We start from the raw sequence: 144,179 nt of genomic DNA, 5'->3' as shown, positions 1-144,179 counted from the left end.
AGATAAACTTGGGAACACTATCATTTATCCCTGGGAGTAAGCAACAAGGAATGGATTTACTCTTTGGGATATTTTGGGTACTCCCAAATGAACTGGATTGGCAACTCTGGGAGACCAGGTGCTAGATTCCATGAACCTTTGGTCTGGCTCAATATGGCATATCATATGTTCTTATGTTCTTATAGGGTACCATGCTAAAACATAAGAAATGTAAAAGAACATATTCACAGGGCAGTCATAGATAACCAACCACAGCTGTTCTACCAGCTGCTCACACTGCTTAAGGCACTCCTGCAACTACTGAAACCATTGAATTCACATGGCATTTTCATGTATGAAGGAGAAAGGGTTCACTACTAAGTGCTCCAGACCAGACCAGGGGCACCTGATTACTCTGAAAAGAACAAAAGAGAAAATGCCATTTACCAGGTAGCCTAATCAAGGTCAAAGCTAACTCTAAACAAAATATTGCTACTCACTCTCGCTCTCCCAACACTCATCCGACACATATTTGAGAGCTGTAAAAATCACACCAAGTTTATGAACGTACAAATGATCAGCTTTTAGAGCAGTTGGAAGTCTCAGAAGATGTCTGGGAGGACTAGCTACAGAAGTGCTGCCCTTGATGTCATGTCACCCCTCTTCTTTATCACTATAACTATGAGCATCAGCATGTGATCTTTGAATTTTTACAGTCCGCTGTGTGTCTTAACAAGCAACACAGAAGAGCTGTGTCTGCTGTAACTCACATGTCAGAGGTGAATCATAGTCTCTGATACTGTAGATTCTTATATTTATCAGCCGCCTTTAAAAAAGAGACAGGAAGAGTGAGTGGCAACAGTCACTCATCTATATCCAGACATGCCAAATTCCTTCTGCATGAAGTGATTTACTATATATTATCAACATTCAGTTTCCCTGTACAGGGTAGAAGACGTGAGAGATAGTTCATTTTCCCAGTAAGGGGGATGAATGTGTTAGCAATCTTTTCATAATCCTGCCATGAGTGGCGTGTGTATGAAGGCAGAGTCTCCTGTCTGAGTACATGACTTGTAGGGATACCTCGGATGGAGCATGATAGGGTAGCTGCAGCAGAGATTGAGTCTTATGTGGGTATATGAAGCTGCCTTTCCTACTGCCCCATCCTTCCTTGTCAGACTTTCTCTATAATTTGAAGGAGTTGAGAATTGATTTATACGAATAGGGAGAAGTTTTCCTTTGCCATCTGAGGGGCCTATTTTTTGTACCTAATATGGACTGGAGAGCTGTCAAATAAAGGAGAAGAATGTATAAATGTGAAATGGTATTTTTTTCGTGCGTGTGTTTTGATAGATGTTAGTCTTCATTCATTTTTGTATCCTCCTTAGCCATTCCAGGGAGAGGAGATATTTATTGACAAATAATATGAGCTTTTCTGTGTTATGTTGCTTTTTTCCCACATTGCAGGGGGGGGGGGGGGGGTTCTCCACATAGAGGATTCAGAGCATAGACCAAGTGATGGCTGAATTCTAGGGCAAGCTTGTCTAGCTTTTAGACCTTCATTTTCAGTTTTTATTTTATTTTTCCTAGGAATTTTTCAGTATTTGTTATAGCAAACAGAAGTGGGAGAAAATCAGTGGAAAAAAATTGTGTCATCTTTTTCCCACTGATTTTTCTCCCATTTTTGTTCATTATAATAAATACGGAGCAGCTCCCAGGAACATTAAAAAAAAAATGAAAATGAAGGTTCCTATGCATACTGTAATAAAGCACTATTTGCCAGAAAGAGGGGGGGCCAGCTTAATATCCCAAATAAAGGATACCTTACTACAAAGCTCAGACAGTGCCAGCAAATGTGAAACCGATACAGACGCCGCAGCGATTAGTACAGCGCCGTATTTCAAACGTTGCCTGTAGTGAGCCGCCAGAGACTTTTCCTGTTTGGCACTGATTGACCGTGGCGTGTTTCTGTCCTGCACTTTCTGGCTATTTCAGAACTTAAGATTAAGCTTTAAGTGCTTTGTGTGATGCACAAACAGTGAAGTTGACTTGCTGGATGCAGGCCACCTTGGCATCATTTTGTAAGTGCATAATTCACCCAAGTCTGTTATATTATATTATTCCAATCTGCTGAACACGATTAGTTAACTTTGGCATGTCTGGATATAGATGAGTGACTGTTGCCACTCTTGTAGGGGTAAGTGACCAAAGAAGAAGAGGCTCTTGTGGTCTCAAGGTCTCATGTACAGCATCCTTCTGTAATTCTATAGCTGCTCCAATTACAAGCTCGTATAGCCTACAAAAAAAATCCAGCTCTCCAGGACCAGTGTAGCCACTAGAACTCTGCCTTTATCACAGTCACCCAAATAACAACAATAATAACACAAATAATCAGTGCTTTACCAACCAAAGATATTCTATGCAAGCATTTTCTTTTCTACCAAATAATCAAAGCCTATTTTCAAATGTTAATAGTATGCTTATATATATATATATATATATATATATTTGCAGTGGGATAGGCTGATACCTTACTTAAGGCTGACGGATTGCAGAATTTCATGACTACCTTCCTCTGTATTTAAAAAATGACAGGAGTCGAGTGGCACCTTATAGACTAAGCAATTTATTGAAGCATAAGCTTTCAAGGACAGTGTCCACTAGGGATGTGAATCGTTTTAGGACGATTAAAATTATCGTCCGATAATTTTAATATCGTCTTAAACCGTTATGGAACACAATACAATACAGATTCTAACGATTTATCGTTATAAATCGTTAGAATCGTGAGCCGGCACACTAAAACCCCCTAAAACCCACCCCCGACCCTTTAAATTAAATCCCCCACCCTCCCGAACCCCCCCAAATAACTTAAATAACCTGCGGGTCCAGCGGCGGTCCGGAACGGCAGCGGTCCGGAACGGGCTCCTGCTCCTGCATCTTGTCGTCTTCGGCCGGCGCCATTTTCCAAAATGGCGCCGAAAAATGGCGGCGGCCATAGACGAAAAAGATTGGACGGCAGGAGGTCCTTCCGGACCCCCGCTGGACTTTTGGCAAGTCTCGTGGGGGTCAGGAGGCCCCCCACAAGCTGGCCAAAAGTTCCTGGAGGTCCAGCGGGGGTCAGGGAGCGATTTCCCGCCGCGAATCGTTTTCGTACGGAAAATGGCGCCGGCAGGAGATCGACTGCAGGAGGTCGTTCAGCGAGGGTTCCGGCGCCTCGCTGAACGACCTCCTGCAGTCGATCTCCTGCCGGCGCCATTTTCCGTACGGAAAATGGCGCCGGCCATACGCGTATGGCCGGCGCCATTTTCCGTACGAAAACGATTCGCGGCGGGAAATCGCTCCCTGACCCCCGCTGGACCTCCAGGAACTTTTGGCCAGCTTGTGGGGGGCCTCCTGACCCCCACGAGACTTGCCAAAAGTCCAGCGGGGGTCCGGAAGGACCTCCTGCCGTCCAATCTTTTTCGTCTATGGCCGCCGCCATTTTTCGGCGCCATTTTGGAAAATGGCGCCGGCCGAAGACGACAAGATGCAGGAGCAGGAGCCCGTTCCGGACCGCTGCCGTTCCGGACCGCCGCTGGACCCGCAGGTTATTTAAGTTATTTGGGGGTGGGGGATTTAATTTAAAGGGTTGGGGGTGGGTTTTAGGGGGTTTTAATGTGCCGGTTTTTCGATTTTTCGATTTTTCGATTTTTTAACGATTTTTCACGATTTTTCACGATATTTTACCCCCCCAAACGACAACAATACGATTCCCTCCCCCTCCCAGCCGAAATCGATCGTTAAGACGATCGAGGACACGATTCACATCCCTAGTGTCCACTTCGTCCACCTGACTCCTAGCATTTTATGCTACACTAGAATAATACGGCTATCCCATTGAAGACTTTTCCTCTGTATCCGTTTATGAAAAAAAAAGGAGCTACTTGGTGGGATCTATATTTCTTTCCCCTTAAAGGATATACATGTCAATTAAGCTTTTAACTACAGAAGAATACAACTGACACCCTTCAGCATTTTTTTAGTACCTCATTCCAAAGCATTTCTGATTAAAGACTGCATAAGCTTGGTTAACAATACATTTTGGATTTTGCAACAAAAACCCTGCCTTCAAAAGCTTTTCAGCCTTACCCAGAAGGAAGCAATTTGAAAACACCTTTGTATCTGGGTATTTAGCACATTTTGAAGAATTTCAGTTTATGTAAAATGAGTTTGAGGTATGTGCAAGGCTCTTTATTTCAAAGGGAGCCTGCAATGATATCATGCTTATTGCTGTGGTTATGCATTTTATCAGCACTGTTTCTGATCCTTTTAACACTGGGATTGGAAGACTTCCGCGCCGCTACATTAGCAGTTAATCATCAACATCATCTTTTGTCAACTTAAAAGGCATTGGCATCTGCTATCTAAGGGACAAATGGGAGCTGAAATTAATTGAATCCTTAGAGTGGTGGAGTCAAAAGTGGATAATTCACATTCATACACATTTATTTTGAGGGAAAGGGGACTCTTTGGAGCTTTATGTTCTGAAAGAATTCCTACCTCATAGTGCCTTCATGCTGCTGTCTGTTCATCACACTGATCCCTGCAGGCATATTTCTCCCACCCAGAGATTATGAAAGAGACCACATTGAGCTGGCTCTAAACAAGACCTGAAGATCCATGGGGTGTTTTAAATTTCAGCTGAATCCAGAACAATGTTCCTTGTTAGGCAGGCATTGCATGACAACTAATTTAAACCCGTGTTTTAAAATGTTCTTTTCTTTTTGCAATGTTGCATATAAAAACTGTTTTCTCATTCCTGAGGATTTTCTGTGGGAACATTTAACAGAGGGTTTTGAATTAAGTAGATTCCTTTTACAGAAATTGCAGAATATCTGAAAGCAAGATAACTTTCTATCAGGCCTATTTATCAAATTGCGCTAACACATGTTAATGCAAGATCAACAACAGCCACTCTGGGCAAGGTCATTCACATAATCAATATCCAGGAGGAGAAGCTGCAGGAGTTCCTGCAGAAACAGGAAATCCTGGTGCTGGTGCTTGTGGACTCTGTGAAGTACAACTACAGAATTGAATGAAACCCCCTAACTCTGCTAGATCCTTACATGCTGGCCACCTTGTGTGACCCATAGGTGAATGGGAGTACTGCTCTCCAGTCAAAAAATCTGACTTACTGGAAGAAGGTGGTGAGTAGGATGCAAGAATGGGAGCTCCAGAGGTAGAGGGGCAGTGAAGATGCAAAGGAGGAATGAGAGTTCTCAGTACTGTCAGCATCAGCAGAGCACTGAAAGTTACCACTTTCTCCACCACCTTTGTCTGCCACCCCTCCCATGGCCAATACACAATGGGCTCCCTGCTTAAAGGCCACAATTTATGTGGTTGGCAAGAGAGAACATTATCCTTCCCCAGCAAAAAAGATCCCTGAACAAATTGCAGTCATTTGGTACCTTGGAGAGTCTATTGAGATCATAGGATCATGGCATATTGGGCACACAAGGCTCTGGTCTGGCTGCACCTTGCCAACCAGTGTGCCTAGTGAATCGATATTCTCAATGGCAAGGAACACTATCGGGCGGATTTTCAAAGCCCTGCTCGCGTAAATCTGGGCGGATTTACGCGAGCAGGGCCTTGCGTGCCGGCGCGCCTATTTTCCATAGGCCGCCGGCACGTGCAGAACCCCGGGACGCGCGTAGGTCCCGGGGTTTTTGGAAGGGGGCGTGTCGTGGCGTGTCTGGGGGCGGGGCCGAACGATGCAGCGTTTTGGGGACGGGGCGCGGCGTTTCGGGTGCGGGCCCAGGGGCGTGGTTTCGGGCCGGGGCACGCGTGGATTTACGTCTCCCTCCGGGAGGCGTAAATCCATGGATAAAGGTAGGGGGGGTTTAGATAGGGCCGGGGGGGTGGGTTAGGTAGAGGAAGGGAGGGGAAGGTGAGGGGAGGGCGAAAGAGAGTTCCCTCCGAGGCCGCTCCGATTTCGGAGCGGCCTCGGAGGGAACGGAGGCAGGCTGCGCGGCTCGGCGTGCGACGGCTGCCCAAAATCGGCAGCCTTGTGCGCGCCGATCCAGGATTTTAAAAGATACGCGTGGCTACGCGCGTATCTTATAAAATCTAGTGTACTCTTGTTTGCGCCTGCTGCGCAAACAAAAGTACGCGATCGCGCAGTTTTTCAAAATCTACCCCTATGAGTCCACATCCATGTCTGGCACCAGAGTTGGTGAAAAAGAGAACCCTGAACTACATGTCTGAGTGGGGCAGAATATTAAAATCTTTTAAATAAATAAATCTCTCTCTGCTGGGTTTCCCTGAATTTCCATGCAAGTGGTAGGAGGACTGAGTGCACAGCTACACCAAGCTAATGCCCACACATTTTGGTCTCAGCACGTTGCTGTGTTGCTGCCGGTTACCACTCTTGCCGGTGCTGCCTGGCCGACTTCTTCTGCCCTACTTCTCTCTTGTTTCAATACCTCTCCTTTTGCTATCTGACTGCACTCGGTGCCCTGGGGCGCTTATGTCATGCCTCTTGCTGTCTTACTACTCAATCAATGTTTGGGGGTATTGCTACCTCTCCTCTTGCTGCCTCATTTTGCACACCTGCCTGGGGGAATGATGCCATGGCACTTGATACCTTACCTCTCACTCAGTGTCGGACCGATACAGTACAGTGCTCTCCAGTGGAGCGCACTGTTACCCCACGTTTGGACACGCTAACTCTACCCCATATTCAGTAAGGGGTAATAGCGCGTCGAAAACGCGCGTCCAACCCCCCCGAAACTAATAGCGCCCGCAACATGCAAATGCATGTTGATGGCCCTATTAGTTATTCCCGCGTGATTCACTAAGTAAAATGTGCAGCCAAGCCGCACATTTTACTTTCGGAAATTAGCGCTTACCCAAAGGCTGGTGTTAATTTCTGCCGGTGCCGGGGAAGTGCACAGAAAAGCAGTAAAGACTGCTTTTCTGTGCACCCTCCGACTTAATACCATGGCGATATTAAGTCGGAGATCCTAAAAGTTTAAAATAATTAAAAAAAAAAAATTTAAATCAGGCCGTGGCTCAAGGGTTGAAAACCGGACGCTCAATTTTGCCGGCGTCCGGTTTCCGAATCCGTGGCTGTCAGCGGATTTGAGAACCAATGCTGGCAAAATTGAGCGTCGGCTGTCAAACTCGCTGACAGCCGCCGCTTCCGTCCCTAGCGCCTCTTTTTACCGCGGGCCCTAATTTGCATGTTTGTCCCCCCTGAATCGCGCCCCGGGAGAGTGGCCTGTGCGCGCGCCGGGAGAGTGGGCGCTTGCCCGCTCTCCCACGACCTTTACTGTATTGGCCTGTGTCTTGGGAGGTTGATGCCACTGTACTTACTACCATATCACTCCTTCACTCTGTACTTTGAGGTGTTGATGCCATTCTTCTTGCTGTCTTATCCCTCACTCGGGGTTTGGGTGTTTACAGCCATAAATGGAAATGGTGCTGGCCTCAGGGCTGGCTAGTGTCATTTTGGAACTGGGAACCCGATGTGCAAGAGTAACTGGGGATCATTCCTGTCTCATTGTACTTCAGGGACCACTGCAGAAAGGACAAGTGTAACCACCTTGTCCTCGCCAGCTGGCTCTCAGTATAAGAGTGGGGTCAGTGGAAACAAGAGAAACCTTAGACAACAAATACATTTCTTCAGGATTCTGAAAGATTTCACTTGACTGGAAATTTTGCCTTGAAAAAAGAGAAACAGCAGCAATGATATTGACTCATTTATAGTTTCTACAAAATATTTTACTGAAACAGCAAAATAAAATGGTTTTGAATCTTTGCGCACACGCCCACATACACACACACACACACACACATATAGGTAAATACAATTTATCTATCCAGGCAAATTAGCAATGATAGGATGTACAGAGAACTAGAAAAATATAAATTGAAGGCAACTCTGATAACTGTTTAAGCAGAAAATAAATTCAGAGAATTGCTCAAATCCAGGTGCCGATAAACAAAATGTATCAGTCAGTTCAGTTCACTGCAAACAACTTTGCCAGTATGAGATCATAGGGGTAATCTTTAGTGAAGATTCTGCAGACTCTTGGACTCCAGTGGGGGATGGTTAGCTTCTTCTGCTTGCAGATTTCCCCTTTGAAATTCCCAGAGTAACTGCTGCAGTCTTTGCAACAAAAATAAAGAGTTAGGGTTTAAATTTCAAGCTCTGTCAGTTGAGAGATCCACTGCAGCACCCCCAGTCTCTGAGCTCCAACTGACTGAAAATTTATAACATTCATCAGGCAATACCGAGGCAATATTCAAAGGAATCAAGAAAGGATAATTTATCCACATGAGTTTAACTGGATAATGTCTCAGGGATATTCAGCAGGATAAACAGTAGGGGTGTGCATTCGGATTGACCGCATTAGTAAAACGCAACTCATATTTTTTTTTTACTTAAAAAATTGATTCGACATAAACGATCGGATTTCCCACATATCGAACATAGATATGTTCGATATGTGGGAAATCGCGATTGTTGAGCCAAAATAAAAATTTAAACCCCCTCACCCTCCTTAATCCCCCCCCCAGACTTACCACAACTCCCTGGTGATCGAGCGAGGAGTGAGGACGCCATTTCTGCAATCCTTGGCGAGAAGCATGTGACGTCGGCGGCACGTCGAGTGACGCCGGCGTCACGTGATTCCCGGCTCGTTCGCGCCGGACGGCTCGTTCGGCCCAAAAAGAACTTTTGGCCAGCTTGGGGGGGTCAGGAGGCCCCCCCAAGCTGGCCAAAAGTTCTTTTGGCCAGCTTGGGGGGGCACGTGATTCCTGGCAAGTTCGCGCCGGATGGCTCGTTCGGCCCAAAAAGAACTTTTGGCCAGCTTGAGGGGGTCAGGAGGCCCCCCCAAGCTGGCCAAAAGTTCTTTTTGGGCCGAACGAGCCGTCCGGCGCGAACTCGCCGGGAATCACGTGACACCGCGTCACTCGACGTGCCACCGACGTCACATGCTTCTCGCCAAGGATTGCAGAAATGACGTCCTCACTCCTCGCTCGATCACCAGGGAGTTGTGGTAAGTCTGGGGGGGGGATTAAGGAGGGTGAGGGGGTTTAAATTTTTTTTTTGCACATATGTACATATACCCAACTCATTGGATTTTTTTTATGTCCATATTGGCCGCAAGTGGGACCCCCTTTCGGACATAAAAAATATGAACATAAAATTTTGCTCTGCACATCCCTAATAAACAGCCTTCCGAATTTCGGCAATTAAAGTTATCTGTCTACCTTCAACTGTACAACTTTAAACTGAACCAACTAATCACTGGCTAGGTTTAAAGCTATTTGGCCTTCTGTGGCCAGATAACTTCATCCTTAACCAGTTATATTCAAAAGAATATAGCCGGGTAAATGGTGGCTTAGTGAAAAAAAAAAAAATAGAACCTTGCAGGACTAGTGGCCTAATCCAAGCTCTAAATTATAGGGCCCAGCTCTCCTACTCTTTGCCAATATTAATCTTCATGCTAGCAATACTGGAAACATAAGCTACCAGTATTGCTATTTACAGCTACACTGGCAGCTTACTTTTCCAGTGTTACTCACAAAGCAACACTAGAGGCACTGGGCCCGGGTTGGGGTAGCATCATACCCTGATCTGGGATGAGGAATAGCATTTGCAAGGTACTGGGAGGGTGGGAGGTTCAAGGGGTTAGGATTGGAGTCAGGGGAGGGGGCTCTGGAGGGCAATTTTGATTTACATGCCCGAATAACTTTAGGCCTGCTTTCAAGCACATCTGAAGATAGACAAATAGTTTATTTGGCTTAATCCAAGTATCAGAGTTAGCCAGATAAGCTATTCAGCTAACTCAGACTCACCCTGAAATGCCCCCAAAATGCTTCTTACATTTTTGACTAACCTTTAGCTAGATTCAAAACTTGCCACTCTGAGTTATCCAGCTAAATGTTTTTGAATACAGACCTCACAGTATTTAAACTTCTGCAACCTCATATACCATGCATGTTAATTATAATAACACAATGGGTTTTAAGGTAACTAGAACAGTAAATAGAAATTGCAAAGTAGCAAGTTCTTGCCAAATAGTATTTAACAGAAATGCAGTTAATTATCGCAGCACATGCAGGAAATACCTCTTTTTATTCACAAATGTTTCTACATGGCAAAATGACTTATATTATTAATTAACATATTCCGTTAATACAACAGTTTATAACAGGATACAAAAGTATCGAGGTTCATATTCCATAGACTGCGTAGTGAACAAGTTATCTGGCTAAAGTCAGCCAGATATCTTGTCCCGTATATTTAGTGGGAGAAACGTCCCACTGAATATGCTAGCCTAAAGTTATCCGGCTACATATAGCTGGATAACTTAAAATCCAAACTAGATGTGTTTGACTGGAGCCGGCTAGGCTTAAAAATTATCTGGCCTTGTTTAGCTAGATAACATGCTGATTATCCGGATATCTTCAAAAGATATCTGGGTAAGAAGTCCTGTAGACATAAATAAAAAACAAACAAACAAGAAAACATGCAATCGGGCCCGTGGTCAAATCCCTTCGCTTCTTCTGAAAATTGGGCCACATTGGGCCGAGTACCCCTCACTCCCCAAATCCTAATAAAATTTCCAATAACATGCCACTTCGCAGATCGGGCCCCCAGGTGCTCTCTCTGTTCTATAAGAACATAAGAAAATGCCATACTGGGTCAGACCAAGGGTCCATCAAGCCCAGCATCCTGTTTCCAACAGTGGCCAATCCAGGCCATAAGAACCTGGCAAGTACCCAAACACTAAGTTTATTCCATGCTACTGTTGCTAGTAATAGCAGTGGCTAATTTCTAAGTCAACTTAATTCATAGCAGGCAATGGACTTCTCCTCCAAGAACTTATCCAATCTTTTTTTAAACCCAGCTACACTAACTGCACTAACCACATCCTCTGGCAACAAATTCCAGAGCTTAATTGTGCATTGAGTATAAATATTACTTAAGTAAGGCTGCCCCCAAACCCCCCCCCCCCCCAACTGTAGGTACAGTTTCAGGTCACCCTCCGGATCTGCTGAAAAGCAGAATATAAAATCAAATAAATAAATGAAATAAATGGGCTGTTCATTCCTCTGCTGGGGCCACTTTTCCCCACTCTTCGTTCCCCGGTGTGCTGCTGCTTCTTCTACTGCTAATGTGCACCTGCAAGTTTCATTAAACTCACATAGAAAATCCCAGTTTTAGAGTCAAAATAGGATGCATTGCTTCCCCCATTGCCTTTAATGGAAATACATTAAATAGCATTATGAAATAAACCAATGAAGTTGAGAACCAAAGTGAAAGAAATAAAAAAAGAATGTGGTAACCAAACAAAAATAACAAACAAAACTGAAAATGCTTTTCCCTGCATACCATTAGTAGAGATTTACAGCAGTATGAACTTCTGTTTTTCTTATAAGATGTGCATAGGTGTTTTAGGGTCTGGTGTAATATTTGCAGTGCTGACCTGTCATAGAAAGGGTTGTTGCTGTTTGAGTTCTGGAAGTTAGTGCTGTTATGGTACAGCAGGTTTGCTACACAAGTTAGAAGGGTCTGGTATTCACTGATTTGTGCAACAAAGTAATTGGCAATGCTGAAAGTTTGAATTGCTGATACACTAGAATTTAAATATATTTTTGTTGTATCATGAGTTATAAGCAGAAACAGTTTAACTCGGCTTTGCCCCTATTTTGGGGAGAATTTCTTTGAGGTGTAATGTGTTACAAACTGGAGGTGCCGAGTATATTCTGAACTTCTGTCCCATTCCATATAGACTCCAGATTTCACTCTCATTGAAAAATTGGTTGAATGACGCTATCAACTAATTTTAATTGTAGTTGTACTGGGTGGTTGAAGCTGGCTGGGGGTTTCCTTATTGCAGAAAAAAAGGCACTTGAGACTTTTCTCAAGTGTCTTTTGTAGCTAATTTAAAGGCGTGAGGCCACGCTGTTAGGATGGATATCATACATGGAAATGCCACTTGCCTTCCCTCTTACTATTCTCCAAAATAAGTCTGTCTAAAGATATCACTGGTCTGTAAGCAGGAAAGGCAATGACATCAGCTCCCTCCTCTCTCCTGGCTTCTCTAATTCAGGCTGCCTTGGAAAAGTGGGGAGGAAGACAAAATGACCTGCTTTAGCTGCTGCCTCACCTCCTGTGGCTGATTGGTTCTTGTGAAGCAAAATTAATCATCTGCTGGAGGCAGGAGAAAGCATACTACTCCATAGGATTTCTTCCCTCCCCCCCCCCCCTCGTGCCCAGGTCTGTAGTGAGGTAAGAGCAAATGGGAAAAGGAGTGAGAGTGCTAGGTAGGTGGATAGGGAAGAAGGGTGTGCATATGTGTGTGTGTGTGTGTGTGCGTGTGCGTGTGTGTGCGTGCGTGTGTGTGTGTGTGTGTGTGTGTGTGTGTTTCCGTGGAGGGGTCCAAAATGAAAACTTGCACCGAGGCCCACAAGATAACTGCCCCACCGCTGCTGCTTGTATCTGACTGTATCTGCGCAACACCCAAACCACATCTTTCAGTTGCTAGTGACATGTATCTCCCTGATATTTGTCATGAGCAGCAAAGCCTCTGGCTCATACATCGTGCTGAGCTTGGTCCTGTTCATTCTTTACATAAGCTGATTCAGCCGGACTCTCCAAGCAGACGGCACCTTCAGTCCTGTTACCCTTTAATTACTCACCTGCATCATCTGTGCTTTGTCACCTGTATGGCATGCCTCGGGAAAAAGCAATGGGATTCTGAGGAATACAATCTCAAGGAATGCATAGCAGACCCTTCCACAAAACAACCCGACTCTGTTCTATAATCCGTCTTACCTGCCGCTGCACTATGCATGGTCACGTCTCATACGATAAGTTTCTATCTAAACGTGGGACCCCCTTCATAGACTACTTGCAATGCTATTGCAGAATGCCCTGTTTTCCAACATCCTGGCAATCTCTTTGTGCTTGAAGACCTATTCTAAAGCTGACTTTGCTCGGATCCTTTTGAAATATGACTGAGATGTTTCTGTCATATGAATGTATATTGAGTTCTGATTTATTTTCTGATCCCTACCACTTTCATTTTGAGGCTGCTCAATGCATCTGTCAACGTTTATGTGAAGAAATGCTTCGTTTCATTCCTCCCACTACAGCCTCAGAGCATAACCCCGTTGTTCTAGGACTTCCACTCCACAATACGTCAAAACCCTCAAGAACTAGTTAGTAGCCCTTTATGTGCATAAATATAGAGTTAGCCATATGTGGGTAAATGGAGTTCCAGTCACCTCAAGCTATGTGCGTCCTTTCGTAATACACACCAACGTTTCCCACAAAAGAAAGATGCATTCCAGGGGTACTCCTGGGAGCATGTATTAGGGGGTTCATATTCCTTAGCATTAAGACTGATAACTTGTGAATTATCCAGCTAAATGCTATCTTTTGAATATTTCTGCCACTTATCCAGCTAAACTTTAGCTAGATTGCCCATTATTCAGCTAAACTTCAGACAGATTATTCATTATCCTGCTAAAATTTAGACAGATCATATAGGGGCATTCCAGGGCTGTCCCTGGGCAGAGTTAAGCTAGCCAGAAATGTCAACCAGCTAATTCTGATTGTACTGTAAAGTAGTCCTAAACTTAGCTCCATAAAGTTATCTGGCTAACTTTAAGATAATCAGGTATACTGAAAGGTGTGGCTGTACTACAGAATATGCTGCCAATGATAGCTGGATAGGTTTATCCCGTTAACTTTTATAAATCCCCACCTATGGGAAGAGCTACATAAATAAGTCCAGCTCTCAGCTGTATGATTTAGAATTGGCATGTGTAGCATGCTCATATAACTAAAGGGTCCCCCAGGGTTGGAACAGAAAGTAAAAACAATAGAAAATAGAAACCCCACAATATTATTATTGCAAGTAATATTAGCCAAATCAGTCATGTACATTTACATAACACATTTTGATTCTTATACACTATAGGAAACAGAAGCACATGGTATTATAGTCAAAAAAGGATTTATTAGCAATGAAAATGTTTTTTAAAAATTGCTCTTTGTAAACTATAACAGAAAATCACTAACCTCACGTTATTCTGAGTTCAGTACACTGGAGAAAATAAAAAATTAATGGGGTTTCAAAATTCCCTTATAAATTCTTGCCAGAATATTTGCATTTGCTCTCAGTTTAATCTCACATGATAAATTAATATTTAAAATGAATATCTCTGCAATCCAGATGATTGATAAAGCAGTTGCAGATACTCGGAGTTCAGTGTTCCACACAGATTCAGGGTCAACTTGCCTCATGGAGATAATGTCTGAACTCTCACAAGTCAAATAATATTTCCTCTCTATTCTAACTAAAATCCTGACAAATCTTGCAGAAATTCCCTCCAACTTAGAGTAATACTAATAAAGGTGAATTTTAAAAGGCCGGTGTGCGCATTAATTAGGGGATGCATGAATCTATCAGGCTCACGCACGCCGAGCAGATTTTTAAAAGCTGCCTGGATATGTGGATAAATGCAGTTGCGCCCACATCTCAGAAGCTTTCATAAAGGGGCATGACGTGGCGGGGCCTGGGCCTGGGCATTTCAGAGCGTGAAGCTGAGATGTGCGCGTAAATACTTAAGCGATCTGATGCATACCCAGGCCCCCTGCCGCGTAACTTTACTTCTGCTATGGATGTCATGCAAGTTATATAAACAGGCATATTGGCAGGGTTTTAAGGGCTGGGGATAACTGGGGGAAATGAAGACTATTAAACCAGGGGGGTTTGGAGGACCTAGCTCTTAACTGGGGAGCTGCGGATGAACTGGTAAAACTGAAAATGGCGTCGGCATGCGCCTCTTTTAAAATCCCCTGATTTGTGCAGTAGAAGAGGCATTTGCACACTTGCGCAAGCCCGCTTAAAAACTGGCACATATGTGTGCGCATGGCCAGACTATTTTATAACATGCATGCAAATACATGCGTATGTTAAAATCTAGCTGTGTGCCTGGTCGCGGGCTGATGAACGCGCGCACATGTGCACTTGCTCGCCGGTTTGAAAGTTCACCTTATAGTATTCATCTGGTTTGAAATAAAACAAAAAATCATGAAATATCTAAAACTCACCTTCCTTTCCTTTGCTACAAAATAACAGCTATCTGTCTCATTACTGCTGGCTAAGGACTGCAAGAAAACTTCCAACTACCAGAAACCTTTATTTTCTTTGTTATAAGCAGCCAACTGGAGGCTGCAATTTAGGTCTTGCCTCATGACTACATCCCTGTATCTCCCCCTAAATCAAAAGCAGCCTCACCTTTAACTCTTAATTAGAAAGGCTCACTAGTATTCAATTTCTTGTCTCTCATTGGCTAGTAGGAATGAATAAGTAACGCATTGCTTATCTAAGCTGATACAATGATATATCGTTTGTCATGAGAAAGGTTAATTATAATAACATTCTAGTATCCCCTTTTCCAGTAATGTCCACTTAATGTCACTGTTGGCCTAGAAAATACAGCACTGGTTTCCATCCAAAGGTTCCCCCCTACTGACATTAAACAAAGGTAATAACCATCACAAGAAAGTGCTGATGACCGTTCTGTTGACTTCCTTTGGCATTTGCATTTCTCTGTAACTGGCAATGAAAGATTTCAAGGAACTACTTCAAGTTAAGAACATAAGAAGTACTATGCCATATCAGACCAAAGACCATTGAGTCCAGCATTCTGTTTGGGTTATAAGTACTAGGGATGTGAATCGGGCTTCGGACGATTGAAAATATCGTACGATATTTTCAAAATCGTCAGAAATTGGGGGCTCCCCCAAAACGATAGGAAAACCCCATGATATTGTTTGTGGGGGTTCTCTTATCATTTTGGGGGAGGGCGGGAAAAACGGCACACAAAAATAACCCCTAAACCCACCCCAACCCTTTAAAACTAATCCCTTAGCTTCCCCCACCCTCCCGACCCCCCCAAAAACTTTTTACAGGTACCTGGTGGTCCAGTGGGGGTCCCGGGAGCAATCTCCCGCTCCCGGGCCATCGGCTGCCACTAATCAAAATGGCGCCGATGGCCCTTTGCCTTTACCATGTGACAGGGTATCCGTGCCATTGGCCGGCCCCTGTCACATGGTAGGAGCACTGGATGGCCCGCACCATTTTTAAAGATGGCGCCAGCCATCCAGTGCTCTCTAAATTGTCTCTTATAGGGCTTACGGTGTAGCCCATACACAGATTTGGTAACTCTGACAGAGAAGGGACTCTACTGCACACTCAGAAGCAGCCCAGCAATCTGAAGCAGTCACAGTCAGAGAGGCAGAGAGCACAGCAGTGTAACATAGTAACACGGTAACATGGCAATGAGGACAGAAAAGGATCAGATGGCCCATCCAGTCTGCCCAGCAAGTTTCTTATGGTAGTATCTGCCTCTCTGTGCAGGATACTCCCATGTTTCTCTCAAAGGTAATAACTGCTGCTCCATGCAGTTTCTCCCAATCATTATGATAAGGGCAGTAACAGTTACAATCAGTCAAAACCAAGCAACTATCAAACCCATAAATTACTGCTAGCAACATTTTTACTTGGTAATAAGCCTTCTTGATCAATCACACAATGCTGCTTGATGTTCTTTGCTTTGGGTCTTGGCCATAGAATCCATCTTGTGCTTTTTCCCTTATGTCTGAGTGTCAGTACTCCAGACCATAAAAGTCTGGGTCCATGTTGGTTGTCTGTATCAAGATCCCCTTTCCCCCCTCCTCCCTGCCATGAAAGTGGGAAAAGGAGAAAAAACAAGAGAGATAATACTGCTTTAGAGGGGAAGAAAAACTACTTGATAATGTAAACCCAGAGGGTCTGGATCTGTGGCTCCAGATGAAGCTAGTCATAGTTTGTGTGTAAACAGGGAGAAAAGTCTGCTGAATAGAATGTAAGGGCGTGATGACAAGAGCCTGCAAGGGACAGAGAGCCTTCAAGGTACAGGAGACTGGCAGAGTTGCACAGATCATCCAGAGAGCTTCCAGGTGGGCGAGTTCTGAAAGAACTCTTGGAAACCTGTGCTTTGGGGTTAGCTTAGAAAATGACAGGATTATAGTTCTAAAGGGAGTTTTGAGTTCTGCATGAAGTTTTATTCATGTTACGGTCCTGGGCCGTGCCCCAGGACCTACGCTTACCACGCGGCCAGCCCGGCCAGAGGAACGCTTTCCTTTCTGTCTCCCTGGCCAGAGACGCGGCCCTCCGCGGCATTCTCCCTGCAAGGGAGACGCCGGCGCTGATCCGCGGCTGGCCCCGTCCCCTAGGCGCGCGTGCGCAGGGGCTGTTGACTTAAAGGGGCCAGCATGGGAAAACCCGGGAACAGCCTCCTGCTGACATCAGACGCTGCTGGGCCATTTAAACCCGGCAGCTGCAGCTATACATCACCTTGCAATGAGGTTCCCTCAGGTCCCCTGAGTCTCCAGTTGCTGCGTCTGCTTGTTGGATCTTCTCTGCTGACTTCTGGCTTCTGACCTGGCTCTGTTCCCTGACTACATCTTCAGTTTCCGCCCCTGGCTTTGGTTTGGATCTCTGACTTCTGGCTTCTGACCCGGCTCAGTCCTGGACTTTGACTTCGGCTTCTTCCACCACCGCAGGTATCCGGTACACCTTGGCCCCGAGGATTCTCCTAAGTCCCAGCAGCTTGGGCTCTCACGGGCTCCTCCCGGGGAAGCCGCAGGCTTCCGAGGGTGAAGACTCTTCAGCCTCCTGGGCCCAGCCGTCCTCTTCTTCCATCTCTCCAGACGCTGCCCGGATCCTTGGTCGTATAGGGCTGTGACGCTTCCTTTGGGTTCCCACAGTATTCCATCCACCGTCTCAGCCGGCCCAAGGGTCCACAACCGTAACAATTCCAGTCTGTTTATAAACATTTGTTGTACATGTATGGATTATCCCTGGCTCAAAGAATAATTTTATCAATATCTGTGAAGTAACAGAATTAGAGGAAAAAATATCACTTTTTGCAAGTATGCTGGCTTGTTTTCTTGGTTTATAAGAACATAAGAAGCCTCCATACTGGGTCCAGACCAAGGGTCCATCAATCCCAGCATCCTATTTCCAACAGTGGCCAATCCAGGCTACAAACACCTGGCAAGTATCCAAAGTTTCCAAACACTAAGTAGATCCCATGCTACTGATGCCAATAATAGCAGTGGCTAATTTATTCCCTGAGACAAATTGATTAATAGCAGTTAATGGACATCTCCTCCATGAACTCCAAACATTTTTAAACCCAGCTACACTAATTGCATCAACCACATCCTCTGGCAACAAGTTCCAGAGCTTTATTGTGCGTTGAGTGAAAAATAATTTTCCCAGATTTTATTTTAAATGTGCTACTTGCTAACTTCATGGAGTGCCCCCTAGTCCTTCTATTATCTGAAAGAGTAAATAACTGATTCACATCTACCCATTCAAGACCTCTCATGATTTTAAAGACCTTTATCATATCCCCCCTCAGCCATCTCTTCTCCAAGCTGAACAGCCCTAACCTCTTTAACCTTTCCTCATAGGGGAGCTATTCCATCCCCTTTATCATTTTGGTCGCCCTTCTCTGTACCTTCTCCATTGCAACTATATCTTTTTTGAGATGCGGCGACCAGAATTGTACACAGTACTCAAAGTGTAGTCTCAATATGGAGCAATACAGAGGCATTATGACATTTTCTGTTTTATTCACCATTCCCTTCCTAATAATTCCTAACATTCTCTTTGCTTTTTTAACTGCTGCAGCACACCGAGCTGACGATTTCTATGTATTTACTATGATGCCTAAATCTTTTTCCTGGGTGGTAGCTCCTAATATGGAACCTAACATCGTGTTACTACAGCATGGATTATTTTTCCCTATATGAATAACCTTGTACTTGTCCACATTAAATTTCATCTGCCATTTCGATGCCCAATCTTCCAATCTCGCAAGGTCCTCCTGCTATTTATCACAATTCACTTGTGATTTAACTACTGTGAATAATTGTGTATTATCATCATATTCCTTTCTGGATCATTTATAAATATATTGAAAAGACCGGTCCAAGTAGAGATCCCTGAGGCACTCCACTGTTTACCCTTTTCCACTGAGAAAATTGACCATGTAACCCTACTCTCTGTTTCCTGTCTTTTCTTCTGCCCCCCCCCCCCCCACCTTCCCCTCCCTTCCCCTATCTAACCTGCCCCCCAGACCTACCTAAATCCCCCCACCTTTATTTTTTTTATTTACGCCTGCCTGCTGGCAGACATAGGTTGCGTGCGCCGGCCAAGTGCTGGCGCGTGATCCCCCATCACAGCTGCTGTGCCAGAGGCCTCAGTCCCACCCCCACACCTTTTTTAAGCCCTGGGACATAAGTGTGTCCCGAGGCTTGCGCGCGTCAATGGTCCTATGCAAAATAGTCTCGGTGTGCGCAGGAGGGGTTAAAAAGGATTACGCGCGTATATTACACACGTAACCCTTTTAAAATCCACCCCTATGTGCTACACCTCCACCAATCCTCTCCTAAAGTGCTACACCTCCACCAAGTTGATCCTCCCTATCATTGCAATATAATTTGTACCCTGATATAGCACTGTCCCATTGGTTATCCTCCTTCCACCACATCTCTGAGATGCAAATTATGTCTATCTAATCATTCACTGCTATACACTTGTTATGTGCCTGACCAGCGGAGGTCTGCGGGCTGGTCCCCCACTTACCCTGGGACGTCTGGCAGCAGCGGCAGCATGGCTGAGGCCTAGTCGGGCCCGCGGCCTCCTTCACGGCGTTCCCTCAGAGATGCCGCTGACGTCGGTGCAGGCCCCGCTCCTAGGTGCGCGCACGCGCAGGGGCTCGGCCATTTAAAGGGATCAGCGCGGGAATACCTTGCCCTGCCTCAGGATGTGACGTAAGATGCTGCCAGTATTTAAACTGGCTTGACAAGTGTCTCAGTGCCTTCCAACGAGGTTCATTCTTTGAGAGTTACTAGTTGCTGCTTCCGACTACTGGCTTCTGACCTCGTCTTCTGATTACTGGCTTCTGACCTCGGCTTACATCCACTGGCTTCTGACTTCGGCTTCCAACTACTGGCATCTGACCTCAGTCCGTCCATTGGCTCCCGATTCTGGCTTTCATCCAGGAGGCCTCTCCTAAGTCCAAGCAGCTCGGGTCCTCATGAGCTCCTCTCGGGGGGACCGCGGGCTTCCATTGGTGAAGTTCCAGTTGGCCTCCTGGCTTCAGCTCTACTCTTCTCCATCCTCTAGAACTCCTCTTCAGACACCGACCCACAGGAGACCGCACGTAAGTCCAAACAGCTCAAGTCCTCATGGGCTCCTCCTGATGGGCCTCGGGCTTCCAGTGGTGAAGATCCCTCCGGTCTCCTGCCCTGTGCCACCTCCTGGCTTCGACTTTCACTGTGGGTCTTCCCACGGTGTGTCATCATCTGTCCCAGCTGGCTCAAGGGTCCATGGATCCAACAGTTTACAAGGCCATGGACTCAGCGGATGTGGCGGGCTTAAAGGCCATCCCCAGAATTGCCCAATGTTTGCAGCAACAGCAAGTCTGCCTTGATGCTCTGATGGTGACTGTAGACAGACTGGACAGTCGTATTGATGGAACACCTGCACTCATACCTCCTGCGCCACTTGCCGAGGCGGATCCTGGACCAGCAACGCCCACACAGCTGCCGGCACCCTCACGGTACTCGGGGGAAGCGAGGTACTTCCGTGGATTCCTCAATCAGTGTTTCATCCGATTCAATCTGCTGCCTTCCCAGTTTTCTACGGATCAGATTAAGACCAGTTATATTATTTCTTTGTTGGATGGGAAGCCCCTGGCCTGGGCCTCTCTGCTATGGGAGCGTAAAGATCCCCTTCTAGGGAATCTGGAACAGTTTGTCTCAGACTTTCGACATATCTTCGACGAGCCTTCTCGCAGACCCACCACCGCCTCTGAGTTACTTCAGCTACTCCAAGACAATCGGTCCCTTGCCGAGTATGAGGTGGAATTCCGTACCCTGGCAGCCGAGCTAGACTGGAGGGAAGACAGCCTCCACGGCATATTCTTGGAAGGTATCTCTTCAAGACTCCAAGACGAGCTAGTGGCGAGGGGCCTCCCAGATGACCTGAACTGCCTGATTGATCTGGCTGGACGGGTGGACCGCCGAATCCAACGCCATTTTCGGGAAGGGAGGTCTGGTTGTAAGCCCAGTAACTCTGGGTCTACATTTCCCTGACCGGTACCCTCCTCCTCTGCCTCTCCCGGAGACCAAGATGTAGAGCCTATGCAGTTGGGTCGAGGTCCAATCTCACAGGAAGAGAGAAGATGGCACCGCGCTCAAGGTCTGTGACTATATTGCTGGAGCAAGGGGCACTTCCTAGCCCAATGTGGTGAGCGGCCGGGAAATGCCAGAACCTAGGGATCATTGGGAAGCTGATCCTAGGTAATACATGTTCCACCTCCTCATGTACTGTACCGGTTACCCTCGTCTACCCTGGGGGTACATTTGATACACTGGCTTTGGTCGACTACGGAGCCGGAAGGAATTTTATCCTCGCAGACCTTGTCCAGCAGTTGCAGATTGGGGTCCAACCCCAAATTCCTTCTATCCGGGTATCTTCTATTCACAGTACTCTCCTTCCGGGGAGCATTACTACCTGCACCAAGCCCTTGGTTCTTCGCACCGGCCTCCCTCACGTGGAAGAGATCTCTTTCCTTATACTAGAGAAATCCATGCATTCCATCATCTTGGGCCTACCCTGGCTACAGAAACATTCCCCAGTTATACAATGGGATACTCGTCAGACCACATCTTGGGGCCCGTCTTGTTTTGACTCCTGCCTGATGAATATTCCTTGTCCCAGTGTGCCTCTCTTGACCACACCCATGGCACTCCCGCCACAATACCAAGACTATGAAGATGTCTTCTCTAAGGAGAAAGCTGAACTTCTCCCGAAACACCGGCCCTTTGACTGTGCCATAAAACCTGGTCCCTGGCACTACACCTCCCAGGGGACGGGTTTACCCCGTGTCGCTTCCGGAGACTCGGGCCATGTCTTCGTGGCCAAGAAGGCTTGGTCACTCCGACCCTGCATCGTTTACCGCGGCCTCAACGCCATCACGCGACGGGACAGGTACCCTTTGCCTCTGATTCCAGAGTTACTAGACCGGCTGCAAGGAGTGAAGGTCTTTACCAAGCTGAACCTCCAGGGTACCTACAATTTGGTATGGATACGACCCGGCGACGAATGGAAGACCACCTTCAATACTAGAGACGGGCACTACGAATATTTGGTCATGCCCTTTGACTTCTGCAACACCCCTGCAGTCTTTCAAAACCTCATGAATGAGGTCTTGAGGGATATGTTATATACCTCGGTCATAGTGTACTTCGATGATATGTTGGTGTATTCTAAGGATTTGTCCCCGCACCGTGTACAAGTGCGGCAAGTTCTACAGAAACTTTGGGACAATTGTCTCTTTGCCAAGTTAGAGAAGTGCCAGTTCGAGCAGGAATCCTTGCCGTTCCTTGGATATATAGTCTCATCCATGGGCTTCCATATGGACCCTGATAAAGTGGCGGCCATTCGGGATTGGCCGCAGCCGGTAGAGGTCAAGGCCCTACAATGCTTCCTGGCTTCACTATTTTCTATCGCCAGTTCATACCCCATTACTCCTGGATGGTGGCACTACTTACGGCCCTTACCAGGAAGGGTGCTGATGCGAAGAATTGGTCCCAGATTGCAATAAGTGCTTTCCAGAGGCTGAAGGAATCCTTTCTCCTTGATGTTGGTCTCCACCATCCTAATCCGCAACGTCAGTTCATCGTGGAGGTAGATGCATCTGATTTTGCGGTAGGGGCTGTCCTGAGCCAGTTATCCACTAAAGGCAAACCTCTACCATGTGCCTACTATTCTCGCAAATTCTCTCCAGCGGAGAGAAATTACAATAACGGTGATAATGAGCTCCTGGCCATCAAATTTGCGCTGGAGGAATGTCGGCAGTGGCTGGAGGGGGCCCAATACCCCGTGAGCATCTATACAGATCACAAGAACCTGGAATCCTTGTGTCGAGCCCAACGCCTTAATTCTCGACAAGCCCAATTGTCACTCTTCTTTAGCCGGTTCAATTTCCTCCTCCGGTACAGGCCAGCCTCCAAGAACATTAGAGAGGACACCCTCTCACACACGGCTGAAACAGAGGATACCCCGGATCCACCCCGTTATATTCTCGATCCAGCCAAAGTCCTTCTTGCAGCTTCAGAGGTGGATCCTATGGGTAAGACGGTTGTACCTGTTCGCCTGCGCAAGAAGGTGTTGTCATGGGCTCGGACCTTGGATCTGCTGACCGAATTTTACTGGTGGCTTCAGGTCAGGAGAGATGTTCATCTTTACGTCAGCTCCTGCCCAACCTGTGCTTGACTAAAGACGCTGACTGGTCGCCCGTGGGGGCTCCTTCAGCCACTGCCTATCCCCACCGAGCCATGGACTCATTTGTTGACCGACTTCATCGTGGACTTGCCACCTTCAAAAGGGAAAACAGTGATATGGGTCATGGTCGACAGGTTTTCGAAGATGGCCCACTTCGTTCCCTTCACTAAGTTATCGACAGCACCTGAGCTTGCTAGTCTGTTCACCCAGCACATCTTTCACCTACACGGACCTCCTCTCCATATTGCCTCCGATTGGGGCTCACAGTTCACGGCTAAATATTGGAGAGCAGTCTGCAAGAAATTTGGGGTTCAGTTGAACTTCATGACCGCCTTTTATCCCTAAGGCAATGGCCAAGCGGAGCGCACTAACCGCACCTTGAAAGCCTTCCTCCAAGCCTTCGTGGGAGATCTACAAGATGATTGGGTGGCTTTACTCCCGTGGGCAGAGTTCTCCTACAATCACCACTGACATTCGGCCACCAGTACGTCTCCCTTCCAGGTAGTCTATGGGAGACGTCTCCACCCTCCTTTGCCTTTGCCATTGGCTGACCCATCACCAGCTGTGCAACTCACAGCCCAACAGCTACACAGCCTCTGGGGCTCTACTCAGGAGAAACTTAAATGCACGGCAGTCACGGCAAAGAGGTATGCGGATCGTCTGCGACATCCAGCTCCAATGTTCCATCCTGGGGACAAGGTATGATTAAGTACCAAACACCTTCGCCTGCGGGTTCCTTCTATGCACTTGGCTTCGAAGTTCATTGGCCCATTTCCAGTCACAGAACGAGTGGGTGCTGTTTCCTACCAATTCTGCCTTCCCTCTACGCTCATGGTTCATAACGTTTTTCACATCTCATTGCTGAAGCTATTGGTCTTGTCCATATTCCACAACAAGATCCCTGAATCTGCCACTCCCGCGGCCCAGGAGGACACTGTCTACCAAGTGAAGGAGGTATTGGATGTGCGATTCCACCTCAGACGATGGGAGTATCTTCTCTCCTGGGAGGGTTATGGCCCTGAGAAGAATTCCTGGGAGCTTGCCTCCAACATTTTGGATAAAGCTCTTCTTCAACAGTTTCATCCATCTCACCCTGCTAAGCCAAAGCCCCCAGGAAGGGGTGTAGAAGGGAGGGGTACTGTTATGTGCCCGAACCGCGGAGGTCTGCGGGCCGGTCCCCCACTTACCCCGGGGTATCTGGCAGCAGTGGAAGCATGGCTGAGGCCTAGTTGGGCCCACGGCCTCCTTCGCAGCATTCCCTCAGCAAGGGAGATGGCGCCGACGTAGGTGCAGGGCCCGCTCCTAGGCATGGGCAGGGGCTCGGCCATTTAAAGGGACCAGTGCGGGAATACCCTGCCCTTCCTTAGGATGTGACATAAGACGCTGCCAGGATTTAAACTGGCTTGACAAGTGTCTCAGTGCCTTACAATGAGATTCACTCTTTGTGAGTTACTAGTTGCTGCTTCCGACTACTGGCTTCTGACTTCGGCTTCTGACTACTGGCATCTGACCTCGGCTTCCGTCCACTGGCTTCTGACTTTGATTTCCGAATACTGGCTTTTGACCTCGGTCCGTTCACTGGCTTCCGATTCTGGCTTTCGTCCACTGGTTCCTGACTCTGGTTTTCATCCAGGAGGCCTCTTCTAAGTCCAAGCGGCTCGGGTCCTCTTGAGCTCCTCCTGGGGGGACCGTGGGCTTCCAGTGGTGAAGTTCCAGTTGGCCTCCTGGCTTCAGCTCTACTCTTCTCCATCCTCTAGAACTCCTCTTCAGACACCAACTCACAGGAGACCGCACGTAAATCCAAGTGGCTTGGGTCCTCACGGGCTCCTCCTGGGGGGACCTTGGGCTTCCAGTGGTGAAGATCCCTCCGGTCTCCTGCCCTGTGCCACCTCCTGGCTTCGACTTCCACTGTGGGTCTTCCCATGGTGTGTCATCATCTGTCCCAGCCGGCTCAAGGGTCCATGAATCCAACACCTTCAAAGATACATTCCTCTGAACCATGCTCTGCTGAATGACTGTTGGCTTTCCTCTTTGTTCTGGTTTAAAAGCTGCTCTATATCCTTTTTGAAAGTTAGTGCCAGCAGCCTGGTTCCATTCTGGTTAAGGTGAAACCCAGTCCTTTTGGAAAAGTTTCTCCCTTCCCCAAAAATTTGTCTAGTTCCTTACAAAACTGAATCCCTCTTCCTTGCACCATCATCTCATCCACGCATTGAGACTCCAGAGCTCTGCCTGCCTCTGGGGACCTGCACGTGGAACAGGGAATATTTCAGAGAATGCCACCCTGGAGGTTCTGGATTTCAGCTTTCTACCTGAAATCCTAAATTTGGCTTCCAGAACCTCCCTCCTACATTTTCCTATGTCGTTGGTGCCTACATGTACCATGATAGCCAGCTCCTTCACAGCAATGTCTATAATCCTATCTAGGTGATGCTTGAAGTCTGCCACCTTTGCACCAGATAGGCAAGTTACGAGGTGGTCCTTACATATAGCAGCCACCCAGCTATCTACATTTCTAATAATCGAATCACCAACTATGATGGCCGACCTAATCCTTCCCTACTGGGCAGTAGCCCTGGAAGACTTGTCCTCAGTGTGAAAGAAAAAAGCATCACCTGGAGAGCAGGTCCTTGCTACAGGATTACTTCCTGCTACACTTTCAGATTCTTGAAAGGTTTTAATGATTCATGGTCAACAATAAATCTTTTACAATGGAAAAAAATCAGTAGAACTAGGAGTCACGATTTGAAACTCCAGGAAGGTAGACTCAGAACTAATGTCAGGAAGTATTTCTTCACGGAGAGGGTGGTGGATGCCTAGAATGCCCTTCCGGAGGAAGTGGTGAAGACTAAAACTGTGAAAGATTTCAAAGCGGCATGGGATAAACACTGTGGATCCATAAAGGCTAGAGGATGGGAATGAAGAGTAGAGCCATAGGGGTGGCTTGCTGGAATGTTAACTACTACCTGGTGATTACTACCCTTACTCAAAAAAATCCCTTGCATGGTTAATGCAACCCCAACATTGCTCTCTGCTTCAATGGCAAAGGGAAATGTGGGAAAGAGGAATTGCATTCAGATAACAACCAAAAAGGACTGAACTTCACAATCTGGGTAAACAAATAAACATGGGGGTAGCTTGCTTATTACGGCGGTTACTACCCTAAACCAATTAAGCCTGATACATCACTTTGAATGCATGCACAGCATTGCTCTCTGCTTCTACGGCAGGGGGTAATGTGGAAAAGAGGATTAGCATTCAGATAACAACCAACAAGGACTGAACTTCATAATCTGGGTAAACAAATAAGCATGGGGGTAGCTTGCTTATTATGGTGGTTACTACCCTAAACCAATTAAGCCTGATACATCACTTTGAAAGAATATACAGTGTTGCTATCTGCTTCAACGGTAGGGGGAAGTGAGGAAAACAGGATTTATATTCAGACATCATCCAACAAGGCATTGATCTGTGCAATCTGGGTAAACAAGCATCAGGGTAACTTGCTTGAGCCTTATGGCTCACCTTTGATGCAACTCCAACATTACTCTCTGCATCAGGGGATGGCAGGAAATTTGAATCAAACAGTTACCTACAAGAGCCCTGAAGTTGGTGGTTGGTGAAACAGATAAGTATGGGAAAATAAGTGTGGAATCTTGCTGGGCAGACTAGATGGGCCGATTGGTCTTTTTCTGCCATCATTTCTATGTTTCTATGTTTCTATGTTACACCAGGGTAATGCTCTCCAATTGGGAGATCTTTTACATTTTTAAAGAGTTTATTACATAAACATTGTTATAGATATATAGTATGTGTTTTCATTATATTTGTTTTTGAATTTTAGTCATACTAAATTTTTTAATTCACATTATTTTGATTTGGTTAACACTAAATGGAAACAACTATTTTATGAATACAAAAATACTATCAAAACAAACAAAAAATAAACAAAAAAGAAAAAAAGCACAAAACTTTTCTGGCTGCATGCCCCAATATGAAAATATGCAATATGGAAAAGAGTTCATGAATATATGGGAAAAAATCCTTCTTATATCATTTAAAATAATCTGGAAAGGAAGAAAGCAAAGGTGAAAAAAGTTTGCAAAATGCCCCCTGTATAAATTTCAGGTCATGTTGACCTGTGGAAGTAATCATCATATACCAAAACACATTTTCCAAAATATTACCTGCCTAGAATGGCAACTAGTACAGGATATAAATCTAGATTAATTAATTAAGAATTAAGTAATTAATTAAAAATATAAACAGCCATGTTATGCAGCCTCATTGTACCCTAACAGTAATGCCTCCCCACCAACAGAGATCTCCTTGAACCTCCATCTTGTACTGTTTGTCAGCTCCTCCTCTCTGCCTGCACCACACGCAGACTCATAACTACATAACCCTGTCTGTCCCTTGGTTCGATGCTTCTGTATCGAGTTTCCCTTGGCTCCTTGCCCTAGCCACTCTTGACTTGTGGCTTACCAGGCCTATCTTTGCTTTGTCTCATGGCCTCTGGGCCTTCTGACCTCAGCCTTATCTTGCCTTGTGCCCTTTGGGCCTTCTTGCCTCTGGCTTTTTATATTCCTAGCCTTGCTCTGTGGTCTATCTAGGCCTTTCCTTGTCCTGCCTCTCAGGGCTTTCCCTATCGCTGCCTTTGGGCCTGTATGTTCTGTGTTCTGTCTCTTCCTTGTCTTGTCCTATCATGTCATGTGCAGTCTTACCTGCACACTGTTCCTGTCCAAGGCTTGCTCCAGGTTTACCAACTTGCCCAAGCTGTATTCCAGACTCACCAGACCATCCAAGCCTTGTTCCAGCCTTGCCTCAACAACCTGTGCCTCTCCGAGATTGGTGTCCCTGGTGCTTCACCTATGGAACCATAACAATTCATAATGAACAGGTTTAGTTTTTTTTACATATCACTCAAGTGTACTTAGCTCACGACTAGATTTAATGAGTAGCTAATAGACAAAGTGACTGTATCCCAAACCAGTTCCTCCAGAAATGACCAATTGAAATACCTGCAGCACCTGAATGTAATCTGCTTTGAAGTGTCACAGAAAGTGGAATATAAATGCAAAAAAAGAAAAGCTTCTCAGAAGAACAAACATCTGATGCAGTTTGACTGTTCTGGCATGGTCTATGTTTCACTATTTTCAAATTTAATGCACTCTATTTCAAAATAGTGCACTCTAAATGAAACAAAGCTGACTGTAATGATAATATGCATCCTTAGAAAGAAAAAGTAGAACTAAATAGTTAGCTATCCCAATGGAGAAAGTTAAAAAATGGAGTGACTCCAGGGATCTGTACTCAAACCAGTTTTGTTTTCATTAATGATCTGGAAAAGGAAGCAATGAGTATGTGATTAAATCTGCATATGATATAAAACTATTCAAAATAATTAAAATGCAAGCAGACTGTGAGGAGTTGCAGAAGGATCTTTCAAGACTGGGGAACTGGGAATCTAAAGGTCAGATAAAATTTAATGTGGACAAGTTAAAAAGTGATGCACACAAGGAAAAATAATCCTAACTACAGAGGCATGCTGGGTTTTAAATTAGAAGTCACCATCCAGGAAAATAATTTTGGTGTCATTCAGGACAATACATTATCAGCTGAGTTTGTAACAAATAGAATGTTAGGGACTGTACATCCCAACAACTAAAGTGTTCTTAATTCTTGCATTATATACCATGATCCTGGAGTTAGTATGGGTGCTAGGTGGGATGGGAGGATTAGAGTTGGGGTTGGAGGGAAGGAATAGGAGGAGACAAGAGCTATTGTTTTCTGGCAAATCTGGGAGGAGATGGGGGCAGGGGCGGATTGAGGGAAAATAGTGGCCCGGGGGATTTTTCTCCATACTGGCCCATGGGTACCCAATTACATATACAATATAATTTACATATATAATTTACATATATATGTACACACCCCTATATTTCAGCATGGTCCTCCTGTATCAACACAGTACTATTTGCCAAAGCTCAAAGAATAAAAACCCCACTTATGAAAAAGAATACCACAAATATTACACCAGAATCTAAAATATCAATACACCTCCTATCAGGAAAACAGAACAGGCCAAGCTACTACAGATCCCTACAGAGAAACCACATACCAAAAGAATGCTTCATCTCAGTTTTTGCATGCAGAACACAAACTCTCACCAAATACAGAATAAAGCCACATAAAGTATAAATAGAAATGTGCAGACAAAAACTAAACTGTAAAACGTATCATGTCAGACTCTATACAGTGCAACAATGGAAAAACAAAATTGTCACCATTCCTCATGAAACAATCAATAAAATCAAGATATATAAATCATGAACCATAATTATAAAATCATACTAATAAAATAATTTCAAAACAGCTGATGAATAGAATATCCAATAATTAAAGACTCAAGCAAATTTTGAAACCTTTACCAAACACCAATAAAATATTTCAAACAGCAGACACATCACATACTACCCAATAATTAAAATGGTAGTCAATCAAGAAAAATGAACTTAAAAAGCCACCTTTACTTACGCTCTCCAGCAGTTCTCCTACTCCTTTCCCTTGCAGGTGACACCAGAAGCAGCAGTAGCTGCTGAAGCTGTCCTCACGGTCTTCTTCCTTTGGGACCACAACCAATCTCTTCTCTCTCTCTCTCACACACACACACACCAGTCATACCCTCAAGACCAGTTTCTGTCTCTCATACACCAATCATCTCCCCAACCAGTCTCTCTCTCTCACACACACACACACACATGCACACACATACCAGTCATCTCCATGATCAGTCTCACACATACACACGTCACCTCTCTGGCCAGTCTCTCTCAATCACACAATGTTCTCGCTCCCTCTTACACACAGGATTTCAATCACACACATGCTCTCTCTATTTCACTTACACACAAGCTCTCAATCACACACATGTTCTATCTCACTTACAAACAGGCTCAATCACACACATGCCCTCTCTCACAGCCACAAGCCAGCAAAAACATGCTCCATCTCTCTTGCACACACACATTGACACACAGAAGCATTCTCCCTGTCTCACATACACATTACACTCTCACAGAAGCACCTTGCTTTCAGACTTGCAGCATTTTTCACTTTTACTAAAAATGAAAGTGATGATCCCAACCATTAAATAAGAAAACCACATTCCTATCAGAAGGTGAAATGACACCCTTCCTTCAGGTTCTGTCCTCCCAAGGGACAGCCACCCACACTGTACAGCTTCTCTTGTTTTACGCTTTCAGGCAATAAAGCAAGTGTCTTTCTTCAAACTATCAGTCATATGATTATTCATGTGGGAGATATGGAACCGAAAGACATCCTTAGTCAACTTCCCTTTTAAATAGGAAGATTCCAGTCTTAGTCATTTAAAATAAACATTTTCTAAAGGCTTAAAAAAAATAGCAAAACCATTTCAGATTGAAACTATTCTAGTCTTCATGCTTAAATTATGCTTAAAAACAAAAAACCCAAACCCCACCTGGCATCAGTATCTTAAATTTGTGATTTTGCTGAGATGAACATTTTAAATAGTTTAATTTTTTTTTTTGCTTTAGTATTTGTCTCTACCCACTTTGCTAAATTTTATTTTCCAGAAGAGGGATGCTTAAAATTCAGTAATTTCATCTTTCATCCAACTTTTCAAAAGTTGCGCTACCAGCACAAAAGTTGAGGTATATGTATTATCACATTTCATTTTTTTTTAAACTGGCAGATTCCTTTCTCACATACATAACACACACACACACAAGCACCATTCCTTTCTCACATTTACACATACACACACACACACACAGAAGCACATTCCTTTCTCACATTTACACTTTTGTTTGGGTAATTGCCAGGTTCTTGTGGCCTGGTTTTGGCCTCTGTTGGAAACAGGATGCTGGGCTTGATGGACCCTTGGTCTGATCCAGCATGGCAATTTCTTATGTTCTTATGTACACATACACACATACACACACATATATACACACACACACAAATACACACAGAAGCATCATTCCATTCACACATACACATACATACACACACACAAGCACCGTTCCTTTCTCACATACATATAGAAGCACCCTTCCGATCTAAGGCCCCCAGCTGAACAGCTGGTCTCCAGCGGCAGTTAGCAGCAGCGGTGTTCACTTCTTCGGCCCCCGCCGGCCTCAAATTTAATTTCTTCGGCCCCCGCCGGCCTCAGTTTTAATTTCTTCAGCCCTCCAGCTTAGTCTCCGGCAGGGGCCGAAGAAATTAAAATCGAGGCCGGCGGGGGCTGAAGAAGTTAACACTGGTGCTGCTAACCGCTGCTGGAGACCAGCTGTTCAGCGGGGGCCTCGATTTTAATTTCTTCGGTCCCCTGGCTTGGTCACCGGAGGGGGCCGAAGAAATTAAAATCGAGGCTGGCGGGGGCCGAAGATATTAAAATCAAGGCCAGCGGAGGCTGAAGAAAAGAAGATATGCGCCGCCCAGCCAGCCCCCGCCTCAGGCTGGCTGGGAGGCGTCCATCTTCTTTTCTTCAGCCTCTGCCGCTGCTGGCCTCGATTTTAATTTATTCGGCCCCTGCCGGCTTGGTCTCCGGCGGGGGCTGGCTCGGAGGCTCCCATCTTCATTTCTTCGGCCCCTGCTGGCTTGGTCTCCCACGGAGGCTGGCTGATCTTCTTTTCTTCGGCCTCTGCCAGCCTCGATTTTTATTTCTTCGGCCCCAACTGGCTTGTCTCCAGCGGGGGCTGGCTGGGAGGCGCTGAGGCTGGGCTGAGGAAGAGCCACGTGGTCGAGACTACGTGACCAGCTAGACCGGCCCACCGGGGGAAGCCCAATCCCCCGATAGGCCAATCCGCCCCTTGATGGGGGAGGGGCCAGTGTGTGGACCCAGAACAGTTCAATTTTTACACTTTGGAGGGATTTGAGGGGGTGAGATGGGGCTCGTGCCAGCAGGCCCCAATTTATGGCACTGGGGAGGTGGCTAGGGATTAGGGCCTCCATGCCAACAAGGATATTTTTTAATTTTTTTTTACAATAAGCTTCCTACTTAGCTTACTATATACTTTGATTGTAGCTGGTTAAGCTTAAAGTTAGCTGGAAGCTCATTCCTGGATGTCTTTAGGCCTCCTTAGGGCCACATATAGATTTATCCAAAATTCTTATTTAGCCAGATATGTTACTTGGCTAACTAATCTCTACCTTAGAATGCCTCCAAAATGCCCCTAAGTTTATTGCAAAATTTTATCAGATAATGACTTATTGGACAAAATTTAGCCAGATAAGTGCCAGCAGTTTTCAAACATCAGCATTTATCTGGATAACTCACAAATAATCCAGATAAATGCCTTTGAATATTGCCCTCACAGTTGCCAGGAGAACATGACAATCACTAGATCCCCCACAGGCAAACTCCCACTGACCACACTAATGGAAGTGTAAATCAAATGGGGATAATACATCTCTCTTAATTACCATTTATCACAGCATGAAGTCTCAGTATAGTCCTAGGGACTTTCATTTTGCCCTTCAAGTAAATTAAATGAAATTCTACTATATTTAGATCTAATAGAATTTTTAAGGAAACTCCACCTAAATGTACATTTCCACAAGCAGAAAAAATTTGATTCATTTTAAAATGTGTTTAATATGGACCCTAATTTATTTCTTTAGTTTCAAAATTAAAAATAAAATTGTTTTTTTTGTTTGATTCATTTTTATTCGCCATTTACTTTAATTACATTACAGATAATTTTCAGCCTATATTGGCTTCAGAATAGGGGTTTTCTATTGAATTGTCCTAAAATTTGTGGGAAGAAATCAATAGAAGGAGAAAATAACACCAAGGTATCTAGAAAGACCGAGGAGACTGGAAAGTGGCACCAAAAGTGGCAGGAAGAGCCTACAACTCCATAAAGGGGCAAAGAGGTTTCAAAATATGCAGGATTTCACCAAGTCACTATAAGAGGAGAAAAGAAACAAAAAAAAAAGTGGGAAGAACACCCCAAGGCTCCAAAAGAGAGCACCAGCAACAGTGCCATAAACTCTTGATGGTATTTCACGTGGCAAACTGGCACCAAAAGTGACATTACACAACCTAAGGCAGCTTGAAGGGGGAGAAAGTGGAAAAGGTGACAGTAAAACCTCCAAGACATATACTGATTAAGAGGCCAAGCAGCACAAGGATTGGCTGGAAGGCTCCAAAGCATGATGAGAGGTGCAAAGCAGCTCCCCCAGACTGGCAAGGTGTTAGCTCAGGGTGTAACAGCAAGGCACAGTGGCAAACATGGCTGATGCATCCCAATAGGCGAACTAGGCAGTCACCTAGGGCGCCAGCCACTGGAGGCAGCAAAGAGAAGCCACGTGGAGCTGCAAGCGCAGCCCATCCCACTCAGAGCTGAGAGAAATAAAGATTTGGCAGGCCACGAGCAGAGCCTATTCTGCTCGCGGCCAAGAGGAGTAGAGTCTCACCGGGCTACAAGCGGTGCCTCTGTTTGTGTGTGTGTATGTGTGTCAGAGGGACTGTGTGTGTATGAGAGAGCAATGGTGTTAGTGAGAGAGAGGGAGAGTGCCTGAGTAAGGGTGCATGTGTGAATGAGACAAGGAACCTAAGAGGTAGATCTTAAAAACATACGCGCGTGCGTGCGTACTTTTGTTCGCACCACCGGCTGTGCAAAATCGGCAGCCTGCGCGCACCGAGCTGCGCAGCCTGCCTCCGTTCCCTCCGAGGCCGCCCCGAAATCGGAGCGACCCTCGGAGGGAACTTTCCTTCCACGTCCCCCCACCTTCCCCTCCATTCCCCTATCTACCTCACCCCCCAGCCCTACCTAAATCCCCTCGCATTCCTCGGCACAGGCCGTAGTGCTGGGAGACTCGGGACCGCCCTCCCAGCCTGCCCCCGAACCGTCACCAAGCCCCCGGACCCACACTGGACCGCCCCCTGACCCCAGACACACCCCGGACATGCCCCCTCCCGCCCCTTTTACGAAGCCCCAGGACTTATGCACGTCCCGGGGCTTTGCGCGCGCCGGCAGCCTATGCAAAATAGGCGCGCGAGTGCCCTGCGAGCCTAAAATTCGGCAGGATTTACGTGCGCAGGGCTTTTAAAATCTAGCCCTAAGTGTGTGTAAGAGAGGGAGCCTGTTCTAGTGTATGAGGTCGGGGACAAAGCTAGGGCCTGGACCGGGGAGGGGGGCGGGCACAAGGCACAAGGTTTGCCTAGGGTGCCTAATACCCTTGCATGGCCCTGCTGGCAAAGGAAACTGCAAGGTTCAAGGTCTGGGCATGGAAGTAAGGTTGAGTGACACAACCACCCTCAAGGTGCAGGGTGGAATTTAGATTTGCTTGTAGAACGGGTTTGCCAAATGTAAAGGTTGGCTGCTTTTTTTAGAGACCATTTCCCACATTATTGAGCTGCCCTCAGCCCGTTCCATTTCCTATTTTCTGGTTTTGCATGAAATCTCTAGCACTACTTTTATCACATGCATACATCAAAATGGTTTCTCTTGAGCATCTTTTGTGATGTGAAAAGTGTGATAATACCCGGACCTTACATCTTGAAGTCACTCTTTGTTCTGCTTGGCCCCTTTATCAGTGCCTGCTTTGGATGTTTTACCCCCACCTTTTCTATTTTGTTCTTCTTTCATGTTGATTTAGGGTGCTAATGCATTGCCAGTACCAACCTGGCCAATTTTGGACATATTTACATTTACTTTATCTGCTCTGCCTTTCCCTATCCCTAACATGATTGTTTTTATGTCACTGGGGATGTGAAAATGACAACACTGATTTAAAATTTTGTATTAGTATTGTAATACCCACTGACTGTGCCAGTACCCACAAAAATTGCTGCAGTGAGTGTCACACTGTTTGCTCTGCACTACTTCTTTGACACAGACAGGTTTCACAACACAGCCTATTATGCTGCATTCTCTGCCCTGCCTTCACCATTCCCTTATGCCCACTGCCTATTGCCCACTGCCCACACTGTACCTGCTGCCAGTCAAACAGAGAATAAATGACTAATCTCAAGTCCATCTAAGGCTTCAATCACCAGAAAGGAAAAAAGAACAGAAACTGCAAACAAAGTAACACAAATCTGCTATGAGACACTGCTACTAGTACAGTGAGACTATAAAATATGCCACAGCAAAAAACGTTAGCAGGAACTTAGAGCTATGCTTTCACACAGACAATGTCTTGAAAAGCAATGTAGAGCAAATTTCTGGCATACTCAGTCTTCAAGATCAAAGTGACAGTGTCACTGTACCTGGTCTGTAGCGAGAGGTCAGACTGACAAATGGCTTCACTGTGATACATCGTTCCTCTTGTCTCCTTGACAACATGTTCATTCCCCACAGTAATCCCTGATCCTTAAAATCCCACAGATCTGCTTGGTTTTCTTTATATTTTAACTTCCACAGCATCCATAGCAGAAACAAAGTTATGCGGCAGGGGGCGGCCAGAGCGCGCACTGGGTCGTGTCAGTATTTTTCGCGCACATCTCTGGCCCATGCCCTGCTCAGAACATGCCCACGGAACCACTCCTTTTTGTAACTTTCTGGATGTGCACACTGCAGGAGACACGTACACATCTCACTGGTTTTTAAAATCTCATCTGAAAAACCCGAAATCAACACGTCCTTCTGTCGGCTAGTAGCGTCTCTGGACGGAAATATTTGGGGATGGGCATTAGGGAAGCAAGTTAGCTGTGAAGGGTGGCTAACCAAAGTGATGTTTACACACAACACAGCCCCCTGTCTTTAAATTAGCTTTAAAAGACACTACAGGAAATGTCCCAAGGGCCTTCTGTGCAATAAAGAAATCCCTGGACAGTTTCAACCAGACAGTGAAACTGATATTACAATTATTTGTTAGCATCATTTAACCCATTCTTCAACTATATATTGTAGTGAAGCCTGGAGTCTATAAAAGATGGGACAAAATCGCAGTTATATAAGCCCTGCCACTCCAAGTTGTAGCATCTATGGGAGCAAAACAGAGCTAGGATATTCCCCTTACAACTCACCACATAAAACATATATCGGTGAGACCGGCCAAGCATTAATGGCAAGAGTCAATTCAAAAAGTGTGTATTATTTATTAATTTCTGGAGTTTAAATGTTTCTTGAAAACAATAGTCATATGAGTTTGTATACTATATACCTCCTTGAAGAAGCCTGTGAAACATTGTCTGTGTCGTGGATAGCATTATCTTTATGAAATACAGTGACTTGTTGGTGGAAAACACTAGTTTTGTGTACATTGTGGATACATATATAATCCAGCTGAATGGGAAGGGCCAAAAACACTGAACGTATGGCATGATAAGTATAATATTCTTGATCACTCTAAATATACTGTTTTTATAAAAACACTTTTTTTTTTTTTTTTAATTTTGGCTGTTAAACATTTGATTTATATTTCACACTTACAAGTGATTTTTATGTGCCTGATGTTTCAGGGGGTGTCTGAACATATCCATTTTTCACTTGTTATGAGAGCAGAACATGATGTATGATTTAATGCCGAGTTGCTATATTTAAAGTGGGCCAGATTTTGTAATCTACGCCTGATTTTATAACATGCGCGCGCAGCCACGAGCATGTTATAAAATCCGGGGTTGGCGCGTGCAAGGGGGTGTACACTTGTGCACCTTGCATGCGCCGAGCCCTAGGGGAGCCCCGATGGCTTTCCCCGTTCCCTCCGAGGCCGCGCCGAAACCATGCAGGAGGGGTTTTAAAGGATTACGTGTGTATATTACGTGTAATCAGCCCCAGTATGTTTAAGGTGTGACATAGGACCCAAATATTTTTAAGTAATATTTGAATGTCCTGGTCTTGTAATTTTTTTACAATATATTGTTTTGTACTAAGCGTCAATTCACAAAATACAAGATTGTTCACTAACAGAGAACACCAAGGTGACACCTCTGTGGAGAAAGCTTTATTTGGAACCAGACCACGGGTTCAGGATAATTAAAGGAAATTTTTTAACAATCCAAGAGTGTATGACTTTTTATAGTTAAAATGATTAGACACTTCAGAACTGACAAGAAAGGCTACAGCAAGGATTTGGACTTCTTAATTCATTATGAGCCATAACATTATCCTGCCTATCCACCCAAAGGCAGCAGAATGCCTGTTTGATGGAGGGTGGGGGTCATGCGACTTGCCCCAACTTTGCCATCATGCAAAATGACCCTTACCAAATACAAAATAAGTGATCACAGATTAGAAACAGAAATAAACAAACAAGAACTACAATGGTAACCCCCCAAGAAGACAGACTCTGCATGCTGTGCAATACTGGAGCACTAGAAACAAAAATTCATTTCCTCCGAAACTAAGACGGACCCTAGTCATTGTTCTTGTGGGGAGTGAGGCTGCTGTGTTACATAACACTCTTCACAAGAAAAACAATGAAGGTTTGGCGGCCAAAACATAATATCAACCCCCAAAAAGAGAAATGGTATTATGTTGGGTCCACTGAGTCCTTGTCGATTTTCTTGTGGGAGGTGGGGTAAGAGCGAGGACAGGAGGGGGAGAGAGCAAGAGGTGGAAGAATGGGAGTAGGGGAAAGGGAAAAGGGAAAGGAGGAGAGAGGGCAAAGGGAGAGGAGGGGACAGGGCAGGGGACAAGAGCAAGAGGGAATCTGAATGGGAGAGAGGTGAGGTGCTGAAGGAGGGCGACAAGGAAGGAATGGGGGAGAAAAGAGCAAGATGTCAGGAGATGGGGGAGAGAGAAGGAGGATGCTGGAAGAGAAGGGGGATGGGGAATGAGGTAGGGTGCTGAAGGGGAGAGAGCTGGAGAGAAAGAGGAAGGGTCTGGGGGAGGCAGGAAGAAATGCCTGCTCCCAAGAAAAAGAATGAAAGCTTTGCAGCCCTGACAAAAAAAACCAAAACAAAGCAGTTCAATATTGGACTTGCCTTGCCTTTGTTGCTTTTCTTGGGGGAAGGGTAGAGGTGAAGGCAGGAGGGAAAAGAAAGAGCAAGAGAATTGAAAGAAGATGGGATGGAACAGGCCAAAGGGAGCCAGTGAGGATAGAGGCATGCTGAAAGGAGAGAACTAGTAGCAGGGGAAGGGACTATTTTTATTTATATTCTGTTTTTTGCACTTTAAAGTGGATTCCTATGTACAACTGCTGGGGGGACAATTTTAAGTTGCTGGATCCAGCTTAGACTATAAAGACCCTTCTATAACCATTGTGGGAGGGGCAGAGAGAGAGACCATAATGCCTGCCTACTAGGTAGGTATTTATACCTCTATATGAGGCCTACTTATACACTCGAGGTGAGGTTTAGGTATTAGTGTAGGGGTTAGGGGCCACTTTGACATTCAAAGTGACACGTACGAACAGAACAGTGTTCTCTTGTGAAGATTTGATGACCTTCAGAGTGAGAAAACTCACCCAAAGATGAGATTTGTGCAATGTTCTCTCAACCTAGCTTGATGGACTCACTACCTGGGTAACATCAAGCTAGGTTGAAAAGAACATTGCACAAATCTCATCTTTGGGTGAGTTTCCTCTCTCTGAAGGTCATCAAATCTTCACAAGAGAACACTGTTCTGTTCGTATGTCTCACATTGAATGTCAAAGTGGCCCCTAACCCCTACATTAATACCTAAATCTCACCTCGAGTGATAGAGGTATAAATACCTACCTAGTCGGAGGGTATTATAGCCTCTCCCTTCCTCCCTCCCTCTATGAAAAAGGTGTAGTAGTTAAAATAGTGCATTAGGGCTTCACAAATTATGAAGCTGGCCCCCAAACGCCTCCCCTTTTTCTAATTTGCATCACACTATGCATTATGGCATTTTCACATACGTTAAATGCATTTCTTTCATGCAAAAAACACCATATAGCACTTTGATAAATGACCCCCTAAGTTTGCACCTGAGGCAATGGAGGGTAAAGTGACTTGCCCAAGGTCACAATGAGGAGCAACAGGACTCAAACGCTGGTCTCCTGCTTCCTAGCCCACTGCTCTAGCCACTAGGCTAGGGACAGAAAGAAGCAGGAGATAGCCATGGGGATAGGAGGGAGGGGAGGCCTTTCTCCATAAAAAAAAAAAAAACCCCAAAGGCTCAGCAGCCTCAGCATAATGACTCCCCCCAAAAATAATGACCAGGGTTCTCTTCACAGCCCTCTCTCTCTTCCTGCCCCCAGCTACTCCGCATGGCAGCATCCCACTTCTCCCCTCCCTCTTTTCTCCTTCCGTCCCTTCTCCCGCCTCTTAACCCCACTCCCTCCTGCTCCTCTCCACCTTTGTTCCCTCCCTCTGCCCCCCGCCCTTTTTGTATCCCCTGCCCCCACCTCTCACTTCAACCTCCCTCCTTCACCTTTTCTTCTGACCTACCTTCTTGCCCTCTCTTCTCCCTCCTCTCCCTCTCCACCTCGAACTCTCTCCTTCCTGCTCCCGTCCCTTTCTCTTGCTTTCCAGCTTCCCCCCCCCCCCACTCCTTCCATCCTCTGTCCACCATTAGCTTCTGTCTTAGAAGCGCCGCCGAGGGCAACAGCAGCAGGGCCTGAAGGAAATGCAGGTCCAGGAGCAGCGGCGCAGAAGGCTTGTCCAGGGCCCCACATCGGTCGCAAAATAGAAGGCTTGTCCCTGGAGGTGGGACGGGAAGGCAGGCGGGTCTGGCAAGCCGCGGACAAGTATCGGCAAGGGAAGGCAAGTCCGGAGGCAACCCAGACTATTGCAGAAGTCAGTTCGGCGCTAAAGATGACCCTACATGTGCTGGCGGTCTTTTTTTTATGCTTGTTTGCACGGAAGTTATGTTTTCAAGATGTAGCTTCCACCTCCAGCAAGCTGCGTAAAGGGGGAGGATCAGGGCAGAAGGGGGGGGGGGGGTTGGTGGAGTGAAGAGGAGTAATTGCTGGCCCAAATTTTGGTGGGGCCATGTCCTCTACGGTCCGCTCCGATGCTTATGTGATCCTCCTTCGAACACCCCCACTCCCTTTCGCACTGTCATTGAAATGCCTTTTATGATTTAGTTAGATTTTGGGGCAATGTTATCTTTTTTGCTCATTCTACTCTGACTAGAGGAAAAGAGTATTAACTCCTTAAGGCAAGTCAAGAAATATGTTATGTTAGTTCAATAAAAAGATACCGCCTTATACATTGTTTGGAGGCTATATTTTTATTTGTTAACTTTTATTTCTGTGCATCCAAGTCGACTAACACGGCAGCCACACTGCTCCAAAGAATTAGGAAGCAGATCTACCTGTCTGTATCTGTATATTATGTCTACCGCAGAGGTGCTCGACTTTGGCCAGCTAGCACACAGTGAATCAAAGCTGATATATTCTGAACAAGGCAACAAATCAGGGAGTAGTTATTTATTGTATTGTGTATGGACAGGCTTCTGACCACAGGCAATTGAGCTGCTGTCACATACATTATACACAACACAGAGCAGAGCTCCATAGTCTTCAATCCAGAATTAACCTGAAAAGCTACAGATAGTGACAAGAGAGGGGAAATAGAACCCATAAAAAGAAGCTTAACCCCTAGCTGTTACCATAACCTGTACCCATAGGCAGGGCTTGCCCTTAATATATGAGAATGAGGTCAGAAATCAGAAAACCTGACCAACATATCCATCACCAGTAAATGAAATGCTCAAACTGTGGTAGTGCATATCTCACCAGTCAGACACATTGTGGTTGTGACTCTCCCGCTTCGGTGGCCCAGTGAAACTTTTCAAATAATGGGATTATAAGAGGGTCACTCACTAATAGTTGTTATCAAAGCACCGATTGAGAGAGGAAAATGTGACTGCTGTTCTTCCTGCTGGGTCTTCTCAAAAAGAAACTAGGGACAGAATCCAGCCAGACTGTCTCCCAGGGGTAGAGGGGGAAGACAGAGTCTTGACAATAATTTAGATGAAAATCAAAATATGATCAAAGCTTATAATCAGAGACAAAGTAAAAAAAAAAAAAAAAACAACCCAAAAAACTTTATTTAAAACCACTGTGATATTTCACTGGCTGACAAAAGAATAACCTTTTCAGTTTAAGTAAACAGCATTTAACACAATCTTTTCTGTTATCTCCTATAGAGTCTCCCCAAATTATACTCAGAACAGTCTCTGTACAGACACCCAATAAATCAGATAAGTATCTTAAAATTAAATAACAACTGATAATACAATATGCTATTTTTTAACTTTACTAAGTTTGAGCAATAAACTGTAATATTAAAGAATTTGATTCTTTGTGGTTATATTTTTTTTCCAGCATTCCCAGGATACTGAAGAAAATTCCAAAGGTAAGAATAACCTTTCTTTTGTTTAAATGTCTTGGCTCTATAAACCTTTTCTCTTGCTATCTTTATTCTTTCTATTTCTGTTCTCTGTATTTGCAGTATCCTCTCTATTAAGGATGTTCCTTATATGTGTGCACAATATCTCTGTGTTCTCTCTTTATCGCTGAGCTTCTCAGTTGCTATATATTTGTGTAGTTACTGTTAAAAGTGTCTAACATTTTGTTGTAGCTGTTAGTGTTGGTGCGTGCACTTATCTATTTTCTGTGGCTCTTAAGAACATAAGATATACCATACTGGGTCAGTATCTTATTTCCAACAGTAGCCAATTCAAGTCACAAGAACCTGACAAGTACCCAAACATTAGATAAATCACAAGCTAAAATTGCTTATTAATTACCATATTAGCAGTTTATGGATTTTTCCTCTAGGAACTTATCCAAACATTTTTTAAACCCAGTTACACTAACTGCTGTAACCACATTCTCTGGCAATAATTTCCAGAGTGTAACTATGCACTGAGTGAAAAAGAATTTTCTTTGATTTGTTTTAAATGAGCTACTTGCTAACTTCATGGAATGCCCCCTGGTCCTTCTATTATCTGAAAAAGTAAATAACCGATTTACATTAAGTTGTGCAAGTCCTTTCAAGATTTTGAGGACTTCTATCATATCGCCCTTCAGTTGTCTTTTCTCCAAACTGAACAGCATTAACTTCTTTAGCCTTTCCTCACAGGGCAGCCGTTACATGCCCCTTATCATTTTGGTCACCCTTCTCTGCACTTTCTCCCATACAACTATATCTTTTTTGAGATGCAGCGACCAGAATTGCACACAGTGTTCAAGATGTGGTCTCACCATGGAGGGATACAGAGGCACTATGACATCCATCATTTTATTTTCCATTCCCTTCTTAATAATTCCTAATATTGTATTTGCTTTTTTGATTGCCACAGCACACTGAGCCGACAATTTTAATGTATTATCCACTATCATGCCTAGGTCTCTTTCCTGGCTGGTAACTCCTAAGACAGAACCTAACATTATCTAACTACAGCAAGGGTTATTTTTCCCTATATGCATCTCTTTGCACTTGTCCACGTTAAATTTCATCTGACATTTGGAAGCCCAATCTTCAAGTTTCACAAGATCCTCTTGCAATTCATCACAATCCACTTGAGATTTAACTACTCTGCATTATTTTGTGTCATCCACAAATTTGATCATCTCACTCATTGTACCCCTTTCCAGATCATTTATAAATATATTAAAAAGCACCAGTCCAAGTACAGATCCCTGAGGCACTGCACTGTTTACCGTTTTCCCACTGTGAAATCTGACCATTTAATCCTACTCTCTGTTTCCTATCTTTTATCAAACTTGCAATCCACAAAAGGACATCGGCTCCTATCCCATGAGTTTTTAGTTTTCTTAGAAGCCTCTCATGCAGGACTTTGGCGAACTCCTTCTGAAAATCAAAATCCCCACATCTACCGGTTCACCTTTGTCCACATGTTTATTCACCCCTTCAAAAAAATATAGGAGATTTATGAGGCAAGCCTTCCCTTGGGTAAATCCATGTTGGCTGTGTCCCATCAAACCATGTCTATCTAAATATTTTGTGATTTTATTCTTTATAACAGTTTCCATGATTTTTCCCCAGCACTGAAATCAGGCTAATCAGTCTATAGTTTCCCGCATCACCCCTGGATCCCTTTTTAAATAAAGGGGTTACATTGGCTATCTTTGCCCCTATGCTGTATCTGGTGCACGTAGCTAGAGTCCTTGTAGTTGGCGATTGCGGCTTGTGTGACCACAGGGTACTCTCCAACAATGCAGCATCTGGATGAAGCCGCCTTCTCTGGAATAGATGCCATCAGAAGCCAAAAGTGTGTCCTGACTTTAAATAAAACAACATGTACACTGACTACACTGGCCTTGATGATCTTTCGCTAGGTGTGCTACTGTCTTATTAGCAGGCCGATTCATTAAAAGTCATGGGAGAGCGGGCGCGCACCCGCTCTCCAGTGCGCGCGATTCAGTATTTAAATGAGGGCCCGCGGTAAAAAGAGGCGCTAGGGACACTAGCGCATCCCTAGCACCTCTTTTTTGACAGGAGCGGCGGCTGTCAGCGAGTTTGACAGCCGACACTCAATTTTGCCAGCGTCTGTTCTCAAACCCACTGACAGCCACGGGTTCGGAAACCAGACGCTGGCAAAATTGAGCATCCGGTTTCCAACCCGCGAGCCGCGGGCCAATTTAAAAAAAATTTTTTAAATATTTTATACTTTGGGACCTCCGACTTAATATCGCCATGATATTAAGTCGGAGGGTGTACAGAAAAGCAGTTTTTTACTGCTTTTCTGTATACTTTCCTGTGCCGACAGAAATTAACACCTACCTTTGGGTAGGCGCTAATTTCTGAAAGTAAAATGTGTGGCTTGGCTGCAAATTTTACTTAGTGAATCGTGCGGGAATAACTAATAGGGCCATCAACATGCATTTGCATGTTGCGGGTGTTATTAGTTTCGGGGGGGTTGGATGCGCGTTTTCGACCCCTTACTGAATAAGGGGTAAAGGTAGCGCATCCAAACACGGGTTAACTGTGCGCTCCACCGGAGCGCACTGTACTGTATCGGCCTGTATGTGTGGTCCATGCAGTCTAGTTGAACTTCAATATGCTTTGTGGAAAAATAAATTGATAATTTATACTTCCTTTTCTTTAATGTTCCAAAGGCAATATATCTTCTTTCTTCCTTCAGAGTTATTTGTCACACAGTCACTCTCCCAGAATTTTTCTTATTTACACTCACACATGCTCCAAGGTGTCTTTAGAGAGATAATTATCTTTCCTCCTTATTTGAGTGTGGAGATATTGTTTGGTATTTAACCAGGTTAATATTTAGATGCTGTGTTCCATTTTTAATTTAATTACATCATGTTACACTGTTCATCTGTGATCCTCTTTACACAATTATCCCGTGTTCTTTCATGAAAAACAAAAGAGTTCTTATTTTCTTTTCTATTTTTCTTCTATCACTCTCCCTGTTACTTTGGCTCTGAATGTCAAAGGGGAGAAAGCACCTCCAGTTTAACAGGGAATTAATTAAGGTGAGTTAAAAAAACAGGAACAATTCCCAGATAAATAGGCTCAGGCTGACAACAGGGTCTGTTAGGATTTTATCTCAAATCCTAGGCTTAATTTGTTCATACAGAAAAAAAAATGTACAGAAATTAATTTATCCTTAGTGGAAATTTTCTGTCAAGGTGTAAAATTATGTTTTATTTCTCTCACAAAATGTTCTCATTCACCGCAGCTCACTGAATACAGATACTTCAGGCAATCTCTGAAGAGAAACAGGTGATGGAAGCACCTCTGCCTTCAGTGTATCTACTCTCTCACTCACAGCCTGGACCCTAATTGACTCAACTGTCCTATTAGCTGAGCAGGAAGCACTTAGATTACCATGGATATGGTACACTGACAGTTTCCAGCAGTTCCTAGGTTCCAGCATGAGCTCTGACAACCCCAGTTATCTTGCACTGCAGCTGTGTGGAAGGTCTTGTACCACAAGGCGCCCTACTCAGCCCGCCGTAGAGCTGATTGCGGACCACGACATGGCATGCCAGCAAAGGTGGCGACGAGGAACCAGGGGATCAGGACATCTGAACTGGATCACGGACATCAGGAACGGAAAACGAACATCTGCACTAGATCATGGACATCAGAAATGGACAAGGAGCTCCAACGAAGAACACAGGACCTTGAAGAAGCAATGGAACAGTGAAGACTCCTGGAGCAAAGGACAGGAACATCCAGGAGTGTCTAACTCCTTGCGAAGGCAAAGCTGGACTGACACAGGGCCCCTTATGTAGGGCTGAAGCTGGATTAGTTGATGACATTATCTTTGAGGCCACGGGACCTTTTTCCGCCGCTGGCCCTTTAAATGTTGAGGAGAGGCACGCGCCCGAGCCTAAGGGAATCCAGGAGAGAGCAGGGTCATTGGTGGTGTCCCTGCCATGTAAAAGGCCCAAAGTTGAGCACGGCAGGCTGCAGAAGAGGCTCCAGCCGCGAAGAAAGAAGAAGGCGCGCAGGCAACGGCAGAGACGGTCTCTCTGCCGCTCGAGGACACCCGCAGCAGCAGCGGCGGCTCCTGCTGCGAAGAAGATCAGCTGGGCAGAGCATGAGCGGCAGCGGCGATCCCAGCCGCGAGGCAGAGGCTCCCGGCGGCTCGGCCCTGCCACGCAAGGCAGGAGGCGGCCAGGGAGGAGCACGGCAACAGCGGCGTGGCCTGCCACGGGGGAAGGCACCAGCGGCCCGACTGGCCACAAAAGGTAGGGGACCTGCCTGCGCTCATCGCAGGCAGGTTCACAACAGGAAAAAACACTCTTTTTGTAAGCCTATTATATAAACTGCTGTTAATTGTGAAAAATGAGCATGTAATGTTTCTCAGCAGTCCAAATCAAAATGTGTCCAAAAAACAGAAGAAAAGAATATTCAAAGAACAAAATTTCTTCCACTACCACCTAATCAAACATTTATACCCTTTACATTAGATGATGACATCATAATAGGCACTCACATTTTCACTGCCTTCATTGCTTTCTAAATAAACATTGGTCATTATCTTTATTTCACCAACACCTTGATAATTTTTTTTTTTATAATATGCAAATGTTGTGTTCGTGGACCCTTGAGCCATCTGAGACAGATGATGACGCACCGTGGGAAGGCCCACTGTGGAGGTCGAAGCTGGGAAGCAGCACGGGGCAGGAGACCTGATGGATCTTCACCACTGGAAGCCCGAGATCCCCCCAGGAGGAGCCCATGAAGATCCGAGCCACTTGGACTTACTAGTGGTCTCTTGTGGCAAGTATCTGAGAGTGAAGATGGAGCCAGGAGGCCAACTGGAACTTCACCACTGGAAGCCTGTGATCCCCCGGGAGGAGCCCGTGAGGACCTGAGATGCTTGGACTTAGGCGAGGCCTCCTGGATGGAGCGAGCAGGATACTGGGGAACGAGACGAAGTCAGCAGCCTGGGGTGAGCTTAAGTCAGAAGCCAGGAACAAGCTGAAGTCAGAAGCTAGGGACAAGCCGAAGTCAGAAGCCAGGAACAAGCCGAAGTCAGGAACAGCAACTAGAGACTCTAAACCGAGTGAACCTCATTGCAAGGCAAGTAAGAAGACTGCCAAGCCAGTTTAAATATTGGAAGCGTCTGACATCATTTGAGGGGGCAGAGTCTTCTTTTCCCACGCTGGCCCCTTTAAATAGTAGAGCCCCTAGGGGGTGGAGCCAGATGCCGGGCATCACCGGCGTCGTGGAGAGAGGCCGCAGGAAGGGCCTAGCAAGGCCACGACAGAACGCCACGGGCCCCGGAGTGGATTGGGGTAAATGCGGGAGCCGGCCATGGAGCTCAGCTGTCCGGATCGCAACAGCAAATAAAATTTAAAAACTTGCAAGGTCATTTATCAAATTGCATTAGGGCCTTATCACCTGCGATAACGGCATAATGCCTGCGATAAATAATGCATCACGAGATGCATATGAAAATTTTAAAATGTTTCCTGAAAGGGAGGAGTTTGGGCAGAGTAAATTAAAATGAGGGTCACTTAGCGTAATGCACATTTATAGCGGGTTTTAATACCAGAAATAACTACACCTTTTTTCCTGAGATTTGCACTAAAAATCACAAATCCTGTTGTGTGTGTGTGTGATGGAGAGAGAGAGAGAGACTCTGGAGAGACATATATATTTATAAACCTTTTATACTACTGTAGGAGGGGCAACTAGTAACCTAGTATGATGCACTCTCTACCAAGCTGCTGTCAAGCTAGGTTGAGAGTATAATGTACAAATCTCATCTTTGTGAAGCTTTCATCACTCCAAATTACATCTAATTTTCACCGATGTGTACTGTGCTGTTCATACCACTGACTGTATATGTAAAACTGCACCCCCAAAACCTAGCCCACCACCAAAACCTGACTCCGGGTTATTAGTTTCCTTTCCAACAGTGGTATAAATAGTTTACTTATATGAGAGCCTTATATAAAGAGTCTCTCTCTCTTTCCCTCTCTCTCTGAAAATATCACAGGTGCAATAAACTTAATGCATGTTGTGGTATCTTGAAAATTACCCTAACCACACCCTTTTTTTTTTTATATCATGGGCACTATTCTTAAGAAATTTATAGAAAAATTATAAATCTAGGTCTTAGTTTGATTTGGCAAAGTTGCTTCCAAACACAATCACACAGCATATCTTCAATATGCATACTATTTAATTTTATATATAATGTTTATTGTTTTCTATCTCAGTTTCTTATGTAAAGAATCCTTGCATGCTGCCATAAAAGAGCTCTGAGTCATATCTGCTTCACAATAACAGGCTGATGCAATACTGTGTGTTGGCCACAGTGCACAGCTCAACATGCGACTGGACGCGCGTTTTGGACATGCATCCATAACCGCTGATGCAAAATGGAAGTTAGCGCATCCAAAACGCACGTACAATCGAGCATGTAGCTAATAGCGTTCATCACGTGTAAATTCATGTTGATGAGTGATGCAAAAAAAAAAAAACGTGCACCTGACATGTGTTACGGCCCCGGGCCGTGCCCCGGGACCTCCACGTACTTCAAGGCTGGCCCGGGCCACTGGAACGCCAATAAGGCCCGTCCTGGCCTCAGCCGCAGTGCTCCCTCCTCGAGGGAGATGCCGGCGATCTGCCACATCTGGCCCCTCCCCTAGGCGTGCACGCAGGGGCTCAGAATTTAAAGGGGCCAGCGTGGGAAACCACAGGACTGCCTCCAGATGATGTCAGATGCTGCAGGGATACTTAAACCCTGCAGATAGGCTCTTACCTTGCCTTGCAACGAGGTTCACTATGGTTAAAGTTGCTAGTTGCTGCTTGGGATCCCTGATCTTGTCTTCGGCTTCTGACTTCTGGTTTTTGACTCCGGCTTCCGTTCCTGGACTTCCGATTCTGCTTCCGACCCTGGACTTCCGATTCTGCTTCCGTCTTTGGCTTTGACTTCGGCTTCTGACTCCTGGCTTCCGAACTTGGCTTGTCCACTGACTTCTGGCTTCAGCTTCCGTCCTTGGCTTTGTCTTTGGCTTCTGACTCCTGGCTTCCGACCATGGCTCGTCCACTGACTTCTGGCTTCATATTCTGTCCCTAGCTGGACTCTGGCTTCTGGCTTCTCTTCATCTATAGGTATCCGGTTCTTCTCCCACCAGTGGGCCTCACCTAAATCCCAACGGTTCGGGTCCTCACGGGCTCCTCCCGGGGGGATTGTGGGCTTCCAAGGGTGAAGTCTTCATCGACCTCCTGGTGCCGGCTGCTTCCCTAGCCTATCTCCTCTGGTCCTCGGTTGCAAAGGATCTCACCTAAGTCCCAACGGCTCGGGTCCTCACAGGCTCTTCCCGGGTGGACCGCGGGCTTCCAAGGGTGATGCCTTCCAGGGCCATCTCCGCAGCACCGCCTCCTGGCTGCGATGTCCACTGTGGGTTCCCACAGTGCATCACCATCCATCTCAGCCAACTCAAGGGTCCACGTTCCTAACATGTGCACATTTTTACCCTAAAAAATTAATGCCTGTCCTATAGCAGGAATTAATTCTTGAGGAGCCCAAAACATTTACAGAAAAGCAGAAAGTACTGCTTTTTAGAGATGTGAATCGGAACAGGAATCAATTCCGATTCCTGTTCCGATTCACATGTGGGTTTTTTTCAATCGGGCCTGATCGTGGTTTTGTTTATTGGCTGCGCCCCAGCCGATAAACAAAAAACCCACTCCGACCCTTTAAAAGTAACCCCTTAGCTTCCCCCACCCTCCCGACCCCCCAAAAAACATTTTACAGGTACCTGGTGGTCCAGTGGGGGTCCCGGGAGTGATCTCCCGCGATCTCCCACTCCGGGCCGTCCTCCCGCTCCCGGGCCGTCAGCTGCCACTAATCAAAATGGCGCCAATGGCCCTTTGCCCTTACCATGTGACAGGGTAACCTTGCCATTGGCCGGATCCTGTCACATGGTAGAAGCACTGGATGGCCAGCGCCATCTTGTGCTCCTACCATGTGACAGGGGCAGACCAATGGCACCTGTAGCCCCTGTCACATGATAAGGGCAAAGGGCCATCGGCGCCATTTTGATTAGTGGAAGCCAACGGCCCGGGAGCAGGAGGACGGCCCGGAGTGGGAGATCACAGGAGATCACTCCCTGGACCCCCACTGGACCACCAGGTACCTGTAAAAAGTTTTTGGGGTGGTCAGGAGGGTGGGGGAAGCTAAGGGGTTACTTTTAAAGGGTCGGGGTGGGTTTAAGGGTTATTTTTGTGTGCCGTTTTTCCCGCCCTCCCCCAAAATGATAAGGAAACCCCCATGAACAATATCGTGGGGTTTTCCTATTGTTTGGGGGAAGCCCCCAATTTCTGACTATTTTGAAAATATCAATGATATTTTCAATCGTCCGAAGCTCGATTCACATCCCTACTGCTTTTCTGTAGTTCCTCCAACTTAATATCATGGTGCTATTAAGTCAGAAGAACCAAAAAAGGGAAAACCTTAAAAAAAGTGTGCCGGCAGTCAGGTTTGTAAAAGGGATACTCATTTAACGAGCACCCATTTTCCTAACCCGTGGCGGTGCACAGGTTAGGAAAATGGACGCTCATAAAATTGAGCAGCTGTTTTCCTAACCCACTGACAGCCACCCCTCCTGAGTGCCCACTGCCGAGGAGGCGCTAGGGGCGCACAATTTCTTCTAGCGCCTCCTTTTTACTGCTGCATCCCATTTAAATATTACATTGGGCACCCCAGAGAGGTGCATTGGCGAATGTTAGGAGAACAGACACTCAGTCATGAGTGCCCATTTTCCACACGCCACTATTGCATCGGCCTAAATGTGTTTCTCCTGGAGGCATAAGGATCACTGCTGCATACACATCCAGTTCTAACCCTGAATAAGCTGACAAGGCCAAAATTGCTACCAGGGAAAGGAGACAAAGAGAGAAAATATTCATCAGGTTATAGGCCCAGAGAAGGTTACAGACTTAAAGAAAAAAGTTCTGAATCTAGGCTGCACTGATCCAGGGAAACACAGAGCTATTACAAACTTGAATCAAGTTGAAAAAAGCAGGCACCCTACTGTGACCAGAAGCAGTGAGTAGTACAAAAGAAATAATTTACTCAGAGAATATAGCATCCAGCACAGATCTCAGAACTGCTATCATTAAGTTAATTGCAAGTAATTATCAGATATGGAAATTAAAGGTGGAAATGCTGTTGAATAAGGATAAATTATGGGATGCAAAATGAAAGAACCAAAAAGATATTGAAACAAAAAGTATTATTTGTTTTCTTGTTGAAGATAATCAATTAATACATATCCGTGGCTGTGCCACCATGAGATAGATGAGGGAAAGTTTGAAAAGATTACATGAAAAATGTAATTTAAAACAGCAAACTCTTTCGGCTTTGCAAATAATAAAGTTTAAGGTTGAAAATATTCCAAGAAATGGTACAGCATATTAATACTGTGCTAGCAATCATAGAGAAATTGAAATGTACAGGAGAAAATTCAAAAGATGGTCAAGTGATTGCAATATTATTGTGCAGCTTGCCAGCACATATGATGTGCTCATAAACGTGCTGGAGACTAGACTGGAATGCAAACTAGCACTGAACTACGTGAAAGGCTGCCTCATTGAGGTTGTTCCCAGAAATGAAAAACTGAAAGAAACAAAGGCAAACATAACATGCACCATGAGACAGCCCTGCTTGGTGGGGAGGAGAGAAAGATATAAAGGATTTTCAAACTGATCTTGCTGTTGGGGTAATGTCTGGTATATGAAAGAAGCCCAGAAGAAAAAAATTCCTCACAAAGTAGAGGGTAAAACCTAAGGGAAAGCACAGCCCTGGAGAGGCAGATATAACTACATGGATGGATAGGGCGGCAATTGCAACCCAAGTAATGTTATCAATGAAAAGAGATGGGCCATTTTAGGAGGAATTGTCCATCCTGGATTCCTGATAGCAATCAGTCATCAGCTGAAACAATCAATGTAGTTAATACTGTTAGCAGCCAGGGAAATACTGACTTACTTTGGAACTGTAGATTAAATTTTCTGAGGAAAGTGATATAAGAGATTGGCACATTAACTCAAGAGCATCAAGGCAGATGACACAGAGATCAATTACAGTATTAAAAATAAAATAAACTAGCAGATGGGAAATGTATCCCTGTGATGGGGGTGGATGAAGGGCGAAGGGCAACTCATGTGTGCGTGCCTCCACCTTTGGACACAGATACAGAATACTCATGAAAGATGTGCTATACATGCCATAACTGAAAGGCAACTTATTGCCACAGATGCATGACAAATAATGGCTTCACTGTCCTCTTCCATAGGAATGCATGTACAAATAAGAAGGGGACAAGCATAGTGTCATGAGGAGATGTAGGTGATAGCTTGTACAAAATCACCTGCACAAATGAGGAAGTCAAAACAGCTGCCCAACCCCCCACACCAGAGCTGCATACACACATGGCACAGATGATTGGGGCATAGATGCCTAGATGCAATAATTGACTTAGTGGACAAACAGATCATGATGGATTTAAAGATATCCCATGCACAGAGACACTGACATCTATGTGCTGTCTGAAAGCCAAACCAACACATGCATAGCTACCAGATGCCATACATAGCAGAGCAAGTCAGTCACTGAAGCTAATCCACAGTGATCTGTGTGGACCAATGAATACAGTAACCCCTTCTGGAAACAGGTACTTCCTGACCTTCACTGAGCATTACTCTAGATACACAAAGACTTACCTGCTGAGATACAAAGTGAAACTCTGGGAAACTCAAGAAGTAGATGGTTGTGATGAGCAAAAAATTACAGCATAAACCTGGAACCTGGCTGTCCATGTTACTCTTGGTGCCACCTTGTCCCTTTCTTAGTGCCTTGTAGTGCTATTCCTCTGCTGCTGATGTCTGCCAGCATGTTTTAGTAAAATTGGATAGAAACCACAGTGATAGGATGCATTTAACTGAAAATGAATGAATGAAGAAATAACATGAAGAAATGAATAACATTCATTTATTTACTTATTGTATTTATATTCCACCTTTCTGCCACTTCAAAGTGGATTACATTCAGGTAATATGTTTTTTTTAAAATTTTAATTAATTTTTGTACCAAACCAAACTGAATGAAATACTGAGACAAATGAACCAAACGAATGAGCTGAACCAAAATGTTTTCCCACGCCCATCCCTATTGTATAGGTGGGTGTATAATCCTTTATAGCCTGGGCTGGAGCTGAAGCATAGCCCAACAATTGTGAGTATACTCTTGCTATGCCTCCTTTACACTCCAAAAATCTTTTCTTCAGTCTCATTAATATCTCTGAGTGTTCCAAAGCAGACAAACTAGTGGGCACGCGTCCCTTTTATGGCAGTAAATATTCATGGAAATTAATTGGTCATTCATTCTTAATTAAGTGGAGATCCAAACCTCAAGGGAAGAATCAACTCCCACAGTTATAATTTCCATTGTTTAGCTTGTCATTGCTTTCCCTATGTTCCCTGGAATTCCACTGACTTTTCCTTTTGATTGTCCCACTCTTCAGCAATCTAAATAAATCTAATTTGAGCAAGATATCTTTCCTGATAGGTAGCTCCCAGTACCTCGCCTCCTCAAGTGCTACTATTCTGGAAGTTTTTATGCCCAAGATTTGATTTTTTTTTTTTTTTGCATTAAATCTTAGCTGTCACACTTTTCTACTCTTCAGGTTAATATAACATTCTCCACATTTTCTCTACTCCTGATGTTTTAGCCCTATTGCAGAAGTTAGTGCCATCTGAAAAAAAAAAAAAAAGATATGCTTTCCATTCTAGCCCCTGCTGGGGAATGTCCTAGCCAGTGAAATAGAACTGATAATGAAAAATAAAGATTGAAAATCAGACAAAATAAATATCACAAAAATAGAAGTCTTTTCCATAATGCAATAAATTGTTGGGTAGCTCTGCCGTCATAGTTTGTTTTTCAGCATTCATTTCCATAATTCTTAACTAAACAATGCCATCAACACACAGCAGTTGAATTAATTTAGTGGAGACTGTGGCTAAGTGGTTCAGTCTTATTATAATTTTTATCATTAAAAACTGATTTTATAACCACAAGGGTGCAAGTAGTCTGAAAGAAATGTCATGCGGGGGAAAAAAAGAGTTCTTCTTACAATTTTGCTTAGCATTAAGACATTAGGTTTATTTGAAAGACTGTGCTCTCAAATCTATTGAAGTTCATCAAATACTTGCTGAATTTTTGTATATTGACTGAGAGAAAATACTGAAAACTTCTCAAACAGACAGGGCCGGTGCAAGAGTATTTGGCACCCTAGGCAAACCTTCGGTCATGCCCCCGCTTTCCAACTTACCTATTGGTGGCAGCTCCAGCACAGCGCTCCCTCCCAGCAGTGGCTCCAGCCCAGCGCTCCCTCCTAGCAGTGGCAGTGGCTCCAGCACAGTGCTCCTTTTTTATTTTAGCAGTATTAGATCTGGCACAGCGCCCTTCTATGCCTTGCGCTGGCATGATTTTTCCACTCCCAAAACTTTGGTGCCCTAGGTGACTGCCTAGTTTGCCTAATGAAAGTACTGGCCCTGCAAACAGAAAGGGATTTCTTCTAAATTATTCATCTGAAACAATGGATAAATATCTTGCAAAATACACATTCTGCAGCTGAGCAACTGAATATAGCGTTCATTCAATGAATATTTCTTGAATCAGAATATTGGCCATCATGTTTTACCCTCTCCCTCTCTTCTAACATGACATACATAGTGGAAATTCAGTTTAAACCTTTTGACCTATCTCTTTTTTTTTTCCTCTCATTTGCTAGTGTATACGCATACACAGGATTGATTACTTATGCTGGTTTGCCACAATTCACATAGGGCCAGATAGTCGTACCTACGCGCAGGCATAGATTTGTGCGCGCAACCTGGTGCGCACAAATCTACGCCCGATTTTATAACATGCGTGCGCAGCCGAGCCCTAGGGGAGCCTCGATGGCTTTCCCTGTTCCCTCCGAGGCCGCTCCAAAATCAGAGCGGCCTCGGAGGGAACTTTCCTTCTGTCCCCCCCCACCTTCCCCTCCCTTCTCCTATCTAACCCACCCCCCAGCCCTACCAAAATCCCCCCCTACCTTAAATTTTTTATTTACGTCTGCCTCTGGGTAGGCGTAGGTTGCATGCGCCGGCCAAGTGCCGGCGCGCGATCCCCGGGCCCAGCAGCAGTGGAGAGGCCTCTGGTCATACCCACGCCCCGCCCCTGGACCGCCCCACCTGTTTTTAAATAATTTTCGAAGAAAGAATTTGGTTATGGAAAAAATAGTGCTTTGGTCACAAGATAAATTCAGCAAAGAAAGAAAACTTAATTATACAAAATTCAATAGGACCAAAGGACTGATTCAGTCCACAATGAAGAGAGATCAAGCAAAAAAAAAATTTTCAATAAGGAAATAAGCCTAATTACTCACTTGGACCAGTATTAATCCCTAAGAGTTACCACTAGTGACATTGATAACCACTTTATTCATCAACAAATTATCCAGCTGAGCTACTTCGTAGAAAATATATCTTCTACCTTGATGTTTAAGAATATATTTACTAGGAAATTTCAATTGAAAGGACCCACCTATTTCTAGAATCCTCTGTTTCCTATCCAAAAACAATTTACAATGTTGTTGAGTATCTCTGGTTACATCAGGAAACAGAGAAATTTTATAACCATAAAATAAACATTCTTTTAAATTAAAAAAAAAGTTTCAATATTAATTATCAGATTCTTTTAGAAACTCAACTAGAAGAGTAGCTCTATCATTGATTACAAAATCAAACGTTTTCTAAAAACAAACTGTTAGATGAAAAGGCTCTTCTACCTGGGTCCCTTCTGTGGCCTTAATAGGGGAAAACAAATAATATGCTTTAATAATAGCAGGAGAGGATTCCTTAGAGAGGCCAAAGAGATCTTGGAAAAATCTCCCCAGCATCTCCAAGGGAGGCACAATTGAACATCTAGGAAAATTCAAAATTCTCAAATTACACCTTCCATTATGATTGCCAAGGTTTTCTAACCTTCATTGCAAATTAAGATTATCGCTCACTGTAATAGACCTTTGTCAGTAACAGAAAGAATCTTATTTTCTAGCGCAGTCAATTTTATAGTGTGGTCTGAAATCTTCTGACATTGATCACTAAGTACAACAGACATACTTCCAACTGAGCTCAGCAAAGGGTCAATTCTAAAAGATAAAGTGGCATCCAGCTTGGTGATAGCAATCCACAGGGAATCCAGTGTTACTGAGGCTGGCTTGACCAGATAACTCAAAGGTGTCTAGAAGCCCATTGTACCTTGAAGGGAAGCCCATCTTTGAACAACAGAAGCAGTATTTTCAAAACGGAAGCATTGTCCTGCAGACACAACTGAGTAGGGCTCCCTACCCTAGGTGGGAGATGCCCATCAGGACTGAGGGAGGTCAACACCTCCAAAGGAGCAGAATCATTAGGTTCAAGTTCATTGTCCGAAATCCCTTGCCTTGTAAATTGGAATAGCTCCAAAGTGGGTTGAGAAGTAGAAGAAGGCAGAGAGGAACCAGGCAGGAAGGTCCTAACAGAACCTTTCCTCTTCTTACCCATTCTTGGAGAAAACCAAAATAAACTTATGCTAGAAGTCCGCCTGCAAAAGTGTGATAAAGGGCACCCCTTTGGCATGCAGCTTCAGTGCACCACTGCATGCTGCACTTTGAAGTCCCAGGGAGATGACTTCAGAGGGGGCTCTCCCTCTCCCAGCCAGTCAAGATGGTAATTGCAGCAGTCAGGGCACTTGATGGAGCCACCTCGCAGGAAGCTTCGGCATTCTCTTCCCAACAGAAATGCTGTCTTCTTTGGCTTGAACCTCAATTTAAGGATGCACTGCCTGGATGCAGGTTATCCATTGCTGTCTCATCTGCCACTTTCATCTGCACCTGTTGAAGAGGTTCCTTCATGGCTGGTCTCCATCCCCACTTACCTTCCACCCTCCTCCCTGTTTTCTTGATCCACCCACTTTTGTTCTCTTTGTCTTTTTCCTGCTCCTCTACATGCACCTCCTCTCTTCACCTCACTCTTTCTTTTCTTTCTTTTCTCCTCATCTACCTACCACCCTACCTACACAATCCTACATGCATTCTCCTGCAACCATTCCTCTTTTCTCGGCCTCCTACCGTCTTGCTCATCTATCACACTCCTCTCACACCCATGCTCTCACCCACTCTCACTCCAATCCTGGTACTATCTTCTCACTTTTCATTCACAGTTTCTCTTCTTTTTTAAACTCTTAACTGAAAGACAATACATGAACAGAATAAATCCAATAAACACACATGACCAATCACTTTTAAAACAAATACAATACAATGAAAGGTGAAACAGTGACCTGAAAACAAGAGCAATACAAGACACTGCAATCAGTAATCATCAGAGGCACAATCTAATCTCGTCTAGAACAGACTGGCCTCCTTACCTTAGCTCAGATCTCTCTCCTCCCTTACAGAAGTGACAGTAAGTGGCTGTGTAGGTCAGCTTTTACAGTGTTTTGGAGTAGGCAGAAGCAAAAACAGAAAAATGATGTTTATGTAAGCAAAAAGGAACACACTGTAAAAACACATAGCCTTATTGAAGAGTGAGTGCTAATCCAGGACCCATTAGTGCTCACTGCTCATGTCCTTTTTTTCCTAATGCTTACTGGTTAGCACAGACAGGGTCTATATATAGTTACCTTAATATAATTGAGTGCTAAATTACTAGTCAATGTGTGCACTAAAATTGGAATTTTACAATGGTTTTGTATCTAATCCACACCAAATTTTCATCAGATGTGAAGGTGCCCAAGAGAAGTCAGAGACAGGTATTTTTTCCAGATACAAGTAGGCACATGCACTCAAGTGCTAGGGGTGTGCATTCGTTTTCGACATATTTTCAATCTGCAACGTATATGTCCTTATTCGTTGCATTCGTGGGGAAGCGAAATGTATCGCAACTCCCCACGAATATAACATATCATCCGTTCCATACGTTTGGCGCTGCACTCTTTTCTTCACCGCCATTTGCAATTGGAGAATGCCATTTGGGTGTATCCATAGCCAAAAGCCAGCCCTTTCCTGTGAGTCATCAGTGATCTCACAGCCCTGTCAGAGTGGGTCAGACAGGTTTGCACAGATAACAGAATGCAACGTATCAGCGATAAGATGTTTTGAAATGCACCGAATGCAGCCAATCGCGCTGTCACTCAGTGCTTGGTGACACTTTTCCTGATGACCCAGCACTATATATACTTAAGAACGCGGTGTGTCACTCACTTTCTTTGCAGGGGTGACCTGGGGAGGCTGGGAGGTGGTCTGTCTCTGCGGAACGTGGCTGCACTCAGAGCTAGTCTGAGTTCTCAAATCTGTATTCAATTGCTAGCTAGGCTAGTTTCTTAAGAGAAAAAGATATTTATTATTTAATTTGGCTGCAGTGCCAGCTAGCCCTATTGTTTTTTAAGCAGTTTTTTTAGTTGATCTGAGACGGTCTCTCTGTGCCAGGGAGAGAAGCTGCTAGCTGTGCCATTTTGTTTAATTCACTCTCTGGGCTAGGCTGCACTGTGCAGTGAAATCCCCAGTCTGCCTCTTTTGAGGTTATAAGCTCTGTGTGTGCACACACATTACATTAGTGCATATCAAGGAACTGTGCCAGTGGGCACTGGCTAGTTTAGCAGACTCAAGTATATTATTGGGACAGTCTGTGCAGTGAAATCCCCAGTCTGCCTCTTTTGTAGTTACAAGCTCTGTGTGTGCACACACATTACATTAGTGCATATCAAGGCACTGTGCCAGTGGGCAGCCAGTAGGCACTAGGCAGTAACAGTAAATCCATAATGTCAGGGAAAGCTAGATGTGGTAGAGTGATTGGGACTGGCAGATGAGGCACTTCAAAAGGCACTAGTGCCAGTCCCCCGTTAAAGTTAAAAGGGGACCTGGTGCAATCTAAACTCTTTGGAGGGGCAGGCAGTTCCATCTGGAAAAAAATGAAATCTAAACATGATGCATCGCCATCACCACCACCTGTTTCTGACCCTGTAGTTTTGGAGGTGAGGGAAGGGGAGGCTGAGTCATGCCAGACAAAATGTCGACACCCAAAAGCAGTAGTGGGACAGAAGTCTCGACTAACACTTAGCGTTGACAATGTAGCACAGTCACTGTTTGCTAGGGGTGTGCATTCGTTTGCAACTTATTGGCAATCCGCAACATATAGGGCCATATTCGTTGTATTCATGGGGAAGGGAAACATATCACGATTCCCATGAATACAACGAATCTTCACCGATTTATTCGGCTGTCTAAAGGAGCGAATTTAAACAAAACCCCCACCCTCCTGACCCCCCCAAGACTTGCCAAAACTCCCTGGTTGTCCAGCGGGGGTCCAGGAGCCATCTACTGCACTCATGCCATCAGCTGCCGGTATTCAAAATGGCGCTGATAGCCCCCGTGACATAGTAAGAGCAAAGGCTATCTGCACCATTTTGATTACTGGCAGCCATCAGCTGCCAGTATTCAGGAGTCCCCCCTACGACTTGCCAAAAGTCCCTGGTGGTCCAGCGGGGGTCCTGGAGCCACCTCCTGCACTCGGGCCGTCGGCTGTCACTATTCAAAATGGCACCAATTGCCTTTGCCCTTACTATGTCACAAGGGCTACCGGTGCCATTGGTCGGCCCCTGTCACATGGTAGGAGCACAAGATGGCGCCACAAGATGAGTCCTTACCACTCAAGGCTGGCACCAGAGTTGCTGGAAATGCTAGTGTTTTTGAAAGTAAACCTGCCTTTGCTTGGGTTTTCAAATTTTCCCTGTAAATAGCAAGATGAATAAAAGCAATTGAAAGCCTTGCAGCAGCTCCAACTGCCTCCTATGCTCCAGATAATATAAGCACTGCAGCACATGTACCTGACCTGAAACGTTATGCCTGTCCGTCCACTGTCTATGCCGTACGTCCCTACAAGGGCCTGACCTGAAACACTGTGCCTGTCTGTCCACTGACCAGGCCGTACATCCCTACAAGGGCCTGACCCCTAACGCTGTGCCTGTCCGTCCACTGTCCAGGTCGTACGTCCCTACAAGGGCCTGACATCTAAGGCTGTGCCTGTCCGTCCACATTTGGAATGTAAGAACATAAAAAGCTGACGTAAGATGTTTGGAGCTTGCATATTTCATATGCTTAGTATTTTTCATGACCTTGCCAACAGTAATGTTTCTAGTACTATTGAAAACTGGTGGTAGTTGCACTCTAGTTCATCCTCTGTGTTCCCATTCTTTACAGAGGCACTGTGTAAACCACAAAGTAAACATAGGTTGATATTGTAGATTTTGACTTGAGTAGAGTTTTTCTTATTTCCGAGAGCTCTTCATGTTCCTTTGTCATCAGCTGAAGTGCATAAGTGCAGATAATTGCTTCTGGGTATTCAAAACTAATCTCCAGCTCAGTTCTTGCTTCACAAATGGCAGTCTCTATTTCTCTAAAAGCATCCTCTGTTGATTTATCTTTCAGAAATGAAAAAGATGCCATTTTCTTCTCGCAGTGAACCAGTTCAGGAAGAAGTGATAGGTCAAACCACAACATAACTACACAAAGGAAATCCTCGAATGCTGAGCCTGTCCATCCAGGCCTTATGTCCCTAAGAGTGTTTGATCTGTGTCCTCGAATGCTGTGCCTGTCCACCCAGGCCTTATGTCCCTACAAGGGTTTGACCTCAATTGCTGTGCCTGTCCGTCTGGGCCTTATGTCCCAACAAGGGTTTGACCTAGATTGCTGTGCCTGTTCGTCCAGGCCTTATGTCCCTACCAGTATGTTCCTCACCAGTAGCCCCTGTGACATAGTAAGTGCAAAGGCTATCGGCGCCATTTTGATTACTGGCAGCCGATGGCCTGAGTGCAGGAGATCGCTCCTGGACCCCCGCTGGACCACCAGGGGTTTTTGGAAAGTCTTGGGGGACCCTCTTGACCCCCACAAGACTTACCAAAAGTCCACCGGGGGTCCGAGAGCGACCTCCTGCACGCGGACCGTCGGCTGCCAGTATTCAAAATGGCGCCGATAGCCTTTGCCCTTACTATGTCACAGGCCATCCAGTGCTCCTACCATGTGACAGGGTCCGGCCAATGGCACGGATAACCTGTCACATGGTAAGGGCAAAGGGCCATCGGCGCCATTTTGATTAGTGGCAGCCGATGGCCTGGGAGTGGGAGATCACTCCAGGGACCCCCACTGGACCACCAGGTACCTGTAAAAAGTTTTTGGGGGGGTCGGGAGGGTGGGGGAAGCTAAGGTATTAGTTTTAAAGGGTCAGGGTGGGTTTAGGGGTTATTTTTGTGTGCTGTTTTTCCCGCCCTCCCCCAAAACGATAAGAGAACCCCCACGATCAATATCGTGGGGTTTTCCTATCGTTTTGGGGAGCCCCCGATTTCTGACGATTTTGAAAATATCGTCCGATATTTTCAATCGTCCGAAGCCCGATTCACATCACTACCATTTATACTTCTTCCATACAAAATGACATTGGCATCTAGGGACAGTAAAATCCATCATATAGCAAATGCAACTGGCATGCAATCCTCAGGAATTCAAGCTACTAAATCCAGTCCCGTAATGAAATGTGAAAAGTTTTTAGGTCTGAACACAGTTGAAGATGAAAGTGGTTTCACCTTTATTTCTTCATCCTTTCTAAACATAGCATCTGATTTACTATTCTGAACTCCTGGGTAAGATCTTTGCTTAACCCGAGGATACAGAAAATTGGACACTGGCAAATGCACTCTGCTTACATTGAGGTTTGTGGGTTGTAAGCGTTTCACTAGTTGCATTTTTGGGCAAGCTGTATAGAGCAAGCAGCCAGCCTGAGGATGACCTGAGCACAATCTGAACATTATCCATCTCTAGAATATCAATCTCTCTTTGAAGTTGGCAGATGTATTTTGATAATATACATATACATGTATTCTCTGGAATTTGCTGAGTGGGAACAAATCTGATTGCACAGAATTTCAGAAGCTTAGATACTTCTGCTGGGCTGGGGTAGAGAATGGCATACATTGTGTCATAGTAAATTTAATGCTGTGATACCTCTTTCTCTCTTTTCAGGATGATCTGTGTCAGAGTCTCTGAAATCTGTAGCGTCTACTGCCTCAAAAGACAGGATCTGATTAAAAACAGAAGTGAATAACAAAATCAAATAAACTATAAACTCCTTACAGTATTTATGATGCCATGTGCACTTTACAATGTAAAAATAAAGATTAAATACATTTGCAGAGTAGATGCATTATGGATCAAAATGTATATTTGCCAGGTTTATATTTCAATTGTCTTCTTCTCCTACAATATATCCCACTCATGTGGGGTCCATTGTCCTAGCAAACCTCCACCCTGTAATCTGATCATGCACAGTTCTCTTGCTTGAATCATAGACCTCAGTATCCTCATGAACATTTTGATCTACGTCTTTTGCTCTTCCTCTGGGCCTTGTCCCCTTCACTTGCAGATCTATTACCTTCTTGCTGATGTAAATTTTGTCTTTTCTTTCCACGTATCCAAATCACATTACTATTCTTTCCCTCATCTTCTCTTCAATCTCAGCTATGTTCAGCTTTTTCATAATTTCTTCATTCCCAATCTTGTCATTTCATGTCGCCCGTAGCTTCCAGTGCACCATCTCTGTATTCCTACTTTTTGTTCTTTCTTTTTCATGATCCAATACATTGCTCCATAGATTAGTATTGTCTTGTATGCTTCTCCTCTTAAGCAAGCCAGGATTCCCTTATAATGTCAATCACTTCCCTCCGCCTTAGCCATCTGGCCATGGTCCTCACTCTGATCTTTCCAGCAGGATATCGACTTGCATGTAATCCTAGGTACCTAAATTTCTGTATTCTGTGAATTTCTTCTTTCTAATTCTCAGACTTTCCATATCATCACTTTCGTTACTGACATATTCCCATAGCGCCCTTGCTCAGCATTTTGATGATTTTCAGTCCTTCTCATTCCATATAATTTTCCAGGTTTATCTCTACTTCCTAGTTGTCCTACACATAGCATAATGCCCCTGGGGCCACTATAACCACTTCTGGGGCACTGAGCAAACTTTTGTGTATGGGACCTCATGTGTTTTTTCCCAGATTGATCCCTCTCCCATGTAAGGAAGAGAGAAATGTCATATTATTGCTAAACTTATTTTTAAACTATGCTTTGCGTGTCTGAATGTTTACTTACAGAGATCCCTAAATAGAAACTACATTCTTATAAGAATTCTTCACCTGATCACACATGCAGAACACAGACAGATCCCCACCAAATTCAGAAGAAAGAGATATAAAGTAAACAGAAATATGCAGACAAAAACTGAACTGGAAATGGCAGCAAATCGGCTCTCTATACAGTATAACAATGGAAAAACAAACATTACCATTCGTCATAAATCAATACAATCAAAAAATATACAACAGCAATCATAATAGTACAATCATACTGATAGAAATAATTCATATTTCAAAACAGCTGATGAATACAATAACATCCAATAATTAAAAACTCATACTTTTTAAAAATATTTTTCAAATATCAATAAAATATTTCAGAACAAAACAATAATTAAAATTATTAAGAATTAAAAATTTCCCCTGCTCTCCAAACTTGTCATTCTAAGATTGCCATGGGAGGGCACAAACTTTCTCCTTCTTCCCTCTCTGTCTGTCTCACACACACATACACACACACACACACACACACACACATGCTCTCTCTCTCTCACAAACACTTTACTCTGCAGGCTTCCGTGAGATTGAGAAGACATGGGGAGGGAGGCAGGCACTATGTAGTAGCAATAGCAGAACCCAGGCATGATGCTGAATTCTTGCTCTTTATCCCCCAGTCCCTGCTTGCTCCCTCTCCTACCCATCCAATCTGAATCTAATCTCCACCTCCCCATATACGCTCCTCCACTCAAATCCCCATGTCCTGCTTCCCTCCCTCAAGTTCCTATTCAATTCTGCAATCCTCACTCAGGCTTCACCCTCCCCTTCCCCCCAATCCCTGAGCCCCTGGTCCCTCTTCCCAGGCATCTTTTCTACCCCATGTATTCCTGAATTTCTCCTCTCCCAATACAGTTCAAAAGCCAGCCCAGTCCCTGTTCATCTCCCAGGCCTCTTTTGCTTCTCCCATCTATTTCCTTCCCCCACAGTGTCAAGTCATCATGTCACAATTCACATCCCTAGGCCATCTAATACTCCCCTACTAATATCTCCCACCAGAATGCCTGGTCCCTGCATTCTTGAATATCCCATCCAATCCCAGAGTCACCACTCTTCCACCCAGTACCTGAATCTCCACTTTCCTCCTAATCAGTCCATGATTTTCCACTCTTCCACCCAATCCTCTCTCATCACTCCCCCTCCGCCTTCCCATTTCACAATTTTCTCTTTCTCACATCTTGCCCTCTCGTCTCTGGTCTCTCTCCTGTCTTCACTCCTCTCCTTTGCTGCCATGTCCATCCCTTGCATCTTGCTCTTCCCCCTCCCATCTCTCCCTAGCACTCTTCCCTCCTGCCTATTCCTGTCATCCCCATCTTTCCTTCCTCTCCTCCCTCCCTTCCTACTAACTCCACCTCCCACTCTTTCATATCATTCTCTTTCCCCCACCATCTCCTCCCACTCATCTCTCTCCATCTTTTCCCAGTTTACCTCTCTCACACTCCAGTATCAAATGGTCAGCTTGGCGAGCAGAAGTAGCAGCACCCTGGGCTGCCTGCTTTCCAGCTGCATTTGGCAGCGCTGTACGGAGTCTTCACTTCACTGCGGGCCATGGAGACTTCAGAGCACGCGCAGTGCTGCCGGTCCCCGTGGCCCCCCCCCCCCCCCTCCTTCTACCGGCACGCTTGCTATTTCAAAGCCGAAGCACGCCGGTAGAAGGAGGGGACTGCAGTGATCTTGGGTACTGCACATTCTCTCAGTCTCTGCGGCCTATAGTGCCTGAAGGCTCTGTGCAACCCTGCCGATACTTCTGGGATGGAGCCAGTGCAGCGAATGAAAGGAAGACTTTTTTAAAACAGAATTGCTGAGATTTGGGGCCTGGGTCCCTTGTGACTGGATCTAATGACACACCTGGCTCTTATTGCTGCTGCTGGCGTTGAGCCTTGCAATCCGGGCTGCTTTTACCTATAGGCCCCTTGTTATGCTGGGCCCAGGGCAACTGCCCCTTTTGCCCATTGGTAACAGCGGCCCTGATGTCATCAACAAACAGCATGCACTATAGTGGCTCCTGCTGAAACGTCTTTGTCAGTGTATCCAGGACTAATATGAAGAGGGAAGAACAAAGGGCTCACCCTTGTCTTACTCAGCTTTGATGGGAAAGCTTCCCATTGGTCCACAAGTACTTCTCACTTGAACCTTGCTATCCTGTTGTATCACCTTCATCAGCTGAATGTATATTTATGGTATATCCCTGTTTTTTATGTTGCACCAAATGTCATATACTGGGTTTAACTTGCAATATTAACCAGTAATCATCCCTTACATAGTAGCATAGTAACGTTGTTAATGACTGCAGATAAAAACCAAAAAAAGTCCATCCAGTCTGCCCATCAAGTTGCTTAGGGTATTAACAACCATTCTGTGCAGGTTACCCCCATGTGCCTTATGCTAAGGGCAGTAACCACCGTTCCATGCTGGTACTCCCATGAAGAAATGTTAAGTTTAGGTGTAACAGAAATTAGCCCATTTCTTCATTTCCATTCTTTAGCCACTAGGGATCCTCTAGGAATACCTCCACCCCCTTTTGAATTCCAGTACCGTTCTTGTCTTCACCACGTCTTCCAGGAGCACATTCCAGGCATCCACCACCCTTTCCATGAAGAAATATTTCCTGACATTGTTCCTGAGTCTTCCTCCTTGGAGTTTCATATCATGACCCCTAGTTTTACATAGTCCTTTCCACTGGAAAAGGTTTGATTTTTGTATGGGTTAGACATACATACATATTGCAACAGAGAGAGGGACTGTGTCTAATAGAAGCAGAGAATCAAAGATGAGACAGAGGATATGGGCAATGGACAGGAACTCAGAGGTGAACAAAAATAAGTAAGGAAGGAACTCATAAAGTACATCAAATAAATGCACTTCATATTTTTAAACACGGACCAGAAGTGGAATTCAGCAGTGCAAGAAAATGCATTGTCATCCATATTATACAAATATGTTGTTAAACTGACTGATGAGAAACAGCAGAACATCATTGTTAGTTTTTGCTCAGATTTCTTCTAGTTAACACAAGGTAGACATAAAAGTTTGACTCCATTGAAATGTCATCTTCAGATATGTTTAGGGTTATCAGACGTGACAGAGAAAAGCATGCGGTCCATGTGTCGACAGAAAGAAAATATTTAGTTACACTTTAATGGGTAAAATAAAACCATGAGTCATGCTTCCTGTAGTTACATGTGGGAATAAGATTAAAAGCACAAAAATGAAAGTGGTAGATAAGAGCAATAGAACCTAATGGTCTAATGTTACATACTATACTTACTGGGGATAATTTTTCCGTATATATTATTAACATTCCGCTATCAAATTGTAAACAGAATTTCTAGACACATATATTGTGTTTCAGCCCCCCCAAAAGAAAAGTAAATAAAGCTTTAACATACCCCCACCCCCATGCATATCAAAATCGACTAAGATATCTGAGGTTTTCTCATATAATTTCTCTCTCAGATAGGACTGCTCACCAGTTTTTCATTAATGCAAGTGAAGGATAAGGATCCCTTCCTTAAAATTATCAGTCAGCTCCCTTTTTTTTCATTCTGATCCAATCCTGATTTATCCCATCACATAAATTAAATTAACCAGTACTGCTGCTTTTCTTAACTGCAAACCAATGCTTTTCTGAACTGCAATCCTATGCATTCAATGTGATAAAGACAAAAAATTAATCAACTTATTCTGAATAAATAGAGTCAGTTTGTAATCCTATCATTGCGAGATTAAAAAATATTTGCAAGTAGATGATGAATTGAAGTACTCGGACTTTTGAAGAGTTTACCAGATCATAATTCAAGGTTAGTGCTTGAAAATTAAAGTAGTAGGGGATGTGCATTCATTTGAAACAAATGGGTGAAACATGACAAATGAGGTTATTTTTATTTCATTCCTGGTCCCTTGAAATGAATGGATGACACCCACAAAAAATGATTGCAATTTTTATCCCTGTTTCTTTTCCTTTCTTATAATATTTTATGGCCAAAGTAAAAATGTATATGCCAGCCCAGCTTGTTTTTTTTCCTGTTAGCAAAACAACGAACTAGTGATGTCACAGTTTCTCATTTTCCCTAGAACTAGGGTGGCAAGATGCAGGGAAAAGGACAGGAAGGAAGAGCAATCAAGGTCAAGCAATTCTTTAATCAGCCTTTAGCAAGTACCCGGATCAGAGATGCTGACTTCCTTCCACTGAAAGGTTTGAGCATGTGCAAATATAATTTTAAGATAATTTCTCTGCTGCATTTCACAGGGGAAGGTTCTGTTTTCTGAAGCTCTAAGTGAAAAAAAAAGTTTTTTATAAGATTTAGAAAAGAAGAAATATTTGTTCTTTACTGCTGCAGTGTTCTTACTGTATGAGAGAGACAGAGAAATTGAAACACTGTATGTTCACTGGGGCAGGGTTGTGGAGAGAAGCAATGAACAGGAGTGATATTTAATGTCTCTTGTCTTACTCCAGTGTACTGCAGTCTAGTCTTGTAATCTGCAGCTACAAATGGGCGGCCTCCCCAGCCAGTACTCCCATGAAGAAATGTTAAGTTTAGGTGTAACAGAAATTAGCCCATTTCTTCATTTCCATTCTTCAGCCACTAGGGATCCTCTAGGAATACCTCCACCCCCTTTTGAATTCCAGTACCGTTCTTGTCTTCACCACCTCTTCCAGGAGGGCATTCCAGGCATCCACCACCCTTTCCATGAAGAAATATTTCCTGACATTGTTCCTGAGTCTTCCTCCTTGGCGTTTCATATATTGACCCCTAGTTTTACATTGTCCTTTCCACTGGAAAAGGTTTGATTTTTGTATGGGCGGATCCCTAGTGGCTAAAGAATGGAAATGAAGAAATGGGCTAATTTCTGTTACACCTAAACTTAACATTTCTTCATGGGAGTACCGGCTGCCGCAAATAACCAAGTGCCTGATGCACCCGTGCTGGCAGCCACCACCCACCGTGCCCCACAACATACCTGAACACGGAGAGGAGAGGTTGACCCTCTTCCCCTCCAGACGTCGGCAAGAATGGGACCGGCCTCGTGTCGTCGGCGCCGTGAAACATTGATGATGCACTCCCCTCCTGATGGGCCTGATGTCAGTGGCGGCGACATCATTAAAGCACGCCCCGACACCGGGCTGCTTGATTGGCCGGGGAAGAGCACCTATTGCTGATGTTAGGGGAGGCGGCCGGCAGGCGATTTAAATCCCGCTGGCAATCTTGAGCCAGCCTCTTTCATTCTTGGCCCCCGAGTGGAGCCATTTCCATTTTGAATCAGGTGTCCCAACTGGATACTCATCACTTGGTGAGTCCCTCTCACTTAAAAAAACAAAAAAAAGGGGGGGGGGGTATTTTTGGCAGCAAGAGCTCTTTATCTTTAATATTTTGCATAGGAGATCTTTAAATTGATTAACTTCCATTAAAGACGTCTGAGCTGCTGCACCTTTCTGGGGGATACTTTGAGTCGGGTCCTGGGGCTGTCCTGCCTCTCAGCCCTGATTTTAGCGCATGTGCCGGCCGGTTCCCACCACTCCAAACAAAAATGATTTTCCTTTTAAGTTCATTTAATTGGCTTGCATTTCGGCCGATAAATGTCTCCTTAGGAGGTGCTGACAATGTTTGTACAAATGTCCCTGAGGTCCGATTCCTCGGCTGTGGCTCGGCAGGCCCCAGCACAATATGGGGGTTTTAAGTAATCCCATCCCCGAGGCACCCACTGGCATGGAACTCTCTGGTTCCGACCCCATGGTCCTCCCGCCCACTGGTGTCTCTGACCATAGGGGAGCTAGAAGTCAACAGGGAGGAGGTAGGGATCTGGGCCGCCTTGAGGACAAAGGTTTCCATCAAGGGAACTGTGAAGCATGAGGCAAAGGCCCAGAAGACCCCGAGCAGAAAGCATAATTAGGCCCTATACACCGATATCATGCAGCTCGCCCCTGAGGACATGAAGAATATGGCAGCCATGCAGACACAAGTCATCACGCCTATCCTCACTAATGCGCTACCTGATGCAGGTGTGCAAAGTCCTGTGGGCCATGCGGAACATACCTCGGCAAGCCCAGAGCCAGGAACAAGCCCAGAGCCAGGAACTCCCATAGCCCTAGCAAGAGGAGGTACAGGTCCCCATCCTGACCAGCATCCTGGCCAGCTCCATACCAGCCCTGGCCCTTGGTGCCAGCCGTACAACTGGCCATCCTATGATCATAACCCCTTTAGGGACTCAGCCGGCTCCTCACATTAATGGGGATACAGGGCTTACAAGATTGACCCATGGCCCAGGTGGGACAGCTGGCCTCATTATTCCCTCCCACTTTCCAATCTCCACTGTACGCTCATCGGGATCCCTTACCCTCTTCCTCAGTGCGCTCAGCTGAGTCCCATCACAGTGTCACTGCTCACAGATCCCCGACATCAAAGTGACCACTAAGGACCCCATCACCATTGGCATGGCCAGACGGAGCAGGGTAAGCCTCATGAATATAGTGTAGAAGTTCCCGCAAATGAGCATGCAGGCAGGGAAAGGTGCAAGCGACCTAGGTGCAGACAGTCATCATCTTCCTCTTCCTCGCTAAGCAGCTCTTCAAGTTCATTCTCCTCTTCCTCCTGTGGTTCAGGTCCTGCCTCTGTGGCATGCGGGCAGGAGAAGGAGGACGCCATCTGCCCCCATGTGCTAGTGTAATCGAAACAAGAATTGTGGAAACTGGTGCCTGGCCACTTAGACGTCGCATCAGACACAGGTACCTCACTGATTTGTTCTGCTTCATGGAGGGGCATAGGAGGCGAGGCAGACCAAACGGTAGAGGAGAAAGGAGCTAGAAGCAGCCAAGCCCATACAAAGAGAAATCATTAATTGAAAAGTCCCTTCATTCATTTGACCTCAGTTGTGGTGCATTCTGAGCCTGCTGCGATGCAGCCCGTGCTATCATACTTTGACACTATTCTGGGTGCATACAAAGAGTACATTGGGTTCGCATGGCTCAATATGACAAAGCCTTCTGTGAAAGAATGGCTAATAGGTCTGCCATGTCATGGGGAAGACATGACATTCACCTTTGGCTCACAAAAATGCCTACCCGGCCCATGGACACAAAAGCAAGTTCTCGGCCCTTTTGTAGCCAGCTGAAGCACGGTGGACAGGTCAAGCACGCGCAAGGCACAAACATCACATGCTGGAAATTCAACCAAATTGCTTGCTCTGTGACAGACTGCAGATTTAAATACATCTGCAGCCTATGCACTGCACCACACCAGGCCAACAAATGTCCACACAGCAATAAGTGAGAGAAATGAAAATGCTTTAGCCCCAACCCCTGTGAGGTGGCAAGTGATGCTTCCCTGGTTGGCCCGCTATCTCAAAAGGGCCACAGCAAATACTGTACTGAGTGGTATCTGAGAGGGTTTCTTCATTACACACACGGGTCAGCCACAATCCGCTAAGGTGGCCAATGCACCCTTAGCTCGCTTTCTGGCTGATATAGTGCGGGAAAAAAATTGGAAAGGAGGTTCAGATGGGGCGCATAGCTGGCCCATTGGCTAAGCCCCCCTTAGAGCACCTGGTGCTCTCCCCAATAGCAGTTGTTCCCAAGAAGTAGCCTGGAAAATTCAGGCTCATACATAACCTCTCTCACCCACTTGTAGCTTCTGTGAATGACCATATCCCCACAGAACACTGCTCAGACATAGTTTAATGGAACAAAGTCAGCATGGCTTTACCCAGGGCAAGTCTTGCCTCACAAATCTGCTTCACTTTTTTGAAGGAGTTAATAAACATGTGGATAAAGGTGAACCGGTAGATATAGTATACTTGGATTTTCAGAAGGCGTTTGACAAAGTTCCTCATGAGAGGCTTCTAGGAAAAGTAAAAAGTCATGGGATAGGTGGCGATGTCCTTTCGTGGATTGCAAACTGGCTAAAAGACAGGAAACAGAGAGTAGGATTAAATGGACAATTTTCTCAGTGGAAGGGAGTGGACAGTGGAGTGCCTCAGGGATCTGTATTGGGACCCTTACTTTTCAATATATTTATAAATGATCTGGAAAGAAATACGACGAGTGAGATAATCAAATTTGCAGATGACACAAAATTATTCAGAGTAGTTAAATCACAAGCAGATTGTGATAAATTGCAGGAAGACCTTGTGTGACTGGAAAATTGGGCATCCAAATGGCAGATGAAATTTAATGTGGATAAGTGCAAGGTGATGCATATAGGGAAAAATAACCCATGCTATAATTGTTGCGGTCCCGACCGCCCCTCTCCTGATCGGGCTCAGGCCCGCCTACCTCCGCTCCGGCAGCCGCGGGATTCCGCCCAACCCAGGTCCCGGGAGGCCCTCCCTCCGCGCGGTTCCCACGTGGCGGACGCCATTGCAGGCCTGTTCTCCTCCGGCCTCGCGCGCGCGCAAAGAGGCTCCTCTTGTGCGTCCAGCTCCCGGAAGCCCAGCTCCGCCTCCTCGGCTGACGTCACGCTCTGCTCCCGATATAACCGGCGTTCAGTCGTTCACTAAACGCCTTGCAACTAGGTTCCTAGTGGACTAGTTGCTTCCTGTTTGCGTTTCCCGTTGACTCCCTGATACCTGCCTTTACTCTGGTTTGCTTCTGACTTCGCTACAGCCTGCTGCCTGCCTAGACTCCGGTTTGCTTCTGACTTCGCTACAGCCCGCCGCTTGCCCTGACCCGGGTTGCCACGGACTTCTTTACCACTGCCCGCCTGCTCTGGTCCCGAGTGTTACCTTCTGGGCCCGCTTCCTGACCCGGCCTGTCTCTCTGACTCTCTGACAAACCTCTAGCTGGCTCAGCTACTACTGGGCCTCCTGCCTCCCCTACGCACTAGCTCTTCTGGACATTCTCAGCAGTGCCCAAGTCCCAAGGGCCTGGGTCCCTACGGGCTCCTCTGGGGGGGACCCCAGGCTCCGGGTGAAACCTTGCCAGACCGTGCCTCCGCCTCCCGGCCTGCCCTGTGGACACCGGTAGGCTGGCCCAAGGGTCCACCATCTACCCTCACAGCAGTCTAGCCGTAACAATAATTACACAATGTTGGGTTCCATATCAGGTGCTACAACCCAAGAAAGAGATCTAGGTGTCATAGTGGATAACACATTGAAATTGTCGGTTCAGTGTGATGCGGCAGTCAAAAAAGCAAACAGAATGTTGGGAATTATTAGAAAGGGAATGGTGAATAAAACGGAAAATGTCATAATGCCTCTGTATCGCTCCATGGTGAGACTGCACCTTGAATACTGGGTACAATTCTGGTCGCCGCATCTCAAAAATGATATAATTGTGATGGATAAGGTACAGAGAAGGGCTACCAAAATGATAAGGGGAATGGAACAGCTCCCCTATGAGGAAAGACTAAAGACGTTAGGACTTTTCAGCTTGGAGAAGAGACGACTGAGGGGGGATATGATAGAGGTGTTTAAAATCATGAGAGGTCTAGAACAGGTAGATGTGAATCGGTTATTTACTCTTTCAGATAGTAGAAAGACTAGGGGGCACTCCATGAAGTTAGCATGGGGCACATTTAAAACTAATCAGAGAAAGTTCTTTTTTACTCAACGCACAATTAAACTCTGGAATTTGTTGCCAGAGAATGTGGTTAGTGCAGTTAGTATTGCTGTGTTTAAAAAAGGATTGGATAAGTTCTTGGAGGAGAAGTCTATTACCTGCTATTAAGTTCACTTAGAAAATAGCCACTGCCATTAGCAATGATAACATGGAATAGACTTAGTTTTTGGGTACTTGCCAGGTTCTTATGGCCTGGATTGGCCACTGTTGGAAACAGGATGCTGGGCTTGATGGACCCTTGGTCTGACCCAGTATGGCATTTTCTTATGTTCTTATGTTCTTATGTTCTTATGACATAGTATTGGTCTTACTAAGATCCTGTGACCAGGGTGCCCTCACGGCTAAAGCAGACATTGAGTCTGCATTTAGACTATTCCCAATGCACCCGAGTAGTTTCCATTTGCTAGGCTTTCGATTTTACTATGACAAGTGTCTGCCAATGGGATGCTCGATCTCCTGCACTTATTTTGAAACCTTCAGTGCATTCCTTCACTGGGCAACTGAAGAGGCTTCCGGGCTAACATCACTAATTCACCATCTAGACAACTTCCTATTTATAGGGAGAAAGGATTTGTTGAAATGCTTTAAGATGGTCCACACATTTCATGATTTGGTGAGCAGATTTGGCAACCCATTGGCAGAAGACAAGTCCCTTGAACCAGTAACGGCACTCATTTTCCTGGGGATTGAGCTTGATTCCATGTGTATGGAATCCAGGCTGCCATGTGACAAAGTGGTGAAACGGTCAGAGTTGGTGGCCACCACCTTGTGCAGTGGGAAAGTCACGCTGATACACATGAAGTCCCTTATAGGCAGCCTTGCCTTCGCCATGCAGGTTATTACCCTGGGAAGGATATTCCTGTGGAGTTTGATTCGGTCCACAGTAGGACTGATTCATGGCCATCATCACTTGCCGGTTAGTAGGCTCATCAAGGAGGACCTGAAGTTTTGGTCCAAGTTCCTCAGGGACTTCAATTGTGTCTCAGCCTGGCTCCCAGCCCAGTCAGCAGCAACGACCTTCAGTTATACTCTGATGCATCAGGAGGCATTGGTTTTGGTGTCTATTTTTGGGGTGATTGGTGTACAGTACGCTGGCCGGACAGCTGGACCATGTGCAGCCTAACCAGGAATATCACATTTTTGGAACTCTTTCCCATCGTTGTTGCTGTGTACATCTGGGGCAGCACTTTTAGCCACCAACAAGTGCTGCTATGGTGTGACAATGAGACAGCAGTTCAATCAATTAATAATCAGACTTCTAAGTGCCTCCTGGTGACAGAGTTGCTGAGGGAATTCATTTTATGCTGCCAATGCACAAACATTGTTGCACAAGCAAAGCATGTTCCTGGAATGCAGGGCTTTTAAAATTTACCCCATATTGTTCACACCAAGCGGCAGGGACTGTCCAGGAATATGGTTCATTCGCACTTAGCGGCCCTAGCATTCTTCTCAAAGCTCAAAATGGGTTGCGCTGAGTGCCATTTCATGGTGAAAAGAGTGATGCTAGGCTGGGCCAGATAATCTCTTCCAGGGCACAACACTTGGAGACCACTAATACATGACCTGCTGCTACAACTGTGGCACATTTTGCCTGTGGTAGCTTCTGACAAGTTCAAGACTGCACTTTTCTGGGTCGCCTTCGCGCTGGCATTTTTTGGTGCCCTGTGCATCAGTGAGTTTACGACACTATCGTGAAAGGCATCTCAGGTGTAGGGCTTGCTGGGGGAGGACATCAGCATCACAGGCAGCACCCTATACCTAAAATTGAGGCAGTTTAAGTCTAACCAGAGTGCCTGTGGTCAAGTCATCACACTGGAGATATGCCTGGTAGCAGCTGTTACCCGATACTTAGCCATACACCCAAAAGGGGATGGTTTATTTTTGCTACACTATGATAAATCTCCTTTAATGCGCGTGTTCATGAAAGCCCTAGCTGAAGCGCGGCTTCAGAGCAAATGTTTGGCACTCACTCATTCCATATCAGAGCCGCTTCCAGTGCCGCCACCTCCTGGTTCCTGCAGGCATCAATTCAGTGACTGGGTTGATGAAGGTTGGGAGCTTACACGTCTTACATTAGGCAAAAGGATGGTTCCCCTGCACTTGCACCCAGTCGGTTGTGCGCCATGACCAAGTTTTCTATTTCACTTGCAGCTGTTGTCCAGTGTCGCTCTGCGTGGATTGTTGGCGTGGATATGCATGCACGAAGAAGAGCCATCGAAGGGAAGTTTTGTCATGACCTTGGGCTCTCGCAGAAAGGTTCAATTGGCTGGGTCAGGAAGGCATGTGATGGTATCAGCTATGGCCCATGATGCAGTCGAGAATTGTGTGTGGAGCACCGCCTAACCTAATCATCATTCAGCCTGGCGGCAATGACTTAGGCAAAAGCGTCAACATCACTCTAATGAACTATATCAGGAAAGACTTTAGTCGATTGACCTCCTCATGGCTGACCGCAAAAATCTGATGGTCCGAGATCATACCCCGTCATAGCTTGATGTGCACCAAGTGGTGGGGTAGGTTCTGTGCCAAGTTCAACTGGCAGGTAGCCAAAGCCATACAACTCCAGAATGGTTATCATTTGCGACGTGAATGGGTGGACAGGCACTGCACAGAACTGTATGTCCCGAATAGAGTACACTTGTCGAACTTGGGAAATGATCTGTTCTTCACCAAGATGCAGAGGCCATAGCCGTTGTTTGTGGGTGCCTGTCATATGCGAGCAAGAAGACTCTTCCACGCTCTCGTGTGCAGGGCCCCTGTGGCAGCAGTGACAGAGTGCAGAAGTACCTTTGTAAATGCAGAAGCATTCGAAGGAAGCTGGGAGGTTCCGATATGTATGTGAGAGACTTAGGGGCCCTCACCCATGTGCCATGAATGATCAACGTCGGGCCTATGCTCGGAGCTTCGATGGATTGAGGCTGTTATGTGGGGAGGGGCTCTGGCAAGGCTTGCTTTGTGGCGGCCGGGCCAGGATCCTCTCCGGCAGATGGAATATGGCAGCAGGCTTACTTTGTGGTGGTCCAAGCAAGGATCCCATCCAGTTTTTGGTGGTCACAGCATCTCTTCCAGGAGCTTGCTGGGCATGAGACCCCACGGTTCCACTTGGGCACCTGTCTGGCCACAATTTTATAAACATTATTGAATGGACTCAGCGCTTATTTATACTCCCAAGTTAGGGATTCTAATAAAAGGCTACAGCCTTTGCATCCAAGTTCTGTATTGTGTTTTCCTTGTTTGTAAGTGGGGGGGGGGGGGGGGGGGTCCAGCGGGATTGGGGTGGGGGTGGATAGGAACCCACGGGTGTCCGGACTGCCCAGTTATTAACTGCAGAGATTGCAGTGGAAAGAATTGTCTGAGCCCTGAATCTTGTCTGTTTTTTCTCAGAGTTTTATTCATGTGCAAAAAGAGACAGCAGGCTCAGCAGCACACAAGTGCTGTGTGTGTGTGTGTGTGTGTGTGTGAGAACCATTTTTGCATATACTGTGAGGGCTATTGGGTGTCTCATTATACTATAGTAGTATATACAGTAAGTATAAGCCAAACAGAAGACAGTTATTTTCATTAATCTGAACCAGCCCTACTAAACCTTACATAAAACAGGATAAGTACAGTCAAATCTGCTTGATGTCAGGAAAGGAAAAAGCTGCTTAAATTGTTTTAAAAAATGATCAGGTATTAAACTAAGGCAAACCTAAGAAAATTACTAATTTAGTTAAGAACATAAGAGATATACCATACTGGGTCAGTCCAAGGGTCCATCACGCCCAGCATCCTGTTCCTAACAGTGGCCAATCCAGGCTATAAGTACCTGGCAAGTACCCAAAAAGGAAAGTGAATATCTCAGGTCTTTTAGCTGATCACAGAATTCTAAAAACTGAAGGAGCATATCTTCACATAAGATAAGAAAGATTATTGATGCTATCTCTTCTCAGAACCTTTAAAAGAAAAGTATTTTTAAAAGTTCTGTTGGGAAAGAATATCCAAGTAAATAATTCAGAGCAAATAAAAAAAACTTTTGCTTCTTTTGAAATGATTTAAAGAGAGGAAGAGCTGTTTCTTCTGGACAAAGAAAGCCTTAACTTTCTTTTAAAAGTTTTCAAATCTCTTTCCCCAAGTGCTTCTATAGGCAGTCTGTTCCACAGTGTTGGGCCAATGTATGAAAAGGCCAGAGCACATGCAGACTGAAGTCTGCGAATGTGGCGGGATGGCACTATTAGTAACTGTCTCCAGAGGAGTGTAGTTTGCAAGTATTTTTTTGTAAAGTTATAGCTTGTCATGTATAGAGCAAATACTCTGAGTTTAATTCGAGTATGAAATTCTGTTGGTAGCCAGTGAAGAGCCACTAAAGTGGGGGTGACATAGATCATCTAGTATTTATCAAAAGACTTGCAGCAGAATTTTGAATTAGCTGAAGACCTCTAATATGGATTTTAGGGAGCTTTACATCAAAGCTGCTATAGTTGTCAAGGTGACCAAAAAGAAGAGATTGTAATACTGTTCAAAATAATTCAGGAGATAATAAATCCTTTAGGGGGGCTGTAATGCGCATTAAACAACACATATTGCACAATATTTGCTGTTTATCACATGATATAGCCCTATCGTGGTGATATCATGCGATCTACGTGATATTTTACATAGCCCTGCCCAGATTCCATTTCCTATTACAATGAATTTTTGCAGATCCATGAAAAAGAGCTCATACATAGGCAATCTGATGTAAATAAATTAATGTGGCCAATTTAGAAAGTTGTCAGCTGTGTTCATTTAACTACATTTCTTTGAAAAAAGATTAATCTAATACAGGAACATCGAGACTTGGGGATCCGGAGGCTACTGCATTAGATTTAAAGGGCCAAAACAACCCCAGAAAAATAATAAATAAATTGGCCAAAGGTATAAAAAGTGAGCGGCAGTCATAACTCAAACCCCTCATCACCCTGAGGCCAACTTGAGTGGCGGCCCTGACATTGAAAGTAAAAAAAAAGATGCCAGTATTCATGTGACTGGGTCAATTGGAGGGGGCCCCATCATTGCGCAATCCCTAGCTTCTTTTTTTTTTACTTTGGATGTTAGGGCCGGCACTTGAGGTATACAGCAGTTTAAATGAATTGCTATACAACAAAATGGTAACCTCCACTGAAGAGGGAGGCACTGGAGTTAATTAACTCTGGCACATCCCAAGCAGTTGCCATCATTTTAAAGAAGAAGGAAGAAAAAGACAATGCTATGAGATCTGGGCTACAGCCTTTATGCCCGGGCTGAGTCCAAAGACGAAGCCAAGGCCTCAGCATGGGTCTGAGTCCTGGCTGAGGCCTCAGAATTAGGCCCAGGCCTGGGCCTATGCTGAGACTCCAGCGTCAGGACCTGGCCTCTGCACCTGGCACCGGCATTGGGCCTGGGTCCAGCTGAAATCCGATATCAGGAGCCATCCTCTGGACCAAGACCCAGAGTTGGACCTGAGCCCAGATCTTTGTCTAGGCTGAGGCCTTGGCATCGGGACATGGCCTCCGGACCAGGGCCCAGCATCAGGCCTGGGCCCAGGCTAAATACAAGGCTCCAGCATCCTGTCTAGGCCTTTGGCATCAGGCCCAGATCTCAGTGTCAGGACCAGGCTTGCAAGCCTGGACTTTGCTTAAGGCGTAGGCCAAGGTCACAGTGACTACTGTGGGTCTAGGCCTCATTGTCAGATTCCCCCCAGACCAGGTAAGTAGAGGCTGGGAGGATCCTGGCCCTGGAATTCTTTTCAGGTGAGAGGGATTTGTGGGGACAGGGCGGAGGGGGCACCTCAGGAGGCTCCATTTCTTTTTTTCCCATTTTTGAGAAGTGTTTGTTTTTTAATGTTTATTTTGTTTTTTTAAAAGAATTGAAAGAAACTAAATTTGTGGCGAATCCCCCAAAAAAACAAAATGAAAAATGAAATGAAATTTGTATTTCTTCCTACCCATACTCATTAATGATTTGCATGAAATGCTGGAGGGTAGCTTCAGGAAATATACCCTAATATAGGCATGGAATGAAGAAATGTATGTCATCGGCATATATAAAAAATAAACCCAATGATTAAGCAAATTATACTGCTGCAACGTTGTTTTGGGGCCTTCTTAACTCACACTTAAAGGCCTTGCAATTAATTTAAAAAATGTGGTTAGTAGCCTGATATCTGACTCCCATTTAAAGTGATAATATTTCCCCTGCCTCGGAAGCTTTACACTGGCTCCCTGTGGCATGGTAGGTAAAATTCAGAATTCTTATCCTGATTTTTAAGGCTCAACACAATTTGGTCTCACCTTGTATTATTTCTGCTGTGTGCAGTTATCAAGCAGATCAACTCCTCCATGCATTCTACCAACATCACCTAGAGATTCCTTCTCAGAAGGAGAACCGGCTCACTGAGTCAAGGAATTTAATTTTTAGGATAGCAGGACCCACCCTATGGAACAAACTCCCTGAAGATTAGATTAGAGAATGACCTTCTCTGCTTTTCAAAACTCCTCAGATCTCACCTTTTCTCCTTGGCATTCCTGTCTGTTGATTCCCTCCCCCTGGTATTGATTTCCATATGTTCTGACAGCAAGCATCTAATGTTTGTTCATCATTTGATCAATGTTTTGAGGTTATTGTGGTTATTATGTATTGCTGTTCTGCAATATGTCTGTTCTATGTTGTTCAACAGTATGTCTGTATGTTCATTTTTGATCTGCCACTGTTTTTAATACCCATTGTTTACGGTTTGTTCACAGTTTTGCTGTTATGATTATCACTGATTATGTATGTTTTCCTGTTATCCACTAGGGATGTGCAGTAGGGACGGATTCGTCCCATTCGGCATTCGTATTCGTGGGGAGCCAAATCCGTTGCATCCAATCTCGGGGGACCCCGATCCATTCAATAGTTACTTACGTATTTGTTTCCCAAAAAAAATCCCAACCCAGCCCTTTCAATGTAATTAACTACAACCCTCACCCTCCTGACCCCCCTAAGACTTACCAAAAGTCCCTGTTGGTCCAGCGGGGATCCTGGCACAATCTCCTGCATTCGGGCTGTCAACTTCAAAATGGCGCCGATAACCTTTGCCCTCACTATGTCACAGGGGCTACCAGTGCCATTGGTCGGCCAGGAAATTGCAGACCAGTTAGCCTGACTTCAGTGCCAGGAAAAATAGTGGAAAGTGTTCTAAACATCAAAATCACAGAACATATAGAAAGACATGGCTTAATGGAACAAAGTCAGTATGGCTTTACCCAAGGCAAGTCTTGCCTCACAAATCTGCTTCACTTTTTTGAAGGAGTTAATAAACATGTAGATATAGGTGAACCAGTAGATGTAGTGTACTTGGATTTTCAGAAAGCATTTGACAAAGTTCCTCATGAGAGGCTTCTAGGAAAAGTAAAAAGTCATGGGATAGGTGGTGATGTCCTTTCGTGGATTACAAACTGGCTAAAAGACAGGAAACAGAGACTAGGATTAAATGGACAATTTTCTCAGTGGAAGGGAGTGGGCAGTGGAGTGCCTCAGGGATCTGTATTGGGACCCTTACTTTTCAATATATTTATAAATGATCTGGAAAGAAATATGACGAGTGAGGTAATCAAATTTGCAGATGATACAAAATTGTTCAGAGTAGTTAAATCACAAGCAGATTGTGATAAATTGCAGGAAGACCTTGTGAGACTGGAAAATTGGGCATCAATATAGCAGATGAAATTTAATGTGGATAAGTGCAAGGTGATGCATATAAGGAAAAATAACCCATGCTATAGTTACACAATGTTAGGTTCCATATAAGGTGCTACTTGTTGCGGTCCCGACCGCCCCTCTCATGTTCGGGGTCAGGCCCGCTTACCGTCTCTTCAGTTCTCGCAGGATTCCGCTGGGACCCGGGCTCGACAGGGCCTGCGCCTGAGGAGTTCTCACGAGGAGGACGCCATTAGAGGCCTATCTCTGCCTGGCCTCGCACGCACGCGAGGAGGGTTCTCTTAAGTGCACAGCACCCGGAAGCCCGGCTCCGCCTCGTCTGCTGACGTTATGCCCCGCTCCAGATTTAACCGGCGTCCAGTCCTCCACTAGATGCCTTGCAACGAGGTTCCCTGCTGACTAGTTGCTTCCTGTTCCTGTCCTTGCCTGCTGATTCTAGTTGTCTCTTTGGTTCCTGATCCCAGTTTGCCTAACGGACTTCTCTGCTAGCCTGCTGCCTGCCTTGACCCTGGTTTGCCTAACTGACTTCTCTGCTAGCTTGCTGCCTGCCTTGACTCCGGTTTGCCTAACGGACTACTCTGCTAGCCAGCCGCCTGCCTTGACCGCGGTTTGCCACGGACTTCTCTGTTAGCCGGTCACCTGCCTTGACCCCAGTTTGCCACGGAATTCTCTGCTAGCCAGCCACCCGCCTTGATCCCGGTTCGCTACGGACCTCTCTGCCAGCCTGCCGCCAGTCCTGATCCCGGGTTGCCTCGCGGCCTTCTCTGCTAACCCGCCGCCTGCTGCTACTCTGGTCTGCTTCGCGGCCCAGCCTCCAGTTCACCGCCAGTTCAGACTCCGCCTACCTCTCTGACCTGCCTGCCAGCCAACAACCTGCCTTGTTCACCGGTAGCTCTCCCTGAACTATCTGACTTCTCTCCAGACCACCCACGGACTTGCTCTCTCTGGTCTACCTTGACTGCTCCAGTCCCCAGGGCCTGGGTCCCTACGGGCTCCTCCCGGGGGGATTCCAGGCTCCGGGTATCCTTGCCAGGCACTGACTCCGCCCCCCGGTCTGCTCTGTGTTATACCTGCAGGCCGGCCCAAGGGTCCACTTCTTGCCTTACCACAGCCCAGTCACAACAGTTTGCAAGGCCATGGACCCGGTGGAGGCTCCCACTCTACAGGCCATCCCAGGAATGGTGCAACGCCTCCAACAACAACAGCATTGTATTGACGCCCTTGCTGCCACCGTGGAACAGCAGGTCTCCCGCCTGGAGACATCACCGCCGGACCCACCTCCAGCTCCGCCTCCCGCTCCGGTGCCCAGCTCCGCATCGGTAATCCAGTTGCCTGCTCTAACTCGCTATGCTGGGGACACCAAAGCATGCCGAGGCTTCCTGAACCAGTGCTACGTCCGGTTCACCCTGCTGCCGGCACAGTTCCCCTCGGACTCCGTCAAGGTAGCTTATATCTTTTCGTTACTGGATGGTAAAGCACTGGAATGGGCTTCTCCCATGTGGGAACGGCAGGACCCCCTTCTACATAACCTCCAGGAATTTGTTCTTAACTTCCGCCAAGCTTTCGACGACCCTGCTCGTCAAACCACAGCTGCCTCTGAACTTTTGCACCTCAGGCAAGGGGTGCGTTCTGTGGCGGACTATACTATAGACTTCCGCACCCTTGCCATGGAGGTCGGTTGGTGGGACGACTGCCTTAGGGGGATCTTTCTTGAGGGCCTGTCTAGCCGCATCAAGGATGAGCTGGCCGGTCGGGATCTCCCAGATGACCTCAACGATTTAATCGACATAGCTGGTAGGGTGGACCGCCGGTTACAGTAACGAGACAAGGAGACGCGCTCCTTTCGAAGGTCTCCTCTGGCCTCCCAGGGTCACACCCGGCCCATGGTACCCAGGGCACCACTCACTTCCTCCACACCGGGGTAGCCAATGCGACTAGGCAGGTCTCCGTTGTCTGCGGAGGAGAAGAGGAGACACCGGACCCAGGGCCTGGATTAGAGACTGATAAAATTGCCATTGAGAAGCCCAACAACTGAGCATTACGGGAAAAATACAATGGTTCAAATATACAGGAAGTCTTGAGAGAGATGTACCATCTTTATGCTTTGTAAAAAAAAAAAAAGAAGATACTGGAGATGTGAACACAATCAAAATAGACTTAAATGCTGTTCAAAAGTATCAGTGATTTCATTAACTGCCTTCTTGAAATAAAACAATTCGTTTCTGAGAAGACAGAATTACCTGGTAGAGACTGTAACAGAAAAGCATTAAAAAAAAATCTACTTAATCTCTGAGATGTAAATTGGAGGATTTAGAAAGTAGATTAAAGGAAAAAATGTATAAATTGTGGGGAATTCCCGAAGCATCTGAGAATGGTGTATTTGTAACCGAATTCTGGAAAAAGTTACTTATAGAACTAATAGGCAGAGCCAGGCAAAGATAATGAAATACGTAGAGCAAGCTTACGATTAGGACATGAGAGGCCACCATATGTTTGGGTAATTAAAATATTAGATTAACTACTATGTTGAAATTCTGAAAAAAAAAAAAAAAAAGCAAGGGAGCAGGAACGTTAAAATGGAAGGGAAATACAATTCATATCCTACCTGACCTAAGAACATAAGTAGCAAAGAATCAGCAAAACTTCACACCAGCAAGATGGCAGTAGTGAGATATGGTATTAGAATTGGTCTCCTATATATCCAACAGTAATACAGATTACATGCTAGTTGAAAATAAATTTACAGAACCAGACCCAGTCATTGGAGTTCCTGAATATTAAGAATTGTGTAGGATGGCAGGACTAGAATGAAGAACAGACGGATATCTACCAGTAGCCACTTGAACAAATGAAACAAAATCAAGGCATTAAAATCCCTCCACAGGCATTGGAGAACAAACTGGAGTAAATGTTTTGCCACACAAAATTAAAATGAGCTGTACAATTTAGATATATCATAATACTGAATGGAGAGACCAGAAAAAAAAATTGAATTCTGAAGTGTCCTAGCAAAACTTCATGGTTAAACTATACCATTAAAGAAGATTTTCAAAAGAATTTAATGACCTAACTAACAAAATAGGCATCTAAATCAGGTGTTGTGGAAATCTAGATCCGCTCAAAAGCAGGCATTTTCATGGGCATGGTTGGATCGGGGGAAGGGAAAAAATTATCCTGCTAACCCCAAGCACACCTCTAGCCAGCTATCCATGTGCTCCCAGACTGGCCAAACGCCAAAGCTGGCTAGGTTGTGGTTGAAAATTCATCTAAACTTAACGAGTTATAATATAGCTAGTTATCTCACTGCTGAGTGACTTCCTGAAATTTTGCCTCTTAATTAATAACTGCTGTATATCCAGAGAATATCGAACTTAAAATAAAGTTCATTTTTTCATGTCTAAACAAGGAGAGGACAATTTTCAAAACCATTTACATGAGTAAGTAGAAGCCTATATTTAAAGGGTGTGCTTGGCTAATCTTTGGAGTTAACTAGACAAACCTGATGTTTTATATTAACTAACACCCCCCCCCCCCCCCCAACAACCTCACTTACCAGCATATTTTTATCCAGATAAATAGTTGCCTGGACAAAACTTTCCCAAACAAAAGTAAGCTGCACTGGGGGGTGTTCACTAGGGATGTGCAGACCAAAAGTTTAAGTTCATAAGTCCATAAGTCGAAAGGGGGTCCCATTTGCGGTCAATATGGACATATGGAGAATTCCATAAGTTGAGTCTATGTCCATATGTGCAAATAAAAATTTAAACCCCTCACCCGCCTTAATCCCGCCCCCCCCCCAAGACTTACCAAAACTCCCTGGTGGTCCAGCAGGGTCAGGACGCCATTCCTGAACTCCTTTGCAAGGAGCACGTGACATCGGCGTCACGTCGGAGTGACGCGGCGTCACGTGATTCCCCATCGGGTTCGCTCCCGGAACCCTCGTTGGGCCCAAAAGGCACTTTTGGCCAGCTTGGGGGGGCCTCCTGACCTCCTGACCTCCTGGCCTCCTGACCCCCCCAAGCTGGCCAAAAGTGCCTTTTGGGCCCAACGAGGGTTCCAGGAGCGAACCCGAGGGGAATCACGTGACGCCGCGTCACGCCGACGTCACGTGATTCCCCTCGGGTTCGCTCCGGGACCCCTCGTTGGGCTCAAAAGGCACTTTTGGCCAGCTTGGGGGGGCCTCCTGACCCCCCCCCAAGCTGGCCAAAAGTGCCTTTTGTGCCCAACGAGGGTTCCGGGAGCGAACCCGAGGGGAATCACATGACATCGGCGTGACGTCGGAGTGACGCGGCGTCACGTGATTCCCCTCGGGTTCGCTCCCGGAACCCTCGTTGGGCCCAAAAGGCACTTTTGGCCAGCTTGGGGGGGTCAGGAGGCCCCCCCAAGCTGGCCAAAAGTGCCGTTTGGGTCCAACGAGGGGTCCGGGAGTGGAACCGCGATGGACCACGTGACGTCGGCGTCACGTCGGAGTGACGCGGACGTCACGTGATTCCCCACGCGTCCGCTCCCGGACCCTCACGGAACTTTTGGCCAGCTTGGGGAGTTCCTGGGGGACGCCCTTTCTTCCAGACTGGTCAAAAACTACAAATCTCTCTGTAGGAAAAAAAAATCATTTTTCTCTTCTTCAGCAATCCAACTCTAGGACGCCCAAGATTAGTAACAAAACTTCTACGTTCCCTTCTGATCACCAATTTTCAGGGATGAGGTTGTGTTCATCAGCAAAGCTCCTACTCGTCTCTGTGTCACCTTCCCTCTAATTTCTGAGCATGCTCCATGGTGTACATATGTGCCCCAGAAGCCTCCCACAAAAAGGTGGGGATAATGCAAGGAGCAGATTCTAAAAATACAAAACCCACTCTCACTATCTACACTAAAAATATCTAAGAAAACTCAGGAGAATCTTAGTGACAGGCAAGGCCAGGTCACATAAGCATTTGCAATTATTGCAGAATACAGCATCTAAATTCATTTATGGCTTTTAAATGTTTGACCATGTTACACCAGTGTTGGAGAAATTACACCGGCTTCCTGTTTTAGCAAGCATCAGTTTAAATTTGTATGTCTAGTTTTTAAGGTTTTGGCTAGCGTTCAACCAGATTATTTAGCTAACCTTTTGACTCCTAATGCTCCATCAAGAGCCTTACAATCTTCTCAGCAAGGTCTTCTTAAGTTACTTGCTCAGTCGGAAATTAGGTTGGCGAGAGAGCTCAGCATTCATCATTCTCTTACCAGGTGTCATTATTATGGAACGCATTGTCTATGCACGTTCATTTTAGAAAGAATGATATTAAATTCAGGAAGGCATTAAGACTTGGTTATTCAGTCAGGCTTTTTGTACCAGCTGATTGTTTTCAGCTTCTGTTCTTATGCTCTGTATACTGTGGTTTATTTCAGAGAAGGTTGTAAACTGATTTATTTAATTTCACTAAGTGATACCTTAATCATTTTCGTTTATTGTTTTGTATTTAGCAGTTTATGGGCCTGATTTAAAAAAGTATTTACATGCTTAAATTTGGGTTTTATACATGTAAATACACTTTACGCATGTAAGTGGGCTTTTGAAAACTGCTACAATATATGCCATTGAATTGTCCATAGGATATTCACACGTATGTGCACATTACACCTGTAAAATTGTAAATGCCTTTCTAAAATTGCTATGATAGTATGATACATTTACATGTGTAACTCCTTTTAAAATTACTTCCTATGTGTTTTATTCTCTATACCGTATTTTTCGCTCCATAAGACGCACTTTTTTCCCCCAAAAGAGGGGGGAAAATGTCTGTGTGTCTTATGGAGCAAATATAAAAAAAAGTTAAAAATCTAACAAAACCCCTGCCCCCTCCTGACCCCCCCCCCAGACCTTCCAAATTAATTTACTACAACCCCCCACCCTTCTGACCCCCCCAAAGACCTGCCATAAGTCCCTGGTGGTCCAGCGGGGGTCCAGCGGGGGTCCGGGAGCGATCTCCTGGACTTGGGCCGTCGGTTGCCAGCAATCAAAATGGCACCGACGGCCTTTTGCCCTTACTATGCCACTGGGGTCGACCAATGGCAGCAGTAGTCCCTGTGACATAGTAAGGGCAAAGGGCCGTCGGCTGCCAGTGATCAAAATGGCGCCGACGGCCCTTTGCCCTTACTATGTCACTGGGGTCGACCAATGCCAGCGGTAGCCCCTCTGAGGGCAAAGGGCCGTCGGCGCCATTTTGATCACTGGCAGCCGACGGCCCTTTGCCCTTACTATGTCACAGGGACTACTGCTGCCATTGGTCGACCCCAGTGGCATAGTAAGGGCAAAAGGCCGTCGGTGCCATTTTGATTGCTGGCAACCGACGGCCCAAGTCCAGGAGATCGCTCCCGGCCCGCTCCTGGACCCCCGCTGGACCACCAGGGACTTTTGGCAGGTCTTGGGGAGGTCAGGAGGGTGGGGGGTTGTAGTAAATTAATTTGGAAGATCTTGGGGAGGGGTCAGGAGGGTGGGGGATTGTATTTAATTAATTTTGCAGGTCTTGGGGGGGTCAGGAGGGTGGGGGGTTGTTAATTAATTTAAAGGGTTGGGATGGGGTTTTTTTTTTTGAGGGGGGGGGGTTCCCACAGAATTAGAAAGACAAAGGTTTTATGATCTGGGGAATGGACCGAAATGGCCCTCCCCACATCCGAAAACAAAATGGGGAGAAAACAAATGTTATGCACTCCCCTAATTTGCTCCATAAGACGCACAGATGCCCAGGGACAGAGCCGGTTTAGCACAAATTTTTTTTTTTATTTTCCCCCTCTGAATCCTAGGTGCGTCTTATGGTCAGGTGCGTCTTATGGAGCGAAAAATACGGTATTTATTTACTATTTTTTTAATTGTAAATTGCTTTGATTTGTGACAGGTGGCATGTTAGGATCAATAAACTAAACAAAACTAAACTACCTGATCATCAAATACAAACTAGCTGCATGGTCTGTCCTTGAAGATCAGGTGGTTATGCAGATTAAAAGTAAGTGCACACTTAGGGGGTCATTTTCCAAAGCGATCGCATGCAAAAAGGGACTTTTCGCGTGCGATCACTAAATGAGGGCGGCGTCAAGACCGGAACAGTAGGAGTCGGGGTGGCACCGGGGCAGACGCTGCGAAGACATTGCGACAGCGAAAAGGAAAGAACCCTTTTCGCTGCCTATTTCATGCCCAATAGCGCCATCTTTTATGATGGCGCTATTGGGTACGAAAGCTGGCAGCGATCGCACCGCAGAGGTGCGATCGCTGCCAGCTTTCGCAGGCCCACCCCCCCCTCCCCCCCGGTACCGCACGATTCAAAGAGCCCGGCGGTATTAGTGAATCTAATTGCCCACCCCTGATCTAGGCCTAAGTCATCTCCAGTGGGAGAGAGTAAAATACTTGGCGTGAGCTTGACAATGTGCATACATTTTTGAAACTTCATGTACATGCATAGTTTTCTTACCTGATCAAGTTTCATGCTTGGGAACATCTCTTTATACTGTGGCTAAAAGTATGACCACAGTGAAACTACACATGTAATTTAGCTGGCTGAAAATCCATTTAGGTCGATTCAATAACTCTACCTATGTAATCCCTGATTTTACTTGCATACTTTCTGACTAAGGTTTTGAAAATTTACCCTTAACCCCCCCCCCAGTGTCCTTGAGGAGTCTAGCCTCCATTCTGGCAGAATCCAATTCAATGCTGAGAAATAGGAACATGGTGGAAGGACCCTCTATCTTTTCAGATGCCAGTGGAATCTCATAATCCCTTGCTACCTTCCTGAACTTGTCTAGCAAGACGTGGCAGGAGGCAAACTGCTGCCCACAAATAAGATGTCACTGAGGTGGTGAGCTTGTATATGTTCATTGCCGGTTCACCCAGTGAACGAAAGAGCTGAATTTTTGAAAGCAGGCATATGGAATTGACTGTACCGTAGGCATGCATTTATCAAACCAGCACTTGCTGTCAAATGTAAAACCCAGTAAATGAAAACAACTAGGATGCACTGCCAGCACTCTGAATGCAGATTCAGTATCTGCTTTTACCCTTTAATGACTCAGTGCCCAGGCCCTTTAAAGACTGACTGCTTAATCAAAGGAAGAATACTGCACAGCACAGAAGTGAAATTTACTGAGGTCCCCAAGGGGTGAGAGATTGCGACTAAGCCTATGCCTTCCCTTTTCTTTCTTAGGCATCATTGCTGGTGGGGAGACAAATATAAGGGGGGGACATAGTTTCCTTGCAAACAGACCTGCTGTCCAAATCTCAGTAATGGGCTGCTGTGAAGCAAAACCACAAAAAGCAGCTCATTAGTGGGGAATTTAGAGGAAAAAAAAAAAAAACCAGGCACACAAAAAGAGCTACACAGGACCATTTTCGCAAAAAAAAAAAAAAAAATTACATCTCAAAGAAGAATAGTTATTTTTTGCTGTCAGCCCAGGGGAGCCCCCTATCACACAAACTGGCATGTAGGTTTAGATGGCCCATATGGCCTTAAAGAGGCTGTGCAACCCTTCTCCTCCATTCAGCCCCTTCCCTTAGTAAGAAACCCACAGTGGTGCTAGAGGACCCCCTCATCCCCACCTACCCCCAAGCCCCTAGCAAGGCAAAATAGTTACAAAGGCACCGGACATGTTAAGCCCCACCCTAAATCCCTACTTCCTTGTCTCTGCAAAACAATTAATATAATGATTGTGGCCCCCTACAGTTCCCATCCCCCTTAGCCCCTTCAAGTTTATTCCATAATTGGGGAGAAAGTTCTTCTGGGGGCAGGAGCAATGCACACTCGCAAGCCTACCACATCTGCACCATTTTACAGATGGCAGCCAAGCCATGCACGGTGCAGACTAGGACATCAGTATATGCTTTCAAGCAGCCGGCAATATGGTAAGACTGTACTGGCTCCCAGTTCAGGTTTGGAAGTTTGGGGGGTCTGGGTGGGTCATGAGGGTGAGGCAGGAGGGAGTTTGGGGCTTTTTGTATAAATATCATGGAGGGGCAGGTCTCAGCTTAGGGACCTTCGTTTTCAGTTTTTATTTACAGGAATGAAATAAAAAAAAAATTCGGTGGAGAAATGACTTTGTTACAACTCACAGGAGAAAAATCAGTAGAAACGTCATTTTTCCCACTGATTTTAATTTTGTTCTATCATTGAAATTTCCAGGAAAAATAAAATAAGAACTGAAAATGAAGGCACCTAACGATAGTTTATATCATTTTATTTTTTATTTCAGAGTTTTGGAGGGATTAAGGGGGAATCAAGCACTACAACTACTCATATTTTAAAGCATTTTGGAGTGTGTGTATGGAGGGGGCCTGGAGAATTGAAAGATTTTTTTTTTTTTACTTACTGAGTTATCTTATCTGTATAATGTTACTGCCATACCTTTAAACCAACTCAGCTGTATTCAACGATATCAAGATACCATTACCCGGATAGCTTTGCTAAGCATATTCAACGGGAAACTTGCACCACTGAATATCCATGACAAGTTATCGAGCTAACTTTAGCCCGATAACATCTCTGCTTGTTGCTTTTCCGAATATTGAGCTCTAGAATTTTTGAATAAAAATATATATGAATTTATAAAAAAATATTATGAAATAAATGATTGAAGACATGTAAATGAGAGCAAAAGAGAAAACATAGCCAAGAAATTAGCATGTCTATATTTTGGGCAATCTAAATACAGTTTCAGATTCAAAATATTTTTCAAGCTTTTTAGAGTTGCAATAACTGGACACCCGGAGCTTCTACTCTCCCCCTTTTCCCTCCCAAATATCCCAAACCATAACTATAAAACAGAATGCAAATGGCACCATAATAATAATGATAAATCAACCTATTAAATACCCATAATTTTTCCCAGTGCTCAATGTACAATTTATCAAAAACCACAAGGGTAGCCACTGGGAAACTCTTCTTACTATTTTTTTTCTGTTTTTTACTTTTTGAATTTAGCTTTATATTTATGCTCACTTTCTTTAATGCTAACTCTATTTTATACTTTCTTTAACATAAAACTATTTTCATACAATGAAAGGGACTTATTTTAATCCATGACTGTGAAGACTGCTAAAAAGGGAAAACCTCAGACAACACAGTACCACAATCTTTTTTATTTTGATCTTGGCCCTTAATGTGCGTCTACTATACTGCCATCATTGGTCAAAAACCCTTTCAATATAGATTCTTCTTCAAGGAGGTCAAACTTAACCTTAACCATTTTTTAATTTTATATCAACCACGTTTATTCTTTTCAATTTTTTTTAAAGTTGCAGTCAGACTCGCCATACCAGAGGCACAGTCACACATAACACGACTCTTAACCATGCAATTTATTGCAATTCACTGTACCCGTTATCCATCCATGAAAATGTTGCACTTCTCTGGCCATGTTTTGCTCTTCTCCGAGCTGCTTCAGGGCGTATGTTTATAGACAATGTTGAGAAAGCCAGTCCATGAGGAGTCCCCTGAGACAGGCTGTGGCTCATGCATCCATGTTGTAGATCGTCTTGTATGGCCTGTAGAAACAGGTTGTTACCCATATCTGACAGATGTACTCCACCCTGTGCATACAGTTCAGGACAATGTATGTCTACCCATTCATGCCACACGTGTATGCTGCCAAACTGCTGCAGTGTCTTGGCCACTAGATGATTCAGCTTAGCACAGTACTGATCCCACCAAACACTGCCTAGCATTTGTCGGAGTATGAAAGGGTGGCAGTCGGGCTGTAGGGGTGCGCCGTCTGGTGCACAGACCACGCAAAACCTTTCCGCCAGCCAGCCCCTCCGATCATGTTAGATGTGGCCCTGCTCGACCAAGCCAATGGCTCAGTGCCAGGTCGCATATAAATAACCTCATTGTACCAAATGCTGGGCCAATCGGGTGGGGCTGCATCATCATGCCATGACACTGACCCATCTGCGCCAATTCCAAGCACTCGCATGCCGCATGATGCAAGCACCATGCTGAAGGCCGCTCCCTGGACCATGCCAAGGTAAGTATGGGCTGCAGGTGGACCTGGTCTCCCTGCCAGGTGTTCCTAGTACATACACATGCATCCTCACAGGAGGGGCCACCCATATGTATTAAGATCATTATTTCTATAAATTGTATCCATCAATGCAGAATGGGAGAAGCATAGGTAGATCACTAAATAGATATGAACTGATAAGCATTTAAACTGGAGTACTTACACGTAATTTAATTTAAATAGGCACTTATATTCTACTTTTACAAAGGAAAATGTTGTTCAAGGCAGATCACAGCATTCATCCAAAATATATATCCCATCCCAGTAAAAACAGTGAATATAAGAGCTCTGAGGTCATGCAGCTTAATACTTTACTATCACAACAATTAACAAAAACATAAGTCCATACCTCTCAGGCAATTCACAACCAACCATGACACACATCAAAATCTCAAATGCTACTTAGCAATATGCTGACCTCTAAGGGTCATAAAGCGATCACTGCAGCAGACTGAGGCAATGAATATAAACCCCACACCCCTAACTACAATTCCAACTACTGACATCAGAACAAAAACTACTGTAGTATATTCTTTTGGTGGACCCTATGATTTATCTGAATCTTGATTGGTGAGGTAACTAGAGATTTGAATCATTTTTTGTTTCTGTAAAAATAAATAAATAAATAAATAAAAACAAGCAAGCAATCCATTTGAATGCTCATGAGATGAGGGGCTAGTAGCACTGACTAATAATTCAGTTAGATGATGTGCTTGCCATGCTAGTGCAGTACAAATTAGTATTAATGTTAAACCTCTTTCATTTTTTTTTTTAGTTGTAGCTACTGTGGGGAATAGATTCAGATTAGGTTGGGCTTTTGGCACCAGTGACCCTAGATACAATGCTGAAAGCAGTGAGTTCATTCCATATATACTTTAATCTGAATTTTGACCCAGATCTATATCAGTACTGCATTTAAGTATAAATTAATCTAGCTAACTTCTAAATTACAGTGCAATAATTCCAACCAAGTACTCCTTACCCCATATTAAATAAATCAGTCACAATTGTCCAATGTGAATATCCTGTTTCAATCACTATCAGTTCAATGATGACACAACCTACAGTTTGTGATTTTACAGTAAACCACCAGTACAGTAGACGTGATTTTTTAGTTACCAATACTAGACAAGGACAAAACAAAAGCAGAAAAGAGGTGTTGCACAAACATTTACTTGTATAGTCAACAACCAAAAATAGAGTCAATACAGATAAAAATGCTAACTGACAGAAAATTTGGGATTTATAAAACTATTATAAGAACATAGGATATGCCATACTGGGTCAGACCAAGGGTCCATCAAGCCCAGTATCCTGTCTCTAACGATGGCCAATCCAAGTCACAAGTACCTGGCAAGTCCCCAAAGCTACTATTGCTATTTAATTAATAGCAGTTTATGGATTTTTCCTCTAGGAACTTATCCAAAACTTTTCTAAACCCAGTTACACTAACTGCTGTAACCACATCATCTGGCAATGGATTCCAGAGCTTAATTATGTGTTGAGGGAAAAAGAATTGTCTTCGATTTATTTTAAATTAGCTACTTGCTAACTTCATGGAGTGCCCCCTAGTCCTTCTATTATCTGAGAGAGTAAATAACCGATTTACATTAACTTGTTCAAGTGCTTTCATGATTTTGTAGATTTCTACCATATCCCTCTTCAGTCAACTATTCTCTAAACTGAACAGCCCTAACTTCCTTAGCCTTTCCTCATAGGGGGAGCCGCTCTATGCCACTTATTATTTTGGTCACCCTTCTCTGCACTTTCTCCCATACAACTATATTATTTTTTAGATGTGGCGACCAGAATTGCACACATTGTTCAAGATGCGGTCTCACCATGGAGCGATACAGACGTAGTATGACAGCCATCGTTTTATTTGCCATTCCCTTCTTAATAATTCCTAACATTCTGTTATATTAACTATGTCTTGACAATGTGATGATATATCGTGAATACTGTACTATGGTCAGATCATATTAATTATATCAGTGTGGGCCCTACCTAAAATATGTTTTCTAATTTACCCTTGGCATATAGCTAATTAAACCATTTATGATGATTACTACTATCTGACTTTACACGCATCGAGAATAACTTTCAAACAACTCCATGTGGCTCCATATATGTACATATATGGCTATGCAGAGATCTACCACAGTATTTTATAATGGGGCGGATTTTCAGAGCCCTGCTCGCCTAAATCCGCCCAAAACCGGGCGGATTTAGGCGAGCAGGGCCCTGCGCGCCGGTAAGCCTATTTTACATAGGCCTACCGGCGCGCGCAGAGCCCCGGGACTCGCGTAAGTCCCGGGGTTTTCGGAGGGGGCGTGTTGGGGGGGCGGGCCCGAACCGCACGGCGTTTTCGGGGCGTGTCGGGAGCGTTCCGGGGGCGTGGCTACGGCCCGGGGCGGCCCGGGGGCGTGGCCGCGCCCTCCGGACCCGCCCCCAGGTCGCGTCCCGGCGCGCAGGAGGCCCGCTGACACGCGGGGATTTACGCCTCCCTCCGGGAGGCGTAAATCCCCCGACAAAGGTAAGGGGGGGCTTAGACAGGGCCGGGTGGGTGGGTTAGGTAGGGGAAGGGAGGGGAAGGTGAGGGGAGGGCAAAAGGAAGTTCCCTCCGAGGCCGCTCCGATTTCGGAGCGGCCTTGGAAGGAACGGGGGTAGGCTGCGCGGCTTGGCGCTCGCCGGCTATACAAAATCGATAGCCTTGCGCGCGCCGATCCAAGTTTTTAGCAGATACGCGCGGCTCCGCGCGTATCTACTAAAATCCAGCGAACTTTTGTTTGCGCCTGGAGCGCAAACAAAAGTAGGCCTATTCGCGGAGTATGAAAATCCGCCCCAATGTGTGGCTATCAAGTACTCATAGATTATAAAATATGTGTATGTATACTTATATGGGAATACCTCCAGTGCATTGAAAGAACATATTTCAATGCATTGAATGCACATGCTTATCTTACCTATTTTAGAACAATATACATTTATTTTTTATATGCAGAAAAAATATGACTTACTAGTGTAAAACTTTGATTTATGAACATAAGTTGGTATATTTTAAAACTTGTGCAAGTAATTGAATTTACCAGTTTTCTGATTCCTTCACCAGTTTACCCACTTCTTCTCCAAGTCATTGAGACCCTCCTAGTTCTTCAGCCTCAACTCCCCCAAGTTCACATAGACCTCTCATCCAACCAATAATTGACAACAGATGAGTCTGATATCAATTGTGCAAGATAATCAGCAGATGTAAAAATGCATGTTACCACGTGTACTCACAAGAATCTCTTATAAAATAGATCGGAATGTGTGACTCTTGCCCCAGCCCTGGAATGTCCCTATGCTGCCTCTTTTTTATGCATGCAGATGTGCGTGCAAAAGGAAAAATATGCACGTTTGATGTTTACAAAATAGCTTGATAGAAGAGGGAAAAGTGTATGGCAAACAACTTTTGGGGGCCATCCTCAAAAGATCTATAGCGTAAAAAAGTTTACAGGAAGCCAAGAGAAATTTTAATGAGAACATAAGAACATAAGAAATTGCTATGCTGGGTCAGACCAAGGGTCCATCAAGCCCAGCATCCTGTTTCCAACAGAGGCCAAACCAGGCCACAAGAACCTGGCAATTACCCAAACACTAAGAAGAGCCCATGCTACTGATGCAATTAATAGCAGTGGCTATTCCCGCTGGGGTACATTTTAAAACACAGCGCGCGCGCGTACAATAGTACGCCGGATTTTATAAGATATGCGCATAACCGCGCATATCTTATAAAATCCGGGGTCGGTGCGCGCAAGGGGGTGCACATTTGTGCAACTTGCGCGCGCCGAGCCTGGCGCGCGCTGCCCGTTCCCTCCGAGGCCACTCCGAAATTCAGCAGCCTCGGAGGGAACTTTTCTTCCTCCTCCCCCCACCTTCCCCTCCCTTCCCCTACCTAACCCACCCCCCCGGCCCTATCTAAACCCCCCCACCTCTGTCGCACAAGTTACGCCTGCTCGAGGCAGGCGTAACTTTGCACGCGACAGGCCGGCTGCTGCGCGCCATGTTCCGGTCCAAGGGCTGGTCCGGAGGCCGCAGCCACGCCCCCGGAATGCCCCTTGGCAAAAATCACGCCCGCGGCACTGCCCCCGGATGATGTGCTGACCGCATCACGCCCCCAACACGCCCACCCCAAGAAAGCCCCAGGACTTATGCGCATCCCGGGGCTTTGCGCGTGCCGGAAGCCTATGCAATATAGACTCGGCACACGCAGGGGCGTTTTAAAAGGGTTACGCGCGTACCTTATGCGCGTAACCCTTTTAAAGTCCGGCCCTAAGTAAACTTGATTAATAGCCGTTAATGGACTTCTCCTCCAAGAACTTATCCAAACTTTTATTGAACCCAGATACACTAACTGCACTAACCACATTCATAACGTAAGTATGTCCCCTGACATGGTTGGTGTTTCATGTACAGCTTCATCGGGAGGGACAGAATAGCAGTTTCTAAAATATTTATTTATTTATTTATTTATTTATTTATACATCTTTATATACCGACTTTCAAGTTCATTTCAAGGCGGTTTACATACAATTGAGTTGCAGTAGCAACACTCAAATAATACCCACATATAAAACATATCCCAGTACATCTTACATTACCATGAGTAATTAAACTAAATCATTTTACAATATAATCGTAATACCCCATCCATTCATAATATTACTAAGTTACCCTATTATCCATAATACAAATTACATAGATTTATCCCCCCTCTCAACTCCCTTCTCCATCTGGTCTTCATCCTTTCACCCTTCTCCACCCTGGCTATAGCGACTCCATCTGAAGAATAAGATATTCGTCTCAATTAATTGAGAAAAGCCTGCTCAAATAACCAGGTCTTTATTTGTTTCCTAAAGTTGTTTATATTCTCTTCTAACCTGATCTCAACAGGCAGAGAATTCCACATCTGTGGTCCCGCCAAAGACAAAGATCTCTCTCTTACTGAGCTCAAATGAGCCAATTTGGGTGACGGGATAGTCAATAAGGCCTGTCCAAGGGACCTTAAATTTCGTGTAGGCACATGAATGCGCAATGAGGCATTCAGCCATTCAGAGTTCGTACCGTACACAGCTTTATGAATTAAAGTTAAACATTTATATTGTATACGATATTGGACCGGTAACCAATGTAGGCCCATCAATACAGGAGAGATGTGATCAAACTTCTTAGTATCAGTCAAGAGTCGCGCCGCGGAATTCTGAAGAAGTTGCAGTAGGCGAATAGTTAGTTGTGGTACTCCCAACCATAGGGCATTGCAATAATCCAATTTGGGTAAAATTAATGCCTGGACAACTGTTCGGAAATCATTGGCATGTAATAATGGTTTTAATCTCCTTAATACACGTAATTTATGAAACCCATCTTTTATAATCGTCTTAACTGATGATTTCGTGCTGAGCTCTGAGTCAAGGATACATCCTAAGTCTCTGAGATCCCATTGGATCTTGTACGTAGGGAGACTATTTAAAATTTCCATCTCTATCCTCTCAGTTATCTTATTGCAAATAACTAACATTTCAGTTTTTGTTTTATTTAAAGCCAAAGACATATGTTTGAGGAGTTGATTTAGTGAATTGTAATACACCTCCCAAAGTTTTAATGTGGCTGCCAGAGACACTTTAATAGGTAACAATATCTGAATATCATCTGCAAACAGATAGTGAACCACTCCCAGCCCTGATAGGAATCTACATAATGGAGCCATATAGACATTAAACAATGTTGGTGACAAAGATGAACCCTGAGGGACTCCAGTATGAAGATCAACTATCTCTGATTCTACTGTTCCAAGTTTAACTCTAAAGGATCTGTTTGTAAGAAAAGATTTAAACCAATCAAGTGTTTTATCCTGGAGACCAATTTCCCTCAATCTTAAAATGAGTGCTTCGTGACTAACGGTATCAAATGCCGCCGATACATCTAACAAAATTAGTAGGTAGGATGTATTTTGGTCAAAGCCTCTCTGAATGGTATCTACCAATGACAGTAACAGAGTTTCTGTGTTATGGGACTTCCGAAAGCCATATTGAGATGGAAATAAAAGCTGATGTTCCTCCAAATGTTCCATAAGCTGTCGATTAACTACCTTTTCTAATAATTTCGCCAAAAAGGGTAAGATAGAAATTGGTCTGTAGTTTGCTAAAACTTCCGGATCTAAATTAGCTTTTTTCAAAATAGGTTTTACTATTGCACTTTTTAAGTCGTCTGGGACAACACCTTCTTCTAGAGATAGATTAATCACATCCGCTAACGGTTTTGCTATAATATCCTGTACACTCTTTAGATGGTTAATAGACATTTTGTCCATTGGATGATTGGCGGGTGTCATTTTTTTTATTAAATTTACTATCTCTAGTGATGAAACTAAATCAAAGGTTGGTCAATTAACCGACGGGTTGGTTGGAATAATAATACTTTGAGGATCCCTCGAGCTTAGTTCTTGTAATACTCCTTGAAAAGAATAATATATCAATATGGCAACAGCACAAAAACAACCACTTAAGGAACAGGCAAAAGAGCACAATAGTACATACCGCAATGACTGTAGATGGTGTTTGGGAAAAACAGTTCTGAAGACAACTGCGGTGACTGTACAATAAAGCTTACAAAAAGCACGCTAAAAGGCAAAGCTGTAAATCTCATGGACACATGACTTGAATGTGCCATTAAGGCTGGATCTTCAAAATGATCATCCAGGGAAATTTAGTGAATGGAGAAAGCACTAAAGCAGGACAGATCAGAAAAAATACAGACCTTTCAATCTAACAGTTGCAACCATTAGGGGCTAATGATTGTAACTCATGAATCCATCGCTGTTCTCATTTGATAAGGAAAGACTGGATACCTCCTCTCATATTATGAGATATAATCTCAAAGACAAAGAATTTCAAGTCAGAGACAGCATGATTGGCTTCCCCAGTGAGGCAGCAGGGGACCTTCAATTTTAGATAACTGAATGCAATTCTCAAAAGTCCTAGTTTTGAGCATCCATGTGGTCTTACCTATATAGTGTAGCTGACAAGGACATTGAATAATATAATTTATTCCATTGAAAAGACAGTCGGTGTAACTCCAGATACTGTACCTTTTACCTGTTTTAAGATATATAAAGACAGAGAGTGTGAGAGGGGACAAGCATTCCAGTGGCCACAGGGAGTATGGCTGGGAGGGGGGCCAGAATCATTGTAAGAAAATTAATCAGTAAAAGCAAAAGAAACAAAAAGATCCTGTAGAGCTTTGCCCCAATGGAATGCAAAATGGGGGGATTCCCAAAAAGGTGAATGAATGGACAACATCGCTCACTGAGTCTTAATGATGGCACAAATCTGGCCCTCTTTATTGGAAAAAGGTAAAATGCAGGTTAGTCTATCCGATGAGACATCTGAATGGTAAAGAAAAAACAGTTGCTGATTTTACATACAAGGCACATTTGAAAGTTTTTTTGATCAAAAATGCAGGGTAACTGCGATCAGAAATCTAACTTGCAGAAACTCCGTTGTTGGATAAAATCGGTGCAGGAAGAACAAAGTCAGGGAAGCTGAAGGAAAAGACCGACTAGTATATTGTCACGAAGGGGGCAAGGATGATGACTGCCATTCCATAACAGAGTCTTGTGGTCTGTAGGTTTATGGAAAAGTGCAGTAGAGAAAGAAGAGGAGTGGAAATTAGTGCATCCACAAATGGGATTTATGACTTGTGCATTGAAAAATCAAACCTAAAATTAGTGTTACATGAGCCAATCAAAAAAAGAAAAAAACTATATATCAGTGCCGATACAGATTAAAAAATGTCACCAATATAACATACTGGGAACCCAGCTTTGCAAAAAAGCAACTTTGTGTTTCCCTCCAATGGGGAAAAGTAATGAAAGTTGGTAGATTAATAAAGTAAACTAATAACAAAATAATCTTCCCCTTCTCCTTTCAAAGGGCACATTACAGTATGCAATTAGAAATGAGCAATTTAGAGACCTTCATAATAGGCATCATCGATATGTGTCTTCACGTAAACTTTTCTCTCCTCCTTATATCTAATCATTGGACTGTATACCGTAAAATATGTCACACATATGGCATTAGAAATATGGCCATTGTACGGTGTGTGAACAAGCCATTGTTGGTTCATATAGAATTAACATGCATTCCAGCCAAAGGCGAAAACTTACCTCCAAAATATTGAAACTTACCAAAAAGGTGATCACTTTGAAACATATACATACTCAAACTCTGAATGACAGCTCAAAACAGGAGTTGATGCTTGCCCGTAAGGAACTGAATGCGCTTCTTACCCTTAAGGCCCAATGCAATTTGCTATATTATAAATTTCGGTTGTATCAGTGGGGAAATAAACCGGAGAAATTACTGGCTAAATTGCTTAAAGGTAATCGGGGTCCCCGGGGAGTCATTAATTGTTTGAGGGGCGAATCTGGCCTGGCTACTAAAACTGCAGACATACTGCAGGCCTTCACTCATAATTATCGTCAAATCTACATGGCTCAACCTTCGGCTTTGGGGCACAGGGAGACTTTTTTTCATGATTTGGCACTCCCTCAGATCTCTGACACTGCAAAACAAAAGTTGGATTCGCCTCTCAAAGCGGAGGAAGTGACATGGGCTATTAAGCAATTGTCTCTTGCCAAAACACCAGGACTGGATGGACTAGGCCCTGAATTTTACCATATCCTGGGGCCACAGGTGGCTCCCTTTATGGTGGCCATTACCAGACAGCACGTAGTAGGGGGGCAATTGGATGCAGAACAAAATATGGCTTCTATGGTGTTGCTTCCTAAACCTGGTAAGGCCCTGGACAGTCCTGAGGGGTATCGACCTATTTCTCTCCTTAATCAGGGGACCAAAATTTTGGCCGCAGTCTTGGCGGCTCGCTTAAATGGGGTGCTTCCTGACCTTGTGCATAGGGACCAGACAGGTTTTGTTAAGGGGTGTCTTCCCACCTCTAACCTCTTAAAGACCTTATTGGCATTGCAGTCTCTACTGGGCCAGAACCCGGATGGGGTACTTATTAGTCTGGATGCGGCCAAGGCCTTTGATTGCGTGGAGTGGCCATATCTACAATGGATTTTGGGCCAATTTGGGCTGGGGGATTTCACCTCCTGGGTGCGGTTATTATATACTGCTCCCCAGGCCCAAATTTTGGTTAATGTGATCCTCTCCCAGCCATTTGCTTTGGAGAGGTGAAATTGGACCTCTATGCGGATGATATGATGCTATTTGTTCGCAACCCGGGAGAGACTCTAGGGGAAATCTTGCAGGTCATTGACCATTTTGGCTCCTTTGCGGGCCTCCGTCTCAATCTCACTAAGTCGGAGGGCCTGCCGCTGGATGCAGCTCTCCCGCAGCACTGAGCAGGGTCTTTTCCACTGAGTTGGGCGACCCAATCTCTCAAATATTTGGGTATTCATCTTGATGTACAAAACAAGAAGGTCTATGAGTCTATTTTTTTGCCTATCCTGGAACAAACCAAACGCCAATTGGATCGCTGGCAGGGTCTCCCATTGTCTCTCTTGGGTAGGTGCGCTGTGGTTAAAATGGTAATCTTACCCAAGTTTCTTTATTGTCTCCAAATGATACCATTGTGGGTGAGGGAAAAGGAGATGCGTGGTTTTAAATCCATGATCGGCAGCTTTATTTGGGGGGGGAAATGGGCACGCATCAAATATGATACTTTGAGGCTAGACAAGGAACTGGGGGCATGGCCCTACCAGACTTGTGACTCTACAATGTTGCCTGCCTACTTTGTCATATCCAGGAGTAGTCCTCGGGCTGCCCCAAGTTCGGTCCTAAGGAACTGTTGGCTGAATGGACTGCACCGCATTCTCCGCTTAATCTCCTACATATGCCACTATTTAAAGTTGCTCCTCATATTTCATCTTCTTTTTGGATGAAGGCTCACCGTAAGGCTTGGCAGTGGTGGCAGATGGCTATCCATCGTAGCTGTCATTCCCCCCCCCCCCCCCCTCTTATCGCTGGTGGACAATAATAACTTTCTCCCTAGCCAAGGGAACAGTGTCTTTCAACAGTGGGCAGCTAAGAGTCTATGACTCCTTTGGCAGATGGTGGATGAGGATAGTGCTACTATTTACTCTTTTCAGCAATTGCAGACCCAGTGGAAGCTCCCATCTACACAGTTTTTCGCATATCTACAGGCCTAACATTACTGTCATCAAATCTGTGAAGTGGATCCGAGCCAGTTTACTCTGTTGGATGCGGAAGATTCTTTCTATGATACCCCCCCCCCCCCACCCCGCATTTTAAGAAAATCAAAGTTTGGATGTATCAGCTGAAAGCCACCCTACGCGCTACTCATCTTTCTCAACTGGCGACTAAGTGGCAGTCTGACTTAGGGGAGCCCGTTACAGCTGAGCTTTTGAAGCAGGGGGAGGTAGTTACCCTCAATGGCCTTTTGAGAGACTCAATTCAAACTTCTTCATCGCACATACCTCTCCTGTGCCAGGGGGGCATCCAGAGGACTGTGGTCTTCGGATATGTGTCTCAAATGCAGAACCCACATGGGCAGACTTTGTCACATGTTCTCTGGTTGCCTAAAATTAAGTCATTTTTGGTCGCAAGTTTGGGGTTTTTTGGAGTGGGTCCTGGGATGTTTGATCCCTTGGTCTGGGACACTGTTTTACCTACACTTATTGCAGGAGACCGAAAAGCTCCCCAGAGGAGGTCTTCAGTATGTCAGTTTAGCCCTTGTCCTGGCAAAAAAGAAGATTCTGCTGACTTGGAATTCGGATCTGTTACCTACTACACAAGCTTGGAAGGGCGCAATGCAACAAACAGAATGCATGGAACTCCTGCGGCAACATTCTATCCCTCACCCAAAACCTCGCATTGCTCTCCAACGGTACTTCAGATTGTGGGAACGTACACTTCAATTTCTGTAATTTCTCCTGATCCTGTCTGTGTGTGGGCACTGGGGGTGTGTGTGGCGTGACTGTGGGTATGTGTGTTTGAGGGTTAGGGAGGGAAGTCTGGGAGGTATCGGTGGGGGGAGCAATATAATGGGAGAAAAAAGTGAAAAACCCTGAACTGGTAGGCACGTTATATATGGTTAACTGTTGACCTGTTTAAGTTGTTTTGTTATCTTGTTGCTTGTATGACGGTTGGATAATCATGATATGTATGTCTGCATTTATCTTGCCTTGATCCGAATAAAAGATGATATTAAAAAAAAAAAAAAGAATTGACATGCATTCTGGCATATGAGGCCAAAACATACTTAGATTGTCAAACATCGAATGTCATATATGTGATCATCTGTCCATGATCAAAGAAATATATAGGTTGGACTCAGTACAGAATTTACAAACTACTGATAGAACATTGAAGCTGTATCCAGTCAGAGAAATTACAAGCTCCCATGATACAACATTGTATGCAGTTCTCATATCAGTTTAAGGATCTCAAGTGGAGAGTTGTGGTGCAGATCAATACAAACGTCCACGGGAGAGATCATACAACATTTTTAAACTATAGGGAACAGAATGGGATTTTTCATTTTAAGTCTATTCATTCACATGGTTTAAAAATGAAATAGACTGCTATTCACTAATATAATTGGAGATTGGATGTTGTGCAGCTCTGATTGTTACATCATTGACAGGTTTAAGTTGGGTAGGGGAAGTGATAAAATAATGGTATGACAACACTTCCTATAATGCACCATAATGGATGTTTAAAAAAGACACCGAGAGTATGTATGCAGTTTCCTAAGGTAATATGAGAAACAGTATCATAGTATGTATAAGATTTTGGTTTTAGTGACACAATATATCTCATCCATGGATTTAATGCAGTGACCATACCCTGAAGAAGGACATCATTGTCCGAAACATGGACCTGTATTGTGCTTGTATGGTGGACTATTGAATTTTCAACAACAGATTATTTGCATCACGGCAGTGATCAGTTTGATGACATTGAGATAAGTAAATTTTCCAAGTCTTTCTGGATATATTTGAATTGCTTTGAATTACTTTGAATTACTTTGAATTACTTTGAATTATTTTATCTGCAAAAAAATGTTTTCTTGAAAAAAAACATGTGTGGCATATTTTGCCTTAGATATAAGGCAGAGAGAAAAGTTTGTGAAGATATTTATCGATTATGCCTATTATGAAGGTCACTAACTTGCTCATTTCTAATTGCATATTTTAATGTGTCTGTTGAACCAAGGAGGGGATGATTATTGTGTTATTAGTCAATATAACATAGCCACAAGGAAATGAATGTCTAAAAGGGTGAGGTGTATAAAGTATCTAGGTAGACTCAAAATGAGCAACAGGTGGCACCCAAGGCAGTGCCTTTAATCTACTGGTAAAAATGATCCCCAAACCAAAAATTTTTTTAATGAAGGCTATACGAACAAGATTAACCAAGAAATTGGTGAGACCATGATAGCCTGGTGGTCTCTGTTTGAAAACTGATTGAATCATTGTAAGAGCCTCTTCTTGTGGTATGTTAGAGTATAACATCTCTGTATCCATAGTGACAAGGAAGAATGGAACAGATGGAACTGATGAATTTGGGAGAGATGGAGGAACATCTCATTGCTGCTGGAGGTACCATTCCCTCTCCCCTTGCAAGTGACTCGGCGCATATAAGGCCTCTTCGATCAAAAACGCTTTCAAATGTGCCCTGTATGTATATAAGAAACTGTTATTTCTTTTCCATTCAGATGCCTTATTGGAAAGACTAATCTGTGTTTACCTTTTTCCAATAGAGCGGGCCAGATTTGTGCCTTCATTAAGAAGCAGTGGGCAATGTTGTCTATTTATTCACCTTTTAGGGAATTCCCCCATTTTGCAATCCATCAGGGCAAAAATCTATGGGATCTTTTGATTTTCTCTGCTTTTATTGATCCATCCTTTCACAGTGATTCTTGCCCTCCTCTTGACCATTCTCCTTGTGACCACTGCAGTTCTTGTCCCCTCTCACATTCTCTGTCCTTACTCATTCTAGAAAAGGTAAATGGCACAGTCTCTGGAGTTGCACTTTCTGTCTTTCCACTGGGATAGTTTATATTATTTGGTGTCCTTGTCAGCTACTCTATGTGGGTAAGACCACAAGGATGCTCAAAACTAGGATTTTTGAGCATTGCTCCTGTATCAGTTATCTAAAAATGAAGCTACCCTGGTGCCCCATTGGGTGGAACCAATCATGCTATCTCCAATATTAAATTATTTGCTATTAAGACTATATCTTATAATATAAGAGAAGGGAATCACTCTGAGTTCAAATTCAAATGAGAACAATGGTGGATTCATGAGTTACTATCTTTAGTTTCTAGTGATCTTAATTGTGAAGTTGAATTGTCTGTATTTTTCTGACCTGTCCTGCCTTCTCCATTCACTAAATTACATTGGATGATCGCTGCCTCAGCCTCTCTGATTGGCCCATTCAAGTCATATGACTGTGAGATTGACAGCTTTGCTTTTTGGTTCACTTTTCATAAACTTTATTGTACATTTAGCTTCAGAGCTGTTTTTCCAAACAGCATCTACAGTCATTGTGGTATGTACTATTGTGCTCTTTTGCCTGTTCTTTATGTTGTAATGTCTGTGCTGTCACCATACCTATACATTATTCTTTTGATTATTTTAGAATTACTTTGCTACCCTATCCCTCCCAATGAAGCTGCACATAAAACATAGACCATGTCAGGGGACATACTTGCGTTATGAATTCTCATTAAAAATTCTCTTGGATTTCCTTTAACCTGTCTACACTGTAGATTTTTTTAAGACAGCCTCCAAATGTTGTTTGCCATATACTTTTCCCTCCTCTATTGTACTTTGTTGTTGGCTATATGATCTCTACCTTGTGTTTGTATTTATAAAATAACATGTACATCTGTAAAAGCTATTTATGTGTATACAGTACATGTTAATTTTAGTGTATGTAATTCTCTGAAAATTCACCCTATTGTTGCTTTACTTTTTAGGGTTTTCAGCTGAGGAAAAGATCCTACTCATACTTCAGTTCATATTTCCAGTATGCAAGACAAACCCTGTCATCCCATCAATGGTGGCAGAGTTACAATAATGAAAAGCCAATTCTGCTCCAAGTCACACCACCTGTTATAATATGATACCATCAGCACATACTAATACATCCTAAAACAAAAGTCTTAAATTCTGGTCCTCAAGGGCTATAAACCAGTCAGGTTTTCTGGACATACAGGGAGTTTAACTTTCAAAGCTGTGTGCGTGAACCCATATACACATTTATATAGGTCCTCAAAAAGCTACTACATTATTTTATAACCTTTGCATAAATGATACGAGCAAGTTATAAAATACGAGTAAGTATGCATACAACATGCTAGCATATGTAAAAACTGCACAACGTACATGTTCAGACATCCAGACCAGCAGTGGCACTTATCCAGATAAGTTCTGATTTAACCGCTACTTAGCTGGATAAATTAAAACATATTTGGTAGGGATGTGAATCGTTTTTCAACGATTAAAATTATCGTCCGATAATGTTTATATCGTCTTAAATCGTTATAGAACACGATACAATAGAAATTCTAACGATTTATCGTTAAAAATCGTTAAATCGTGTTAGTGCGCACTAACTCCCCGTTAGTGCGCACTAACTCGATTTAGTGCGCACTAACTGAAAATGATACAAATAAACACTTTCCAGGTCACTGAAGGTCAGTTAGGAATGAATATGTGTTCCTATTGGCTGGCTGCCCTCTTATCTATTGATGTTACCAAGGTTACCACTGAGGTGATGGTTGGGGGGATGGGAAATGGAACTGGAAACTAACGAACACCAACAGAAAATGAAACAAAGTGTTCACACTTCCCAGGTCAGTAAAGGTCACTTAGGAATGAATATGTATGTATGTATTCCTATTGGCTGGCTGTGCTCTTATCTATTGATGTTACCAATATGGTTGGGGGGATGTGAAATGGAAACAGTTGGAAGCTTGACAAAAAAAGTAATGTAATGATCAGCACTCATGTGACTAGAACTTGTTTGTTTATTATTTTTGTTAGCAGGCACCTGAAATGCTAGTGCATGTTGAATTTGCCAATCACTGTGCATTTTAGAAAGGTGGTCCTGGCTGGAACTGTACACAGTTCAAATATATGTAATTGATTGTTGGTAAGTGTATTTTTTAAGTAGCCACACTGGCACCAGTATGTTTACTTTTCCTCCTACTTAACTCACTAGCTCAGCTTTGTAAGAAGGGCTTCTCTGCTTGTGTGTTGTTTTTGTTTGGTGTGAGGAGAGCAGAAACATCAGATCTTTATTCAATCTACTACAGTCATCTCTTACAGTGCCCTATCCCTATTAATACCAGGAGTGTTGTGATCTTCCTGCACACAGTGCCCTAACCCTGATACCAGTCTGAGACAGCTCCCTCCCTGCATTACTAGTGAGAGGCTGGCTTCACAGACAGGGGGGAGCTGCCTGACCCTCACTCCTGACTTCCCCCATGTCCCAGCTAGTGAATGGTGTGTGGGTGAGGGGGGGGGGGAGGATGGTGAAGTCTGAGACAGCTCCCTCCCTGCATTACTAGTGAGAGGCTGGCTTCACAGACAGGGGGGAGCTGCCTGACCCTCACTCCTGACTTCCCCCATGTCCCAGCTAGTGAATGGTGTGTGGGTGAGGGGGGGGGGAGGATGGTGAAGTCTGAGACAGCTCCCTCCCTGCATTACTAGTGAGAGGCTGGCTTCACAGACAGGGGGGAGCTGCCTGACCCTCACTCCTGACTTCCCCCATGTCCCAGCTAGTGAATGGTGTGTGGGTGAGGGGGGGGGGAGGATGGTGAAGTCTGAGACAGCTCCCTCCCTGCATTACTAGTGAGAGGCTGGCTTCACAGACAGGGGGGAGCTGCCTGACCCTCACTCCTGACTTCCCCCATGTCCCAGCTAGTGAATGGTGTGTGGGTGAGGGGGGGGGGTGGATGGTGAAGTCTGAGACAGCTCCCTCCCTGCATTACTAGTGAGAGGCTGGCTTCACAGACAGGGGGGAGCTGCCTGACCCTCACTCCTGACTTCCCCCATGTCCCAGCTAGTGAATGGTGTGTGGGTGAGGGGGGGGGAGGATGGTGAAGTCTGAGACAGCTCCCTCCCTGCATTACTAGTGAGAGGCTGGCTTCACAGACAGGGGGGAGCTGCCTGACCCTCACTCCTGACTTCCCCCATGTCCCAGCTAGTGAATGGTGTGTGGGTGAGGGGGGGGGGGGAGGATGGTGAAGTCTGAGACAGCTCCCTCCCTGCATTACTAGTGAGAGGCTGGCTTCGCAGACAGGGGGGAGCTGCCTGACCCTCACTCCTGACTTCCCCCATGTCCCAGCTAGTGAATGGTGTGTGGGTGAGGGGGGGGGGGGAGGATGGTGAAGTCTGAGACAGCTCCCTCCCTGCATTACTAGTGAGAGGCTGGCTTCACAGACAGGGGGGAGCTGCCTGTCCCTCACTCCTGACTTCCCCCATGTCCCAGCTAGTGAATGGTGTGTGGGTGAGGGGGGGGGGGGAGGATGGTGAAGTCTGAGACAGCTCCCTCCCTGCATTACTAGTGAGAGGCTGGCTTCACAGACAGGGGGGAGCTGCCTGACCCTCACTCCTGACTTCCCCCATGTCCCAGCTAGTGAATGGTGTGTGGGTGAGGGGGGGGGGGAGGATGGTGAAGTCTGAGACAGCTCCCTCCCTGCATTACTAGTGAGAGGCTGGCTTCACAGACAGGGGGGAGCTGCCTGACCCTCACTCCTGACTTCCCCCATGTCCCAGCTAGTGAATGGTGTGTGGGTGAGGGGGGGGGAGGATGGTGAAGTCTGAGACAGCTCCCTCCCTGCATTACTAGTGAGAGGCTGGCTTCGCAGACAGGGGGGAGCTGCCTGACCCTCACTCCTGACTTCCCCCATGTCCCAGCTAGTGAATGGTGTGTGGGTGAGGGGGGGGGGGAGGATGGTGAAGTCTGAGACAGCTCCCTCCCTGCATTACTAGTGAGAGGCTGGCTTCACAGACAGGGGGGAGCTGCCTGACCCTCACTCCTGACTTCCCCCATGTCCCAGCTAGTGAATGGTGTGTGGGTGAGGGGGGGGGGGGGGAGGATGGTGAAGTCTGAGACAGCTCCCTCCCTGCATTACTAGTGAGAGGCTGGCTTCACAGACAGGGGGGAGCTGCCTGTCCCTCACTCCTGACTTCCCCCATGTCCCAGCTAGTGAATGGTGTGTGGGTGAGGGGGGGGGGTGGATGGTGAAGTCTGAGACAGCTCCCTCCCTGCATTACTAGTGAGAGGCTGGCTTCACAGACAGGGGGGAGCTGCCTGACCCTCACTCCTGACTTCCCCCATGTCCCAGCTAGTGAATGGTGTGTGGGTAAGGGGGGGGGGGGGGGGGGATGGTGAAGTCTGAGACAGCTCCCTCCCTGCATTACTAGTGAGAGGCTGGCTTCACAGACAGGGGGGAGCTGCCTGACCCTCACTCCTCCGGGGTATTGTGATCTTCCTGCACACAGTGCCCTATCCCTTATACCAGGGGTGTTGTGATCTTCCTGCATGCAGTGCCCTATCCCTATTAATACCAGGAGTGTTGTGATCTTCCTGCATGCAGTGCCCTATCCCTATTAATACCAGGAGTGTTGTGATCTTCCTGCATGCAGTGCCCTATCCCTGATATCGGGATGTGTGCAAGAAGATCACAACACCCCCGGTATCAGGAATAGGGCACTGTGTGCAGGAAGATCACAACACCCCCAGTATCAGGAATAGGGCACTGTGTGCAGGAAGATCACAACACCCCTGGTATTAGGGATAGGGCACTGTGTGCAGGAAGATCACAACACTCCTGGTATTAATAGGGATAGGGCACTGTGTGCAGGAAGATCACAATACCCCTGGTATCAGGGTTAGGGCACAAGTTCTAGTCACATTGACTGATCACATTACTTGTTTTGTCAAGCTACCAACTGTTTCCATTTCCCATCCCCCATATACTGTCAGTAGGAAACTTGGTAACATGAATAAATAAGAGGGCAGCCAATAGGAATACATATTCATTCCTAAACTGACCTTAACTGACCTGAAAAGTGTCAAATTGTATCATTTTCAGTTAGTGCGCACTAACTCCCAGTTAGTGCGCACTAACTCGAGTTAGTGCGCACTAATCGGAAAAAACGATTTTTAACGATTTTTTAACTAAAAAATCGTGCCTAAGACGATTTTCTTGCCCTGCCACACAATTTCTATCATTAAGACGATATGGAAAACGATTCACATCCCTAATATTTGGCAAACCCACTACTTAGCTAGATAAATCAGAAGAGTGCTAATTGTCTTTCTAGATAGCACTTTTCAGAATAATCTGGTTATTTAAGATAGCCATATAACTCTAAAAAAAAGAGCTACTTAGATGGTTGTCTTAAAACACTACTTAATACTTATACAGTTAAATCAAATAGCTAGATAAGCATTACTTTTAGATTTATCCAGCTATCTTATTTCATATATAGTTGATAAGTCCAAAAAGCACTATCTTGATGGCCAAGTATCATTTTTCTTACTTATCCAGCTAAGTAGCACATGCTGCTACTTAGCTGGATAAGTCAAAACTTATCTAGAGAGTAAAATAGTGAGAATTCATTTGATTTTCAATGATACACATGCTATATTCGCCCCTGCGGATTCCAGCCCCTTTTGGACTCAAGAAAGAGGGGATTGATCTAATTGCCACTGGGAAAATTTGTCACTTTTTTTCCTGTAGGTTTTGAGAAATCTGGATAAATACAAATTTTCCATCTAAGTAGAGGCAAAGGTGCTACTTAGCCTGATAAGTCAGAATTTAGCTGGATAATTGTGCGTAAATGATATACCCATGTATCTTTTCTTCTAATTTTACCGGGATATGGAAAAAGATTTTACACGCATAATTTGGATGCATTTAAATACACACACACATACACACACACACACACACATACACACACCCATAAGGTGGCTTTTACATGCACAAGTCAGGGGGTTTCTAGCATGCACGCACCAATGAACTAAACAGTTTTACCAGTTAGTCTACCATCTGCAGCTCATGCAGCTCAAGAAGACCTTCCTGGCTGTTCAGCATGAAGTCCCCCTAGTTCACCCAAATCGCTCACCCAGTCATTTTTCACTTTTAAGATGTTTGCAATCACTCACTCAAGATATTGAGCAGAAGTAAATTTTCACGAATAAGTTGCCACATTTATATGCGTAAAATACTTATAAAATATCTACTTACTCGTGTAAATGTTGTCCCCTCCCTGGAATGTTCTTGGCCCACCCCTATTTTACAAATGTAAATTTACTCATGACCCTGATTTACACGTATGTATGTGCTATTTTTTTACTTGCACAACTTTTGAATATTCACCATTTGATGAATATGCAAGAAATATATACACGTACATTGCCTCATTTATATGCATATCAATGTTAGGCACATTAATCAGGGGTATCCTGAAACCCCAACCAGTTTGTGATCCTCCGGGACTGGAGTTTGAAACCACTGCCCTAAATGATAGAGAGAAACTCAAAATGCAAAAGGAAAATTCTAGTGGAAATGTAAAACTCAAGTCAGTGTTCTTTTAAATGCATATATTTCCCAAATGATGAATGCTGTACTCTACCATTTTTAATCAACAGCTCTTCCAGCCCTTAACTTATTCAAACCGAGTGAACCAAAAACATTATTTGGCAACTGGAATGTTTACATTCCATACACACTTTTAGGGAAGTTTTAAAGTTCAATGACCCATTCATTATATTGACGAATTTGATAAAACCCCTCCAGGACATTTGTCAGCTATGTCAGGAACGTTTACAGGAGTTACAGGTCTTGTCAGCACTCAACTGATTTCTGTCATCCAGTATAAATTTAGATAGAAAACTTTTCCAAACAAAAGTGTATCACTGAGTTAGATCATATTCCCACAAACAATTTGAATCAGATGAACTAAGGAGCTTCTCAGTGTGTCTGCATGGAAAATGCTTAATATATTTGTTCCTTTGAGTCTTATAAAATTAAAAAACAAAACAAACAAGAGGAACAAGGTCATGAGTTGGGTATGTGTTTGGGTAATGGGTATGTGTTTTTTGAACCACATGGACTGTGTCCATATATAAGCAATGGGGATTTTCAGTCTGAGATATGTTTATACTTTGGTAGCTGAAGCCAGCAGCAAGGGATAAATAAAGATAAAACTGCAGCCTGTTAAAAACTACCAGAATGTTTCCCATTGGTTAAACAAATGGCAGAAGAAATGCTCAGAAAAACATAAAATTTAAAAAATCTGAGTTTTCGGTTCTTGAAATAAAAACAATGCCACTTTCTTCTTTGGGCAGAATTAGAGGGCAAATGTCAAAGCCATGTAAATTAGCCCATGTGAAACCTGTTCTCCTTTGTCTGGCTAAAAACTATGCACGAGCTTCCATACATCAAGTACTTCCATAGAGCAAAATGCATTCCAATGGGTGTACTAAGATCTGGGGAGTAAAATAGTGAGAATACATTTGATTTTCATTGATGCACATACAGATTTCAGTCTCATTTAAGCTCAAGAGAGAGAGAATTGATCTAAATTCCACTGGGAAAATCTGTCACTTTTTTTCCTGTAGGTTCTCAGAAAATCCAAAGCTGATTTGACGTTATCCAAAGTCACATGATAAGAGAAAATCTTCCAGATTTTTTGCAACACCACAAAAAAAATTTGCCACAAAAGTATTTTTTGATTAAAAAAAAAAATGGTTCATCAGCAAACCTGTGAAATTTTTAGAGGGAGGGACATTGCTGATTTAGGAAAAGATTCTCTGTAAAAGGGATTTGCCCATCCCAAACTCATACTTGTGAAATGTGTTATATAACATAGGGAGGATAACTTTCAAAGAACTGTGTGTATCCCCATATCTGTACGTCTATGGGGCCACACAATTTTACACTTGTTTTTATAATTTGCACTATTTATTAGTGCAGATTATAAAATACATGTATCTATCATGTAAAAGATACACACGTATGTCAGCTGTTTGTGCAAATATTTGCATGTAACTTTGTACGCACATGCATTTATGCAAATACAAACATATAGCATGTATGCTTTTCCATGGCGTCGTCAAACTTCTGGTTCTTCCAGAGTGGGCTGATGCCATGATGGCCCCACCTCCACCCCAGCAAGACAACCAAATTCCACCACCAGGAGCATGGCAAGGCTGGCATCCCTGGTGGTGAGTAGGTGAGGAACGAGATGCTGCTATTCCTGATCCAGGAGGTTTGCAGGAACCTGTGCATCAATAAGCAGCCTGTAGGAGCTTGCAAGTGGAGTTTAATTGCACAGACTCCTACCCATGTGGGGTAAGTATTAAGCACAAAATAGGGAGGAGAGAGGGATAAGGGGGTAGGAGTAGTGGGGATAGTTGAGGGGTGGATGGGTTGGTGATGCAGGGGTATAGGACTATAGGTAAGGGGGTGGTGGGAATGGATAGAGGTGGGTGGGGGTGGGGCAGGGGTATAGGTAAGAGCAGGGGTGAGCAATTCCAGTCCTCGAGGGTTGCAAACCAGTCGGGTTTTCAGGATATCCTTAATGAATATGCATGAGAGAGACCTGCATACACACTGCCTCAGTTGTATGCAAATCTATTTCATGCATATTCATTACGGGTATCCAGAAAACCCGACTGGTTTGCAGCCCTCGAGGACTGGACTTGCCCACCCCTGGGTAAGAGGGCCAGTCGATGCTTAATGCACAGTAGACTGCCCATGAAACAGGCTATATGATATTTTATGAAAGGAAGGAAGGAAGGAAAGTACCTAGTTATTATAAGATCATAGAAGTAACAATAACAAACTTACCTTTTTTTAAATCCTCTATATAGATCACAGACTCCACTGTAGCCCTACCACTCTGCAAGACCTTTTCTCTGTCTTGATCACCAAGAAGCTCTGTTGTAAATAGGCATCCAGTTTTAAAAATCCCTGAGTCATGGCCTTCCCTATCATGAAACCCTACATGTTCTGGACTTACATGACAAAAGTAGAAGTTGAAACTGTGTTAGAACCATAGCCTTAAACACTATCCAGGATATTAAGTATCTCACTTCCAACAAGGATCCTTTACCTTGTGTCTGCTGAGAAGCCATAGCAAGTTTGCAATCCTAGGCACACTCCTACATACAACTTTGAGTCACTGGAGCAGCTTCAAATCCCTTATCTATACCTTGACTGGATGCTGAAAAGGCTGCATTTAATAAACCAGCATATGTCAGGGAACCATTAGAAAGGCTAGCCACTCCCAAATGGATGCAGAGACCTTTTTATCTATTTTCACAGAAAACAGCAGCACTGAGAAGAAGGAAGAGTAGTAGTAGTAGGAGGACCCTCAGAATGACCTTCCAAGTGAACCAGCAGCAGGGGCCACTGCAAGCCAATTGCTGCAACCACCAAATCCTTACAGTGGCAGGACTAGAACCACATAAGAACATAAGAAATTGATATATTGGGTCAGACCAAAGGTCCATTAAGCTCAGCATCCTGCTTCCAACAGTGGCCATTCCAGGATACAAATATGTGGCAAGTACCTAGACATTTAATAAATCCCATGCTATAATGCCAGTAATAAGCAGTGATTATTCCCTAAGACAGCTTGATTTATAGCAGTTTATGGACTTCTCCTCCAGAAGGTTGTCCAAACCTTTTTTAAATCCAGCTATGCTAACTGCCTTAACCACATCCTCTGGCAATGAATTCCAAAGCTTAATTGTGCGTTGAGTGAAAAAGAATTTTCTTCAATTAGTTTTAAATGTGCTACTCGCTAACTTCATGGAGTGCCCCCTAGCCCTTGCATTATGTGAAAGAGTAAATAACCAATTCACATTTACCTGTTCTAGTCCTCTCGTGATTTACAGACCTCTATCGTATCCCTCTTCAGCTGTCTCTTCTCCAAGCTGAACATCCCTAACCTCTTTAGTCTTTCCTCACAGGGGAGCAGTTCCATCCCCTTTATCATTTTGGTTGCTCTTCTCTGTACCTTCTCCAGTGCAACTATATATTTTTTGATATGCGGCAACCAGAATTGCACAAGGTGTGGTCTCACCAGAGGCATTATGACATTCTCCATTTTATTCATCTCCACCCAGGCACCCCAGGTCCCAGACCTCATTACCAGTTATCTCTCTCCCCTTCCTTCTAGGGCCTCCTCCCTCTTTGGACCTGGGACCTCAAGATGCAGGCATTTATGCTGGCCAGCCATTGCTGGGTGAAGTCAATAGGGAGGTCCATGGAGACTTTCGCCCTGATGTGCAGCAGTACCCCTCGGCAGCTCAGTATGCATCTGGTGAAAGAGTCTCTGTTTCTGGCCCAGAAGGTAGGACTCTCGATTGGGGGGTGCTATGGAGAGAATGGGGGAGGGAAGTTTGTGGTCTGTGGGCCAACTTTAGGAGGATAATGGAGAAGGTGGAGCGACTTGCCCATGCTCAAGAGGGCTACACAGCAGCTCTTGAGCTGATGGCAGTGAGGCAACTGGTACAGCCAGCAGCCCCCTAGGCCTCTCAGGACTGAGTTTCCTGTCATTCCTAGGCCTTTTTTTATTTTTATAAATAGCTAAATCCCTTGATTTGTCCACCCATATGCCATGTTGTTTTCTCTTTGTAAATAGTTTATAAATGTTTTAATTGTTGGATAAAATTGTATTTATATTTAAAAATATGTGTATCTTTTTATTTAATGCATGCAAAGGTCCATGTCCACCTATAGTTAAATCCCTTTCAGAATAGTGTTCTGAAATCACTATCTCACGAACTCACTGCCATGTATGTAGCTTAACATGCAGCTCAGCCTGTAATCTCTGTCCTCCAGTCATCTACCTTTACAGCTGCCTATGCGTAACTTCTGGTTCTTTTGGTGTGCACAAGACTTGAGAGATTAAGGTCTACTTTTACTTCTTATCTCTTCAAAGAGCTTAAGATGTGAATGTAGTCAAGCCATAAGCACAGGTATAGCTATAGAGAGAAACATTTTGTATACTTCTCCATTGCTAAAACTAATGCATGAAGAGAGTAGGAGCACACTATAAGGGGCCTTTTCTATTACAGCAATACTTTCAGCAGAGAATAGATGTTATTTAAATGTGCATTTAGGCGATACATTCACTAGAAGCTATTTGCTGCAAGTGGTAGCAAATCACCTCTATGTCCCCAAAGCTCTGTATGTCAATGAAAAGAAAAACATTCTTAATTCCCCGCAGAGATAAATGCCTACCTGGACTATAACGCTAGCGGCCACCACTGTAACATCGTCTCACTAGCGTCCCCTCCACCCAGTCCTCATTCATTCACTCTATCACTTATGCTTGTGCATCACATTCCTTTAACAACAGAACACTGAGACAGATTGGAATAACAAGGCCGCAGCTTTATTCAACACAATAATTGTATAAAACCTTAAACAGTTGTCACCCAAGCCGGTATGTTGCTCACTATTCTGAAATGACCCATCACCACTGCTGCTCGCCGTGATGACCAAGCAGGGTAGCCTTGAACCATGGGCCCCCCTGCCTTGTCCCCGAACAAAGGAGTCCTGACCATCAGCGCCTGTGGTGCCCCTTCATTTGTGCCACCCAAGGCGCTGTTCGGCTGCCACTCAGTCCCGTGATGCCACCGGCACAACATGCAACATTCCCAACTGGCCCGGGAAAGCCGCCCTCCCCCCACAGCTGCAACATTAACCCCGCACTTACATTTGTCCCGGTTTGCTAACCAACATGCGTTTTACTGTCTGTCAGCTTCGCTTAATATGTTACGGCATGCTTCCACAGCTGCCTTGTCAGTTATTCACTTAGTATTGCTCATCCTTGACATCCTAACAATTAAACCCTCTACTTATGCCCGCATCTTTAATTGGGGGTGGGTTGCCAGTGGGAAGGAGAAAAGGGGCCGCATGACCTCCGTCGCGGCCCTTTAAAGAGCCTTCGATGTCACATTGATGCGCGGGTGACTCTTCCTCCTCCCTCCCGGCTCCCATTGCTACATGGAAGCTGGGTGGGGAGTGGGTGAGGAGTTGAGCCGCATCGCGGCCTTACCTCCTTCCCTGAGGATGCTGTCTCGCCGCTGCGGGGCAGCGCTTTGGTTACTGGTGGGCTCTGACCATTTAGGCGCAGTGCCCGCCTATATACAAGTGTCTGATGTATCTATATCACCAAGCTAAATCTTCTCTCTGTTCTCACTGGATTTCCACCTTGGTAGGGCCCAGATTACCTTCAGAAGGTTTCTAGCTGCCTCCTGCAAATCACTTCATCAACATGCACACATTTATATCTCAGAAAGATTCACCTTTCAATGGAGATCTGCCTGCAAGAGGACTGGTTTGCACTGTTTTTTACATGTAGGATAATGCCCTATTTTAAGAATTTCATGCAAAAATTCCCAGCTGTGAGCTATCAGGAACTCCCAGAAGTGAGTTATCAGAAACTCCTCGTTTCCTCACCCACCTCCACCTCCTGTAATCATAAAGGACCCTCACAATAGAAGCCTTAAGAGCTTGGCTATCACCTGAAGCAGGGTTAGAACTGTAATTTCCCTCAGCTCCTTCCCTTAAAAGACATTAATTACACTACACGTTGTTTGTAGTGTACATGAAGCTGCAGAGATCCAATATAAACTATTTACCTGATGTATAGTAATTTACAGGACACATACAAAATTCTGTCAGATAGTTTGTTATTGAATGAAAATTATGTACCTTATATCAACGTATAAAAATAAAATAAAATAAAAAATCAGGTATAATGATTAAAAACCAAGGCAATAATATAAAACATCCAGGCTTCTGATGATGAGGTCCTCATATCTTGCTTTCCTAACACTCATGATATATTTTCTGGACATAAGAACATAAGAACATAAGAAAATGCCATACTGGGTCAGACCAAGGGTCCATCAAGCCCAGCATCCTGTTTCCAACAGTGGCCAATCCAGGCCATAAGAACCTGGCAAGTACCCAAAAACTAAGTCTATTCCATGTAACCATTGCTAATGTTAGTGGCTATTCTCTAAGTGAACTTAATAGCAGGTAATGGACTTCTCCTCCAAGAACTTATCCAATCCTTTTTTAAACACAGCTATACTAACTGCACGAACCACATTCTCTGGCAACAAATTCCAGAGTTTAATTGTGCGTTGAGTAAAAAAGAACTTTCTCCGATTAGTTTTAAATGTGCCCCATGCTAACTTCATGGAGTGTCCCCTAGTCCTTCTACTATCCGAAAGAGTAAATAACCGATTCACATCTACCCGTTCTAGACCTCTCATGATTTTAAACACCTCTATCATATCCCCCCTCAGTCGTCTCTTCTCCAAGCTGAAAAGTCCTAACCTCTTTAGTCTTTCCTCATAGGGGAGTTGTTCCATTCCCCTTATCATTTTGGTAGCCCTTCTCTGTACCTTCTCCATCACAATTATATCTTTTTTGAGATGCGGCGACCAGAATTGTACACAGTATTCAAGGTGCGGTCTCACCATGGAGCGATACAGAGGCATTATGACATTTTCCGTTTTATTCATCATTCCTTTTCTAATAATTCCCAACATTCTGTTTGCTTTTTTGACTGCCGCCGCACACTGAACCGACGATTTCAATGTGTTATCCACTATGACACCTAGATCTCTTTCTTGGGTTGTAGCACCTAATATGGAACCCAACATCGTGTAATTATAGCATGGGTTATTTTTCCCTATATGCATCACCTTGCACTTATCCACATTAAATTTCATCTGCCATTTGGATGCCCAATTTTCCAGTCTCACAAGGTCTTCCTGCAATTTATCACAATCTGCTTGTGATTTAACTACTCTGCACAATTTTGTGTCATCTGCAAATTTGATTATCTCACTCGTCGTATTTCTTTCCAGATCATTTATAAATATATTGAACAGTAAGGGTCCCAATACAGATCCCTGAGGCACTCCACTGTCCACTCCCTTCCACTGAGAAAATTGCCCATTTAATCCTACTCTCTGTTTCCTGTCTTTTAGCCAGTTTGCAATCCACGAAAGGACATCGCCACCTATCCCATGACTTTTTACTTTTCCTAGAAGCCTCTCATGAGGAACTTTGTCAAACGCCTTCTGAAAATCCAAGTATACTATATCTACCGGTTCACCTTTATCCACATGTTTATTAACTCCTTCAAAAAAGTGAAGCAGATTTGTGAGGCAAGACTTGCCCTGGGTAAAGCCATGCTGACTTTGTTCCATTAAACCATGTCTTTCTATATGTTCTGTGATTTTGATGTTTAGAACACTTTCCACTATTTTTCCTGGCACTGAAGTCAGGCTAACCGGTCTGTAGTTTCCCGGATCGCCCCTGGAGCCCTTTTTAAATATTGGGGTTACATTTGCTATCCTCCAGTCTTCAGGTACAATGGATGATTTTAATGATAAGTTACAAATTTTTACTAATAGGTCTGAAATTTCATTTTTTAGTTCCTTCAGAACTCTGGGGTGTATACCATCCGGTCCAGGTGATTTACTACTCTTCAGTTTGTCAATCAGGTCTACCACATCTTCTAGGTTCACCGTGATTTGATTCAGTCCATCTGAATCATTACCCATGAAAACCTTCTCCATTACGGGTACCTCCCCAACATGGGATAGCTGCAGACTTCATATCCTCAGGGACAGGCAGATCCAGTCCAGATGTTACCCCCATTGAAAGCAATATGGATAAACACTGGACTGGCTCTGAAAGATGGACCCTACTGCTTTCCCATTTACAGACCAATTGCAGATATCTATGTGGAAAAGTGAAGCAGATTTGTGAGGCAAGACTTGCCCTGGGTAAAGCCATGCTGACTTTGTTCCATTAAACCATGTCTTTCTATATGTTCTGTGATTTTGATGTTTAGAACACTTTCCACTATTTTTCCTGGCACTGAAGTCAGGCTAACCGGTCTGTAGTTTCCCGGATCGCCCCTGGAGCCCTTTTTAAATATTGGGGTTACATTTGCTATCCTCCAGTCTTCAGGTACAATGGATGATTTTAATGATAAGTTACAAATTTTTACTAATAGGTCTGAAATTTCATTTTTTAGTTCCTTCAGAACTCTGGGGTGTATACCATCCGGTCCAGGTGATTTACTACTCTTCAGTTTGTCAATCAGGCCTACCACATCTTCTAGGTTCACCGTGATTTGATTCAGTCCATCTGAATCATTACCCATGAAAACCTTCTCCATTACGGGTACCTCCCCAACATGGGATAGCTGCAGACTTCATATCCTCAGGGACAGGCAGATCCAGTCCAGATGTTACCCCCATTGACAGCAATATGGATAAACACTGGACTGGCTCTGAAAGATGGACCCTACTGCTTTCCCATTTACAGACCAATTGCAGATATCTATGTGGAAAAAGTAAGCATATGCCACTACATTATAGAGGCTATATGCACATATATTGAACCAATGTATGCAGATCTAACCTATTGGTATAAGTTTGTTATTTTAATAAAGAACACATGTAATTTTTCCTTGCATAAACTCTGTCCGACTCCTTTATATGTGCAAATATATACCTTTTTTTTCGCACATGTGGGTATAAAAGGCTTGCTCCCAGTCCTTGCTTCCTTATTTGCATCATGTCTGGAAGAAGGGAAGCCCTGCTTAGGAAGCCCAACTTCCAGCCAAGGGAAGTGGATCTCCTGGTTCAAGAGGTAATGAAGATCCAGAATATCCTGCATGGGCAGGAGTTGAGGAGACTGTGCTCATACAGGAAGGAGCATACCTGGGAGAAGATCTGTCAAAAACTCAATGTGATCTTTCACAACAATCAGAATGTAAAAGTTCGGAGCCACAAGTGGTGAGACCTTGGACGACTGGTGAAGCAGAAGCAAGCCAGGATGAGAACAGAGGGACCTGAAAGACACATCACCTTCTCTGGCATATGGTCCTCAGTTTCATTTCAGAGGTTATCTGTGAGAGGTGTGTGAAAGATGAACACCTCATGACATGAAGATCCATCAAGGTAAGCAGTTTATCCTGGAAAGGCATATAAAATGCTTGCATGTAATGACTATAATAATCATTACTACCAAACATAAATTTAAGAAACCCTCCTCCAGGAACTCCCAATTAAGATCCTGGGCATGTGAGAACATGGGGAGGGCCAGGGACCACGCAAGACCTCATGAACTCCCGGGGTTCCCACATAAAGGGGGAAAAGCAGAGTATTTTTATGGTTATAAGGGACTTTTATTCACTGGGACTCTTCTTGCTCACTAGTCAATTTCTCTAAAACTAGACTCCCCACATCTGTGATGTTCTAGAAGATCTTTCTTTTTTTTTTTTACGACTGATGGTTGTAAAATTAAAGTCTAAACATGAAACACTTCTGAATTAGTGTTCCAACTGCTTCTCTATCAAAAAAATTAAAGAATTTATTCATCTCCTGAACCCCAAAACAGGTCGGGTCTTTGGAACAGATAACATTTCCACCTTACACTCCCCAGTAGATGTTTGCTAGCTGAAATTTTTCTCCTAGGTCCTTTCACGCTCCTTAGAGTCTCAGGCTGCTTGTTGCTGAATCAGGCTTAGACTCTGGTGAACATTGCCAGATATGATGTCCTTCCTCTTGTACCTCCCAATACTCTAGTTCCAAGCTCATAGGATGCTATTTTTCTCTTCACTATTTTGGACTTCCTAGAACTCCTATAGTTGAACCGTTCACCTCATCTCTCCTCTGAGCCTTCTTTGTGGAGAGACCAGCCATTTAGTGCTAGCAGGACTCCAGATCTTAAATTTTTTTCTTTGCTTCTGCTCCACACAAGGGATCCCTTGCGACTACAGGATGGAAATGAAGAAAAGTGATACTCTGTGTTAACTGGGGTAACTGGCATGGAGTGGCATTTATTACTCATAAACAGTTATTACCCATAACAGAAGGCAATGGGGTAATCTGCATGGAACAGTAGTTACTACCAATAACAGAAGGCATGGGGGTAATTTTCATTGAATAGCAGTTACTACCCTTAAAAGGAAAGCTGGGCAGACTGGATGGACCACTTGGGTCTTTTTCTACTGACATTTACTATGTTACTACTAGAGATGTGAATCGTGTGATCGATCGTCTTAACGATCGATTTTGGCTGGGGGGGGAGGGAATCGGATCGTCGCGGTTTTGTTTTTTTTTAAATCGTGTAAATCGGGGGAGGGCAGGAAAACCGGCACACTAAAACAACCCTAAAACCCACCCCGACCCTTTAAAATAAATCCCCCACCTCCTGAACCCCCCCCCCAAATGTCTTAAATTACCTGGGGTCCAGTGGGGGGGGTCCCGCTGTGATCTTTCACTCTCGGGCCACAAAATGGCGCTGGCCGTATGGCCGTATGCCCGGCGCCATTTTGCAATACGGCAAATACGATTTGAGTGCAGAAGGTCGCTTCCGGACCCCCGCTGGACTTTTGGCAAGTCTTGTGGGGGTCAGGAGGCCCCCCCAAGCTGGCCAAAAGCCCCTGGGAGTCCAGCGGGGGTCCGGGAGCAATCTCCTGCACTCGTGACGTCGGGGGACAGGAACCAAAATGGCGCCAGCGCTACCTTTGCCCTGTCATATGACAGGGCAAAGGTAGCACCGGCGCCATTTTCTATCAAAGCACCCGTGGCCCGAGAGTGGAAGATCACAGTGGGACCCCCACACTGGACACCAGGTAATTTAAGACATTTGTGGGGGGGTTCGGGAGGGTGGGGGATTTATTTTAAAGGGTCGGTGTGGGTTTTAGGGTTGTTTTAGTGTGCCGGTTTTCCCACCCTCCCCCTTCCCCCGATTTACGATTTTTGACGATAAATCGGGGGAATTCCTATTGTATATCGCCTCTAACGATTTTTGACGATTTAAAATATATCGGACGATATTTTAAATCGTCAAAAAACGATTCACATCCCTAGTTACTACATTACAAAGATATCAGACAGGCATGTTCTAATGAGACCTCTGTAATACAGATGATACTCAGACCTGCATGTTTGTTAGGGACTTGGTCTTTTTGCTTGGGCCAGAAAATAGGCACCCCCTAACATATAAAAATGCACCTTTCAGGAGATATTCTATGTTGCAGAAATCGGATAGCCAGTGAAGAGCCACACCAGTTTCTTAGCCTCTCTCTGTCCATGCATGCTGGTGCATACAAGTGCTTCATGGTAGATTTCTTAGTAACAGGATGGTTTTATAAACAGTTTGTGGCATAGCAGAAAGTACTAAAGTAAACACCTTAGAGTTGTTTTTTAGGCAAAAAGGAAGGTCAAGTTAGTTTGAAGAGAAACGACCATATAGCTTGTATATTAAAAGTACATACAATTTTCTTTTTTGCAGAGGAGCAGTCAAGCAAGTACTCCAATGTTCCTGGACTTAGTGGCCTCCGATGAGCAAGGTGGCATTTACAGGTGTTGCTCATAAACCCAGAAGAGGAAAGTAAGGAGGAGGAGGGGCCAGCTGATGAACACCCATCAGCAGAGCATTGCCATGCTGCTATGGAAGAGAAGAGGAGTAGACTCAGCCAACCCATACCCTTTCAGGAACAGCAGATATCTGGCATCTGATAGTTGGAAAGGGGGAAAGGCAGCCAAGAGGAAGAATACATCTTTTCTGGAAGAGAAAAGGAGGTGCGGTCCACTCTAGCAGAGAAGCTTATGCTGCCACTCAGTGTTAGTGCAGTGGAAAAGATTGCAGGTCTGAGACATGACATCCAGCACTTGAAGAAAGTGGTAGAGGAGAAGTTGCAGGTCGTGAGGCAGGATCTAAGGGGCATGTGTAAAGAAATGCTGGCAAAGATTGCAGTATGGAGGGAGATGCTGCAGCAGATGCCACCCTGCCAGCCATGAAGCCACCATGGAATGCTCGCTGGTATCTGATGCCTACCTAGATGCAGCCACCACCAGCCTTTCCAGCACCATTAACAATATGAATGACACCTCTCCATGCCAGAGCTATGCCTACCCACTGGTATCTCTCCCTTTTGCTCCACCAATGTCCATTATGGTTCTATCTCCTCTCATGCCAATACCACCTGAACTGATACTACCTCCAGAAATACTGCCACTATTACAGAAAGAGGCTCTCTCCATGATGGGGATGACCCCATGATGCAGATAGGCTTTCCTAGTGTAGTAGCTGAAGAGGAGAGGCCTACTACTGCTCCAAGGCCATCTTCTCTGCAGCCTCACATCCCCTCACTAAAGCAACACAGCCCTCCACATTCCTCCAGCAACTATCAACCCCTACCCCCTGCTCACAGTTTCTCTGCCCTCTGAGGGCATGGTCAGCAGTGATCGGGCACTGCTATAGAGAAGCATGCAATTGGACAGGCAAATTCAGCAGAACTCCCCCCCCCCAAAAAAAAAAAAAAAAAGATCACTACCAAGGAAGCATGAATTGTATATAATTTGCATCACTTCTATCACTTTTATAAATAAATGCAACTTCACTGTCTAAACTTTCTTTGTATCAAAGTATTCCTTTCCTATACAGCTTGCTATTGAGTCTGGCGATACATCTGTCCCAACCCACCTTATGTACATTGTTTACTGTATTTTGTATATTTAGTTACCTCTATTTAGCTATTTATGCTTAATCTCTGTATCCTTTGCCAAGTTCCGCTGCCCCCCCCCCCCCATATTATCTGTTATCTTGTTATCTTGTTGCAATGTAAACTGCCCACTGAGGCGTCAGTTTGAGTTCCTTGTAAACCGGTGTGATATGTATATTATACAGGAACATCGGTATATAAAAACTAAAAATAAATAAATAAATCAATAAATAAATCTGTAATTCCTCCTGTCTCAGGTCATGTACCTCCTCTTCCTCTTAATCCAGATGATCTTCTAGTTCTTCTGGAGGAGGCAGGCCCTGGTTTTGACAAGGTTATGAAGCATATGGCAGACTAGAAAAATCTTACAGACCTTAGTAGGGCCATAGAGAAGGTATCCTCTAGATCTGTCCAGGCAGTGAAAATATGTTTTGAATAGGCTTAAAGCTCTTTTGATGACTGCCATGCTCTGCTGGTGGGCTTTGTTGTAGCAAATATTTGTAGCAGTCTATGGGCTAGCTAGTGGGATCATGAGCCAGGTTTTGAGTGGATAACCTCTATCACCTGTAGGGGAGAAGGCAGAAAAGAGCAGAGTTTGATATCCCTTAGTATTCTGCAGTGGGACAGTTTCCTAGCCAAAGTTGGAGTTGTCCTCCTGAGCCAATGATGTAACGCCATCTAGATATAATGGAGAGAAAAAAGAAGAAGCTAGTTGCTGTATGGTGGTGGTGAAAAGTGCATTTCTACCTAGAAGCCAACACCCAGTGAAGTGCTTTTCCTGGAAGTAGTCATGACTTCCTCACTGTGAGAGGATGTAGGCAGTGTGAATGAATCCCGGAGACCTGGCTACAAAATCCATGATGTTCCTCCTGACACTACAGACCTCGTGCGGAAGGTAATCTCGTCAGTCCTTGTGCCCTTTTAGGGATGTAAGTACAATCAATAGCCCCCAAGACAGAGGAAAAGCATGCAATGTGGTAGAAATCAGTCATTATTTGTTGCTGTTGCTGTCTGCTCATAGGGAGAGACATATATTGCTGTGTTTTCCTGAGAAATGCAGCCAGGATCTGCTTGATACATGTGGAGGTGGCAGACTGACTTATTCCAGCCGTGACCCCTAAAGGTGTCTAGAAAGTGCTGGTTTTGAAAATGCCAGGGTGGGAGTGACCTAGATGTGTACTGGCAATGTGGGGTCCCTACAGGTGGAAAAGTGCAGGTCTTGATCTAACTGCTGGCATAGGTACAGTATGGTTTCCTTGTTGAATCTGAACCTACTCATTACTTTTTCCTCTGACCAATCCTAAAACTGTGCTCTATATTGTAAACTCTCTGTAAGAGGTATCTCATCCTTCCCCTCTTCAACCATTTTGCCATAAGACTATTAGAGTCATTTTGAAATAGGATTCTCCATCACCGACTCCCACCCCTACTTTGGTTCAATCTGTTCCAGTTACACTCACTTCCACTCACTTTTATTTTCCATCGAGGCAGAAATAAGTCAGGACCAAGTCTGAAAGAGCTTCATAGCTCCAATTCTGTTCAATTTTATTTTCCACCCATAGAAAAGCTGAACTTTATCACCTTCTGTCCTTAATTATGTTATTAGGGTTACCATATCTCCACATTCTCCTGGACATGTCATGTTTCTCTTTTTTTCAAAAATCTGCCTAGACAGGTTAAACAGTATATGCACCATAGATGCTGCCAATTTATGGGGTATATGCTATTCAAATTGCTAAGGTATGAAGAGCAGCAACTGGAGGGAAAAAGGTAAGTTGCTCTGCTACTCTCTTCCTGACAGGCTAGGGGATGGGTGAGTCATGCTTTGGGGATGAGGAGGTGAAACTGAGTACATCAAGGGGATCAGATGCTGGGTGAGCACATTGGGAGAGTGGGGGAAGGGTGATTGCACCAGTCTATTCCCCCTCTGCTCCCCTCCCTACTCTTCCACACCCCTCCCCCAGTCCACTCCAGGTCTTCTCCTTTCTGCAGTTTTCACTCTTTGAGAACTTGAAATATGGTAACCTTATCTTGTAGCCGTTCAGTGAAGCATGCTTTAAGATAGCTATGTTTCCTGATTTCAGCTGTTGTTAGAATTGTATTTCCCCATGCTGCAAATCTTCTAGCTTTCTGTACTGCAAATTTATGACCAGATTTAGCATTAAATTCTCCAGCCTGAAGGCCAGCTAACAGCAATATAGAAGAAGGGATAAAGAAAAACCCAAACCTGCCTAGACTCTAAGATGGCAAACTCCAAATCCATATACACAAAGCTGCAAAGAAAAAAAAATTGTAAGTCAAGTCTCAAAAAACATGGTCAATGGTGCAGAAAATAAGCTAAGTGAGCTTCAGTCATCAATTAACAAAATGGCAAGTCAGATTTTGAAAAAATCATTTGTGCAAGATGCAGGAGTGTATGGCAACATTGGCAGCCACTGCAAATACACTACTAACCAAAGGTGAATCTTTGCAAAAGGCAAATAAGAGCTTTAAAGGGAAGATGGAAGATCTTCGTAAACCAACCTTAGGCTGGTTGGTTTACGGAGGATGCTGATATTAATGATTTGAAACTCGCCCGCAGCCGGTTCCAATCATCCCCTCGCCCGGGTTCCAGACCTGGCCCTTCCTCCTTGGCAGCGGTAGGCAGTCGCCTATGTGCTCGCGCTCCTGCCTACGCTCCCAGGCTCCTCCGGCAGCTCCGCGGCCTCCTCCGGTCCCAGTCGGATCTCACCACGTGCGTCGAGGGGAGACGCCACCGTCTCCTAGTTCCAGCCTACCTCTTGTGTCAAAGTATGTTCTAACTGTTTAGTTCAAGGGTGTGCACACACAAGTGTCCAATGTATATTGCAGCAGCTTGTGGGCAGAGCTTATATATGTGGCTAGCTATCGTTAATGCTGTGACCCCAAAGCAGAAAGGCTTGAGGTGCTAGGATCAGATGCTGGCTGGTGAAGCTTGCAATTGCTGGCAGGATCTCTTCTCTTGATCACATCATTATTCCAGAGGTGCAGGTGCATGTATCTACTAACCTAACTAAAATATAAACAACAAAGACTACCTCCCTCTCACTGCAATTTCTTCCACCTCCTAAAATGTACTAACCCTCACAATACATGTAGCCTCAGGCATTCCCCCTTCTTCAATGGCACTTTTACTACTAGCCTCTCCAAACAACAGGACATGACACTCTGCTTCAAAATGAAGTATTTTATTTGGGATATGAATGGCCACAGCACAAGCATAACAACATAACATAATATATAACAGTAAATCTGTACCTATACTTTTTTTAGGTTCTGGAGATTGTATTTCAAAAGGGTCAGAGACAGGATGGAGGCGGTCCAGAGAAGAGTGACAAAAATGGTGGGGGTCTCCATCAATTGACTTATGAGAAGAGGCTGAAGGATCTGAGTATGAATACCCTGGAAGAAAGGAGGTGCAGGGAAGATATGATACAGACCTTCAGATACCTGAAAGGTTTTAATGATGCACAATCAACAAACCTTTTCCGTTGGAAAGAAATCAATAGAACTAGGGGGCATGTAATGAAACTCCAGGGAGGAAGGCTCAGAACCTATGTTTCTATGTGTGAAAAAATATAACTTGCTGAAAACATTGATTTACATGTGGAAGTCAGTATATTTTAAAACATGTGCATGTAATGGAAATCACCAGTTTGCCAGTTCACTTGTAAAATACTTTAAACTCCCACCTAAACTCTGGCCAGAATAATAACATAAGTTCTCAGGTAAGTCTCACGTGAGTTCTGTTTTCCATTTCTTTAGTCAAGCTTCTCCACTGTATGCTTGATGAAGCCGATGCAGATGCTTGAGATCCTGTGCCCAGTTCTGCTGCAGGGTCCACTTGCTTCAGAAAATTGGAAGTCCCAGGTCTCACAAAAAAAATATAAATTCCCTCTCTACTCTATATAAAATTGTGGCAAATCTTTCAAATTTCCATGCAACTAAGTCAGCCTGATATTAAATGTATGCAGATACTATTCTAAATGCTGTCCTTCTAGCTATAAATGAAACAAAAGGTCAGGAAATACTTGAAACTCACATTCTTTTCCCTCACTACACAATAACAAACTACTGCTTTCTTGGCACTGTGATAAAATTACTATTCTACAGACTATGGCTATGAGGAACGCTCCCATCTATCTGCAACTGTTCTTTCCTTTGCGGTAGTAGCCATGTGGCTGTGGTAGGAACCTCATCTCGTTGCCAAGTCCTGCTGTCATTTCCTCACTTTGCCTGTCTGACTGTACAAAAAAGACAACCTTTCTTTTAAAAGTTCATTAGCAATCGATCCCCTGCTCCTCATTGGCTCTGGTTCGGGATTACACCCCAAGTTCTGATTCCAAGAACTGCCATAGGTCCATTCAACTCAAAATTTTCCTTCTGTGGAAATATCCATTTAATCCTAGCAATTGAAGCCAGGTCCACTTGGTGTCACTGCAGTTCAGGGGATAATACTACTGGCTTCCAGCCATGGCATTCCCTCTCCCCCCCCCCCTTTTGTAGTGGAGCCAGAGGGTAATTAAACATTTGTATAGGTGAGAAGGACTTCTGTAGGCTTCAAAGGAAAGCATTTGCTAGGGATGTGCATTTGTTGTGAAAGAATGCTCAATCCGTAACGTATAGGTCCCTATTCGTTGCATTCGTGGGTTCGTGAAACGTATGGCGAACCCCCACAAATGCAACGAATCATGAATGAATAAACCCCCCACGCTCCTGACCCCCCCAAGACTTTCCTAAAGTCTCTGGTGGTCCAGCAGGGGTCCTGGATCGATCTCCTGCACTCGCGCTGTTGGCTGCCGGTATTCAAAATGGCACCGATAGTCTTTGCCCTTACTATGCCACAGGGGCTACTGGTACCATGGGTCGGCCCCTGTCACATGGTAGGAGTACAAGATGGTGCCGGCCATCCATTGCTCCTACCATGTGACAGGGGCCGACCAATGGCACCGGTAGCCCCTGTGACATAGTAAGGTCAAAGGCTATCGGCGCCATTTTGAATACCGGCAGCCGACGGCGCGAGTACAGGAGATGATCCAGGACCCCTGCTGAACCACCAGGGACTTTAGGCAAGTCTTGGGGGGGGGGGTCAGGAGGGTGGGGGATTGTAGTTAATTAAATTTAAAGGGAACAAATGCCGAATTCAACGTATTAACAGATTGGGCTTTCCCCCCCTTGACCAAATGCAACATATCTGGGCCCCGACGAATACATATCCCGAATCCAACGAATACTTTCCTGCTGCACATCTCTAGTATTTGCATTGGCCCCTCTCTGTCTCAACCAACAAAGGTACTGCCAAGTAATTCACATGTCACCATTTGCCTTTACTTCAAACAGAGAGTGAACAGGGGTTCTCCCCTTTGCAATTTAATTCACCTTTGTTAGTCAGAACAAGAACAATATCTTAAACTTCATGCTTACTTTATCATTAAACTGTTGCATGCCGGGAACACATCGCTTGCATGGAAGCTGGAAGCACAACTCATAATAGACACAGAGTCTAGCAGCTTGCTGGTCCTCATAGCTGCAAAGAAGGCCAAAGAAAAAGCACAGCTAATCAGGCAAGTTTCAAAGCTCTCTCAGTACCTGAATTATCTGCTGTAAGATTTCATGTGTGATGAGTCACATTTTGTTCTGTTGCCTGCCAGTGCTATGGGACCAGCCTTTCATTATTGTGTTTTTGGCAAAAAGTTCAGCTGGTTCTGGTATTCCAGTACTTTAGAGAAGAAGACTATATCTGCCAAACGTGTGGCCATGGTGGATCTGGCTATGCCATTGCTCTTGCACTTTAACAAAAATTGCACCAGTGTGTGCCCGTTGACTGGGCATGTGAGGCAGGAACCTTCCTGGTTCGGAAATGACTTGAGGTCCACTATGGTATTTTAGTAACTCTTCTTTGTATTGTCAGATAAGGAATCCAAAATTAATTGTCACACTTCGGTGAGCCAAATCTCTATACCTCTTCTGGGACCGGGGTACCTCTTGCACCTGCCTCCAGGGCGAGTGACCTGAAAATTGCCTATGTGAGATGGGAAAGAAAGTTAGAAGTGATATTTTCAATTCTTGGGACATGTGCAGCGAGAAAAGTAATGTTGTGTTGCAGGCATTTAAGCACTAAATCCCTTAGCAGTGCAACCCTATTTTCATTTTTAACTGATAGCCTGTTGATGGACCCGACAAATGCCAAGTTGTCGGACTAAAAATCTATGCTTGCATTGCAAAGTTGCTCTCCCCATATGTGTAGGGCCACCACTATGGGGAATAGTTCCAGGAATGTTATAGCTTTTGTGACCTCTCTCTATGCCATTGGTCTGGCCATACTTTGGAACACTATGACACTCTGAAGTAGATACCAAAACCCATCACCCCAAGGTATCTGTGTATAGCTCCATTCATTGTTGAACTGGGTGGACTGGACCAGATTCCTATGCCATTGAAAGTTAGGAAGAACTTATGCCGCATCTTGAGGTCTTGCCTGACTATCTCTTTTACTTGTATGTGATCATGTTTCTTAGTAACACTGGCACTTGCCATCCCTAGCCTCTTGGTGATCAGGGACTGGAACTGTCCCAGTGTGGCCTTCCTTTTGCCCAGTATATCTTATTTCATTGCCTCTAACTTGACTATTTTATCCTTTGGGAGCCTGAATACCTAGTCCCTGGCATCCATCACAATGAAAAGAAAGTTGTTGAGGTAGTGCACAATGTTCCCACCTTTTGATGTCTGCTTGGAAATTCAGTGTACAAAGGGACTGAAGTTTTTGAAGTATGCGCAATATATCTCGTAGTCCTCTGTCGTTTGGCAGTGCTGTGCAGGCTATGCCCCCAAACTGAAGAAATTGAATTACCCTTGTTCATTGTCCTCTTACCTTTGAATGCTTTTAGTGCATGCTGCATGACTGTAGGTAAGGCTACCACTTCATTACTGTCACTGGCATCAGAGCAGGACTCCTAAGAAATTGGCAGCAACATATCTTCAGCTGGTGCCTTACACTTACCCAACTCCTCTTTTATACTCGCAGGGTTGACAATTTGCTTGGCTGACATGGCATCTTGGAATGGCTCGAGGTTCATTGTGACTGCTGTTGCGCTGATGCTATGCCTTTGAGTCTTTCTACTGGGACCTGGCATGCTTTCGCATCATGCACTGTCTGAGCCACTCTGTCCCATGCTCTTGAACCTGCCAACGAAGTTCAAGCATCAAGTCTTCCGACTCTTAAGAACATAAGAACATAAGAAATTGCCATGCTGGGTCAGACCAAGGGTCCATCAAGCCCAGCATCCTGTTTCCAACAGAGGCCAAAGCAGACCACAAGAACCTGGCAATTATTCAAACACTAAGAAGATCCCATGCTAATGATGCAATTAATAGCAGTGGCTATTCCCTAAGTAAACTTGATTAATAGCCATTAATGGACTTCTCCACAAGAACTTATCCAAACCTTTTTTGAACCCAGCTACACTAACTGCACTAACCACATCCTCTGGCAACAAATTCCAGAGCTTTATTGTGCGTTGAGTGAAAAAGATTTTTCTCTGATTAGTCTTAAATGTGCTACTTGCTAACTTCATGGAATGCCCCCTAGTCCTTCTATTATTCGAAAGTGTAAATAACCAAGTCACATCTACTCGTTCAAGACCTCTCATGATCTGAAAGACCTCTTGCTAGTTCTTGGCTGCATTGCTTGTGTTCTGTTGGCCCTTTGAACCATGCACTGACATGCCTGGCTGGGAGGCTCTCCCTGCTGCTCACTGCCTGTTGGCTAGCTTCAGCTTCTTGCCCATCATTTTGGACTTGTCACTCTCAGAACTCCGTGTTCTGAAGCTATTCCTGGAGGCCATTGTGTAAGTTCAAATCCCTGCAAAAAAGTACTGCGGAGGAAAGTGAGCAAATAAATTTGTATACATAAAACTGTTTATTTTTAATTTTTCTAAATAGACTATGCCTGACTTGATGTAGCTGGCGCCTAACCCCTATGAACCTGCCCCTCACTCCTTTTGTATAGTGCTTGTTGTGTAATGCTTCTTTTTTTTATTATTATGATCACTAATTATTTTGATCACTAATTAAACTTAGCCTGTTCATGTGTGTATCCACCATCATGTTATCTTATCTCAATGGATTACCCTCTGCCTTTGTAATAAAACTGCCTACCTCTGGATCTGTGGCTGATTTTTTTTTTGTTTTGTTTTGTTCTATGCCCTGCCAAAGATGGCCGCTGGCTACCTTAATGTCATCAGACTGGGGCATCTGTATGGCTGTGCCATTCTCCCTTCCCCAAAATGGCTACTCTAAATATTTTAGCACTCGGGGCCCAAACAAGTTTCTCTCAACCATATGTTTGCTCCGGGCCTAACTTATATATATATATCTAGATAGATAGATAGATAGATAGATTGATTGATTGATTGATTGATTGATATGTGTATATTAGCTAAGGGCAGAGCTCATATATACATATGGGCTCTGTTCAGCCTCTCTTTTCTTCACAGGCTTGCAAGAAGAACCAAATTTGCTGATGTGCTAGTGGCTCTGCCAATGTATCCCTCCCTTCCTAATTCGGCGAAATCTCATGGCTTGGTCTGACACTATAATTTACTGTGTCAGATACATGCTACCACTTGCTGCGATGGGTGCTTCTCCTCCACCCACCATGGATTATATGACCCTAATCTAGCTACGGCATATCTACCATCTAGGCACACCACTCGCATTGCCTCTTGGCACACCATTCGCATTGTTCCTTAGGCCACAAGCTCTGCCTGCACAGACCAGATTTTGTAGTTGTTGTTGTTATTATTATTATTTTTATTCTGTGGCCTGCACTGGCCACCAGCTTTCTTGCCTGCTCATCCATTACAGCTGACCTCATGCAATCGCAACTCTTGCTGGATGCTTACCCCAGTCATTGGAACCATGTGATGACAGCTCTACCTCCTCAAGCAGTATTGCCTCGCAGGTGGCCCCCATGATCATGAACACTTGCCAGATGTTTGTGTTCTATGCCCTTATGCCTACCTCGATTGCTATAACCATGTGATCCCCTACTGAACCTTGACCAGCCTTATTACCTCATAACTGCCCCCCAGGATCACAAAACTCATGCTGGACACTTTTAAAAAAAATACTTTTGGGTCTCACCTTACGATTGAGTAGCAACTGGAGACTTATTTGAGCATGACTATGGCCGTCTAGATCTGTAAAGCTGCTGGTAAGAGAAAAACGACTGTGGGATGGTCAACAAAGGCAAAGGAGGTCTACCTGGCCATGGTCTTGCTCATAAGGAGCATGGGCTGTCCTTAGCCATTTCCCTGTTCACTCTCCCCACCCCCATATCCTCCCCTTCAGCCCTATTTTCTCTAATTAAATCACCTTCTCCTCTGACTCACCCCCCCAACAACTCCCAGTCGAAGTTCGTTTGAGCACCTGTATTGTGCCCTGCACCCAACAGGAGTTTTAGGTACATGGGTCTGTAGATTCTAAGCAAGAAACAAAATAATTTACTGACAATTTATAAAAAAAAAAAAAAAAAATAGGACTCAGTTTGAGATGTGTGAAAATTATTTCATAGAGGACAGGACAGAAGCATCTATTTTGTCAACTTTTCCAGGAGCACTTTAAAAAGAAAGTGAACAGCTTTGTCAAGAATAAGAAGTTATTAGTACACCTGTCACTTTTTTTTACTGTTCTTCCAATTCTTTAAATCAGTGTGGATTCAACAGGGTCACTTGACCTCCTGATATTAATTACTGCCTTTAAGGAGTTCAATACTTTTTCCTTTCAAGTACTTAGAGTTATTTTCTTTGTCTCAAGTTATAGTACTTCAGCTCTTGGGTTTTATGTAATTTATCCCTTAATTCATCATAGGATTCAGAGTGCACTTTTTTAGTATACAAGATAGCACTCTATTTATACACTTTGGCTTCTCATGCTCGAGTTGTATTTTATATTTCAAATTTGAACTTCAATAGCCAGTGATATAGCCCCTTCAAATAAGCCATTTACCAATAACAGTTCTGAGGCTTATGTCCTTCTATGAAGGAACTGGAAATTTCAGTATTGACTGCAGTTATATAGTAATGCACTTGGTTTAAAAGTTTTCACTCCAATAGTCTTTCACACATCTGACTGCTAGAGGTGATTATAAGAATGCGTATCAGCAACAAATTACAATTAACCAACTATCACCTTTGCTTACCTTTTTCAGGATTTCTAATACTTAAGATATATAACAGCCATACACATACTATGAATAGTGTTCCCTCACTATTAATTGGTGATTTTTTACTTAAATCAGGCCTGAGAGTAAGCCAGAGCATCACAGTTTCTCTCCTGAATTTCAGCGCAGCTTCAATTGATACTTCTAGCTGAAGGTTAGTGAAATCCCTGCATTCAATGATGCCATCAGTGCAAATAGTATTATCCTCTAGGGATGTGCATTCGTTTTTCCCTGAAAAAAAAAAATCCCGAGCTGTGGGAAAAATGAAATTTCCTACGGCAGGCTAAAAACGAAGCCTGAACAGAATCGTTTTACCGCTGCACTTCTCTATTATCCTCATTTGTGTCTCTTATAAACTACAACACATGCTTAAACCTTCTAGCCTATGTATGGGAATATCAAATACATTTTTGATATTATTAATATTTCTGTCAAATTTCATTAAATAGTAGAAAATTATGATGCTTTCACTTATAAAAAGTATAAGTACTCAAACCCCCATCACAGCTGAGCTTGGGACAAGCATTTCTTTGTCTTGTTAATGCCTAGGAAATGGCTTCCATAGTTACCAGTTGCCATGTCCAACTAGATGTCAGACTGCATGTATTTATTGGAATCAGCATTAAAATTGAAAATAAATATGAATAAACCATAAAATAAAATATAAAATCCCAAACACCCTAAATCATGCCAAAGTCAATTCTGGTCGCCGCATCTCAAAAAATATATAGTTGCGATGGAGAAGGTAAAGAGAAGGGTAACCAAAATGATTAAGGGAATGGAAAAGCTCCCATAAGAGGAAAGACTAAAGAGGTTAGGACTTTTCAGCTTGGAGAAGAGACGGCTGAGGGGGGATATGATAGAGGTGTTTAAAATCATGAGAGGTCTAGAACGGGTAAATGTGAATCAGTTGTTTACTTTTTCGGATAGTAGAAAGATTAGGGGGCACTCCATGAAGTTAGCATGTGGCACATTTAAAACTAATCAGAGAAAGTTCTTTTTCACTCAACGCACAATTAAACTCTGGAATTTGTTGCCAGAGGATGTGGTTAGTGCAGTTAATGTAGCTGGGTTTAAAAAAGGATTGGATAAGTTCTTGGAGGAGAAGTCCATTACCTGCTATTAATAGTTGACTTAGAAAATAGACACTGCAATTACTAGGAACAGTAGCATGGGATAGACTTAGTTTTTGGGTACTTGCCAGGTTCTTATGGCCTGGATTGGCCACTGTTGGAAACAGGATGCTGGGCTTGACGGACCCTTGGTCTGACCCAGTATGGCATGTTCTTATGTTCTTTCATTCACACATTCCACAGGAGCTCCCCACTGTCACTAAAATCCCACAAACATTCCTTGGAAACATCCTCTCTCCCAAACTTCCAAATTTGAATATTTTTTTTCTGTAAATAAACACAAAACAGGGACCCTCAGCTCCTCCTCTGGTCTTCTCAACAGCTTTCCCACCTTCCTGAGGCATTCCATTCATTTTAATTTACTTGAAAGGGCTCTGTGCACAATGGGTCAAATATCTGCTCAAAAATCACATATTTTGGCCAAAAAATTGCTTTATCCTTAAACCTTTATCCCTTCTTACATAACCACCAAAGCAAAGTATATCATTTTATTAAATTTAATGAGTTTTAAGGGTGGGTTTCTAGCCATAGTGCCGGGTGTGTCTAGGTGCTTCCAAGGGGTTGAAACTCAGGTGGAAACTTCTCCATAGGATACCCACCTAAAGCGCTACTTTTTAAAATTATTTTAAATTTTCGTATTTCCTCTTTCTTTTGCTTTCAAAAGAACCTCTGGCAGCCCTGTTGGTGCCCACTGACATCACTAATGATGTCAACGGGATCTGGTCTGCTCGCAGTGTCATGCTGGGGGCTTGCCTAGGACCCCTGATGCCATGATTACCACACTAAACATGCAGCAGTAGCTTCCCCAAGGCTGCTGCTGCCTTGACTGTCCAGCCATGCAGCAAAGCAGCTTTCGTTTTTAAAGAAAAATCTTTGCTGGCTGCTGCAGCAGTGGAAGACCTGCAGCAGTCATAGAAGCCTCATACACCACTCACTCTGGCTCCCTTGCATAAGAACCACCTCCTCCTTGTGCCAGGAGTTCCCCAGGCTCCTGCAGCAGCCTTTCTCCAGCTCCCTCGGCCCCAGCAATGGCATGGCAGACCGCTGCTTTCAATTTTAGAGCGGCCTGAGGCTGCCATAGGCAGCTTCATTCTGCTGCTCCAGGGCCTCACAATATTTTACAAAATCATTGGACCTGCATCCCGAACTTTTTAAAAATATTTTTCAGGGCACACTTCCCATTCCAGTCCCCACAAACAACAACCAGGCCCTTATCAAAATAATTTAAAAAACTCATGTCAGATGTTCTTTGAGCCACTAGACCCCAGCACCACAATGGGGTCAGCCCTCCAGCAGCTCAGCAGAGCACCAAGAAAGGACACAACACCTGTGGCAGGTAAATTAAATTTCATTTTCACCATATTTACGTTAATAATTCTAATTTGAAGGAGATAGTGGACAGTAAGGACTAAACTTGAAGTTAATCAATGCCAAACTGAAGAAAAGGTATGCAGTAAAGAAATCCAGAAGAGGACTGGAAGGCTCATCTGCATATTCTAGAGATGTTAATCGGAACCAGAATCGGTTCGGATTCCGGTTCCTATTCACATGTGGGTTTTTTTTCATCTGGCCCGATCGCGGTTTTGTTTATCGGCTGCGCCCGAGACGATAAACAAAAAACCCAACCTGACCCTTTAAAACTAATACCTTAGTTTCCTCCTCCCTCCTGACCCCCCCCCCCAAAAAACCTTTTACAGGTACCTGGTGGTCCAGTGGGGGTCCCTGGAGCGATCTCCCGCTCCTGGGCTGTCGGCTGCCACTAATCAAAATGGTGCCGATGGCCCTTTGCCCTTACCATGTGACAGGGTATCCGTGCCATTGGCCGGACCCTGTCACATGGTAGGAGCACTGGATGGCCCGAGCCATCTTGTGCTCAAACCATGTGACGGGGCTGCCCAATGGCACCGGTAGCCCCTGTGACATAGTAAGGGCAAAGGCTATTGGTGCCATTTTGATTACTGGCAACCGATGGCCCGAGTGCAGGAGATCGCTCACGGATCCCCGCTGTACCACCAGGGGCTTTTGGCAAGTCTTGGGGGACCCTCCTGACCCTCACAAGACTTGCCAAAAGTCCAGCGGGGGTCTGGGAGCAACCTCCTGCACTCGGACCGTCGGCTGCCAGTATTCAAAATGGCGCCGATAGCCTTTGCCCTTACTATGTTACAGGGGCTACCGGTGCCATTGGTCAGCCCCTGTCACATGGTAGGAGCACAAGATGGCGCCGGTCATCCAGTGCTCCTACCATGTGGCAGGGTCCGGCCAATGGCACTGATACCCTGTCCCATGCTAAGGACAAAGGGCCATCGGCGCCATTTTGATTAGTGGCAGCTGACGGCCCGGGAGTGGGAGATCACTCTAGGGACCCCCACTGGACCACCAGGTACCTGTAAAAAGTTTGTTGGGGGGTCAGGAGGGTGGGGGAAACTAAGGGATTAGTTTTAAAGGGTCGGGGTGGGTTTAGGGGTTATTTTTGTGTGCCATTTTTCCCGCCCTCCCCCAAAATGATAAGAGAACCCCCATGATCAATATCATGGGGTTTTCCTATCGTTTTGGGGGAGCCCCCGATTTCTGACGATTTTGAAAATATCGTCCGATATTTTCAATCGTCCGAAGCCCGATTCACATCCCTAGCATATTCTACCCAGCTGCTCCTTGGAGAGGACTCCAGAGGTCACAATGAGAGATCCAGGTTTCGAACTTCGTAGCCCCAGCTTCCAGAGGCCCCGCATCTCTTGCAAAAGAAGAGGACCAGAAGCATGCGCCTAGCAGCCTTACAACACTCTATCCACTTAGAGTGTTATACCTTATCTGTTTACTTGACCTTATCTGTTTTTATTTGGTATTATATATTTTGATTTTACATGTTAATTGGGTTTGGTAGGAGTAATTTGTTGCATATTTTATACATAAGGAATCTAATTCAAAACAAGAGTTAATAAGCTGGGTAACTAGGAAGAAAGAGGTAGATTAATTGTAGTGTTTTGAGGATCATTGCCAGACACATATAAAATTAACCCATAGACTAAAAGTACTTTAGGTTAGCTTTACATCTCTGCTGCCTTAGAAATTTTAAATCGATAACAAACCAACAAAATTCTGATGCAGGAAGAAGTCCAGCAGTGAGAGGGAGGCTTTCCAGTCTTTTGCACTGAGAATGCCACATGCATGATTATCTCTCATCTGGAGAGAGGTGATCTGTGTGCGCTAAGTGCAAAGAGCTGCAAGCCCTCAGAGAATAAGTCCTATCTCTGGAGGCTCGAGTGGCAGACCTGGAGAAGCCAAGAGAGACAGAGAGGTATATAAAGGAGACCTTCAGGGACATAGGAAAGAAGCCCCACTCCAATCTGGTAGTCCCAGTGCTGCTTTGGAGGAGAAAGATCACCTGGAAGGAGAGCATCAGCCTGATGAGGGAGGAAGCAATTCTGTAGCTAGGACCTGCGCTCAAGATGATGCAGTACCCTCTCATACCAAGGATAGGTCTCCAGGGGCACGTGCCCAGCAGGAAAGGGTTAGGACGGCCGTTATAGTCAGTGATTCAGTTATTAGAAAGGTTGATAGCTGGGTGGCTGGTGGACATGAGGATCACTTGGTAAGTTGCTTGACTTGTGCAAAGGTGGCGGATCTCATGCATCACATACATAGGATTTTAGATAGTGCTGGGGAGGAGCCACCTGTCTTGGTTCATGTGGGTACCAATGACAAAGGAAAGTGCAGGAGGGAGGTTCTGCAAGCCATATTTAGGAGTTTAGGTAGGAAGCTGAAATCCAGAACCTCCAGGGTAGCATTCTCAGAAATGTTCCCTGTTCCACATGCAGGACCCTAGAGGCAGGCAGAGCTCCAAAGTCTCAATGTGTGGATGAGACAATGGTGCAAGGAGGAGAGTTTTAGATTTGTTAGGAACTGGGCTTCATTTTGGGGAATGGGGGGCTTTTCCGAAAGGAAGGACTCCACCTTAACCAGAGGGAAAACAGGCTGTTGGTACTAACCTTTAAAAAGGAGATAGTGCAGTTTTAATTTTAAACTAGATGATGGGGGAAAGCAGATAGTCTCTCAGAAGTGTATGGCTTGGAATGATGTATCTTTGAACGATACTAAGAAAACAGGGAAAATAGGGCATCCCAGTAGAGAGGTTGCAATAAATGCCAAAGGGGACCAGGTGCCTTTAAGTAAAGTACAGAAAGATTCCAAATTACCCTGTGGCCCTGTCAGCTGATGAGCAGATTGTTAATACAAACAAGAAACATACTAATGTCTATATACAAATGCTCAAAGTCTAAAAAATAAGATGGAAGAGTTAGAGTGTATAGCACTGGATGAAGAGATAGATATAATTGGCATCTCAGAGACCTGGGGTACAAATTATATCAAAATGATAGGATGGATGACATTGGTGGAAGGGTGGCACTATATGTTAAAGAAAGCACTGAGTCAAACAGGATAAAACTTCTGCAGGAAACACAATGCAATGTTGATTCTTTATGGATAGGAATTCCAGGTGAAAAAGGGAATAAAATATTTAGTAATGGGAATGTTTTCCCATCCACCTGATTAGAATGAAATAACAGACAATGAAATGCTAAAAGGAATTAGGGAAGCTAACAAAATTAGCAGCACAGTAACAATGGGTGATTTCAATTACCCGAGTATTGACTGGGTGAATGTTGCATCAGGACATTCTAGAGAAGTAAAGTTCCCAGATGAAATAAATGACAGCTTCATGGAGCAGCTGGTACAAAAACCAACAAGAGGGGAAACTATTTTTGATCTAGTCCTTAGTGGAACACAGGATTTGGTACAAGAGGTATCAGTGTTGGAGCCAAAGTTGACTTAATAACTGAAGGAACATAAAAAAAGAAATCTACTACCATAGCATTTAACTTTTAAACAGGTGACTATAATAAAATGAGGAAAACAGTTAGGAAATAAAAAACATAAAAGGAGTAACTGCAAGGGTTAAGATTTCAGCTCAGGCATGAATGTTGTTTAAAAATACCATCTTGCAAACCCAGAACAGATGTATTCCACACATTAGAAAAGGTGGAAAGAAGTCTAAATGACTTCTGGCATGGCTGAAAGGTGAGGTGGGAGAGGCTATAATATATAAAAGAACATTTTTTCAAGAAATGGAAAAGGGATCCGAATGAAGAAAACAGGAAACAGCATAAGCACTGATAAGTCAGATGCAAAGCATTGATAAGGAAGACAAAGAAAGAATTTGAAAAAAAGCTTCTCCGGGAAGCAAAAACTCATAATATAGGCTTATTCAGGTAAATTTGAGGTAAAAAGCCTGCAAGGGAGTCAGTTGGACTATTACATGATCAAGGGGTAAAAGAAGCACTTAGGAATGACAAAGCTATAGCAGAGAGCTTAAATTAATTCTTTGCTTCAGTATTCACTGAGGAAGATGTAAGAGATATACCCATGTAAGAAATGATATTCAAAGGTGATGATTCAGAGGAACTGAAACAAATCTCAATGAACCTGCAAGATGTACTAGGGCAAATTTCCAAACTTGTAAATCTCCTGGACCAGATGGTATACATCCCAGAGTGCTGAAAAAAACTGAGAAATGAAATTGTGGACCTGCTATTGGAAATTTGTAAACTATCAATAACACCATCTATAGTATCTGAAGACTGGAAGGTTGCCATTGTTCACCATGTTTTAAAAATGGATCAAGGGTTGATTCAGAAAATTATAGACCTGTGAGTCTGACGTCTGTGCCAGGCAAAATGGTAGAAACTATCATAAAGAACAAAATTGTTGAACATATAGATAAGCATAGTTTAATGGGATAAAACCAACATGGATTTAGCCAAGGGAAGTCTTGCCTCACAAATTTGCTACATTTTTTTGAAGGTGTAAATAAACATGTGGCTAAAGATGAGTCAGTTGATATAGTGTATCTGGATTCCCAGAAAGCATTCGACAAAGTCCCTCATGAGAGATTTCTTGGGAAATTAGAATGTCATGGGATAGGTGGCATTGTACTTTTGTGGATTGCCAACTGGTTAAAAGATATAAAATGTAGTGTAGGGCTAAATGGTATATTTTCCCAATGGAAAAGGTGAATAGTGGAGTGCCCCTGGGATCTGCTTTGGGACTAATGCTTTTTAATATATTTATAAATGACCTGGAAATGGGAACAGTAAGTGAAGTGATCAAAATTGCCGATGACACAAAATTATTCAAAGTTGTTAAATCACAAGAGGATTGTGAGAAATTGCAAGAGTACATTGCAAAACTGGGAGCCTGTGCAAGCAAATGACAAATTAAATTGAATGTAGAGAAGTGCAAAGTGATGCACTTAGGGAAGAGTAACCCAAATTATAGCTACAAAATGCAAGGTTCCACCTTAGGAGTCACCACTCAGGAAAAGGATCTAGGTGTCATCATTGAAATTACATTGAAATCTTCTGCTCAGTGTGCAGCAGCAGACAAGAAAAAAACTAGAATTCTAGAGATTATTAGGAAAGGAATAGAGAATAAAACAGAGAATATCATAATGCCTTTGTATTACTCCATGATGCATCTCATCTTGAATATTGTGTTCAGATCTGGTCACCTCATCTCAAGAAAGATATAGCAGAATTAGAAAAGGAACAGAGAAAGGTGACCAAGATGATAAAGGGGATGAAACAATTCCCTTATGAAGAAAGGCTAAAGAGGTTGGGACTCTTCAGCTTGGAGAAGAGGCAGCTGAGGTGAGACATGATAGAGGTCTATAAAATACTGAGTGGATTGGAACGAGTACACTCATGCAGGTAGACATTATGGGGCGGATTTTCAGAGCCCTGCTCGCCGGGAAGCCTATTTTACATAGGCCTCCCGGCGCGCGCAGAGCCCCGGGACTCGCGTAAGTCCCGGGGTTCTCTGAGGGGGGCGTGTCGGGGGCGTGTCGGGGGGCGGGCCCGGTCGTCGCGGCGTTTCGGGGGCGTGTCAGCAGCGTTTTGGGGGCGGGTACGGGGGCGTGGCTACGGCCCGGGGCGGTCCGGGGCGTGGCCCCGCCCTCCGTACCCGCCCCCAGGTCGCGGCCCGGCGCGCAGGAGGCCCGCTCGCGCGCGGGGATTTACGCCTCCCTCCGGGAGGCGTAAATCCCCCGACAAAGGTAAGGGGGGGTTTTAGACAGGGCCGGGTGGGTGGGTTAGGTAGGGGAAGGGAGGGGAAGGTGAGGGGAGGGCAAAGGAAAGTTCCCTCCAAGGCTGCTCCGATTTCGGAGCGGCCTTGGAGGGAATGGGGTAGGCTGCGCGGCTCGGCGCGCGCCGGCTATACAAAATCGATAGCCTTGCGCGCGCCGATCCAGGTTTTTAGCAGATACGCGCGGCTCCGCGCGTATCTACTAAAATCCAGCGTACTTTTGTTTGCGCCTGGAGCGCAAACAAAAGTAGGCTATTTGCGCGCCTTTTAAAATCCGCTCCTATGACTGTGAAACATAGCAGTAAAGTAGACAAAGCTCTAGTTCGTTTTTATCAACTTAACACGAGACTTCTTGAAATGTGCCCATCCATTCTTTTGGAAGATGTTGTACAAATGGGTTCCAGATGTTGGCAAATGCCCCTTTCTTGCGGGGTATAGAGAGAAGCCATGTAGGGTAATCCAATTGTAAGAGATTGAACATCTTGGAATGCTATACGTCCATCTTCGGAGAGTCCTATTGAATCCATTTTAAGAGTATGCATTTAGGGGGGTGGTTGGAAAAGTACGGGGGGGGGGGGATGGGAGGAGGATGGGAACAGGGGGAAAATTAAAGTCATGGAAGATTATACAGAACCAATGTATGATTCATGATAACATGTTAACTCTGTTATGTTTATCCTGTTATGATTGGTTAAACTCAATAAAAACTTTTGAACAAAAAAAAAAAAAGCAGATTAGAGAACCTGCGTGCACAACTCAGGAAACACATGAAAAATGCTATTTACACAACTTTTTATTGTGGCCCTGGCCAGAATCACATATCATTTTATCAGCTTCCTTACAATATTCATGATCTTCATTATCACTCTTACCAAAAAGCAGAGTCACTCTCCTGAATTCATCAACTTGGGATTCTGTTAAGGAAGTCAGCTGAGCGTGCTCTCACCATGATTTCACCACAAAGAAGCCAAGATCACTCTCTTAGGCTTCAAGCATGATACTGCCATAATAAACTGTGCTCTGCTGTACAAATGTAAGCCTACTTCACAGCATTCAATGGATAGATTAAGAGACAAATAGAAATCTTTGCTAACATAAGAGATCAACTAATATTTATACTGAACTTATAGAGAAAGTCTAATTTAAGCTTTTTTTGTAAATGTCTTTATTCAAGTTAACATATCCAGTATTCAATACCATCACCAACAATGAATGTTATGATAGAGGTCTATAAAATAATGAGTGGAATGGAACAAGTAAATGTTTATCAGTTGTTTACTCTTTTGAAAATTACAAAGACCTGGGAACACACAATGAAGTTACTGGGTAATACATTTAAAACTAATAAGAGAAAATATTTCTTTACTCAACGCATAATTAAGCTCAATAATTTGTTGCCAGAGGATGTGGTGAAAGCTATTAGTATAGCTGTGTTTGAGAAAGGTTTGGACAAGTTCCTGGAGGAAAAGTCCATTAACAATTATTAAGTTGCAGAAATCCACTGCTTATCCTTGAAATAAGCAACTTGGAATCTATCTACCCCTTGGGAACCTGCCAGGTTCTTGTGATCTGGCTTGGCCACTGTTGAAAACAGGATACTGGGCTTGTTGGACGCTTGGTCTGACCCAATATGGGAAGTCTTATGTTCTTATGCTCTTATGAATTGGCAGATTTGCTTCCAGGGCCAATAGAAACACTAGGCAGACTAGGTGCCTGCCTAGAGTGCTACATGTTTGGAA

The sequence above is a fragment of the Rhinatrema bivittatum genome, chromosome 2 (assembly GCF_901001135.1).
Source record: "Rhinatrema bivittatum chromosome 2, aRhiBiv1.1, whole genome shotgun sequence".
In the NCBI taxonomy this organism is placed as follows: domain Eukaryota; kingdom Metazoa; phylum Chordata; class Amphibia; order Gymnophiona; family Rhinatrematidae; genus Rhinatrema; species Rhinatrema bivittatum.
Note: the sequence above shows the minus strand (reverse complement) of the source record.